The sequence below is a fragment of the Coregonus lavaretus genome (genome assembly GCF_964263955.1).
Source record: "Coregonus lavaretus genome assembly, chromosome: 3".
NCBI classification, from domain to species: domain Eukaryota; kingdom Metazoa; phylum Chordata; class Actinopteri; order Salmoniformes; family Salmonidae; genus Coregonus; species Coregonus lavaretus.
Window position 1 is genome coordinate 62,011,486 of NC_139990.1, and position 102,020 is coordinate 62,113,505.

At 41.3% G+C, this 102,020-nt stretch overlaps 8 protein-coding genes across 8 annotated transcripts; 2 read left to right on the forward strand and 6 right to left on the reverse strand.

Annotated features, from left to right (window-relative positions):
* Window positions 1–17,730: 17,730 nt before the first annotated feature.
* On the reverse strand, window positions 17,731–20,733 carry LOC311116795 (CD83 antigen-like). Its single transcript, XM_084157451.1, has 5 exons — window positions 20,558–20,733; window positions 20,328–20,464; window positions 19,432–19,666; window positions 19,190–19,290; window positions 17,731–19,027 (listed from the first exon to the last, which is right to left on the reverse strand). The coding sequence occupies exons 1-5, from the start codon at window positions 20,583–20,585 to the stop codon at window positions 18,875–18,877; spliced, it is 654 nt and encodes a 217-aa protein (XP_084013577.1). The 5' UTR covers window positions 20,586–20,733; the 3' UTR covers window positions 17,731–18,874.
* Window positions 20,734–20,837: 104 nt separating this feature from the next.
* LOC311116803 (uncharacterized protein) lies at window positions 20,838–28,033 on the forward strand. Its single transcript, XM_084157452.1, has 6 exons — window positions 20,838–20,929; window positions 24,632–24,762; window positions 24,935–25,057; window positions 25,163–25,199; window positions 25,310–25,375; window positions 26,428–28,033. The coding sequence occupies exons 1-6, from the start codon at window positions 20,890–20,892 to the stop codon at window positions 26,481–26,483; spliced, it is 453 nt and encodes a 150-aa protein (XP_084013578.1). The 5' UTR covers window positions 20,838–20,889; the 3' UTR covers window positions 26,484–28,033.
* Window positions 28,034–37,069: 9,036 nt separating this feature from the next.
* Window positions 37,070–39,597, reverse strand: LOC311106666 (CD83 antigen-like). The gene is made up of 5 exons (XM_084149060.1): window positions 39,446–39,597; window positions 39,216–39,352; window positions 38,825–39,059; window positions 38,565–38,665; window positions 37,070–38,426 (listed from the first exon to the last, which is right to left on the reverse strand). Exons 1-5 carry the CDS (start codon window positions 39,471–39,473, stop codon window positions 38,274–38,276), a joined length of 654 nt encoding a protein of 217 aa, XP_084005186.1. The 5' UTR covers window positions 39,474–39,597; the 3' UTR covers window positions 37,070–38,273.
* Window positions 39,598–50,409: 10,812 nt separating this feature from the next.
* Window positions 50,410–60,177, reverse strand: LOC311108361 (CD83 antigen-like; the record flags this gene model as incomplete). Its single annotated transcript, XM_084150997.1, has 6 exons — window positions 50,410–50,610; window positions 50,749–50,849; window positions 51,000–51,201; window positions 51,955–51,999; window positions 52,161–52,297; window positions 60,150–60,177. The coding sequence occupies 6 exons, from the start codon at window positions 60,175–60,177 to the stop codon at window positions 50,464–50,466; spliced, it is 660 nt and encodes a 219-aa protein (XP_084007123.1). The 3' UTR covers window positions 50,410–50,463.
* Window positions 60,178–63,174: 2,997 nt separating this feature from the next.
* LOC311108372 (uncharacterized protein) lies at window positions 63,175–79,527 on the reverse strand (the record flags this gene model as incomplete). The annotated part of the gene is made up of 26 exons (XM_084151008.1): window positions 63,175–64,294; window positions 64,503–64,580; window positions 64,734–64,824; window positions 64,920–65,096; window positions 65,244–65,390; window positions 65,715–65,747; window positions 65,869–65,913; window positions 66,203–66,238; window positions 66,339–66,410; window positions 66,897–66,950; window positions 67,285–67,338; window positions 67,439–67,576; window positions 67,794–67,838; window positions 67,971–68,024; window positions 68,166–68,219; window positions 68,510–68,563; window positions 68,835–68,888; window positions 70,319–70,372; window positions 70,692–70,745; window positions 70,991–71,044; window positions 71,182–71,235; window positions 71,518–71,646; window positions 71,767–71,900; window positions 73,176–73,241; window positions 73,559–73,643; window positions 79,507–79,527. The coding sequence occupies 26 exons, from the start codon at window positions 79,525–79,527 to the stop codon at window positions 64,083–64,085; spliced, it is 2,049 nt and encodes a 682-aa protein (XP_084007134.1). The 3' UTR covers window positions 63,175–64,082.
* A 1,180-nt stretch (window positions 79,528–80,707) lies between these two features.
* On the reverse strand, window positions 80,708–86,262 carry LOC311126564 (U11/U12 small nuclear ribonucleoprotein 48 kDa protein-like). Its single transcript, XM_084158535.1, has 9 exons — window positions 85,977–86,262; window positions 85,138–85,251; window positions 84,798–84,858; window positions 84,585–84,665; window positions 83,719–83,904; window positions 83,481–83,602; window positions 83,270–83,373; window positions 82,972–83,151; window positions 80,708–82,806 (listed from the first exon to the last, which is right to left on the reverse strand). The coding sequence occupies exons 1-9, from the start codon at window positions 86,124–86,126 to the stop codon at window positions 82,731–82,733; spliced, it is 1,074 nt and encodes a 357-aa protein (XP_084014661.1). The 5' UTR covers window positions 86,127–86,262; the 3' UTR covers window positions 80,708–82,730.
* A 728-nt stretch (window positions 86,263–86,990) lies between these two features.
* Window positions 86,991–88,837, reverse strand: LOC311112919 (uncharacterized protein). The gene is made up of 4 exons (XM_084156062.1): window positions 88,385–88,837; window positions 87,409–87,726; window positions 87,218–87,299; window positions 86,991–87,108 (listed from the first exon to the last, which is right to left on the reverse strand). The coding sequence occupies exons 1-4, from the start codon at window positions 88,578–88,580 to the stop codon at window positions 87,036–87,038; spliced, it is 669 nt and encodes a 222-aa protein (XP_084012188.1). The 5' UTR covers window positions 88,581–88,837; the 3' UTR covers window positions 86,991–87,035.
* Window positions 88,838–89,258: 421 nt separating this feature from the next.
* LOC311114429 (sorcin-like) lies at window positions 89,259–100,932 on the forward strand. Its single transcript, XM_084157190.1, has 8 exons — window positions 89,259–89,615; window positions 90,404–90,514; window positions 90,656–90,725; window positions 90,869–90,912; window positions 91,227–91,374; window positions 100,071–100,184; window positions 100,287–100,345; window positions 100,480–100,932. Exons 1-8 carry the CDS (start codon window positions 89,568–89,570, stop codon window positions 100,504–100,506), a joined length of 621 nt encoding a protein of 206 aa, XP_084013316.1. The 5' UTR covers window positions 89,259–89,567; the 3' UTR covers window positions 100,507–100,932.
* The last annotated feature ends 1,088 nt before the right edge of the window (window positions 100,933–102,020 follow it).

Genomic DNA, 102,020 nt, shown 5'->3' on the forward strand with positions numbered 1-102,020 from the left:
CTCCTTGCTCAGCTTAAAAAGTTCACTAGTCTTTCTCTGCCTTTCCTCATTCAAGTATCCAATGAGCCCAAACTAGCAGAACAGGCTCTCACACACAGACATGTTTTATGGAAGCCTGTCCTGACCAGTTTGGCCACAGAGTGTAGATCAACATTAAATCCTTCTTCTCAAGGTGTGCATCTAGAAGTTGTTCTTGTGGATTCTTCTTGCTCCTTTGTAGTAACATATTCATAAGGGTTAACTATGGTAAAGATTGTTTGTTGTTGTTGTAAATAACATAAAAAATGTCAAAGGAAAATGAAATACATTGAAACCATCACCATTGAATGAGAGAACAGTGGACAACTCACATAGCTGATGGTGAATATCAGCAATGCCGCCACAAGCCCCACAATGCAAAGAACTAGGATGGTTTTGCTTTCTTCTGATTGGTCTATGGACTTATTGTCAAGGCAACCTGCAAATGAAAAAAGAATACACAAATCCTTGAGCAGCACTGGAAACTTTAAAAGAGTATATATCAGCACAGAGGGCTCTCTGTGGGTCCAATTTAAAACACCCACATGCAGTATACAGTTTGCTTACATACCAAAACAAGCACACAATGAGAGTAGAACACACACCTGTCACTGAGGACAATCTGCCCCTCCTGGTTCTGCTCTCCTACAGGTGCTGCCAGGAGACACTTATACCTCCCACTATCAACAGCCGTTACATTGGGCAGGAAGATATCGAAAGAATCATCAGCCAAAAGTTCCACTTCACGCTCCAGACCGGCGTACCATTGGGTGGTGCTGTTATGTGATAGCCTCTTCATCAATAGACCGGACTCCTTATTATAGGGCTCCTCACTGAGCTGGGAGAAGAGGGTGTGAGGTTACTTTATGCCCCTAACAGCTGGTCTGGGACCAGTGCTGCAGTTTCAATAATGAAGATTACAATGAGGACTGAGGACATCTCAGATCGTAAATCACTAGTGTGAGCCACTTAGGTACGGTGTGAGCAGCCAAAGATCTCCAGAAAAACAGCAAAAGGCAGATAGTCTAGTAGTCGAATCAAAGATATTCCATGGTTCAATTGCTCAAATAAATCCAGACAACATTTTGCTCATCAGCACAGCAGGAGACAAACCTGAGGTTAAATTGGCCGGGAACATAAAAGTTATGAGTTCTGCTGTCTTTAGATGGAGTAAAGAGTGGACGAAGATTGATATGATTAAGTGGCTAGACAAAGGCAGTCTACAATACTAGAAAAGTTCATTTCCTGAAGAAAATGTGGTGTGCTTGCTAGCTTGTTTTTAAAGTATTTATGGTTTTTAAATAGGTTATTGTAGTGGTATTGACTGCAGTAGTAATGGTAATAACTGATTATAGTTGAATAAGTAGGTAGCTGTAAAAATGTATTAATGGGTTAGCTGATTTATTGATTGATTGGATAGGATAGCCTGAACATGTGAAAGTTGGTTTGGTGTCTCTAGCTTGAACGGTTCAAGAGTTACTGTTGGTGAGTTATTTAGTGCTAATTTATGCAAACGTATATAGTTATAGTTGATTAACGTTTTTAAAAGTGTATAGTTAGGACAGCCTGAACATGAGAAAGTTGGTTTGGTGTCTCTAGCTTGAACAGTTCAAGAGATACTATTGTGAGTAATTTGTGCTAATTTATGCAAATGTGTATAGTTATAGTTGATAAACGTTTTTAAGAGTTTGAAGTTAGGATAGCCTGAACATGTGAAAGTTGGTTTGGTGTCTCTAGCTTGAACGGATCAAGAGTTACTGTTGGTGAGTTATTTTATGCAAATATATTTACATTTACAGTTGAAGTCGGAAGTTTACATACACCTTAGCCAAATATATTTAAACTCAGTTTTTCACAATTCCTGTCATTTAATCCTAGTAAAAATTCCATGTCTTAGGTCAGTTAGGATCACCACTTTATTTTAAGAATGTGAAATGTCAGAATAATAGTAGAGAGAATAATTTATTTCAGCTTTTATTTCTTTCATCACATTCCCAGTGGGTCAGAAGTTTACATACACTCAATTAGTATTTGGTAGCATTGCCTTTAAATTGTTTAACTTGGGTCAAACGTTTCGGGTAGCCTTCCACAAGCTTCCCACAATAAATTGGGTGAATTTTGGCCCATTCCTCCTGACAGAGCTGGTGTAACTGAGTCAGGTTTATAGGCCTCCTTGCTCGCACACGCCTTTTCAGTTCTGCCCACACATTTTCTATAGGATTGAGGTCAGGGCTTTGTGATGGCCACTCCAATACCTTGACTTTGTTGTCCTTAAACCATTTTGCCTCAACTTTGGAAGTATGCTTGGGGTCATTGTCCATTTGGAAGACCCATTTGCGACCAAGCTTTAACTTCCTGACTGATGTCTTGAGATGTTGCTTCAATATATCCACATAATTTTCCTTCCTCATGATGCCATCTATTTTGTGAAGTGCACCAGTCCCTCCTGCAGCAAAGCACCCCCACAGCATGATGCTGCCACCCCCGTGCTTCACAGTTGGGATGGTGTTCTTCGGCTTGCAAGCTGCCGCCTTTTTCCTCCAAACATAACGATGGTCATTATGGCCAAACAGTTCTATTTTTGTTTCATCAGACCAGAGGACATTTCTCCAAAAAGTACGATCTTTGTCCCCATGTGCAGTTGCAAACCATAGTTGGAGCGGTGGCTTCTTCCTTGCTGAGCGGCCTTTCAGGTTATGTCGATATAGGCCTTGTTTTACTGTGGATATAGATACTTTTGTACCTGTTTCCTCCAGCATCTTCACAAGGTCCTTTGCTGTGGTTCTGGGATTGATTTGCACTTTTCGCACCAAAGTACGTTCATCTCTAGGAGACAGAATGCATCTCCTTCCTGAGCGGTATGACGGCTGCGTGGTCCCATGGTGTTTATACTTGTGCACTATTGTATGTACAGATGAACGTGGTACCTTCAGGCATTTGGAAATTGCTCCCAAGGATGAACCAGACTTGTGGAGGTCCACCATTTTTTCTCTGAGGTCTTGGCTGATTTATTTTGATTTTCCCATAATGTCAAGCAAAGAGGCACTGAGTTTGAAGGTAGGCCTTGCAATACATCCAACGGTACACCTCCAATTGACTCAAATTATGTAAATTAACCTATCAGAAGCTTCTAAAGCCATGACATCATTTTCTGGAATTTTCCAAGCTGTTTAAAGGCACAGTCAATTTAGTGTATGTAAACTTCTGACCCACTGGAATTGTGACACAGTGAATTACAAGTGAAATAATCTGTCTGTAAACAATTGTTGGAAAGATTACTAGTAGATAAGTAGATGTCCTAACTGACTTGAACTTGAGGAGTGGTTGAAAAACGAGTTTTAATGACTCCAACCTAAGTGTATGTAAACCTCCGACTTCAACTGTACATAGTTATAGTTAATAAAGCTTTTAAAGAATTTGAAGTTGGGATAGCCTGAATTTTTTTAAGTTGGTCTTGTAGCTTAATTGGCCAATGAACAGGTCCATTTTTAAATGTTAATGTTAATTTAGCAAATTTAAAATTGTTATAGTTTAAAAAGTATACATAGTATAAAAAAATCATTTGACAAGCAATCTAAAGGTGTCCACATGCTTCCCAGACGAAACAGTTTGTGCATATATTATGCCGACATTTTGTGACATTTTTGTTCGTTTTGGAATGTGTGTTCGGGAACACACATTTTTTGCTGGAGGCAAGCCGAAGTCGGTAGCTGAAGTCAACGCCCCTTCGTCGGTGATTGGTCAACAGTAGGGATTCTTCAATTTACATTTTAGTCATTTAGCAGACACTCTTATCCAGAGCAACTTCCAGTTAGTGAGTGCATACATTTTCATACTGGCCCCCCGTGGGAAACGAACCCACAACCCTGGCATTGCAAACGCCATGCTCTACCAACTGAGCTACAGGGGACTATATCAATAAAGTCTTTGTTGTCATTCAATGAGAGACGATCGTTTTCATGCACATTTTTTCATTGAGAAATACTGCACTAAACATCTTAATTAGATGTAAAATTGCGCGACTAAGATCTCCTCGGCCAAAACTTCAACATTAATGACAGATTTCTTGAGCTATCTTAGCTTAATTCTGACTATTTTTAAGAAGTATATGCTAGCTATGGTGTCTCAAAATGGACAAAGTACTATTACCGCTTTCTTCTTGTTTTTCAAGCGGAAGTCTTTTAAGGGAGTATGCGAGCACACTTGTTCAGTTCGCCTAGCCTTAAATTGGTCCAGTCTGAACACATCAACGTTGGTTTGGTGTTGATAGCTTAAATGTTGTAGGAGGAGATTGGTCTAGCATATTTTATATTTTTACCATTCAAGTCTATGGGCCTTTTTTTGCAACTGAATTGCATTGGGAGCTCATTTAAATATTGTTATAGTTCAAAAAGTATCAATGCTATCAAAAATGTTTTCTAAAGCAATCCGTGGTGGGGCAGTCTGGACATTTAGAAGTTGGTTTGGTGTTAATAGCTTAAATCATTTAAGCTCTAGAGCGGGCTAAAAAAATCAAAGAAGAAGAATAGACCCTTTCTTTCTAAAACTAGCCGCCGAAATTGTCACAACCCCTATTACTAGCCTGTTCAACCTCTCTTTCATAACGTCTGAGATCCCCAGAGATTGGAAAGCTGCCGCGGTCATCCCCCTCTTCAAAGGGGGTGACACTCTAGATCCAAACTGTTACAGACCTATATCCATCCTGCCCTGCCTTTCGAAAGTATTTGAAAGCCAAGTTAACAAACAGATCACCGACCATTTCGAATCCCACCGTACCTTCTCCGCTATGCAATCCGGTTTCCGAGCTGGTCATGGGTGCACTTCAGCCACGCTCAAGGTCCTAAACGATATTATAACCGCGATCGATAATAGACAGTACTGTGCAGCAGTCTTCATCGACCTGGCCAAGGCTTTCGACTCTGTCAACCACCGCTTTCTTATTGGCAGACTAAATAGCCTTGGTTTCTCAAATGACTGCCTCGCCTGGTTCACCAACTACTTCTCAGATAGAGTTCAATGTATCAAATCGGAGGGCCTGTTGTCTGGACCTATGGCAGTCTCTATGGGGGTGCCACAAGGTTCAATTCTTGGGCCGACTCTTTTCTCCGTGTATATCAATGATGTCGCTCTTGCTGCTGGTGACTCTCAGATCCAGCTCTACGCAGACGACACCATTTTGTATACATCTGGCCCTTCATTGGACACTGTGTTAGCAAACCTCCAAACGAGCTTCAATGCCATACAACACTCCTTCAGTAGCCTCCAACTGCTCTTAAACACTAGTAAAACTAAATGCATGCTCTTCAATCGAACGCTGCTGGCACCCGCCCACCCGACTAGAATCACTACTCTCGACGGGTCTGACCTAGAGTATGTGGACAACTACAAATACCTAGGTGTCTGGTTAGACTGTAAACTCTCCTTCCAGACTCACATTAAGAATCTCCAATCCAAAGTAAAATCTAGAATCTGCTTCCTATTTCGCAACAAAGCCTCCTTCACTCATGCTGCCAAACATGCCCTCGTAAAACTGACTATCCTACCGATCCTTGACTTCGGCGATGTCATTTACAAAATAGCCTCCAACACTCTACTCAGCAAATTGGATGTAGTCTATCACAGTGCCATCCGTTTTGTCTCCAAAGCCCCATACACTACCCACCACTGTGACCTGTACGCTCTTGTTGGCTGGTCCTCACTACATGTTCGTCGTCAAACCCACTGGCTCCAGGCCATCTATAAATCACTGCTAGGCAAATCCCCGCCTTATCTTAGCTCATTGGTCACCATAGCAGCACCCACCCGTAGTCTGCGCTCCAGCAGGTATATCTCACTGGTCATCCCCAAAGCCAACACCTTCTTTGGCCGCCATTCCTTCCAGTTCTCTGCTGCCAATGACTGGAACGAATTGCAAAGATCTCTGAAGCTGGAGACTCTTATCTCCCTCACTAACTTTAAGCATCAGTTGTCAGAGCACCTTACCGATCACTGCACCTGTACACAGCCCATCTTAAATTAGCCCACCCAACTACCTCATCCCTATATTGTTATTTATTTTGCTCTTTTGCACCCTAGTATCTCTATTTGCACATAATCTCTTGCACATCTAGCATTCCAGTGTTAATACTAATTGTAATTATTTTGCACTATAGCCTATTTATTGCCTTACCTCCATAACTTGCTACATTTGCACACACTGTATATATATTTTCTGTTGTATTTTTTGACTTTGTGTTTTTTTACCCCATATGTAACTCTGTGTTGTTGTTTTTATCGCACTGCTTTGCTTTATCTTGGCCAGGTCGCAGTTGTAAATGAGAACTTGTTCTCAACTGGCTTACCTGGTTAAATAAAGGTTAAATAAATAAAAAATAAATAAAATATGAGTATGTAAGAAATCTAGAGTTATGTTTTGCCTTCAGCAAGCACACGTAATTATTCCAAAATTGCCCTTTTCACATAAGCAATAGTAGGTCTCTCAGGGCCGGTCCTGGCCATTCTGCCGCCCTAGGCTTGACAGAAGATTGCTGCCCACCATTTGTAAAACAGGCCTTTGCATTGGTTTTATGTGTCCTGATTTCTGTGACTAATCAATTTGGCAATTAAGCTCTACAATATCAGATACACAACTTTATCAGGAGGAGTTATACTGAGCCTATTTGCAATGTGTTTACACAGTGGGAAATGCAGAAGTATTTTATTTTTTGCTAAGATCAGCTCCTGATGGATACAAATTTGAAACCACTGATCATGACAGTTTCTTAGTTACTTATTTGTTTAATTCTGCATCGTTGGTTAAGGGCTTGTAAGTAAGCATTTCAAGGTAAGGTCTACACCTGTTGTATTCAGCACATGTGATACATATAATTTGCCTTGATTTGATTTAGCCCACAGGGTGAAACTCCTGGACAGCAGTTGTGAGTAGCCTGATTGTCCATTCATATTGTCCATTTTACTTTGACCTGTCCTGTTTTTAGGATATGTTGTTTGTTAACATGTCAGCGCATTTTTTATTTGACTGGGCGCCATTTAGGTTAGGCTATTTGATCGGAGAAATCTGCATGATGTAAAAAGTGTCCATCTCATTACATTGTCATACATTTTATCTCCAGCCTGTAGGCTACAGAAAAGGCCACATACTCTTTCTACCATATGCAATATCTGCTACATGATTTAGGCCTATGTTAGATAGTTTTTTTGACGGAACGTTGGTGGAGAGCTGCAGTGAGACTCCCTGGGGAGTCGCGCTGGCAATGGACAAGATACATATTTTGTGTCCCTGCCTTTGACAAAGTGAGCACTGCTTATTAGCCTATCACAGGACTGCAGCCGGGGCATCAGCGCTCACCTAAAAAGCCCATATGCCACTGGTCGAGAGAAATTGTCTTTGTTTTGGGGCATAATTATGTGAGGTTGTATGTGTTGTTGGAGGTGCGTCTTGGTCAATTAAGCTCAGAAAATGTCGCCCTCGTCAATCTGCCTAATCCTGCCTAAAATGCACCAATTTGTAAATCGCTCTGGATAAGAGCGTCTGCTAAATGATGTAAATGTAATGTCAATGTCTCTGGTCCAGGGCGGTTGTCAGCGTTAGCAAGCCACACTAACTCCCTGGAAAAGAGTAACACAATGTAGTTTACCTTGTACCACCTCACTGACCGGTACGTGACCCCAGGTAAATAATTTGCTTTACATCTCAGAACCGAGACCTCGCCGCATATCGACTTTGTATCTTCAGCTTCCTTCATAAGCCTGCTGTGCACGCAAACTGGAAAAATTGAAGGCAAATGGCAAGTTGAACCTTGATAGACAGCCCTTACGAAAAAAAGATTGCAGTCAGAGTGCAGTGCAGAGTGCAGTATAACTGCAGCATGCTGCAAATACTGCGTCCAAAATAACAGTTTTTTTTACTGCAGTAATTTTGCAGTTAAACTGCAGTTACTGCGTCCAAAATGCCACAGTCGACTGCAGTTACTGCACTTTTACTGCAGTTTCAAAACTGCAAAAATGTTTGTACGGGAAGACGTAAAGACTTGTTAGCCTAAAAGGAAATTTCTATTTACGTAGTGCAAAGGCATGGAGAAAGACCAGAGTACGCATTTTTTGTTCAGCACCAAAAAGTTATCTAGATTTCGCTGTCGTATTCAAGGCGTAGATATAGCCTGCTAGAATATTAAAGTAAAAGTAGCCGTCAAAGTGAAAGTAGATTAGACTATCTGTTGAGGAAGAGAGAGGTCCAACTCGGCGGAAAATCTGTCTCCCTCCAGCAGCTGGTGTTTTTTCGTTGTTTCGCCCACCAAGTTTTTGTATAGAGGTCAACAAGTGTCGAATTTGGTCAACAAAAAATGAATGGCTTATTTGTTAACTACGTGAGGTTTATTTGATCGAATAGAAGTTTCGTAATGCTTAAATTGTTACGAGTGTACTAATATAAGTAGGACACGTGACATCCCGAGAAAAAACACTTTATATCGGAGTCTCGAGATGGCTATGCATACTAATGCAATGAGAGTAGTAGCGTAGCATCTCTCTCCGTTGAATACAGGCAGTGATGTCAACAACCCTCATCGAATATTTAAAAAATTATTACAATAATTAGATGTATCCATCAATCCAAAGAAAGGATAGGCGGCAGCTAGACAGCTCGCCGTGCCGGAGAGACATGTATCTTGTCAGTATATCCATAATCTTTGACTGCAGTAAATCTGTTGACTGTCCTATTTCCACGCCCCGCATTTATTTATTAAGGAGCTCTTGCCTTTTTTTTTTTTTGCCCTCAGCCCAGTTGGGATGGTTTGGGATGGGTCTGACGGCAGAGTGGGGGAGAGGCAGCCAACGGGTGCTCGGCATATGTGGGAGCTCCTTCAGGACAGGTGGGGCTGGTTGGGAGAGTGCTGAGAGTGCGCAGGGCTGTCAGGGGGCTATTTGAAGAATCTCAACTATGGAGTGTATTTTGATTTGTTTAACACTTTTTTTGGTTGCTGCATGATTCCATATGTGTTGTTTCGTGGTTGTGATGTCTTCACTATTGTTCTACAATGTAGAAAATAGTAAAAATAAAGAAAAACCCTTGGTGTTCTAAAACTTTTGACCGGTAGTGTATGTGATGGGGAATTGATAACAAATAAACCATCAAAGGGCAAACAATCCACACAATGAAACAATGAATTGTGGGGATCTATTTTCTTATAACTAGATGTGATGCCTAGCTTAGAAAGAATACATTAATGATTAAACATAATAGGTTTGTGCTGTACTGATATAGATTGTTTAACATAACAAGCTGGGATTAATGTGAGGAACTGATAGGCTTGTGACTCACACAAACACTGCCTCTTTGTTAAACCGCTCAAGGACATGTGTTCTGCTACAATAGAAGAACAAACTATGTCTGAGGTTGCTGACTCGAGACAAGTTGTAAAGATAACAACTAACACCTGGCAACAGTGAAGCGCCAAGGGGCTGGGACCAGCCTGAGCGCCAATGATAGGCTGGGTAAATTTAAACCACGCTCAGTCTCTACTCTGATAGGCCAGCCTGGAGCAGGAACTACCTCTGTCAGAGTATTTAAAGAAGAACTTATAACAATGGCTCAGTTCTCTGACTGCCCTGCGTGGTGTTTCAGTGGACCCCTATATATGAACATCATATTTACCATTGAAGTGTTTTGCATTAATTAAAATACTAGTCTATTTTAGAAGACGTGTATTGACCTCTTTTTGTTCCAATACCAGATTTGAATTGACGCAACTTAACAGAATGCACAAGAATTGGTGGGAGACAAAAATGTAGCCAATTATGACATGTTAACATTCCAATAGCACTTGCTTTACATGATATACTTAGTCCATCAAGGAATCCTATTCCACGAGAACAATGTGACTTTTTTCTAGAGGAAAGTCTATACTTTCTATACTTCTATAATTCGTTTTAGTCTCATGCCTGTAAAGATACAATTTAATGCAAGGACTCCTTTCTCTGCTCTCCGCTGTTGCTTAGCAATTGAACGGGCCGCTCTGCTATTGATAATTCAATTACGTCATTAGAGGTTGCAGCCACAGGCTCCAAAGAAGTGAAATCCAATTGCCATTGATTTCTGAAATCTGAGGCTGTTGTATTATGCTTCTCTTTTTGCAGTGAACCGGATTAAATTAAACTTTCTATTGTCCTTTTCATTTGCAGCCTCTCTGGGGGCTCGTCGGTGCAGCAGGCACTTGAAGCTTGGTCTTGGCAAACTCGCCTTCTCCTCTCCCCCTAACGCGGTTAGAAAATGGCTTATTTATTCATAATCAGATTGTGCTCTATGGAATGAAGTTAATTGGAGGCATTAGAGGACTTCAATGACTCCAGATGATATGGCTCTCCAAAATGCCAGTGTAAATCACAAAGGCCTTTGTTGCTGAAATTGATTATTGATGACCGCATGTTTCAGTCAGATAAATGTGGCGTCGCCCTCCGAAACAAGTTAACCCTGTGAGGCTCGCTGCTTACAAGCATGGACCCTTATCAGTGTGAAATCAGGTTGCCACATTCTCTACTTTAGATGGCATAATGTTTTGTCAGTTGTGTTGCATAGGGACTGTCATAAGCGTCAGTGAAATGCAGTGGGCGAAGTCAAACGCAGGACACAGAGCTACTGGAAACGTACTTTACTAGAAAGTAAACTGAGTACATACAACCTCCACACAGGGAGGAAAATAACCCGCACACTAACGACTGCCGATGACGAAAATACAATCACACACAACACACAATGAAAGACAGAGGGTTAAATAGGGAAGACAATACAACATAATGGGAAACAGGTGTAGACAATCAAGACCCAACAATTCAAACACCGAAACATACATCGGTAGCAGCTAGTACTCCGGGGACGACGAATGCCGAAGCCTGCCCGAGCAAGGAGGAGGGGCAGCCTCGGCTGAATCCGTGACAGGGACAAAAGAGGAGAAATCTCTTGATTTGGTTCTGACAGTGAACTGAATGGACCTAGGCCAGCCTATCGTCTAAACAGCCTTGCTGTCTGTCAGTCTCCTTTGTACCTGGAGAGACCAGACTTTTCCTAAGTGCCTCCTAGCAGCAGTTCCCACTAGTATGAAAATGTATGCACTCACTAACTGTAAGTCGCTCTGGATAAGAGCGTCTACTAAATTACTAAAATGTAAATGTAATGTAAAATGATGACCCTCATATTTGATAAGTAGGAAAGGCAACGCAAAACGTAATTGAAAGGAGATATAGTTATTGGCTCTATGTAATATATTTCAGACTGTAACTGTAACATGGACATAATTTTTATGAGAAGAAAAATGTATCGAGACCACTAGGCTGCTGTAGTCTCGCGCACCAGACAGAAAATCATGATATTTCGCTGTGCCTGTGCGCAACTTCGACGAGGGTAGGTTGCCTGCGTGCGACCGCATATAAAACAATCCTATAGGTCTGTGTTTCTAAGAAAATGTAATAATTTACGTATATTAACCATATTCAAAAGGCGTTAGCCGAGCCCATTTTCAGCTGCTTTGATGGGATTTTCCAGGTGAGGAATTCCCCTTGCTCTGGACCAGGCTCGGCTGCGGTCTCGAAGCACTGAACCAAGAGCTAGAATTTCCACTAGCAGGGAATTCCCCTGGCGTCAAGTCCTGTGAATCGAGTCACTGGTATTCTTTTAAAGGGCCACCAAAATTTACATTTACATCTTGTCTCGGTATAGTCAGTTTTCCCTCACAGCACAGGTATTTGAATAAAAAAGTCAAATCATTGCCTGATCTTTTTCCAAAGGGCAAGGGCATCTCAATCTTTTCTTTTCTGTGGCCCCTTCAGGGGCGGTGTGTTCAATAGGGCGATATGGGCGACGCACTGCCAAACGGGAAAAGGAAGGGATTTTTTTTCTAATCAATTATATCACGGCAACAGTAGTTATCAGTGTTCTAATCTGATCTGACTGCCACTAAATGTCAAATCAGGCTAAAGTCGTGCTTCAAATGGCCCCGCCCGTTTTTGGGGCGATTTCAGTCATGTTGAAAATCGCCCAGAAGTCTGTCATAGACTCCCATGTAAAATCTATTTTTTTCAAATTTCAAAGCTTTCAATACAATCTCTATGGGTGTCTGTGGGCTTGCACTTACGCGCTTTCGTCATACGTGACGTAACCATGAACGTAACTAAGAAAATAGCGGCTAGCAGCGTCTCTGTTGCGACCTGCAGTGTGGCGTTATCTTATGTTTTTAATTTGTACACTTAGTGGCGTTATTTTATGTTTTTAATTTGTACACTTAGTTTACAAACATTCTGCCAACCATGGATTTCCAGTGGTGGGTTTTGGACTGATCTTGTTGATCGTGTACATACCCGCTACGAACGGACTAAATAATGAAAACGCTGCTGGCAGCGGAATCCAATACAGCTGGGAGACTTGGCTGGATGACAGAGTCCCGGACAGAGAAGTGGAGCCGGCCGGCTTCACCCTGGTCAGAGCGGACCGCGATCTGACACAGTCACAGGGAAAATCGATCCTGGTAAGAGAGCGACTCTGTACCCCCGACATTGAACTGCTTTCTGTGTCACTGCGACCTTACTATCTGCCCCGTGAGTTCCCCCAATTGTTTGTTACCGTTGTGTACTGTTGATAATCACAAGTTTACTGGAGAACTGAGACCAAGTAGAGACTTTGGACAGGGTGGATATGGTATAATAAAGGCAGTTTATTCAGAGGTAAAGATATCTGGAATCGCGTGCACGGACTCGTTCGTCAAACTCTTAGGGAGCTATCTGAAGAGAGCCCCGAAAACATTGTGTGCAGACATTTTATACAATAAATGATGTAGGTTGAATCTAGTAGTTCTGATCTTCTGATTGGTCCTGATGAGTTGGGCGAGGTCCCCTCCACTGTTGCATTGGCTCTGAGTCGGGTTCTCTGTCTTCAAATGTTCAGCCTAAAGAGAGGGGATTTTTGTGTGTGTGTGTGTGTGTGTTTAACAGTGATGATGTGTGTGTGTGTGTGTGTTATCAGTGATGATGTGTGTGTGTGTGTGTGTGTGTGTGTGTGTGTCCTCAGAGCAAGAACTCGTGAGTTGGAAGAACTGAGAGACCTATGGCGTGGGTGTTGTCCTTGGCCACCTGCTGACAAGGCTGACAAGATAGGACTCTTTTGTCCATTGTTATAGGATAGGAACAGCATTGATTGAAAACAAACGCCCAACACAAAATGGGTCATGCACAAGATTTTAGTCAGACCAAGCTATAACATTATATATTTACTACGACAGTACATTCAACCAAAAGCTAATATAACAAAGGCATCAGAGATTATTTATAATCTGTCACAGAAACTGGAATCCATCTCCCCAGATCAGTCAATAAATGCTTCTGGTATTGACTTATATGCTGCCCCTGTCTTCATGTTGTTGCTGGACATATCTTTTTTAAAATGTGTGTAGGTCACCTAAATCATCAGAAAAATTGTCCCTCCTGAGAATTTTTTCAGGAGCCGCCACTGGGCCCCTTAAAACAGTTACAGGAAATCTGGGGTCCCCTATGGGCGTTCTGGCCCTGCTTACTTGTCCAAGGCTTACTTTGTAAAATTGTTTCAGAAAATCTGGGGTCCCCCTACATTAGAGATGTCATTTTAAAGAGTAAACTGGCTGCTTGATATTAATTGTTGACACTCACTATATCAAATTGAACATTGCTTTTGATATTTTAATGTGTGTCAAACTCTATTCTCCCTACTTTTTCAAGGAACCTTTAAAGCTCTGAGTCCCTTTCCCTTAGAGCCCTAGGTCCCCTGCTTGAGAACCACTGGCTTATTTTTATTTATTTTACTTATCCCTTATTTTACCAGGTAAGTTGATTGAGAACACATTCTCATTTAGAGCAACGACCTGGGGAATAGTTACAGGGGAGAGGAGGGGAGGGATGAATGAGTGTGACGAGTACTGAGAATACGAAGAAGCAACACACACACACACGCCCAGGGCTATATAGGGATGATGATGAGGTGCAGGTGCGCTGGAGGAGATTAGGGTGCGTTGGGTTTCCATTCCGGTGTTGCCGAGGTGGTGCGCTCAGACCAGTGGCTCAGTAGACCGGCGAATCAGAGCGCCGGAGGGGAGCAACGGGAGGAGATGTGACAATGAGCCAGTTGGAAGCTGGGGATGATTAGGTGGCCATGATGGTATGGGAATTTAGCCAGGACACTGGGGTTAACACCCCTACTCTTACGATAAGTGCCATGGGATCTTTAGTGAGCACAGAGAGTCAGGACACCTGTTTAACAATCTCATCTGAAAGACAGCACCCTACATAGGGCAATGTCCCCAATCACTTCCCTGGGGCATTGGCCCTCCAAAACCACTTCAGCAGCATTTGGTCTTCCATCCAGGGACCAACCCTGCTAGCTTCAGAGGCAAGCCAGCAGAGTGGTATACTATATATTTTTAAGAATAATGTGCAAAAATTGTACAATCCAGGTGTGCAAAGCTCTTAAGAGACTTACCCAGAAAGACTCACAGCTGTAATCGTTGCCAAAGGTGATTCTAACATGTATTGACTCAGGGGTGTGAATACTTATGTAAATTAGATGTTTCTGTATTTCATTTTTTCATTTATTCTATAAACATGTTTTCACTTTGTTATTGTGGTGTATTGTGTGTAGATGGGTGAGAGAAAAATTTTGATTTAATCCATTCTGAATAGGTATTGACATTGACTACTGGCACACAGCTCGGACACCCATGCATACCCCACAAGACATGCCACCAGAGGTCTCTTCACAGTCCCCAAGTCCAGAACAGACTATGGGAGGCGCACAGTACTACATATAGCCATGACTACATGGAACTCTATTCCACATCAAGTAACTCATGCCAGCAGTAAAATTAGATTAAAAAAACAGATAAAAATACACCATATGGAACATGGGGGATTGTGAAGCAACACAAACATAGGAATTCCCCTTGCTCTGGACCAAGCTCGGCTGCGGTCTCGAAGCACTGAACCAAGAGCTAGAATTCCACTAGCAGGGAATTCCCCTGGCGTCGAGTCCTGTGAATCGAGTCACTGGTATTCTTTTAAAGGGCCACCAAAATTTACATTTACATCTTGTCTCGGTATAGTCAGTTTTCCCTCACAGCACAGGTATTTGAATAAAAAAGTCAAATCATTGCCTGATCTTTTTCCAAAGGGCAAGGGCATCTCAATCTTTTCTTTTCTGAGGCCCCTTAAAACAGTTACAGGAAATCTGGGGTCCCCTATGGGCCGTTCTGGCCCTGCTTACTTGTCCAAGGCTTACTTTGTAAAATTGTTTCAGAAAATCTGGGGTCCCCCTACATTAGAGATGTCATTTTAAAGAGTAAACTGGCTGTTTGATATTAATTGTTGACACTCACTATATCAAATTGAACATTGCTTTTGATATTTTAATGTGTGTCAAACTCTATTCTCCCTACTTTTTCAAGGAACCTTTAAAGCTCTGAGTCCCTTTCCCTTAGAGCCCTAGGTCCCCTGCTTGAGAACCACTGGCTTATTTTTATTTATTTTACTTATCCCTTATTTTACCAGGTAAGTTGATTGAGAACACATTCTCATTTAGAGCAACGACCTGGGGAATAGTTACAGGGGAGAGGAGGGGAGGGATGAATGAGTGTGACGAGTACTGAGGATACGAAGAGGCAACACACACACATACGCCCAGGGCTATATAGGGATGATGATGAGGTGCAGGTGCGCTGGAGGAGATTAGGGTGCGTTGGGTTTCCATTCCGGTGTTGCCGAGGTGGTGCGCTCAGACCAGTGGCTCATTAGACCGGCGAATCAGAGCGCCGGAGGGGAGCAACGGGAGGAGATGTGACAATGAGCCAGTTGGAAGCTGGGGATGATTAGGTGGCCGTGATGGTATGGGAATTTAGCCTGGACACTGGGGTTAACACCCCTACTCTTACGATAAGTGCCATGGGATCTTTAGTGAGCACAGAGAGTCAGGACACCCGTTTAACAATCTCATCTGAAAGACGGCACCCTACATAGGGCAATGTCCCCAATCACTTCCCTGGGGCATTGGCCCTCCAAAACCACTTCAGCAGCATTTGGTCTTCCATCCAGGGACCAACCCTGCTAGCTTCAGAGGCAAGCCAGCAGAGTGGTATACTATATATTTTTAAGAATAATGTGCAAAAATTGTACAATCCAGGTGTGCAAAGCTCTTAAGAGACTTACCCAGAAAGACTCACAGCTGTAATCGTTGCCAAAGGTGATTCTAACATGTATTGACTCAGGGGTGTGAATACTTATGTAAATTAGATGTTTCTGTATTTCATTTTTTCATTTATTCTATAAACATGTTTTCACTTTGTTATTGTGGTGTATTGTGTGTAGATGGGTGAGAGAAAAAATTGATTTAATCCATTCTGAATAGGTATTGACATTGACTACTGGCACACAGCTCGGACACCCATGCATACCCCACAAGACATGCCACCAGAGGTCTCTTCACAGTCCCCAAGTCCAGAACAGACTATGGGAGGCGCACAGTACTACATATAGCCATGACTACATGGAACTCTATTCCACATCAGGTAACTCATGCCAGCAGTAAAATTAGATTTAAAAAACAGATAAAAATACACCATATGGAACATGGGGGATTGTGAAGCAACACAAACATAGGCACATGCATAACACACGATAACATACGCACTATACACACATGTACACATGGATTTTGTGTTATAGATAAGTGGTAGTAGAGGCCTGAGGGCACACACTTAATATGTTGTGAAATCTGTTATGAATGTATTGTAATGTTTTTAAAATGTATAACTGCTTTAATTTTGCTGGACCCCAGGAAGAGTAGCTGCTGCCTTGGCAGCAGCTAATTGGGATCCATAATAAATACAAATTCAGGCTGTAACACAACAAAATGTGGAATAAATTAAGGAGTATGAATGTTTCTGAAGGCACTATAGATGTTAGAGATGCAGAGCAGTAACAGAAAGCGCTCAAGGTTAATCAGTTCATCTTGGGCTTGGAAGTGATGAAATGAACTGGCAATTGCAGAGTTACTGGTCTGAAATCCTAATGATGTTGTGTTATGAGGAAGGTACTCAGTTAACCTGTGGACGGACCAGTATCAAAATTAGGATAAAAATGTTAAAACTTATTTTTATAGTGTCCACTATCTACTCTGCAATTTATTATTGGTACGGAAATAAATATATTGTTGAAGTTACAAGCTACACTTATCCCTATCAGACAATAAGCTTAGAGACAAGTGACTAACTGAATAGGTTGATATCACCTTGTACATTTCATGGAGACTTACGAAATATCCGTTTTTCTCCTCTTATTTATATTAACTGACAGACCTAATTTGATACACACTAGTATTACATGAGCAGCGAATAAGCAAATTTTCTTTTTTTTTTAGGTCTGTTGCTTTGCATTTGTACTCTTTAATTCTGTTAAGCTTATTATTATTGTGCAATAATGTGTTAAGTGCTATGATCACACAGTTGGCATGAAAAAAGGTCACTGTTATTGTATATGACCCATATCCATGCACTCCTCATGTCAAACTGCCCTGTGATATGGTGATGCAATTAAAAACAAATATTTAGTTATTCTATAGTATTTCATTTTTTTAAGCTACATGGAATTTCATGTTTGTAAAGGATTTTCATTTTCAATGTTGTTTAGATCACATGTAACCCACCTGGCTTCCATTTTATGCTTTGTGATGTTATTACCTTGTAATGTGTTTGGGGTAATGTGATTGTCGATGACAGAGACTTCAGAGAAATGTTGTCACTTAAAAGATTAGTAAAGGGGCATTTATGTATAACAATTCAAACAGCTATCCAAAATATAATATTTCAGCTAACACTTTGTGTTATCCTTGAGGATAATTGTGATCAACCATTTTAAAATGTGCACATTACAACATTGACAGGTAACGGAAATGACTAATGTCAAGGTAGTATAAAATATAACAGAATGTGTCGTGTGAAATAGGTAGAGATTTGTTGCCAGCCATTTAGCACTTCAAACAGCATACTATGTAGAAAAACAGAAATTAATAAAATACTGTTTTGGCCTCACAAAATAACAAAAAGTTATCAATTATGCCTGAACATTAGAGTTCATTGGGAGCTTTGCTTGTCTCAGATGGAATGCCGTCTTCGTTGGTTTCATCTCTCTGTGCAGAGTCCAGCGTGACCAAACCCTTCCAACACGAATGAGCCCCATGAAACAGTGCTCAGATCAATTCCATTTCAATACCAGTCAATACAGGAATTTAATTAGGCATGAAATTCAATGCTGCACACATTGGTCATTTTCCAGTTCAAACTCAACGTCAACTTCAATTCCTGGGTTGACTGAAATGTAAATGGGTTTAACCCCAACATTGCCATGGAGCGACCCTGCAGAATGACCCCTTGTCATGAATTATTCCTTCTCCCTTTCCTGAAGCTCCTTGTCGAGGTTAGATCTTGGGGCTTAGATCGTGGGGTCCCTTCACTAGGCCCTGCTTCTTGAGCATCTCAGGTGTGTGAATGCTGCAGACAAGCAGTCGTTGCTGGAGAACTGCTGCCCAAGCCTGGCTGTACTGCTGTTTGGCTGTCTGAGTGAAAGGGTGTAGGCTTCTGTTTCTGTTTCATTTCTTTGAAAAGCCTACACATCTTAGTTCTACAGACCCGGCCAGAGGGTTGTCTGCCTCCCTGCTCTAGAGGTGAACTCTTCTCCTGGAAAGTAGACATGACTCTTAAGCTCCTCTTAGGCTCCTTGCTCAGCTTCAAAGCTTTCTCTGCATTTCCTCTTCACATTCAAGTATACAATGAGCCCAAACTAGCAGAACAGGCTCTCACACACAGACATGTTTTATGGAAGCCTGTCCTGACCAGTTTGGCCCCAGAGTGTAGATCAACATTAAATCCTTCTTCTCAAGGTGTGCATCTAGAAGTGGTTCTTGTGGATACTTCTTACTCCTTTGCAATAACATATTCCGTAGGATGACCTATGGTAAAGATTAACATTATTGAGTAAATAACTGAAACATTTAAAAGAAAATGAAATACATGCAATACATGGAAACCATCACCATAAAATGTTAGTTTCTTTTATCTATTTTAATACAAAAAAATAAGTCAGAGGAACAGCGGGCAGTGTTGTAACTCACATAGCTGATGGTGAATATCAGCAATGCTGCCACAAGCCCCACAATGGAAAGAACTAGGATGGTATCCCTTTCTTCTGATTGGTCTGTGGACTCAAGGCAACCTGCAAAAATGTTTTCCACAAATCCTTGAGCATCACTGGAAACATTTTAAAAGATGAACTCTCTCTGGGTCCAATTTAAAACACTCACATACAGTAGGTCTATGTACCAAAACAAGCACATAATGAGAGTAGAACACTCACCTGTCACTCTGAGGTGAACCTGCCCCTCCTGGTTCTGTTCTCCTACAGGTGCTGCCAGGAGACACTTATACCTCCCGCTATCAACAGCTGTTACATTGGGCAGGAAGATATCGAAAGAATCATCAGCCAAAAGTTCCACTTCACGCTCCAGACCGGCGTACCATTGGGTGGTGCTGTTAGGTGATAGCCTCTTCATCAATAGACCAGACACCTTATTAGAGGGCTCCTCACCGAGCTGGGAGAAGAGGGTGGGAGGTTACTCTATGCCTCTAACGGCTGGTCTTAACCTAGTCTCAGAGCATTTCGTATGATTCTGTATGTAAATCCAAGACGTAGCAGTAAGTATGATATGTTACATTTCTTATGGTATGTATTAATTTGTGGATATCTATCACCTATTTCGTATGATATGTTACAAATTACTATTCCTATTATATGTTACGAATTTGCTAAACGTTCAAAATATTACAAATTTGCTACGAATTCTAGCTAATGCTAGCTAGGCTAGGAGTTAGCTAAAAGGGTTAAGGTTAGGGGAAGGGTTAGCTAACATGCTAAGTAGTTTAAAAGCTGCTAATTAGCTAAAATGCTAATGTTGTCCCTGATGAGATTCATACTCGCAACCTTTGGTTTGCTAAATATTTGCGTTATATGCCCGCCTATCCTCCCTGACCAATCACCGTCCTTTAGTTTTTCCCTTAAGTAACCATCTGTCTTATGTAACCATACCAAACGTAACATAACACACTAAATGAAGTGTCTCGGATTTACGTACAGAATAATACAAAATGCTCTGAGACCAGGTTGCTGGTCTGGGACCAGTGCTGTATATTTTATGCATATATTGCATACTTCAAAACACACAGTTTGTGCTATCACAATAATAGAAAGCTTACCTTGTACCACTTCACTGCCCGGTACTGGACCCCAGGCTTACATATTGCTTTACATTTAAGAATTGAGTCCTCTCCACAAACTGACTTCACCTCTCGTGTAGGCCTATCATGTGTAAGCCCACCTTGCAAGCAGGCAGCTATAGACAAACACAAGGTAAATCATCATTTCAGGTGAGCCTGCGTAGTTAGACTGATATCAAACTCATTGTTAAATAGAAATGACAACATACCTAGAATGCAGACGAGTTGAAAAAACATATTCGTAGAACTACAGCAATGAAGATGATGATCCAGAACAGAAGTTAATCAGTTTATATAATAGGCTCAAATGGACGTGAAACTATGTGTATTCCCGTAGAGAGCCGTCTGCAAATGACTAAAAACATAGAATGTGCTTCGTCACAGTGGGTGTACACGGGCACTTCCGCTTCAGTAATAAATTCAAACAGGACCGCCAGGGTCCCGTATGAGGTGTGAATGTGATCCAATAGAATTACATATTCTGGGTGTGATCTCAGGTGCGCGTACACTCTCCACGGGATTTGCATTTGTTGAGCATATCATGGCGATACAGGGCATTCTCCTATTCTGGATGTGTTTGGGTAGGCTGTTTTTCATACATATGTTTTCATACATAGCGTTAAAATTAAGCAAAATGGAACTTACCGTTGTCACTGGATGCTATTTCTGAATGTTAACTCAATACTTTATTTCGCTGTTTATTAGTAGCTGGGCCAAAGATGGTGGATAAATGAAGATAATTAATTCAGGCCGTTTACCATTGAAAAATAAAATGTCAGTTCCTTTCTGCTTAACGGGGTGGCTATCCCATAGACACCAATGCGATAGCAGCTGTGTCTGGTCGACTTAGTTCATTGACTTCAATTGAACCAGAAAAAATAGCGAGTGGGGTGTCTCGTTTCCTCATCCGTCTCTGGCTAGGCATCAAATGCATTTTACGCACGCTCACACGTGCGATGTGTCTGTCTGTCTGGCGTTACTTGGGTTTCTTTCCGTAGATGAGAAGGCGTTAAAATTCGAAAAGGAAAAATATAAAAGCCTAAATTTACATAGGCCTTTTGCTTACTGAAAGTTAAATTCATGTTCCATCCGCCATCGCCTTTGAATCACCACGCTGATTGCGCAAAGGCACACATTTCTGGTAAACGAGATTAGGGAATCCCCTAACCATGAGCTAGGAATCCCCGTGAATTCCCTGAGTCTTCGAAACGTGGAGTTGAGTGCACATTAAAAACAAATGGTTATATATTACAAAATAAGGGTTATTTGGCTTGTTATGATAGCGGATTCCTTTTTGGTGCTATATAGAACCCTTTTTGGAAGGTCCTATAAAGAACAATTTAAAAAACTCAAATAGGGGGTTCTTATATTTAATAATACATAATTTATTAAACTTTTATAGTGATTTTCATTACAGATAATGTCAAAGCGCTTGTTACACAAAATAAACAACAAAAAGTAATTTTAAAGATGTCTTAAGACCATATGGGGGGGGGTTTAAATACATTAAGCTATAATCACATGACAAGTCAATTAGCCAATGAAATCACTTGTTAGATTAAATATGCTAATAGTCACAACTGTGACAGTAGCCCCAAAAGGGGTTCCACTATCATTACAACCCTTTTTGGTGCTGTATATAATTCTTTTTAATGGTTCTTTGTAGAACCTTTGTGGACCTTTTTATAGAACCTTTCTCAATCTAGATATAACCTTTTGAAGAACAATACAGGTTTAATTTCTGGTTAGCCATTTTATATTGTTACATTTCCATAGGTTTTATTGTTGTGTTAATTGGTTTATATCAGGTGTGCAAACTCTAGAACAGCTGAGGGACCCTGAGGAGAGGTTTGAGGACCACTGATTTAGACCACAGTTCTCAAGTGATGCAAGGCCAGATATGAGTCTGTCACAAGACACCTTCACTAGTCATATTTAACACCTAACAGCATAACACAACAGATTAGATGAACTGGAATGACACTTTCACTCACGGTTGCACAAAAAGCGATCTGAGCAAACCACACACCAAAATATTTGAATGAGCTGCCGCCCCTAGTTTTAATTATCACCTGAGAGGAAGAGGTGAAGCGAGAGGTTTCACTCGCCAAAATCTATCAAAAATAAGCCCAATGTGTTTCTATGGTCTTATTTCGGACCTAAACTAGTCGCCTGCCTTCCCACCTTTGGGACAACGACTCCCATTGTTAGGGCAGAGACATGAGCATCTCGTCATTATATACAGATCTCTGTTATCACTAAAAGAGCAAAAACACTTTTCGTGAACTGCTAAGAACCATTGAAGGGCTCAAAGGGTTATTTGAGTCATTATGTTTCCACACAGAACCATCACCCAGTCCAAAGAACCCTTGAGGAACCCTCTTTTGTTAGTGTGTGACTGTGTGGTCTTTCGAGTAATTGGGCTGTGTCAGATTAGGTTACATCTCACGTGTGTCGGTAGGAAATGTCATTAAAAAATACATCATAAAAATAGTTCACACATGCTGAATGGGGATATCAACAGCAGCCCAGTCATACCTAATTTAGGATATGCAGTTTGCATGGTAATGTAGCTAATCTCATTCCCAGACACTTCCGCCCAAATACGCGAAGAGTCTGGTGGACCAACATGTCAAACTTGGCCTTTATTAGCCAATACAGAAAGACTGCGAGAAACTCCCGACGCATAAGAATCCGACGCTTAATCAACCAACCAATCATCTCCCACAACACCTAACCCTCCCCGTACATGTATTGTGCGCACCACAAGTTCCTGCCCGGTGTAATGATACTGATGGTTTGTCAGTTGTTGCTACCAGTACCAGTTGTTGACAACTGTAGGCATTTTAGCTATGCCTAGCCCCAACTATTTTCCTAACCTTAACCTCATTCTCCTAACCTGCTACGTTAAATATCTTAACCTGCCACGTTAGTTCTCCTAACCTGCTATCTAATCAAACCATCAGTGCCGACAAACCTTCAGTTTGTGATTCGCTAAAATTAAATGACGACAACTACTTTACTCAGTAAGGTCACTCCCATAGAATTATATTGTCACTCCCACTAAGGGCAACTTTGAATCATTGATGTCCCAGGCTTAAATGTGCTGTGCGCGTTTATAATGTAGAATACTCTCATTCTTATTCTGTATTTAAATTTTTCCAATAACAAGATGTCAACAGTCATGTCAACAGTCATGTCAGGTATGTCAAGTGTCTTGTCAAGCATTGCAATGTGCCCACATTGTTCAACGTCTAGTTTTGATTTACATTTGGTTGAGTTGTCAACTAACGTGAATTCAACTTGAAATCAACAAAAAATGTCACCATGTCATTGAAATTAGGTTAAAAGTTCGGTGACTTTTTTTCGTTGATTCAACGTCATCACTTTATTTCATATTTTTATGTGGAAACAACTTCAATTCAACCAGTTTTTGCCCAGTGGGTGGGTGTCATCATGGAGTGTCCCAATTTTGAAAAAAATAGCTATATAGGCACTGATATCAGTTTAAGCAAAACAAGCACAATGGATCAACTATATGTCAGCTTTTATCCATGTGATGCATTCTTTCAGAAAAGTAATCACACCCTGTTGTTTACAAGGACCACCTGTCATTTCAATAAGGATAGGCCTATGTGCTGATGTAATCAACTGGATTTGAGCCTAGGTTGTTTTCACAAGACTCTGTTAGCCCTCTGAACTTATGGCTTAGCTTGGGGGAGCTAACACAAGTGCTCCACTTTCTTGACAATTGGCCCAGAATAGACTAGCACGGCTGGCCCTTAGATGTACACAGAGAGCCATGGAACTACATGGAACTCTATTCCACATCATGTAACTCAGTCAAGCAGTAGAATCTGATTTAAAAAACAGATACAACTACACTTTATGGAACAGCGCGGACTGTGAAGAGACACACACACACACACAGGCAAACACATGCTAACACGCACTCTACACACACATACATTTTAATTTTTGCTGTAATATTGATTTTGTATTGTAGATATGTTATGGTAGAGTAGTGTGTATTAATGTGTTGTGTTATGTATTGTTTTATTGTATGTAATTGTGATTGGACCACATGAAGAGTAGCTGTTGCCTTGGCAGCCGCTAATGGGGATCCGGAATAAATACAAATACACTATAGTGACCACCTCCGTTAAGCTGACACTCTGCCTAGTATGCTGCATTATACAGTGGATTTAGGTTGACATCATCCTTTCTTGGTGTTAGGTGGATTCCCAATCCCACTCATGTCCTTTTCTTTATTCACTTTTCAGTCTCAGTGGCCGCTGCCCCTGTAGTAGAGAAGCAAATTTCCTACACATGTGAAGAGGGTACAAACACGCTTGAAGCACCATTTGGAGCAGTGAATCCCCAATGTGATCAGAGCTGGACCACTGGCGAAAAGGTAATCTATTATATATGTGGTCATGACAAGTAGATACAATGTGAAGTCAGAAATTTTTATTAGTACTATTTTTTTTACATATCACCATTGATGGTATCATCAACGGTATGCAGAGGGGCAGGAGCCATGTCAATTGAGACATGACATGTAAAAAATTATTTTCTTACTGCAGCCCATTGCCTACTACGAAAATGGCAAAGGTGAATGCAGTTTTTCATGCAAGGAGGTATTCTCTGGCAAAGTCATCCTCAGTGAATGTCCCGATGTCACATTAACTATTGGTTGCACCACCAAGGTAGGTCAACTCATACAATTCACCTTCCTCTCCTCTGTTACTGCCTGCCAAGTGCCAACCTAGTAAAAATGTATAAATATTGACCCCTTTCTTTCTCTTTCACAGAATGGGGTATATGAAGAGACCAAGCTGCACTTCTCAGGTATGGTTGCTCCTGATGCTATTGGTGTATAACATAAAATACCATTGATATTCATATAAAGCATTGTTGTCATCATCATATTGCTCATGTCACTCATTTTACTCCATTAGTGATAAGCAGACCAGCTGTCTCTAGGACAACTGCTAACACAGGAAACAATCCATTTTCTCATGATGGTAAAGTATGCTTTTTATATAATGGATTACATTTTGATTGCACAAACAAGTGGCACTGTTATCAAAATATAGTACATTACTAGCGTCACCCCAACCTTATGGGCAGGAAATCATTGGAAATTAATATTTAGATTCAATGAAATTCCACCCTCAAGCAAAGCAAATAGCCTGGCCTACCAACCTTCTCAATGCCGGAGCTTTTAAAACAACTTTTTGTAGGCTACTGTTTTCGTTGGCACTTGCTTTTTGGACCGTTACTAAAGTCAGCGAGATGCCCGTTCGCTGCTGCTTGTGTCGCTGGCGCATGTTTTGATAGGCCTAAACAATGTTATCCATATCTGTAAAAAACTAAAAAGTAGCCTACAATATAAATATGTTTTTGTAACGCATCATTATTATGTGCGGCAAGAAATTACGAGGAGACAGAATCAAGACCGAGTAAAAAATTATCCGACACCAAGACACTCAATACAGATGTAGGATCTTAGTTTGATCACTTTTTTTGCTGAGAATTTGCCTGCACAGCAGGAAATGCAAACTTGTAATGTATGAAAGTTTTAAAAAGGCTTCTAAAGTTTGTAATTTCCACTTTCAAATGCCAGACTTCATTTACCCTAACGAAAAATGTATCAACACCTACAGAAAATGTCCATTCATTATAATCCACATAATAATTTACATTTCCTGTTGCTGCAGGATTATTTTACTGCTGAAGCAAACTGGCCTCGAGACCGGACTCAAGTAGTTCCAAACACAAAAACCGGGATAATAAACAAAAATACAAAACACAGCGGATTATAAAGTGGACAATATCATGTGGGAGGACAACGCTCTTCTTTTGAGTTTATAGTGAAGATAATTGGCCCAAAATTGTAGGAGGACACCCTCCTGCAGTTTAGAGTCCTTAGTGTATTATAATCTAGATAACTGCATATTATCAGAGCTCAATTACTATCAAAACAAGTTGTGATGCTACAGGAAAATGCCTGATGTTTTAACTACAATGAGAGTTTTTGTTATTTAACAACTGTCTTCTTCTGTTTATATTTTAGGACTTGGGGCATTCCTGATGCTTTCAGTCTGTATGATCATACCATTCGTACTGTAGATGTGGTCTGAGGGGGCTCTCACGTTGTTGGTCCTACACTGTTGGTCCACAAAGAACCCAGATGACATCCTTTATCCTGCCAATGAAGAAAAGTTGGCCATTTGTAGTGGGTGGGACACACTACACAAACTAACATCAGAGTTGAGCCAATAGTATTATAGACATCTATCTACTCAGGACCTTTATTGCTTTTTAAAAGAAGAATGTGCCTTCCGCCACTAGTGTCCAGACTCTAATTCATGTTTTAGTCTCATTGCTGTCTTCTATGCACTTTTCTACCTTTTTTGTCTCAATACTCTGCTAACTAAACCAAGTTTACCTGTAGGATGGGTGATGTTTACATTATGTAGTTTCACCTAAGAGAGGAAGAAAGAAAGCCATAGTGTTTTTTGACTGAACACGGAATTAAACAGGAAATGTGTTTTCTGCTGCTGACCACCTTTAAACTGCACTGCCTCATGCTGTGCCATGTAGACAGTGTTATTTATGAAATATATTTATTAAGCTATTTATTACCTATTAACTCTGAAAGGCACAAATGACCCAAGTATGAATGGACAATTAGCTAGAAAAACAAGCTGTGAACTTGTCCGTTACAAGCCAATCATCTCTCCGATGGACAATTTGTTGGCACAAAATGGAAGTACTTCACTATGCCTTGGGACCAATGTGAAATCGTATGTGTTTTTATGACCCATCAAATTAAGGAATTTATTTTGCAAGATTTTAAGAATATATATATTAAAGTAGTGTCCTTTAAAAAACAAAATATCCACCTTGACTTGGACCATTTTGTATTGGTACAAATATAGCTACACCTACTCACCCCTAGATCAGACAATAAGCTTAGAGACAAGTGACTCAATGAAGTGGATTGATTTCACCGGGTAGATTTCAGAGGGATGTACTGTACAATAGGGTTTAAACATGATATTAATAATATGTCTTACCTCCCTCCAGGTCATACAACCAAACACTTATATGAACTGACAACCATAACTTTACACACATTAAGATGAGCCATTTTGAACACGAGCAGCATTAAACAATGTTTCAATATGGTTTATTTTCTTGTCCGTTGATGTTATGTATGTGTACTTTCGTAGCATAGTTATATGCCATAATGTTTTGCATGCTTTTGATGAGAGACAATCACCCATGTTCATGCTCTGCTCATTTTCTAATCTGTCCTATGATGTGGTGATGCATTAAAAAAATGTGTCTCCAAACATTGTGACGTTTTTCTATCAGGGTTCTGATTGCCAACACATGTACACAAAAGTACAAATGTTAAGAACACGTGTGTGATATACTTGAGTTTACAGGGCTATGTTTCCGCCTTGTAACGTGTTGGGATGATTCTCAAAGATTGACAATGACGAAAATATCAGCTAAGAGGTGATAGGAGTTGAACATCCTGTTCATGTGAAAGTTATTATTTATGCAAAATTAATGATGTACATACATTTATTTAAAAATCCAAACCGCCATCCAATGAATATAGTTAATTCATTTAATCGACAGACATTTTGTGCTGTCCTACAAATCATTGCCAGATTATTGAACTATAAATTCCAAATACAATGTACTGTATAACAAATTTCAATGTATTCTTTTTAATATGAAATAGTGTGTTTACATTTTTTTTTATATTGATCAATATTATCTTGTCTGTGAACATCTGTAAATGGTAAAAAAAATAAAAGTTATTTAGATTAACCTGAATAACATCAGATGACTGAAAGAGACCACACATTCTCAGAAAGACACTCAAACTGTGGCGACTAAAAAAGTGAGGACTCATCTTAAGAAAAGGTAAGACAGCATTTATCTAAAACAGTGATATTTCAGAACACACAGTACATGTACAGTGGGGGAAAAAAGTATTTAGTCAGCCACCAATTGTGCAAGTTCTCCCACTTAAAAAGATGAGAGAGGCCTGTAATTTTCATCATAGGTACACGTCAACTATGACAGACAAAATGAGGAAAGAAAATCCAGAAAATCACATTGTAGGATTTTTAATGAATTTATTTGCAAATTATGGTGGAAAATAAGTATTTGGTCAATAACAAAAGTTTCTCAATACTTTGTTGTATACCCTTTGTTGGCAATGACACAGGTCAAACATTTTCTGTAAGTCTTCACAAGGTTTTCACACACTGTTGCTGGTATTTTGGCCCATTCCTCCATGCAGATCTCCTCTAGAGCAGTGATGTTTTGGGGCTGTCGCTGGGCAACACGGACTTTCAACTCCCTCCAAAGATTTTATATGGGGTTGAGATCTGGAGACTGGCTAGGCCACTCCAGGCCCTTGAAATGCTTCTTACGAAGCCACTCCTTCATTGCCCGGGCGGTGTGTTTGGGATCATTGTCATGCTGAAAGACCCAGCCACGTTTCATCTTCAATGCCCTTGCTGATGGAAGGAGGTTTTCACTCAAAATCTCACGATACATGGCCCCATTCATTTTTTCCTTTACACGGATCAGTCGTCCTGGTCCCTTTGCAGAAAAACAGCCCCAAAGCATGATGTTTCCACCCCCATGCTTCACAGTAGGTATGGTGTTCTTTGGATGCAACTCAGCATTCTTTGTCCTCCAAACACGACGAGTTGAGTATTTACCAAAAAAGTTATATTTTGGTTTCATCTGACCATATGACATTCTCCCAATCCTCTTCTGGATCATCCAAATGCACTCTAGCAAACTTCAGACGGGCCTGGACATGTACTGGCTTAAGCAGGGGGACACGTCTTGCACTGCAGGATTTGAGTCCCTGGCGGCGTAGTGTGTTACTGATGGTAGGCTTTGTTACTTTGGTCCCAGCTCTCTGCAGGTCATTCACTAGGTCCCCCCGTGTGGTTCTGGGATTTTTGCTCACCGTTCTTGTGATAATTTTGACCCCACGGGGTGAGATCTTGCGTGGAGCCCCAGATCGAGGGAGATTATCAGTGGTCTTGTATGTCTTCCATTTCCTAATAATTGCTCCCACAGTTGATTTCTTCAAACCAAGCTGCTTACCTATTGCAGATTCAGTCTTCCCAGCCTGGTGCAGGTCTACAATTTTGTTTCTGGTGTCCTTTGACAGCTCTTTGGTCTTGGCCATTGTGGAGTTTGGAGTGTGACTGTTTGAGGTTGTGGACAGGTGTCTTTTATACTGATAACAAGTTCAAACAGGTGCCATTAATACAGGTAACGAGTGGAGGACAGAGGAGCCTCTTAAAGAAGAAGTTACAGGTCTGTGAGAGCCAGAAATCTTGCTTGTTTGTAGGTGACCAAATACTTATTTTCCACCATAATTTGCAAATAAATCCATTAAAAATCCTACAATGTGATTTTCTGGATTTTTTTTCTCAATTTGTCTGTCATAGTTGACGTGTACCCATGATGAAAATTACAGGCCTCTCTCATCTTTTTAAGTGGGAGAACTTGCACAATTGGTGGCTGACTAAATAATTTTTTTCCCCACTGTACTTGTGATACTTTACAACATTATTTACATAACTTTATTTTCAATGGATCCACAGCATTGTTGATCATATCAAAAACAAAACCTGACTGGTAGCCAGAGACTCCTGCAAGTTTCAATTTCTGCCCATTTCTTTTAGCCAGTTTTTCAAGCCCCTTGGCGGAAGACAATTTTCTTTTTTGTTTCTGCATAAAAAAATGAATAATGTATTGTTTTGGCCTAGCAAAAAAGTTATCAATTATGCCTAAACATTAGAGTTCATTGGGAGCCTTGCTTGGCTCAGATGGAATGCAGTCAAGGTTGGGTTCATCTCTCTGTGCAAAAGATCAATGCTGTACACATTGGTCATTTCCCAGTTCAAAACTCAATGTCAACTTCAATTCCTGGTTTGGCTAAGATGTGAGTGGAATTAACCCCAACGTTGCAATGGTGCGACTGTCCAATATGACCCCTCATCGTGGACCATTCCTTCACCCCTTTCTGAAGCTCCTTCTTGGGGTTAGATCTTGGGGCTTAGATCGCGGGGTCCCTTCACTAGGCCCTGCTCCTTACGCATCACAGGCGCGTGAATGCTGCAGTCCCGTGCCTCACAGAAGCCGGGCACTCCTGCGTTGCCCGCCATGCCAGGCTGGCCCAAAGCGCCTGTGAAACCCCGGGGCCCTCTGGGACTTGCCATACCTTTCTTTGGCTCTGCTGGGTGGCCTGGCAGACCTGAAGGGAAAAAAATTAAGCAATTAGGCTTAACAGTTCTCTTGAAAAATAAGACTTCCTGCTAACATAAATGTTGAATAAAAACCACACAATCCCTTTTCAAGTGAATCTGGAAGTGAGTTACATATACTTTCCAACAATTCTAAGACAAGCAATGTTGAGGTAGACCTGAGAGTTTCACACCAGTGTAAACAGTGTCCTACCTCTGAGGCCTTGATGCCCATCGTGTCCTGGCAGACCTTTACCAGGCTCACCCCCCTTTCTTTTCGGACCTTTTGTACCTGTGGAGTAAAACAGAGAGCTTGTGGGTGAACTCTGAAGCTATGCCACTACAAAGGAGCTCCACTCATTTTCACTTGAAATGAGCCTTAGTGATCAAGGTTTGGTTTACCAGTAATGAAGTTTGGTTGAACTAAGTCAATTGGAGTACATACCTCTTTCACCCTCTGCCCCCTTCTGACCATCCGCTCCTGTGTCCCCTTGGATGCCCCTGGCTCCTTTGACTCCAGCTTTGCCTGCTTTAACCTAAGAGAGAGAGAGGTTAACAGAATGTATCATTGTTTCGACTAAAGGCCTTCCTTAGTAGATAGGGGTTGGTTTCGGGGCTATGTGACTCACAGGTTTGCCTGATTCTCCAGTTGGTCCCCTGGTTCCGGGCGGCCCAATGAGTGTGCGGTTGTTGATGGGGCAGCCTTGGGAACACTTGGCCTGGATGGAAGCTGCATACTGGGATATCTGGGCTGTCACCACTCCTTTACACAGCTGCAATACCTGCTCATCTGTCAGCCCAGGGCCCTGAGGAAAAAAAAGCAGGCAATCAATCAACCAAGCAAGTAATCAATCAGTCAGTAAAAGTTCATGCTAGATATGTGTCAATGTAAAATAACGGGAAGACACTTCCTCCAGACAGACTGGGGTTGGCTCCTGATTTGCACAGGGGCACCTGGCACTCCTTTTGGTCCAGAGCCACCTTTGACGCCCAGGTCACCGCCATATCCATATCTGTAAAAAACAAAAAAGTAGCCTACAATATAAATATGTTTTTGTGATGCATAATTATTATGTACCTTGCTTTATTTGACCGCATCATTTGAATGGATTTTAGGCTTAGTTTAAGAGTTGGGGAAAACAGGGAAGCGGGTCATTTTAAGCACGAGCCTTTCATAGATTGTAAACGCTAAAAAATGCGAGTCCAATTCAAGACTTGAATTGTGTTAAATCAACACCATAATAAGAGTTCAACATGTCCAGTATTTCTGTGTTCATATTTCAGAAGAACATTTATTTTGACCACGTGTCAAACTCATTCCACAAAGGGCCGAGAGTCTGCGGGTTTTCGCTCCTCCCTTGTACTTGGTTGATGAAATAACAAGAACCCGTAGACACTAGGCCCTCCATGGAATGAGTTTGACACCCAGAATGGAGTTTAGACATTCAGAATGGTGAAAATAATAATGTTGAGGGTAAATAGAGTCACTCTACAAATGTATCAAGAACCCAAACAGGTCTATAATAGATGAAAAGACCAAATATGTTACAACTTCCCTTATTAATAGTGAGCGTGCAACTTTCAAACAATTTCCCCTACTCTTCCCTACCATCGAATCAAGGAAATTCTGATGAGCGCGATAAAATGAGGATATTTTTCTATGAAAGTAAAGGACAGTTATGTTACGAGTAAAGTAGGAAGCCCAGGTTTCAATAGGCGATAAGATATTGTGTCATGAAAGGATTGTGGATATTTGGCCTGGCGAAGCGGTTTTATGGGCTGACTGAATGGGAGCTGATAATTGAGTTTTTCACTCAGCTGGTCTCGGCAAGAAATTACGAGGAGACAGAATCAAGACCGAGTAAAAATTATCCGACACTCAATACAGATGTAGGATCTTAATTTGATCACTTTTTTTTTTACTGAGAATTTGCCTGCACAGCAGGAAATGAAAACTTGTAGTGTATGAAAGGTTTAAAAAGGATTCTAAAGTTTGTAATTTCTACTTTAAAATGCCAGACTTCATTTACCCTAACGAAAAATGTATCAACCCCTACAAAAAAATGTCCATTAATTATAATCCACATAATAATTCAAAGTTCCTGTTGCTGCAGGGTTATTTTCCTGCTGTAGCAAACTGGCTCAAATTAAGATCCTACATCTTTATGTGGTCTCCAGACCAGACTCAAGTAGTACAACACTGTTCCAAACACAAAAACCGGGATGACCAAAAAATACAAAACACAGCAGAATATAAAGTGGACAATACCATGTGGGAGGACGACACACTTATTTTGATCTTAAAATGAAGAAAATTGGCCCAAAATTGTAGGAGGAGACCCTCCCACAGTTTAGAATCCTCTGCATATTTAAGCAATAACGCCAGGTGTTCAGTGAAAGAAGTTTGGCTCCACTTCTCCGATAAGGTTTCATTTGATTTCAGTGCTGTTTACCATAAGTCTTCATAGCAATTATTTTATCATATTGCTCATATTATTTATTTTATCCTTTATAGGGATAAGTGTCAGCAACCAAGCTTTGCCTCCGACAACTGCCAGCACTGCCTCTACAAACGTTCAAAATGCTCATTATGGTTAAGTAAAGAGTTTTATTTTATTCTTTACACCAGGGGTCTCCAATAGGTCGAGCGCGAGCTACCAGTAGCTCTCAGCCCACCTATGAGTAGCTCGCCAAACAATTCTGAAAGTACATGCAAATTTCACGTGTTCTATGGCAAACTGTCATGAACAAATCTCACAAGTATCAGACATCGCAAACTCCCAGCTACTATCTATTCAACGCAACATTGACATTACCCCACCCCTGGTTAGCCACTAATGGCTTAATAAGCCAAACCTAACACAATATTTGCCTATTAATTTCCACTAATTTAGCCCCTGTCTGTCTATGTGGTGTGCGAGTTTGTCTATCACGCTGTGTAGCCAGTGGATGTGATACAGAAATACTTTCCCCAAGACCTTCTCAATTAAATATTAACTGCAAAGTAGGCTTACCTGGCAGACTAGCCTATATCATGAGTAAATATATAATTTGTATGTATTATTTGTTATTTGCAAACTTTACCATGAAATGAGAAGCAGCAGCACTGAACCATTGCTATACCAGCACATTGGATGGCACATTCATCACTTGCTATACACGCAATTAAAGGGCAGATGTGCAATTAAAGGGGAATTACACTCAACAACAAAAAGTTTGTTTTCTTCCAGACAAAAAAAAAGAAAAAAGTATTCTGATGTAATTTATCATTGACATGGACTTTATCATTGACATGGACTTATCATTGACATGGACATTATCATTGACATGGACATTTAATTGTTTCTCTATGAATAATTGTAATGTTGAGAGTGAAAAAGCAAATCAAATCTAAAACCAGAAAAACCCCCGGAGAAAACATAATGTAGGAAATTATAAAACAGAACTTGGGGAAAAAAATCACAACCCCCTTAGAGTTGTTTATTAACCATTATTTTACCAGCTATATTGACAGAAAACAAAGGTACATTAAGGACCTGGGGAAGAGTTGCAGGGTAGAGGAGAAGAGTGGGCCTATTTGAAAGCTAGAAAAAACGGAGTAGCACACAACATGTTTTACATCTATCCTGCCAATGAAGAACACTGAATGAGCCATTATCTTAAAATGGAGCCAGTAGGATTATTGACAGGTAATCCCTTTAGGGACTGCTGCTCTACCTCTCAAAAGGGAAAGAAAATCATCTTTTAGACCATGTAGGTTTTTAGTTTAATTGCAGACTGATGAAAATGATGTAGTTCTGTGAAGCACTGTTATGCAGTTTCCTGGCTTCTCTTTTTCTTCCAATACTTGAATAACCCCCTAAAGTTGCTCACCAGTGGTGCTGGTGACGTTAAGTCTTTTCACCTAAGAAAGGAAGGAGAAAAGCCAGAGATTCTTTTGTGAGAATGTGTTCTCGCTGCTAACATTTGAAACTGCACTGCATCACAATGCTGGGACATATACAGTGGGGGAAAAAAGTATTTAGTCAGCCACCAATTGTGCAAGTTCTCCCACTTAAAAAGATGAGAGAGGCCTGTAATTTCCATCATAGGTACACGTCAACTATGACAGACAAATTGAGAAAAGAAAATCCAGAAAATCACATTGTAGGATTTGTAATGAATTTATTTGAAAATTATGGTGGAAAATAAGTATTTGGTCACCTACAAACAAGCAAGATTTCTGGCTCTCACAGACCTGTAACTTCTTCTTTAAGAGGCTCCTCTGTCCTCCACTCGTTACCTGTATTAATGGCACCTGTTTGAACTTGTTATCAGTATAAAAGACACCTGTCCACAACCTCAAACAGTCACACTCCAAACTCCACTATGGCCAAGACCAAAGAGCTGTCAAAGGACACCAGAAACAAAATTGTAGACCTGCACCAGGCTGGGAAGACTGAATCTGCAATAGGTAAGCAGCTTGGTTTGAAGAAATCAACTGTGGGAGCAATTATTAGGAAATGGAAGACATACAAGACCACTGATAATCTCCCTCGATCTGGGGCTCCACGCAAGATCTCACCCCGTGGGGTCAAAATTATCACAAGAACGGTGAGCAAAAATCCCAGAACCACACGGGGGGACCTAGTGAATGACCTGCAGAGAGCTGGGACCAAAGTAACAAAGCCTACCATCAGTAACACACTACGCCGCCAGGGACTCAAATACTGCAGTGCCAGACGTGTCCCCCTGCTTAAGCCAGTACATGTCCAGGCCCATCTGAAGTTTGCTAGAGTGCATTTGGATGATCCAGAAGAGGATTGGGAGAATGTCATATGGTCAGATGAAACCAAAATATAACTTTTTGGTAAAAACTCAACTCGTCGTGTTTGGAGGACAAAGAATGCTGAGTTGCATCCAAAGAACACCATACCTACTGTGAAGCATGGGGGTGGAAACATCATGCTTTGGGGCTGTTTTTCTGCAAAGGGACCAGGACAACTGATCCGTGTAAAAGAAAGAATGAATGGGGCCATGTATCGTGAGATTTTGAGTGAAAACCTCCTTCCATCAGCAAGGGCAGTGAAGATGAAACGTGGCTGGGTCTTTCAGCATGACAATGATCCCAAACACACCGCCCGGGCAACGAAGGAGTGGCTTCGTAAGAAGCATTTATTTCAAGGTCCTGGAGTGGCCTAGCCAGTCTCCAGATCTCAACCCCATAGAACATTTTTGGAGGGAGTTGAAAGTCTGTGTTGCCCAGCGACAGCCCCAAAACATCACTGCTCTAGAGGAGATCTGCATGGAGGAATGGGCCAAAATACCAGCAACAGTGTGTGAAAACCTTGTGAAGACTTACAGAAAACGTTTGACCTGTGTCATTGCCAACAAAGGGTATATAACAAAGTATTGAGAAACTTTTGTTATTGACCAAATACTTATTTTCCACCATAATTTGCAAATAAATTCATTAAAAATCCTACAATGTGATTTTCTGGATTTTTTTTCCTCATTTTGTCTGTCATAGTTGACGTGTACCTATGATGAAAATTACAGGCCTCTCTCATCTTTTTAAGTGGGAGAACATGCACAATTGGTGGCTGACTAAATACTTTTTTTCCCCACTGTAGCTAGTGTTGAAGTATTAATGTAGTGACAAGTATTTCAAATCTATTTATTGCTCAGTTCATGTGAATATGACAGATGTATGAGTGTAAAATGAGAAAGGGACTGTATTTTTGCAAACATTTCAGTACAGTAATTGTTATGACAGTTAGCTACAGTAGATGTTAGAGATGCCGAGCATTAACAGAAAGCGCTCAAGGTTCATCAGTTCACCTTGGAAGTTATTAAATGAACTGGCAATTGGAGAGTTACTGGTCTTAAATCCTAATGCTATTGTGCCATGAGGAAGGTACTCACTTAACCTGTGGGACCAGTGTCAAAATTAACAAGGATACAAATTTTAAAACATATTTTTTTACTGTCCACTATCTACTCTGCAATTTATTATTGGTACGGAAATACACTTCTTGTTGAAGTTACAAGCTACACTTATCCCTATCAGACAATAAGCTTAGAGACAAGTGACTAAATTAATATATTGATATAAAGCTTATTATCAAGCTTATTATTATTATTGTGTAATAATGTGTTGAGTGCTATGATCAGACAGTTGGCATGAAAAAGGACACTGTATTGTATATGACCCATATTCATGCACTCATGTCAAATCTGTCCTGTGATATTGTGATGCAATAAAACATTTTTTTTACTTATTCTATAGTATTAAATGTTTTTAAACTACATGGAATTTCATGTTTGTAAAGGATTTTAATTTTCAATATTGTTTAGATCCCATTTAACCTGGCTTCCATTTTATGCTGTGTGATGTTACCTTGTAATGTGTTTGACAATGACAGAGACCTCACACAATTGTTTGTCACTCAAAAGATTAGTAAAGAGGTATTTATGTATTTAACAATTAAAACAGCTATCCAAAAATATAATTGTGATCATCCTGCTCAAAATTGGCACATTACAACATTGACAGGTGACGTAAATGACTAATGTAAAGGTACAGTATATAACTAATATAAAATATAACAGAATGTGTCTTGTGAAATAGGTAGAGATATGTTGCCAGCCATTTAACACTTCAAACAGCATACTATGTAGAAAAATAGTTATGTATCCAGTTTGTAAGCATTTGTAAAATGGTAGGGGAAATTATTTTTTCTTAATAACATGAAATATTCTGAGTAACAATGAACTTGATCAAAGTGCATAACTGTTCTCAGAGAAACATCAACCGTGGTGACTAAAAAAGTGAGGACTCTAAGAACACATAGAACATGTACATCAGATACAATACTGTACATTACAAAATGATTTACATGTCTTCTTTATTTTCAATGTATCCACAGAATTGCTGATCATATATATTTTTTAACTGATAGAGATTTATACAAGTTAATTTTCTGCCAATTACTTTTCACCAAAGCCCACTTTCGGTTTGCTTGGAGGAAAATGAATCAATTCTATTTCAATACCAGTCAATACACAAATTGAATTAGGCATGAAATTCTAAAAGATCAATGCTGTACACATTGGTGATTTTCCAGTTCAATGTCGACTTCAATTCCTGGGTTGACTGAAATGTAAATGGGATTAACCCCAACGTTGCCATGGAGCGACCCTCCAGAATGACCCCTCATCGTGGACCATTCCTGCACCCCTTCCTGAAGCTCCTTGTTGAGGTTAGATCTTGGGGCTTAGATCGTGGGGTCCCTTCACCAGGCCCTGCTCCTTGAGCATCTCAGGTGTGTGAATGCTGCAGACAGGCAGTCGTTGCTGGAGAACTGCTGCCCTAGCCTGGCTGTACTGCTGTTTGGCTGTCTGAGTGAAAGGGTGTAGGCTACTGTTTCTGTTTCATTTCTTTGAAAAGCCTACACATCTTAGTTCTACAGGACCGGCCAGAGGGTTGTCTGCCTCCATCTGCTCTAGAGGTGAACTCTTCTCCTGGAAAGTAGACATGACTCTTAGGCTCCTTGCTCAGCTTTAAAAGTGCCCTAGTCTTTCTCTGCGTTTCCTCTTCACATTCAAGTATACAATGAGCCCAAACTAGCAGAACAGGCTCTCACACACAGACATGTTTTATGGAAGCCTGTCCTGACCAGTTTGGCCCCAGAGTGTAGATCAACATTAAATCTTTCTTCTCAAGGGGTGCATCTAGAAGTGGTTCTTGTGGATACTTCTTGCTCCTTTGCAATAACATATTCCTTAGGATGACCTATGGTAAAGATGAGCATTATTGAGTAAATAACATGAAAACATTTAAAAGAAAATGGAATACATGGAAACCATCACCATAAAATGTTTGTTTAAAAAAAATTCAATCAGAGGAACAGCGGGCAGTGTTGTAACTCACATAGCTGATGGTGAATATCAGCAATGCTGCCACAAGCCCCACAATGGAAAGAACTAGGATGGTATCCCTTTCTTCTGATTGGTCTGTGGACTCAAGGCAACCTGCAAAAAAATTATCCACAAATCCTTGAGCGTCACTGGAAACATTTTTAAAGAATTTAGCATCATAGATGAACTCTGGGTCCAATTTAAAACACTCACATACAGTATACAGTAGGTCTACATACCAAAACAAGCACACAATGAGAGTAGAACACACACCTGTCACTCTGAGGACAATCTGCCCCTCCTGGTTCTGCTCTCCTACAGGTGCTGCCAGGAGACACTTATACCTCCCACTATCAACAGCCGTTACATTGGGCAGGACGATATCAAAAGAATCATCAGCCAAAAGTTCCACTTCACGCTCCAGACCAGCGTACCATTGCGTGGTGCTGTTAGGTGATAGCCTCTTCATCAATAGACCAGACTCCTTATTAGAGGGCTCCTCACCGAGCTGGGAGAAGAGGGTGTGAGGTTACTCTATGCCCTTAACAGCTGGTCTGGGACCGGTGCTGTATATTTTTTTGCATATATAGATAGCACTTGTACAAAATTTGGTCAGACGGTACAAAACACACAGTTTGTGTTATCAGAATAATAGAAAGCTTACCTTGTACCACTTCACTGCCCGGTACTGGACCCCAGGCTTACATATTGCTTTACATTTCAGAATTGAGTCCTCTCCACAAACTGACTTCACCTCTTCGGTAGACCTATCCTGTGTGAGCCCCCCTGGCAAGGAGGCCGCTATAGACAAACACAAGGTAAATCATTATTTCTGGTGAGCGTGCCCAGTTAGACTGATATCAAATTCATTCTTAAAAATAAATGACAACATACCTAATATGCAGACGAGTTGAAAAAACATATTTTACCGCAACGAAGATGACGATTTAGAACAGGAGGGTAGCAGCTTATATACTTCCGAAAGAGAAGTTAAACTGTTTATGGGGATTTCCCCGACTGCATACAACACTTTCGTTTCGCAATGGAAAGATGTGCGTCACATTCTCTCTCCACATGACCTACTGCAAATCTGCATATTTAGATGAGTCAGTGGCGATATTATGGCGATACGTTGGCTCACTCTCCTGATGTGTATGGATATGTTTTTTCAATGAATCTAGTGTTAAACTTAAGCTAAACCGTAATTACAGTTACTGGGAGTGGGTGTTATTTCTGAATGTTAACTCAATACTCCGCAGTTTATTAGTTGTAGGCTATATCATGGCATCTTTATATCCTGACTCCGGCTAATTTTACGCATGCACTTGTAATGTAACGTTAGTGTAGTAGGCCTATGAGTTTATTTCTGTTGAAGAGGGTGTTAAAATAAATAGAAATACAACATTACAATATAGGCTAAATATTAAGATAGGTCTACACTATATTAACCTTTGGTATTGTTGTTTTTGCTACCTGAAAGTAAAATTAATGGTTGGCCATCACCTGGGGGGGAATCCCAGAATTAGGAATCTTTGCCTCCAGAACAGCCTAAATTCTTCAGGGCATGGTGTTCAATCGTTTCTCAATTGGAATCAAGGAACCTAAAGTGTGCCAGGAAAACATTCCCCACACCAGTACACCACCACCAAGGGGTGTAGGCATGGGTGTGCCTATTTGAGCCTAGGTGGTTTTCACATGACCACAAGACTCTGTTAGCCCTCTGAATTTATGGCTTAGCTTGGGGGTGCTAACACATGTTTTAAGGTCTTAGGAAAGGTCATCACATTGACCACCTCTGTTGAATGTCCAATGCAGCTGTTTTTATCTCAATATCAAATAATTTCTGGGTAACAATTAAGTACCTTACTGTGATTGTTTCCATTAAAAGGGTCGAAAAGAAACAAAAATAGCTTCTTAGCAAAGATATATTTCTCAATAAATATTTTTTCTAGGACATGGTCTGAGTGGAGAGGGGAAAATTAGCTGTTATTGGCAGAGAGGTTTGGAACTCTCTTTCTTAGTGGGTCAGAAGTTTACATACACTAAGTTGACTGTGCCTTTAAACAGCTTGGAAAATTCCAGAAAATGATGTCATGGCTTTAGAAGGTTCTGACAGGCTAATTGACATAATTTGAGTCAATTGTAGGTGTACCTGTGAATGTATTTCAAGGCCTACCTTCAAACGTAGTGCCTTTTTGCTTGACATCATGGGAAAATCAAAAGAAATCAGCCAAGACCTCAGAATTTTTTTTGTAGACCTCCACAAGTCTGGTTCATCCTTAGGAGCAATTTCCAAATGCCTGAAGGTACCACGTTCATCTGTACAAACAATAGTACGCAAGTATAAACACCATGGGACCACGCAGCCGTCATATCGCTCAGGAAGGAGATGCGTTCTGTCTCCTAGAGATGAACGTACTTTGGTGCGAAAGGTGCAAATCAATCCCAGAACAACAGCAAAGGACCTTGTGAAGATGCTGGAGGAAACAGGTACAAAAGTATCTATATCCACAGTAAAACGAGTCCTATATCAACATAACCTGAAAGGCCGCTTAGCAAGGAAGAAGCCACTGCTCCAAAATCGCCATAAAAAAGCCAGACTACGGTTTGCAACTGCACATGGGGACAAAGATCCTACTTTTTGGAGAAATGTCCTCTGGTCTGATGAAACAAAAATAGAACTGTTTGGCCATAATGAGTATCGTTACGTTTGGAGGAAAATTGGGTATGCTTGCAAGCCGAAGAACACCATACCAACCGTGAAGCACGGGGGTGGCAGCATCATGCTGTGGGGGTGCTTTGCTGCAGGAGGGACTGGTGCACTTCACAAAATAGATGGCATCATGAGGAAGGAAAATTATGTGGATATATTGAAGCAACATCTCAAGACATCAGTCAGGAATTTAAAGCTTGGTCGCAAATGGGTCTTCCAAATGGACAATGACCCCAAGCATACTTCCAAAGTTGTGGCAAAATGGCTTAAAGACAACAAAGTCAAGGTATTGGAGTGGCCATCACAAAGCCCTGACCTCAATCCTATAGAACATTTGTGGGCAGAACTGAAAAAGTGTGTGCGAGCAAGGAGCCCTACAAACCTGACACCAGCTCTGTCAGGAGGAATGGGCCAAAATTCACCCAATTTACTGTGGGAAGCTTGTGGAAGGCTACCTGAAACGTTTGACCCAAGTGAAACAATTTAAAAGCAATGCTACCAAATACTAATTGAGTGTATGTAATCTTCTGACCCACTGGGAATGTGATGAAAGAAATAAAAGCTGAAATAAACAATTCTCTCTACTATTATTCTGACATTTCACATTCTTAAAATAAAGTGGTGATCCTAACTGACCTAAGACAGGGAATTTTTACTAGGATTAAATGTCAGGAATTGTGAAAAACTGAGTTTAAATGTATTTGGCTAAGGTGTATGTAAACTTCCGACTTCAACTGTATATGCCATATCTTTCTAACTGCTCTTTCACATTCCTTCACCCCTTTCTGAAGCTCCTTCTTGGGGTTAGATCTTGGGGCTTAGATCGCGGGGTCCCTTCACTAGGCCCTGCTCCTTACGCATCACAGGCGCGTGAATGCTGCAGTTCCGTGCCTCACAGAAGCCGGGCACTCCTGCGTTGCCCGCCATGCCAGGCTGGCACAAAGCGCCTGTGAAACCAGTGGGCCCTCTGGGACCTGCCATACCTTTCTTTGGCTCTGCTGGGTGGCCTGGCAGCCCTGTGGGGAAAACAATTTAACAATTGGAGATGGCGTCTTAACAGTTCTCTTGAAAAATAACTTCATGCTAACATAAATGTTGAATAAAAACCACACAATCCTTTTTCAAGTGAATCTGGAAGTGAGTTACAGATACTTTCCAACAATTCTAAGACAAGCAATGTTGAGGTAGACCTGAGAGTTTCACACCAGTGTAAACAGTGTCCTACCTTGATGCTCATCGTGTCCTGGCAGACCTTTACCAGGCACACCCCTCTTTCCTTTCAGACCTTTTGTACCTGTGGAGTAAAACAGAGAGTTTGTGGGTGAACTCTGAAGCTATGCCACTACAAAGGAGCATTTTCACTTGAAATGAGCCTTAGTGATCAAGGTTTTGTTTACCAGTAATCAAGTTTGGTTGAACTAAGTCAATTGGAGTACATACCTCTTTCACCCTCTGCCCCCTTCTGACCATCCACTCCTGTGTCCCCTTGGATGCCCCTGGCTCCTTTGACTCCAGCTTTGCCTGCTTTACCCTAAGAGAGAGAGAGGTCAACAGAATTTATCATTGTTTGGACTAAAGGCCTTCCTTAGTACAGTGAGGGAAAAAAGTATTTGATCCCCTGCTGATTTTGTACGTTTGCCCACTGACAAAGACATGATCAGTCTATAATTTTAATGGTAGGTTTATTTGAACAGTGAGAGACAGAATAACAACAACAAAAATCCAGAAAAACGCATGTCAAAAATGTTATAAATTGATTTGCATTTTAATGAGGGAAATAAGTATTTGAAGCCTCTGCAAAACTTGACTTAGTACTTGGTGGAAAAACCCTTGTTAGCAATCACAGAGGTCAGACGTCTCTTGTAGTTGGCCACCAGGTTTGCACACATCTCAGGAGGGATTTTGTTCCACTCCTCTTTGCAGATCTTCTCCAAGTCATTAAGGTTTTGAGGCTGACGTTTGGCAACTCGAACCTTCAGCTCCCTCCACAGAATTTCTATGGGATTAAGGTCTGGAGACTGGCTAGGCCACTCCAGGACCTTAATGTGCTTCTTCTTGAGCCACTCCTTTGTTGCCTTGGCCATGTGTTTTGGGTCATTGTCATGCTGTAATACCCATCCACGACCCATTTTCAATGCCCTGGCTGAGGGAAGGAGGTTCTCACCCAAGATTTGACGGTACATGGCCCCGTCCATCGTCCCTTTGATGTGGTGAAGTTGTCCTGTCCCCTTAGCAGAAAAACACCCCCAAAGCATAATGTTTCCACCTCCATGTTTGATGGTGGGGATGGTGTTCTTGGGGTCATAGGCAGCATTCCTCCACCTCCAAACACGGCGAGTTGAGTTGATGCCATAGAGCTAGATTTTGGTCTCATCTGACCACAACACTTTCACCCTGTTCTCCTCTGAATCATTCAGATGTTCATTGGCAAACTTCAGACGGCCCTGTATATGTGCTTTCTTGAGCAGGGGGACCTTGTGGGCGCTGAAGGATTTCAGTACTTCACAGCGTAGTGTGTTACCAATTGTTTTCTTGGTTACTATGGTCCCAGCTGCCTTGAGATCATTGACAAGATCCTCCTGTATAGTTCTGGGTTGATTCCTCACCGTTCTCATGATCATTGCAACTCCACGAGGTGAGATCTTGCATGGAGCCCCAGGCTGAGGGAAAATTACAGTTATTTTGTGTTTCTTCCATTTGCGAATAATCGCACCAACTGTTGTCACCTTCTCACCAAGCTGCTTGGCGATGGTCTTGTAGCCCATTCCAGCCTTGTGTAGGTCTACAATATTGTCCCTGACATCCTTGGAGAGATCTTAGGTCTTGGCCATGGTGGAGAGTTTGGAATCTGATTGATTGATTGTTTCTGTGGACAGGTGTCTTTTATACAGGTAACAAACTGAGATTAGGAGCGCTCCCTTTAAGAGTGTGCTCCTAATCTCAGCTCGTTACCTGTATAAAAGACACCTGGGAGCCAGACATCTTTCTGATTGAGAGGGGGTCAAATACTTATTTCCCTCATTAAAATGCAAATCAATTTATAACATTTTTGACATGCGTTTTTCTGGATTTTGTTGTTGTTATTCTGTCTCTCACTGTTCAAATAAACCTACCATTAAAATTATAGACTGATAATTTCTTTGTCAGTGGGAAAACGTACAAAATCAGCAGGGGATCAAATAGTTTTTTCCCTCACTGTAGATAGGGGTTGGTTTGGGGGCTGTGTGACTCACGGGTTTGCCTGATTCTCTAGTTGGTCCCCTGGTTCCGGGCGGCCCAATGAGTGTGCGGTTGTTGATGGGGAAGCCTTGGGAACACTTGGCCTGGATGGAAGCTGCATACTGGGAGATCTGGGCTGTCACCACTCCTTTACACAGCTGCAAGTCATTTTCTCTGATGAATCCCCTTTCCGATTGTTTGGGGCATCCGGAAAACACCTTGTCCGGAGAAGACAAGGTGAGTGCTACCATCAGTCCTGTGTCATGCCAACAGTAAAGCATCCTGAGACCATTCATGTGTGGGGTTGCTTCTCAGCCAAGGGAGTGGGCTCACTCACAATTTTGCCTAAGAACACAGCCATGAATGAAGAATGGTACCAACACATCCTTCGAGAGCAACTTCTCCCAACCATCCAAGAACAGTTTGGTGACGACCAATGCCTTTTCCAGCATGATGGAGCACCTTGCCATAATGCAAACGTGATAACTAAGTGGCTTGGGGAACAAAACATCGACGTTTTGGGTCCATGGCCAGGAAACTCCCCAGACCTTAATCCCATTTAGAACTTGTGGTCGATCCTCAAGAGGCGGGTGGACAAACAAAAACCCACAAATTCTGACAAACTCCAAGCATTGATTATGCAAGAATGGGCTGCCATCAGTCAGGATGTGGCCCAGAAGTTAATTGACAGCATGCCAGGGCGGATGGCAGAGGTCTTGAAAAAGAAGGGTCAACACTGCAAATATTGACTCTTTGCATAAACTTAATGTAATTGTCAATAAAAGCCTTTGACACTTATGGAATGCTTGTAATTATACTTCAGTATACCATAGTATCATCTGACAAAAATGTCTCATAACACTAAAGCAGCGTACTTTGTGAAGACCAATACTTGTGTCATTCTCAAAACTTTTGACCACGACAACCCGCTTGGAGTTTGCCAAAAGGCACCTAAAGGACTCTCAGACCATGAGAAACAAGATTCTCTGGTCTGATTAAACTAAGATTGAACTCTTTGGCCTGAATGCCAAGCGTCACGTCTGGAGGACACCTGGCACCATCCCTACGGTGAAGCATGGTGGTGGCAGCATCATGCTATGTGGGTGTTTTTCAGTGGCAGGGACTGGGAGACTAGTCAGGTTTGAGGCAAAGATGAATGGAGCAAAGTACAGAGAGATCCTTGATGAAAACTTACTCCAGAGTGCTCAGGACCTCAGACTGGGGCGAAGGGTCAACTTCCAACAGGACAATGACCCTAAGCACACAGCCAAGACAACGCAGGAGTGGCTTCGGGACAAGTCTCAATGTCCTTGAGTGGCCCAGCCAGAGCCCGGACTTGAACCCAATCCAACATCTCTGGAGAGACCTGAAAATAGCTGTGCAACAACGCTCCCCATCCAACCTGACACAGCTTGAGAGGATCTGCAGAGTAGAATGGGAGAAACTCCCCAAGTACAGGTGTGCCAAGCTTTTAGCGTCATACCCAAGAAGACTCAAGGCTGTAATTGCTGCCAAAGGTGCTTCAACAAAGTACTGTGTAAAGGGTCTGAATGCTTATGTAAATGTGATATTTCAGTTGTTGTTTTTTAAAAGAAATTTGCTTTGTTATTATGGGGTATTGTGTGTTGATTCATGAGGAAAAAAAGCTATTTAATAAATGTTAGATTAAGGCTGTAACCTAACAAAATGTGGAAAAAGTCAAGGGGTCTGAATACTTCCGAAGGCACTGTATTGACTCAGGGGTGTGAATACATATGTAAATTAGATATTTCTGTATTTCATTCATTAAAAAACGTGCAGATGGGTTAGTTACATTTTATGCTGTGTGATGTTGTTACCTTGTAAAGTGTTTGGGGTAATGTGATTGACAATGACTTCACATAATTCTTGTCACTCAAAAGATCGACAATCTACTGGCAAATCTTTTTTTAAATCCTTGTCATATGAATAGAAATAATTAAGAGAAATTATAGATAAAACGTATCGGTGCTCATCGGCCATTGGACATAAACATTACACAACAAGTTGGAAATCGCAAATTCAACAATGAGTGGTTTGGAAGGAATCAGTGTCTAACTGCAAGCATTGCAAAGCAATCACTAGCCTGCTATTCAGTGGAGTGGGTGTGTGGTCCCAACTCTGGGTTTAAGGGTCTCTTTTCCAAGCTTAAAATAATAAACATTCAACATTGGCCATGCTGCCAATCCAGCATGACTTCTTCTTCTCAAAACAACTGGAAACTCAGAACTGGGAAATCTGACTTCAGTGAGTTCAAGACAACTGGGAACTCGGGGAAAAACAAGCTCCGACTGGCATAATACATTTTGAACGGTCATCCAACTCCGAATTGGAACTCGGGCCTCTTTCTAGAGCTACGACCTGAATATCACTGACACCATCATGATTCAACCTTGTTTTTTTCAGAGTGCCCTGTTGTCTTGAAAGCACCATAAATCCAGAGAATGCCAGACTTTATTGATAAAGTTTGATGACAAAATTTGCCCACGAAGGACCGCCACGCCACCTTCCTGTTCAAGTGAGCATAGCACAACAAGGTGAGTCCAAAAATGTATTGTATGCTGCTGCATAAATGATGTAATATGCCAGGGAGATATGTATACTGTAGCTAAGAAAGTAATACTAAGTGTATGATAGATTAATTATTAATGACTAATTATTACACCCTGAAACTGTGTATAATGTGTTAGAAATGTGTGAGTGTAGGACCAGTAAAGACTCAGCAATGTGAGTAAGAGTTAGGCCAGACAAAGGACAAGGAGAACTGTCTACAGACAACTGAGAAACCAAGATAAAGAGGCCTCCCAATTTAGGGAGGGGAGAAACTGTTATGAAAACATGGTGCAGAATATTGTGAGAACGGCAATAACTGAGGAATGCAGAGAGTAGGCTATGATAAGAAAGTCTGTATGTATGAGTGTGTGTATGCATGTGTGTGTGTGTGTATGTATGTGTGTATGCATGTGAGTATATCTGTGTGTGTGTGTGAACTGATGGTCAGGATAGCAGTTTTAGAGTGGAAAACTACAGCCCGCCTACAGAGGGGAGGGATTTTTTTGTATGACGTATGAGTATAAAAGATGGACTCTGAAATTGTGATGGCAGAATTCTCAATGAATAAATATCTCTGACTATGCAGACCGGGACTCTGTCCGTTACTTAAATCCGAAAAGACTTACAACCTTTTGGGAGACGCACAGAGACACTGAAATAGTTTGTTAAATAATTCACATAACAGTGTATGTTGTGTAGTAAACTGTTAGTAGCCCATGTGCCTCACCCTAATAATTTGGTCCCTTTTCCCCTCTTAATCTCACCTACTGTTCTGACTTGGTGGTGCACATGTAGCCTATAACCTGTTTTAGAGTAATGTAATCATTTAATATTGTAAGAGCTTTCATTGTCTGCTTATATGTCCCCTTTATTTATCCTACGGTCCTGACTTGGTGTACAGGGAGAATACTGTAAGAGCGGCCCATGTTCTGAATTCTGTCGCTGTACATTTCAAAAGTGCTGAACAAATAGTTATATTGACTATGTCCGTCCTAGCTCGTTCATTAACGTCTTAAATCGAGATTACGGATTGCCTCTTATCCGCTCGTCGTCCCATATGCCATAGTTTGTACATCTCAATTGTCTGTAGAAACAACATATGTTTAAGCAAGTCAGCCATATCAGCTTTGTTTTTTTTAAAGGCAGTAAATGAGGCTGAATGAACTGTTTCGCTGCCAGACAAGGCTCCACTGATAGCCAGGTGTAGCAGTGGTAAGGTGTTGGGGACTGCTGTTGGGACTCTTCTATTGGGACAGCTTTATGTAGGCCCTAACAGTTTGTGGGCACCGTTTGTCACCGTAATAGTGCAATGAATGTATTGTTTAGTGTTCTGTAGTGGCTTTGCCGGCATGCATCCCCAAAACATTTTTTGGGTTTGCCCCACCAATATTTACATGCTAAAATCGCCACTGGTAACAATGGACTGTTCACAGAGAAACATCACTACTGTGGTGACAAAAAAAGTGATGACTCGTCTTAAGAAAAAGTTAAACAACATTTATCTAAGAACACATAGCAAGCATATGTACGTCAGATATGTTACAAAATTATTTACATGTCTTGTTTATTTTCAATGTATCCACAGAATGGCTGATCATGGTCCAAACACACCAAGACGGTCGTGAAGAGGGCACGACAAAGCCTATTCCCCCTCAGGGGACTGAAAAGATTTGGCATGGGTCCTCAGATCCTCAAAAAGTTATACAGCTGCACCATCGAGAGCATCCTGACTGGTTGCATCACTGCTTGGTATGGCAACTGCTCGGCCTCCAACCGCAAGGCACTACAGAGGGTAGTGCGTACGGCCCAGTACATCACTGGGGCCAAGCTTCCTGCCATCCAGGACCTCTATACCAGGCGGTGTCAGAGGAAGGCCCTAAAAATTGTCAAAGACTCCAGCCACCCTAGTCATAGACTGTTCTCTCTGCTACTGCACGGCAAGCGGTACCGAAGCGCCTAGGTCCAAAAGGCTTCTTAACAGCTTCTACCCCCAAGCCATAAGACTCCTGAACAGCCATGGACTAGTTCACTGTAAGGACTACACCTGTTGCATTTGGTGCATGTGGCAAATACATTTTTTTATTTTTTTTTATTTAAAAAACCTGATGGAGATTTATACAAAGTTTATTTTCTGTCTATTACTTTTCGCCAATATTCACCAAAGCCCACTTTCGGTTTGCTTGGACAAAAATTTACTTTTTTTTTATCCTGCATACAAAATTAATAAAATACTGTTATGGCCTCGCAAAATATATTTTTTAAGTAAATTATGCCTGAACATTAGAGTTCATTGGGAGCTTTGCTTGGCTCAGATTAAATGCTGTCTTGGTTGGTTTCATCTCTCTGTGCAGAGTCCAGCGTGACCCACCAAACCCTTCCAACACGAATGAGCCCCATGAAACAGTGCTCAGATCAATTCCATTTCAATACCAGTCAATACAGGAATTTCATTAGGCATGAAATTCAATGCTGCACACTTTGGTCATTTTCCAGTTCAAACTCAACGTCAACTTCAATTCCTGGGTTGACTGAAATGTAAATGATTTAACCCCAACATTGCCATGGAGCGACCCTGCAGAATGACCCCTTGTCATGAATTATTCCTTCTCCCTTTCCTGAAGCTCCTTGTTGAGGTTAGATCTTGGGGCTTAGATCGTGGGGTCCCTTCACCAGGCTCTTCTCCTTGAGCATCTCAGGTGTGTGAATGCTGCAGACAGGCAGTCGTTGCTGGAGAACTGCTGCCCTAGCCTGGCTGTACTGCTGTTTGGCTGTCTGAGTGAAAGGGTGTAGGCTACTGTTTCTGTTTCATTTCTTTGAAAAGCCTACACATCTTAGTTCTACAGAACCGGCCAGAGGGTTGTCTGCCTCCCTGCTCTAGAGGTGAACTCTTCTCCTGGAAAGTAGACATTTTTTATTTATTTAACCTTTATTTAACCAGGTAGGCCAGTTGAGAACAAGTTCTCATTTACAACTGCGACCTGGCCAAGATAAAGCAAAGCAGTGCGATAAAAACAACAACACCACAGAGTTACATATGGGATAAACAAAACGTACAGTCAATAACACAATAGAAAATCTATATACAGTGTGTCCAAATGTAGTAAGTTATAGAGGTAAGGCAATAAATAGGCCATAGTGCAAAATAATTACAATTTAGTATTAACACTGGAGTGATAGATATGCAGAAGATGATGTGCAAATAGAGATACTGGGGTGCAAATAAGCAAAATAAATAACAATATGGAGATTAGGTATTTGGGTGGGCTAATTACAGATGGGCTGTGTACAGGTTCAGTGATCGATATGACTCTTAGGATCCTTGCTCAGCTTCAAAAAGTGCCCTATTCTTTCTCTGCATTTCCTCTTCACATTCAAGTATACAATGAGCCCAAACTAGCAGAACAGGCTCTCACACACAGACATGTTTTATGGAAGCCTGTCCTGACCAGTTTGGAGTGTAGATCAACATTAAATCTTTCTTCTCAAGGGGTGCATCTAGAAGTGGTTCTTGTCGATACTTCTTACTCCTTTGCAAAAACATATTCCTTAGGATGACCTATGGTAAAGATGAGCATTATTGAGTAAATAACATGAAAACATTTAAAAGAAAATGGAATACATGGAAACCATCACCATAAAATGTTTGTTTAAAAAAAATTCAATCAGAGGAACAGCGGGCAGTGTTGTAACTCACATAGCTGATGGTGAATATCAGCAATGCTGCCACAAGCCCCACAATGGAAAGAACTAGGATGGTATCCCTTTCTTCTGATTGGTCTGTGGACTCAAGGCAACCTGCAAAAAAATTATCCACAAATCCTTGAGCATCACTGGAAACATTTTAAACGATGAACTCTCTCTGGGTCCAATTTAAAACACTCACATACAGTATACAGTAGGTCTACATACCAAAACAAGCACATAATGAGAGTAGAACACACTCACCTGTCACTCTGAGGACAATCTGCCTCTCCTGGTTCTGCTCTCCTACAGGTGCTGCCAGGAGACACTTATACCTCCCACTATCAACAGCTGTTACATTGGGCAGGAAGATATCGAAATAATTATCAGCCAAAAGTTCCACTTCACGCTCCAGACCGGCGTACCATTGCGTGGTGCTGTTAGGTGATATGTCTCCCTCAGGAGACTAAAAAGATTTGGCATGGGTCCTCAGATCCTCAAAAAATTATACAGCTGCACCATCGAGAGCATCCTGACTGGTTGCATCACCGCCTGGTATGGCAACTGCTTGGCCTCCGACCGCAAGGCACTACAGAGGGTAGTGCGTACGGCCCAGTACATCACTGGGGCAAAGCTTCCTGCCATCCAGGACCTCTATACCAGGCGGTGTCAGAGGAAGGCCCTCAAAATTGTCAAAGACTCCAGCCACCCTAGTCATAGACTGTTCTCTCTGCTACCGCACGGCAAGCGGTACCGGAGTGCCAAGTCTAGGTCCAAAAGACTTCTCAACAGCTTCTACCCCAAAGCCATAAGACTCCTGAACAGCTAATCATGGCTACCCGGACTATTTGCACTGCCCCCCCACCCCATCCTTTTTACGCTGCTGCTACTCTGTTAAGTATTTATGCATAGTCACTTTAACTCTACCCACATGTACATATTACCTCAACTACCTCAACTAGCCGGTGCCCCCGCACATTGACTCTGCAACGGTACCCCCCTGTATATATAGCCTCCCTACTGTCACTTTATTTTACTTCTGCTCTTTTTTTTCTCAACACTTTTTTTGTTGTTGTTTTATTTTTACTTTTTTTGTTTAAAATAAATGCACTGTTGGTTAAGGGCTGTAAGTAAGCATTTCACTGTAATGTCTGCACCTGTTGTATTCGGCGCATGTGACCAATAAAATTTGATTTGATTTGATTTGATTTGATAGCATCTTCATCAATAGACCAGACACCTTATTAGAGGGCTCCTCACCGAGCTGGGAGAAGAGGGTGTGATATGCGATGTGTGATCTATATGCCCTTAACAGCTGGTCTGGGACCAGTGCTGTATATGTTTTGCTCATATTGCACTTGTACAAAATTTGGTCAGACGGTACAAAACACAGAGTTTGTGCTATCACAATAATAGAAAGCTTACCTTGTACCACTTCACTGCCCGGTACTGGACCCCAGGCTTACATATTGCTTTACATTTCAGAATTGAGTCCTCTCCACAAACTGACTTCACCTCTTGGTTAGGCATATCCTGAGTGAGCCCACATTGCAAGGAGACAGCTATAGAAAAACACAAGATAAATCATAATTTCAGGTGAGCCTGCCCAGCTGGACTAATATCAAACTCATTGTTAAAAAGAAATGACAACATACCTAGAACGCAGACGAGTAGAAAAAACATTTGTAGAACTACAGCAATGACAATGATGATCCAGAACATAAGGGTTGCAGTTTATATAAAGCTATCTAAAACGGAAGTGAACTACCAAGGCTAGGGATTTGAAGTATGCCTTGCATGGCTACACAAGGAGATTGCTAGCTAAAGTATTAGTTTATTAAAAGTAGTTCAACCTACGCCCCGGTTTGTCATTATTTAAAGGAACAAACATAACAAACAGAAAATTAGTTGTCACTGCAAGACTTTACACTGAGTGTACAAAACATTATGAACACCTGCTCTTTCCATGACAGACTGACCAGGTAAAAGCTATGATCCCTCATTGATGCCACTTGTTAAATCCACTTCAATCAGTGTAGATGAAGGGGAGGTGACAAGTTAAAATAAAGATTTTTATGCCTTGAGACAATTGAGGCATGGATTGTGTATGTGTGCCATTCAGAGGGTGAATGGCCAAGACAAGATATTTAGCCTAAGTGCCTTTGAACGGCACCGGTTTTTGTCAAGAACGGCAACGCTACTGGGTTTTTCATGTTCAACAGTTTCCCATGTGTTTCAAGAACGGTCCACCACCCAAAGGACATCCAGCCAATTTGACACAACTATGGGAATCAGCATGGGCCAGCATCCCAGTGTAACGCTTTTTATTATGTCTGCCTGCTGGCATTAAGCTGGTTTCTTTCTGTAGTGTAGAAGAGAAGGTGTTCAAATTAGAGAAGGAAAATACATAATAGCCTACATATAAAGATATGCCTTATTTTTGCAAACTGAAAGTGAAATTCATGGTTGGCCATTGCCTGAGAATCCCCTAACCTCCCCAGGAAGATTGCACATCATAAAATAGTATAGGGAATCCCCTGGCAAGAGCTAGGAATCTCCTGAACCAGAATTACATTATACGTTTATATGGCGAATCTCCTTTAAACCCAGGAAGCAGCCATTCAACTTGCCATTCACCAGCCTTTCAAGCTTAATAATGTCAAAATACGATCGTTACTCACCAAATATGGAGTTTCGATTAGCAACTATTGTCATTTAGGCCTACACTGCAGACACGGCCGGTATGTACATCCAAAAACACAAGCAACCGAAAATATGACTATTCGGTACCCCCATAAAAATGTAAAAGCAACCGAAAAATACATGTGAGGTGCTGAAGAGGCATTTTTTCGGTTGCATCAAACTTTTTATTTATACCTTTTTTGGAAGTACAAAACATGTCTTTATGTATTTCATAAAGACGTTCACAGTGGTCATGCCTCTCTACTGGGGTACAGATGTAAAACTCCCTGAAAATCTGCCATTGGCGCCCATAAAAATTAGCCCCAAGGTTGCCATGGTAAATCGTCGGCGACCCGACCAAATTATCATAGAAATGTGAGTTATAGATCTGTCATTCTAATTGAAAGCAAGTCTAAGAAGCTGTAGATATGTTCTATGTGGGCTATTTCTAGGCTTCTCATTCTTAAATTGAGTTTTTGAGTCTTTTACTTTCGGTTTTGTACACCAGCTTCAAACAGCTGAAAATACAACATTTTTGGTTATGGAAAATGTATTTGCCTCGTTATTTTTATTGTGTTACTATTTTTCCTTTAGTTTATTTACCAAATTGTCTTCCTTTAGTTTTTACTCTGCGTTGTTGCTTAAGGGCTTGTAAATACACATTTCACGGTAAGGTCTACCTTGGGGCTACAGCTGTTGCTGTGGATTTGACAAATAAAATGTGATTTGATATTTCACAGTGGTTTAGATGTTACAATGATTCTCTACACAATGACTGCTTGTTTTGTCACATAAACAAAAATTAGGCTAACTATTTAGACTTTTAGCAACCAGGAAATGGCGGAGCGATTTCTGCATATTGCACCTTTAAATTAAACACCATGACTGTTTTCTCATTAATTGGGAATGTTGTTTGAAATGTCCAATACAACATATGTTGGTGATATTGTTATCAACCTACTGCATAACCCTTAAATAAAACAACATTTTAATGTGCAGGGTATGCAATTAGCGTGCTAAGACTCATTAAAGGGCGACTGTACTACCAGATTTGGCCTCGTTTTGAAGGTTGCTCATTAAGAAATGCTAGCGGCCATGACTGAAGCCATACGAGAGTTGTCTTGGCGGTGTTGTTTGATGTAGGTGTGTCATGTTCGCATATCATACCCTGGTAGGTACTGTTGTTTGTCCTTCCTAAGGCACCGTAGCAACAACATAGCCACTTCCTCAAAATAGTCACTTCCTTAAAACAGTCAGAATCAATCTAAGCTAAATCAAGAAATCTGTAATTAATTTAGAGCTTTTGCAGAGGAGGTCTTAGTCGCACAATTTTGAATCTATCTAAGCTGTTTGGTGCAGTATTTCTCAAGTTTTAAAAAATTGCATGAAAAACGAATCAGTGCACTGCATCTTGTGCTTTATTTATGACAGCTTGCAGATGATGAAATTGTAGATATGTTATTGTCCTCAAAATCAGTCCTGAGCGTGCAGCCAGACTTTCCCGACCCAATAGACAATAACATATCTACAATTTCATCATCTGCAAGCTGTCATAAATAAAGCACAAGATACACGCTGTTTATCAGTGGCCAAAATCACTTGCTAGCTAGCTAAATTACAATTCTGTGTTTGTCAATGAAGCTAGCATGTAGAAGCTAGCAGGCACACAATCAGCTTATCAAGTCACTGGCGAGTGGTGACGTGTGTGTGCTTCGGTGCCGTTTTTTATGTTTTTTACAACTTTCTCACTATTACCAGAGTGTGAGTCTGTCTGGCAGTGTTTCATAGGGAATCATGTTACAAAACAGGTCTCAGGGGAAACAAGATGCTCGCAAATGGGTTTTGGAATATTGACAAGTTGCAGCTGGGATACAAGTGCGCTCTGATCATCTCAATTCTGCCCAATAAAGTGGCAGACTCAAGTGATTGACACTATCAAACACATCAGCAAGTGGCCACTCCATGAAGGGCTTAGGGCCAAGGGTTATTTCAGCATAACATTGGCGATGTGTTGTCTTATGTAAACAAGTCTGAGGTGCTGTGTAATGGGCAGGTCTGTCTCACTGTCTGGAGGTTCTGGCTGCTATGATTGGATAAAGCGCGCACAGCTGATAGAGTGCAATCAGTACAGCTGCTTCTCTCGTGTGAGTGGGCACTGGGCAAGTGGGCATGACCATAATCTATACCCTACCCTTGAGTAAGTGGTGGTGAACTCACTTACAAAACTTTTGGACGAGACTGACTATGACTAAAATTATCCTATTTACACGTTAGTCAATTTTGACACTAGAATGAATGTTTCTGAGTCCGATCGATGCCACATAGGCTGTTTAAAACCAGGGAAGTTGGTTCTAAGGGGCAGTTGACCTTTAAGACAGACTGGTAGGATAGTTAGCCATTGCTAGAATTTAATGGTTGAAGTAACATTTTAGTGTAGTAGAGTTGACTGATGACTGACATGAATACTGTATACACTCAGTGACCAGTTTATTAGGTACACCCATCTAGTACCGGGTCAGACCCCTCTTTGCCTCCAGAACAGCCTGAATTCTTCAGGGCATGGTGTTAAATCATTTCTCAATTGGTATCAAGGAACCTAAAGTGTGCCAGGAAAACATTCCCCACACCAGTACACCACCGCCACCAAGGGGTGTAGAAGTGGGTGTGCCTGGGTGGACACAGGCCCACCCACTGAGGAGCCAGGACCTGCCAGGCCCACCCCATTATTATTACAAAAATACTCCTCAGCGCTTAGGTCACTTGTTTTATCCATTTTAACTTTCAATCAAACAGAAACTGAATGCCTCAATGCCTGTCTGCCTGCTTTATATAGCAAGCCACGGCCACGTGACTCACTGTCTGTAGGAGCGATCCAGAGTATGTATATTACACAACATTTGGACAGGAGCTATAATCCAGTTATAATTTTAAAAATTACTATGTGTGTTGTTATTGCTTGAAATTAGGCTTGGCTGCACAGCTTTCAATGGGGAACAATTGCTTTCACACCCCGCTTTTCCCCACTTGCGTGAATTTCATTGAAAAACGTAACTTTGCTGTGTGGACCTATGTGCTGATATGCAACTGGTATTTGAGCCTAGGTGGTTTTCACATGACCACAAGACTCTGTTAGCCCTCTGAACTTATGGCTTAGCTTGGGGGTGCTAACACATGTTTTAAGGTCTTAGGAAAGGTCATCACACTATATTGACCACCTCTGTTGAATGTCCAATGCAGCTGTTTTTATCTCAATATCAAATCACTTCTGGGTAACAATGATGTACCTTACTGTGGTTGTTTTCCATTAAAAGGGTAAAAAAGAAACCAAAATAGCTTCTTGGCAAAGATACATTTTTCAATAAATTATTTTGCTTGGACTGTCTGGGAGTGGTCTGAGCGGAGAGGGGAAAACTAGCTGTTATTGGCAGAGAGGTTAGGAACTCTCTTTCTTAGTGGTCTATTAATTAATTTACCACCTAGATGTCACCAGCCAGGCCAAAACACCATCCCACCAAAACAGGCTGAAATTTCAGTCCGTATTTTCAAACACTGAAAGGGCATTATCATAATTTTCACAATTTCACAGTATTATTCCAACCTCATAGTATGGAAATACATATAAAACACAGGAAAATCATGTTTTTGACTGCACTGGGCCTTTAAACTGACACTACCTAGTATGCTACATAATACAGTGGATAAAAAATTAATAAAAATAATATGCCATTTAGCAGACGCTTTTATCCAAAGCGACTTACAGTCATGTGCGCATACATTTTTACGTATGGGTGGTCCCGGGGATCGAACCCACTACCCTGGCGTTACAAGCGCCATGCTCTACCAATGGATCTACAGAGGACTACCCATATCCTTTTTTGGCGTAAGGTGGATTCCCAATCCTTCTCATTTATTTTCATATTTTCACTTATCAGTCTCCGTGTCCGCAGCCCCTGTAGTGGAGAAGCAAATTGCCTACACATGTCAAGAGGGTACAAACACACTTGAACCACCATTTGGAGCAGTCGGTCCCCAATGTGATAAGTAATTTATTATACAGTACCAGTCAAAAGTTTGGACACACCTACTAATTCCAGGGTTTTTCTTTATTTTTACTATTTTCTACATTGTAGAATAGTAGTGAAGACATCAAAACTATGAAATAACACATGGAATCATGTAGTAACCAAATAAGTGTTAAACAAATCAAAATATATTTGAGATTCTTCAAAGTAGCCACCCTTTGCCTTGATGATAGCTTTGCACACTCTTGGCATTATCTCAACCAGCTTCATGAGGTAGTCACCTGGAATGCATTTCAATTAACAGGTGTGCCTTGTTAAAAGTTAATTTGTGGAATTGATTTCCTTCTTAATGCGTTTGAGCCAATCAGTTGTGTTGTGACAAGGTAGGGGTGGTATACAGAAGATGGCCCTATTTGTCCATATTATGGCAAGAACAGCTCAAATAAGCAAAGAGAAACAACAGTCCATCATTACTTTAAGACATCTTGAAGGTCAGTCAATTTGGAAAATGTCAAGAACTTTGAAAGTTTCTTCAAGTGCAGTCGCAAAAACCATCAAGCGCTATCATGAAACTGGCTCTCATGAGGACCACCACAGGAAAAGACTACCCAGAGTTTCCTCTGCTTCAGGGGATAAGTTCATTAGAGTTAACTGCACCTCAGATTCCAGCCCAAATAAATGCTTCACAGAGTTCAAGTAACAGACACATCTCAACATCAACTGTTCAGAGGAGACTGCATTAATCAGGCCTTCTAAAGGACACACCAATAAGAAGAAGAGACTTGCTTGGGCCAAGAAACACGAGCAATGGACATTAGACCGGTGGAAATCTGTCCTTTGGTCTGATGAGTCCAAATATGAGATTTTTGGTTCCAACCGCCTTCTCTTTGTGAGACGCAGAGTTCGTGAATGGATGATCTCCGCATGTGTGGTTCCCACCGTGAAGCATGGAGGAGGAGGTGTGATGGTGTGGGGGCGCTTTGCTGGTGACACTGTCTGATTTATTTAGAATTCAAGGCACACTTAACCAGCATGGCTACCACAGCATTCTGCAGCGATACGCCATCCCATCTGGTTTGCGCTTAGTGGGACTATCATTTGTTTTTCAACAGGACAATGACCCAACACACCTCTAGGCTGTGTACGGGCTATTTGACCAAGAAGGAGAGTGATGGAGTGCTGCATCAGATGACCTGGCCTCCACAATCACCCGACCTCAACCCAATTGAGATGGTTTGGGATGAGTTGGACCGCAGAGTGAAGGAAAAGCAGCCAACAAGTGCTCAGCATATGTGGGAACTCCTTCAAGACTGTTATTTGAAATGCATTCCAGGTGAAGCTAGTTGAGAGAATGCCAAGAGTGTGCAAAGCTGTCATCAAGGCAAAGGGTGGCTACTTTAAAGAATCTCAAATATAAAATATATTTTCATTTGTTTAACACTTTTTTGGGTTAGTACATGATTCCATATGTGTTATTTCATAGTTTTGATGTCTTCACTATTTTTATACAATGTAGAAAATAGTGAAAATAAAGAAAAACCCTTGAATGAGTAGGTGTGTCCAAACTGGTACTGTATGTGTGGTCATGACAAGTTGATACAGTGTGAAGTCTGGCATTTTGATTACCACTAATTTTTATATATTACCATTGATAGTATCATCAACAGTATGCAGAAGGGCAAGGGCCATTTCAGTTGAAACATGACGTGAAATATTATTTTCTCGCTACAGCCAATTGCATACTACAAAAATGGCAAAGGTGAATGCAGTTTTCCATGCAAGGATGTGTTCCCCGGCAAAGTCCTCCTCAGTGAATGTCCCGATGTCACATGAACTACTGGTTGCACCACCAAGGTAGGTCAACTCATACAATTCACCTTCCTCTCCTCTGTTACTGCCTGCCATCCATTAGTGATAAGCCACTAACACTGCAAACAATCAATTCGCACATTACGGTAAAGTATGCTTTTTAAAATATACATTTTACAGACACTCTTATCCAGAGCAACTTACAGTTAGTGAGTGCATACATTATTATTTATTTTTTCATACTGGCCCCCCGTGGGAAACAAACCCACAACCCTGGCGTTGCAAACCCCATGCTCTATCAACTGAGCTACATCCCTGCCGGCCATTCCCTCCCCTACCCTGGACCAATTGTGCACCGCCCCATGGGTCTCCCGGTCACTGCCAGCTACGACAGAGCCTGGATTCGAACCAGGATCTCTAGCGGCACAGCTAGCACTGCGATGCAGTGCCTTAGACCACTGCGCCACTCAGGAGTATATATATGAATTACATTTTGATTGCACAAATAAGTGGCACTGTTATCAAAATATACATTACTAGCGGCAAATCATTACAAATTAATATTTTTGATTTAATGCAAATCCCCCCTCCTGCAAAGCAAATAGCCTATGTATAGGCTATCAACCTTCTCAACTCCAGAGTATTTAAATAAACTTGTTGTAGGCTATTGTTATTGTAGGTACTTGCTTTGAAACCATGTTATCCATATCTGTAAAAAAAAAAACAGTAGCCTACAATAGAAAATGAATTTTGTGATGCATAATTATGTACCTTGCTTTATTTGACCTCATTATTTGAAAAGATTTGAGACTTAGTTTAAGATGCTGTTGAAGATTTTACACACGGGCCTTCCATAGACTATAAGCCCAGCAGCACCCTTGCAGTTGATAGAATACTGTACCTTGGATACCGCAGATTGCTGGCTGCATGTTACGTTAATATTACTATTGTGATGCATAATTGCCATGGTAATTTGGAATGTGAGACTCCCTCTGTTTGGACACGGCCGTGGTGGCAGCCTGGCGCACTGTACACACCTTACAACTCACCTCCTCATCACTGTCATCTTCTCTTGGGCATCCTCGTAGTGGCCTTTTATTGCTATACCCACTGAGTAGTTGGACCCGCGCTTTTATAGGCCTAAGCTTTGCCTTGGCAGCGAAATGACGTCATAATGGTATTGACATGATGCAATAGTAACCGTGCCATTCCAAACCAGTGTTGTTTGATACCACCTAAAGCGAGACCAATTCAAAACCAAGACCGGAGCCAATCGAGTCTGAGTGAAGACCAAGACCAGAAGGGGGGGGTGGCGAGACTAAGTCAAGACCGAGACCAAGAGAGGGGTTAGGGGTCTGAGACCAAGTCAAGACCAAGACCAGAAAAATGCGAGTCCAATTCAAGACCATTAATTGTCAAATCTCCACCATAAAAATAGTTCAAAATGTCCAGTATTGCTGTGTTGATATTTCAGAAGATATGTATTCTTTAGACATTCAGAATGGTGAAAAAATTCATGCTGACGGCAAATAGAGAGCCACTCTACAAATGATCACGAACCAAACAGGTCTATAATAGACGAAAAGACAAAATATGTTACAACTTCCCCCAGTTTCCCCTTACTAATAGTGAGCATGCAACTTTCAAACAATGTCTTCGCTACCAGCAAATCAATTCTGACGAGCGCGACAATATTTTAGGATAAATTTCTGTGAAAGTAAAGGACAGTAATGTTATGAGTCAAGTAGGAAGCCCTGGTTTCAATAGGCAAGAAGATATTCATGTGTCATGAAAGGAGTGTGGGTATTTGGCCTGGCGAATGGGAGCTGATAACTATGAGTTCTTCACTCCGCTGGTCCAATTCAAGAAATAATGAGTCCTCACTGTCCGAGACAGAATCAAGACCAAGTAAAAATGTATCTGACACCGAGACAAGACAGAGACACTCAATACAGATGTAGGATCTTAATTTGATCACTCCTTTGTTGCTGAGAGTTTATCTGCACAGAAGGAAATGCAAACTTGTGTATTCAAGGTTTAAAAAGTATTCTAAAGTTTGTAATTTCCAGACTCGATTTGCCCTAACGAAGAATTTATCAACCCTTACAAAAATGTCCTTTCATTATAATCCACATAATATTTCACATTTCCTGTTGCTGCAGGATTATTTTACTGATGAAGCAAACTGGCCTCGCGACCGGACTCAAGTAGTTCCAAACACAAAAACCGGGATAATAAACAAAAATACAAAACACAGCGGATTATAAAGTGGACAATATCATGTGGGAGGACAACGCTCTTCTTTTGAGTTTATAGTGAAGATAATTGGCCCAAAATTGTAGGAGGAGACCCTCCTGCAGCTTAGGATCCTCAGTGTATTATAATATAGATAACTGCATATTATCAGAGCTCAATTACTATCAAAACAAGTTGTGATGCTACAGGAAAATGCCTGATGTTTTAACTACAATGAGAGATTTTGAAATAAACAAAATAACAACTGTTCTGTTTATATTTTAGGACTTGGGGCATTCCTGATGCTGATCAAACCATTTGTACTGTAGATGTGGTCTGAGGGGGCTCTCACGTTGTTGGTCCTACATTGTTGGTCCACAAAGAACCCAAATGACATCCTTTATCCTGCCAATGAAGAAAAGTTGGCCATTTGTAGTGGGTGGGACACACTACACAAACTAACATCAGAGTTGAGCCAATAGTATTATAGACATCTATCTACTCAGAACCGTTATTGCTTTTTAAAAGAATAATGTGCCTTCCGCCACTAGTGTCCAGACTCTAATTCATGTTTTAGTCTCATTGCTGTCTTCTATGCACTTTTCTACCTTTTTTGTCTCAATACTCTGCTAACTAAACCAAGTTTACCTGTAGGATGGGTGATGTTTACATTATGTAGTTTCACCTAAGAGAGGAAGAAAGAAAGCCATAGTGTTTTTTGACTGAACACGGAATTCAACAGGAAATGTGTTTTTTGCTGCTGACCACCTTTAACCTGCACTGCCTCATGCTGTGCCATGTAGACTGTTATTTATGAAATATATTTATTAAGCTATTTATTACCTATTAATTCTAAAAAGGCACAAATGACCAAAGTATGAATGGACAATTAGCTAGAAAAACAAGCTGTGAACTTGTCCGTTACAAGCCAATAATCTCTCCCATGGACAATTTGTTGGCACAAAATGGAAGTACTTCACTATGCCTTGGGACCAATGTGAAATTGTGTGTTTTTATGTCCCATCAAATTAAGGAATTTATTTTGCAAGATTTTAAGAATATATATTTTCAAGTAGTGTCCTTTAAAAAATATATATATCTCCACCTTGACTTGGACCATTTTGTATTGGTACAAATATAGCTACACCTACTCACCCCTAGATCAGACAATAAGCTTAGAGACAAGTGACTCAATGAAGTGGATTGATTTCACCGGGTAGATTTCAGAGGGATGTACTGTACAATAGGGTTTAAACATGATATTAATAATATGTCTTACCTCCCTCCAGGTCATACAACCAAACACTTATATGAACTGACAACCATAACGTTACACACATTAAGATGAGCCCTTTTGAACACGAGCAGCATTAATCAATGTTTCAATATGGTTTATTTTCTTGTCCGTTGATGTTATGTATGTGTACTTTCGTAGCATAGTTATATGCCATAATGTTTTGCATGCTTTTGATGAGAGACAATCACCCATGTTCATGCTCTGCTCATTTTCTAATCTGTCCTATGATGTGGTGATGCATTAAAAAAATTTGTCTCCAAACATTGTGACGCTTTTCTATCAGGGTTCTGATTGCCAACACATGGTGGTAGGAGTTTAACATCCCGTTCATGTGAAAATTATTTATGCAAAATAAATAATGTACATCAATTTATTTAAAAATCCAAACCGCCATCCAATGAACATAGTTAATTCATTTAATCAACAGACATTTTGTGCTGTCCTACAAATCATTGCCAGATTAACTATAAATTCCAAAAACAATATACTGTATAACAAATTTCAATGTATTATTTTTAATATGAAATAATATGAAATAGTAAGTTTTTTAAAATTCTATATTGATCAATGTTATCTTGTCTGTGAACATCTGTAAATGGTAAAAAAAATAAAAGTTATTTAGATTAACCTGAATAACATCAGATGACTGAAAGAGACCACACATTCTCAGAAAGAAACTCAAACTGTGGCGACTAAAAAAGTGAGGTTTCATCTTAAGAAAAGATAAGACAGCATTTATCTAAAACAGTTATATTTCAGAACACACAGTACATGTACTTGCGATACTTTACAACATTATTTACATAACTTTTTATTTTCAATGTATCCACAGCATTGTTGATCATATCAAAAACAAAACCTGACTGGTAGCCAGAGACTCCTGCAAGTTTAATTTTCTGCCAATTTCTTTTAGCCAGTTTTTCAAGCCCCTTTACTTATGGTTTGCTTGGCAGAAGACAATTTTATTTTTTGTTTCTGCATAAAATAATTCATTGTTTTGGCCTAGGAAAAAAGTTATCAATTATGCCTAAACATTAGAGTTCATTGGGAGCCTTGCTTGGCTCAGATGGAATGCAGTCAAGGTTGGGTTCATCTCTGTGCAGAAATTCAAAAAGATCAATGCTGTACACATTGGTAATTTCCCAGTTCAAAACTCAATGTCAACTTAAATTCCTGGTTTGGCTAAGATGTGAATGGAATTAACCCCAACGTTGCCATGGCGCGACTGTCCAATATGACCCCTCATCGTGGACCATTCCTTCACCCCTTTCTGAAGCTCCTTCTTGGGGTTAGATCTTGGGGTTAGATCTTGGGGCTTAGATCGCGGGGTCCCTTCACTAGGCCCTGCTCCTTACGCATCACAGGCGCGTGAATGCTGCAGTCCCGTGCCTCACAGAAGCCGGGCACTCCTGCGTTGCCCGCCATGCCAGGCTGGCCCAAAGCGCCTGTGAAACCACGGGGCCCTCTGGGACCTGCCATACCTTTCTTTGGCTCTGCTGGGTGACCTGGCAGCCCTGTGGGGAAAACAATTTAACAATTGGAGGTGGCGTCTTAACAGTTCTCTTGTAAAAGAAGACTTCCTGCTAACATAAATGTTGAATAAAAACCACACAATCCCTTTTCAAGTGAATCTGGAAGTGAGTTACATATACTTTCCACAATTCTAAGACAAGCAATTTTGAGGTAGACCTGAGTTTCACACCAGTGTAAACAGTGTCCTACCTCTGAGGCCTTGATGCCCATCGTGTCCTGGCAGACCTTTACCAGGCTCACCCCCCTTTCCTTTCGGACCTTTTGTACCTGTGGAGTAAAACAGAGAGCTTGTGGGTGAACTCTGAAGCTATGCCACTACAAAGGAGCTCCACTCATTTTCACTTGAAATGAGCCTTAGTGATCAAGGTTTTGTTTACCAGTAATCAAGTTTGGTTGAACTAAGTCAATTGGAGTACATACCTCTTTCACCCTCTGCCCCCTTCTGACCATCCATTCCTGTGTCCCCTTGGATGCCCCTGGCTCCTTTGACTCCAGCTTTGCCTGCTTTACCCTGAGAGAGAGAGAGAGGTCAACAGAACTTATCATCGTTTGGACTGAAGGCCTTCCTTAGTAGATAGGGGTTGGTTTGGGGGCTGTGTGACTCACGGGTTTGCCTGATTCTCCAGTTGGTCCCCTGGTTCCGGGCGGCCCAATGAGTGTGCGGTTGTTGATGGGGCAGCCTTGGGAACACTTGGCCCGGATGGAAGCTGCATACTGGGAGATCTGGGCTGTCACCACTCCTTTACACAGCTGCAATACCTGCTCATCTGTCAGCCCAGGGCCCTGAGGACAAAAAGCAGGCAATCAATCAACCAAGCAAGTAATCAATCGATCAATCAGTCAGTAAAGGTTCTTGCTAGATATGTGTCAATGTAAAATAAGGGGGAGACTCTTCCTCCAGACAGACTGGGGTTGGCTCCTGATACGCACAGGGGCACCTGGCACTCCTTTAGGTCCAGAGCCACCTTTGACGCCCAGGTCACCGTCTGGACCTGGCTCTCCTCTGGAGCCTGGGATGCCGGGGGGTCCATTTCGTCCAACAATGCCATCAGGGCCAATGGTACCTCTCTCTCCTTGCTGCCATTCAGAGATGAGGGGAAGGAGGGAGACAGAGAGAGGGGGGACACTGTTCAGTCACTGAACACAAAATGTCACGATTTAAACTCAATAATCTCAATACTTCTACCTAGTCAAATCATTCACTTCTCAATACTTCTACCTAATCAAAACAGTTCTATTAGGATTTTATAATATAACAGGAACTCAACACTGTACAGTATGTGCTGTTGTGTCTGCTGTCATCTAGGAACAACCTATGGCGTCAGTATTGTGGTTTTTATGTGACATAGAATAAGTTAGGGTGAAAAAAACTAATACTTTCATAGAATGGCGTATACAAACCTGTCCTTTGTCACCACGTGCTCCAAAACTTCCCTATTTGGAAAAAGGAACAGAAACATTTTTGGTAAGAAGAAAAACAGTCCCACTACATCAATGGAAACAGGAAGTAGACAGATGAGAGAGTGACGTCGCCTCGGCATTGTCACATGATTACCTTGTCTCCTTTCCCTCCCTTCACTCCAGTTCTTCCAACCCCACCCTGAGGAAGGAACAATCAGCACATTAGATGAGTCAGTAAGATGCCATGGCAATGATAGGACTGCTTATTACAGCTTATCAGTCACAAAGGAAAGACCCAAACATAAACAGAAGATGACCAATACACATCCACTGTCACTTACTGGTGTGTGTGTGTGTGTGTGTGTGTGTGTGTGTGTGTGTGTGTGTGTGTGTGTGTGTGTGTGTGTGTGTGTGTGTGTGTGTTGATTAACTGTGAGAAATTGACTGGTAATTTAGCAGTCGGATGGGGAACGTAAATAAAAGGTTACCTTCTCACCATCGGGTCCTGTCTCCCCCTTGGCTCCCTAGAAACAAAGCATTAAATCAACAATTGCATAATCATCAAAAGTCAATTATGATAATTGTAGTGGTAATGACAATGTTTGAGTAATGACATATACACACAGGTTGGCCCTGCAGGCCTTTAGGTCCTGGTTTCCCTGGAACTCCTGCATCTCCTCTATATCCTTGAGGCCCCTATAATATGAAATACACATAGGTAAACTGCTGCAAATAGACACACTTTAGAATGAGAACCTTTGTTCAAAAATAGGAATTTTGTTAAATTCCAATGACAGATCATTTTTAATTTTCTAAACTTATAACAAGATACACGGTACTCTTGCCATAACATCTCTAACAGTTATGCTGGGTTTTTTAACTAAAACCAGCATGACACTGAAACCTTTTCAGGGACTTTCCCAACAGAGCTGTGTTTTCAGGGACTTTACTAACAGATATGTTACCTTCCTTGTTTTGACTGTCAACAATATCACATGGGTGTCTGTCCACCCACACGAAACCCTCACGCAACATGTAATTTACATCTGATTAACAACAACACTGAGGGGAATTTACTGAGGAATGTGGAAGTGACAGTGTATGTATTGTGATCTGTATTCTACTGTGTCCATGTGATTGAGATTAGAGCACCTCACACAGTGGTTATAAAGCCTGTCTTACCCCAGCTCCTACTCTCCCAGGAGGTCCCCTCACACCACGATCCCCTTTCGCTCCCTAGGAGGGAAGCCTGGCCATTATTCACAAAGTATTAATTTAAGTATTAAAAGTACATGTCCAGTTTTAATATATTTAGTAAATATGTTTTATTTTCTTAAAACTACATTGTTGGTTAAGGGCTTGTAAGTAAGCATTTCACGGTAAGGTCTTCACCTGTTGCATTCGGCGCATGTGACAAATAACATTTGATTTGATATGAATAAATGTACTGTACAATATAACAAATTACATCCATGTCATAACAGCAGATGTCAACTAGACATGTTTGGATTATACAGCCATTGTGATGATGTCATCTTGATACCCAGCATGCAATTCTCCTTCACTTTACCTTTTGTCCAAACTCTCCAGGAAAGCCGATCACCCCAGGAACTCCAAGTGGACCCTGCAAAATAAACAGTAAATGTGGTTTGTTAGGAGAAATCCCATCAACAGATTCCTTACCGATTTATTACTAATTTAGTGGTTATCATACTGTTACTCACATCCTCTCCAGGCTCCCCGTCACTGCCTGGCATGCCCCCTGGGCCTTGGTCGCCCTGAGAGAGAGGAAAGAGAGATACAAAGAAAACAGAAAGTGGAAGAGAAGAGAGCAAGGGAGACATGGCTACTACAGTATCAATCTAATCTACCATATGGAGGAAGTGCTAACAGCCACATGACTCACTAAATCAACAATACCAAAACCTTCAGTGAAAATAACAGTATGCAGTTTAGGGAAAACACCCATAAACACACAGAAATCTTGTGAAATCTGTGAAGAGTAAGGGCCAATGACTTTTGAAAGCAACCAGAGTACTTTCTGTGAAAACAACACTACTCCTGTCCCCCTAAACATACCTTGTGACCGGTCTCTCCTCTGCCTCCTGGCTCTCCAGGATACCCCTATAAAACACATAAATAAAAATAAAGTTAGAATTAATGGTCTCCCTCCATGTAGGGAATAGCATAGTCTTTGTAGAGAAGGACAAACAAGAGGTCCAACTGGAGAGACGGATAGACAGACGTCCATCTTACATTATAGCCCATCTCCCCATGGTCTCCTGAGAATCCAGGTGCTCCAATCTGACCCTGTGGAAGAGAATGGATGCGATGGAAGACATTTTAGACAGGGGAAATGGAAGTTGAAGTCATAAGATTTGTTTTAAATAATTAGTTATTCAACCATGGTTTAGTTAACAATGGTCACAAAGCCAGGTTGAATGGCGCTACCTTTTCCCCTTCTGCTCCTTCAGGACCCTGTTTCCCTTCTGCTCCAGTTGATCCCTGAGAAGAAAGGTTGGAAAAAAAGATGTCTCAACATGGCCAGAACAAATTACAATAATTTGTATGTTGTTTAAATGTTAAATGGAAATGATCACATCACATAGCCTGTTAGAGGCTTTCACGTCATAAAGTCTTAGTATTGCTTCTAGTGAGAGCTGTGTAAGGAGCTGAGTGAATAATTGATTTGAACATGTTGAGAAGACAGAGTGTGCTGAGTTGTGGTTGCAACACTGAGCGGTGGCAACTGTTGTGAGTGGACAATGTTGAGTTGTGGTGGCCACCATGTTTACCTTGATACCTCCAGTTCCATCAAGACCACCAGGCCCTGCCTCACCAATTGGACCCTAGAAAAAAGACAAAGAACTAAGACAGAAACATGCTGGGGATTTTGTATCAAATTTCCTTACACTCATTTGAGGAAGCACTTTATTTTACGCTACAGAAATGACCAGGTAGTGGATTTCCTTAGAAAATCCATGGTACAATGGTAATTACACAATAATAACCTTTGGATTGTTTCTTTGTTTCTTTGAGATTAATTGAAATAAAATCCCTGATATCAAACCAAATATGGTTACATACAAAACATAACAGCTGCATTGTGTCAATACTCACAGTCTCACCCGGAACCCCGACTCCTCCGCGTGGCCCCTCCATACCGATGTCACCCTGTTGAAGATAGGGAACACAGTCAGGCATAGAGAGAGCTTCAAATTGTCAATTAAGATTTTTTTGGGTGTAATTAGCTGATATCTGTGATGGCATAGTGGTATTCTATGATGTCATGCTGGTACTCTGCAATGTATCTGTGGTACAGTGGGGGTTTATAATGTCATACCTTTTTGCAGGTTTTGGGGTCTACCTGATGGATGCGGTAAAGGAGTCAATGAAACGCAGACCGTTCCATTGACCATATTGGCACACATTCATCAAATCTGACTTAACAAAGTGGATATTCGTAACAGGGTCACAATGTGGTTACTTAAGTGCGATTTGGATATATTTAGCTGTTTTCGCTGCATAATATTTACAAGTTGTCCCTTTTCAGGTTTAGAAGAAGTGACTGCTAAATGCTAACTCCCGTTCGTATAAGCTGGTTAGCATAGCTAGCATACATAAATCGGTGGTGGTAGTCAAAGTCATTTTTAACTGTACTGCAGTCGATTGGTGAAGATGACAGGAACATGTGTTGGGGTTGAAATCCATACAACCAGTATACTGATTTTTACCTAAACATAGTGTGTAATTCACATATAAACAATAGGCTAAATGTAGGCTATTTTTGCTATGGCAATGAGGAGTTTCAGGATCTTTCCTCCACGGCCCTTTCCCCCACGCGTTTCCATGGCAATTCCATTGTTTTGGCCGAGTTCGATTGGCCTCAAGGGATGTAGCTCAGTTGGTAGAGCATGGCGTTTGCAACGCCAGGGTTGTTCGTTCGATTCCCGCCGGGGGCCAGTATGAAAAAATTAAAATTAAAATTAATGTATGCACTCACTAACTGTAAGTCGCTCTGGATAAGAGCGTCTGCTAAATGACTAAAATGTCAATGTAATACTGCATCTATCGGGATTCAAACTGAATTATGTGGTGTCAGACCGGTTCTCTGTGATGTCATACTAGTGATCTGTGGTGCTTTCAAGACAACTCGGAACCTCTGAGTTCAAATGTACATACTTTTTTTGCGTAGTGCTTCCTGTTGGTCAAGTTTTTAAGAGTTTCTGAGTTCCAAGTTATCTTGACCGCGGCAATTCTGGTTCTCTGTAATGTCACACTGGTACTCAGTGATGTCATTTTGGAATTCCTTGATGTCATACTGGTTCCCTATGATGTCATACTGGTCCTATGTGATGTCATATTGGTTCTCGGTGGTACAACAGAGGCTTTATGTAATGTCATGCTGTTTCTTGTAGGTTTAAACGTTAGACAAACATTATGGTGGCTTGGCCTGTTATTAGTGAACATTCAAATTAGATTTTGTGAAGGGCCACACTGTTTTTGATATGGGGTTATAATGGCTTTTTAGGTAGAGGGTGATTTTGTTTGATGTGATACATATTCTGTAGGATGGCAGACTGGTTTTGAGGAAGGGTCTTTACCTTCAGTCCTAGCACCCCAGTCTCACCTGGATCGCCAGGAAGACCAGGCAAGCCCTGTAGGAGAGAGTAAGAATGAGAGACAAGGTGCAAAATAATGGAATAAAATATAGACCAAGGGAGAGAATGAGAAAGAGAAAGGGCCATCCTAGTTGTTGAAGCTCAGCCTCTCACCTCAACTACACAACAGTTCCACTCTCCAGTTCTGAATAATAAAGAGATCGCCATCTACTGTCCATAATCAATATAGAAAAACGTTACATTGCTTGTGCCATGTCTCAGAATTTAGACCAGAGAATAGAAACAGATCAGCGCAAAACAATGAAACAAAGAGATACATTACATCTGTGATATCCTCTGGATGCCTTTTACTTACCTGGGCTCCAGAGAAACCAGAAGCACCGTCCTCCCCATCAGGCCCGGAGTCACCCTGTAGAGATGGCAAAGGTCAATACAGCTCTTGAGTCAAGTTCAATAGTGTAATGTTGACGCCAGAATTTGTGAGTTACAAACATTACAGGGAGATACTGTATGTCTTTTGAGGTTGTGGCAAGCGTGTTTGCTGTGGGATTGGGCAACCTGGGTTCAAGCCTCGCTTAGGGAGTTGGATAGTGTCTAAGGCTGCTTTGGGAATTTTGTGTGAGCTCTTTTATTTTACATGTTTTACTTCCTCACCTCAGGCCCTGTGTCTCCGCCTCTTCCTAGAACTCCTTTGAATCCTTTGTACCCCTGAACACAGGAACCATATCAACAGCATTCCTCCAATAGGGATATGTGCAATGATTCATTAATTAAGCACAATGGAGGGTGTAATTTGGCATGCACTATGGATTTGATGAAGTGATTATACAGCGATTAACACTCACCTCCCGTCCTTGAGCCCCAGGGAAGCCATCTTTACCTTGCAGTCCTCTGGCTCCCTAGATGGACGGATGGACAGACAGAAACACACCGACACAGAGACAGACAGACACACACAGACATATATTTTGTTTAGTCCAGAAAACAGAAGGATACCACAGGATGGTGGTGGATGGGGTGAGTTACCCCCATACAATGCAAATCACTTAAAGGCCTAGTGAACGCTATATAAATGCCATTTAATCAGCATTAATCAGCAAAGTAAATGGATGTTTGCTGTTTATAAGGTTCTAAATGACATTTGCATGGCGTTGAGCGTTAGGTTAGAGCCTTCGTCCTACCTTGGGCCCTGCAAACCCAGCGAACCCTGGCTCTCCTGGCTCACAGTTACAGTCGGTTGGCCCCTCCTCCCCCAGAGAAGCCTCCCCACCACCAGGGGCCTGGAGCGACTCTTCGTAGTAGGGCTCCTGCTCGTATGGCACCTGCAGTTATAACATGATATCACATTACATGACAGAACACAATGTTACATGACATGCCATTACCAAACATTACACATAACATACTTTGCCCCCTTGACTTCCCCTCACCTGTGTAGTGGTGGTGTAGGGGTAGGAGTCCTCTGTGATCATGCTCACGCTGGTGGGGGCTGGTGCATAGGGGTCATATCCAGATGAGGGTTGCTGCTCCTCATAGCTGTGAGTGGGCTCCGGTGGGTATTCCTCTGCCAACGAGGAATGGGGAGCAGTTTAAGTGAGGCAAGTGAGAGGGAAATGTTTGCATTCTACAGGTTAGTTCATGTCAAAGGTAGCAACATACTATAGAGTTTGTACTGTAGTAGTAGATGGTATCTGACTATACACTGAGTGTACAAAACATTAAGAACACCAGCTCTTTCCATGACATAGACTGACCAGGTGAAAGCTATGATCCCTTATTGATGTCTTGTTAAATCCACTTCAATCAGTGTAGATGAAGGGGAGGAGACAGGTTAAATAATGATTTTTAAGCCTGGAGACAATTGAGACATGGATTGTGTATGTGTGCTATTCAGAGGGTGAATGGGCAAGACAAAATATTTAAGTGCCTTTGAATGGGGTATGGTAGAAGCTGCCAGGCGCACCGGTTTGTGTCAAGAACTGCAACGCTGCTGGGTTTTTCATGTTCAACAGTTTCCCGTGTGTATCAAGAATGGTCCACCACACAAAGGACATCCCGCCAACTTGACACAACTGTGGGAAGCATTGGAGTCAACATGGGCCAGCATCCTTGTGGAACGCTTTCGACACCTTGTAGAGTATGACCCAACGAATTTAGGCTGTTCTGAGGGCAAAAGGGTGTGCACACTCAATATTAGGAAGTTGTTCCTTATGTTTTGTACACTTTGTGTATATTTTGGTTCCAGGCAGGTATTCAAATACTTTATCATCTGACCATACCTCAGTCGATTTCCACCCAATGATGTATAAACCCTGGATTGCTGATGCTATCTATTGGCTATTGAGAGGCTTTGAAGCCAAAGGTCGGCCATAATGGCACTCGCCAGTAGGAGCAGTCCTCCATAGGAATGAATGGAATTCTACAGTATTTCAATTAAAAGTTTCAAGGACAAAATTATTTTTGTGTTGTAGTGGGGACAGTAACATTAGTAATGTAAAATAATTATATTTTAAAGAAAATGTTTTTATATATTTTTTCATTTTGTACTTTTGTTTAGCTCACATAATATAATTTAAAAGTATGCATTAAAGTGTCTGTAATATAATAAATGTCGCAAAAACGAATGTAGCTTCCAAAATATTGTGCCAAGATGGAGGCATGGTGGCTGATAGTGCCCCCTATCAGTCACCTTGCCATAATAAGAGGGTTTTCACATTATTCTTGGAAAATGGTTTGGTGATGCATATAAGTCATTTGGAGGAGGCATAGAGGGGTTATGAAGGCTTAGACCAAACTCTGGCTTTTGACCAGATGGGAGGAACTATGTTGTAGTTATTACCTGGGTGTGGGTATCCTGAATGCTCATAGTTGTCGACCAAGGAGCCCTCATAGGTGTGTTCATCACCTAATAGGACACAAAACAATAATTGAACAAACCTGAAACCTCCCCAGTAAAATGATAGTCTGTTTACAAAACAAAATAGTCCGTTATTAGATAGATAGACCAATGTAATGTTTGTACACAATTTTCAAAAATGTTTAATTGTGGTCACATGAGAATATAGGTCTATACATTTTAACCTCAATCTAGGTCAACTGAAATAAAATCAAGACACAGCCTACTGTATTAGCTTACCTCTAGAAATGTAGATAATTAGCAAACATCAAACAGTATTGGCGAGAAGGCTAATGGTGCGAACAAGGCATGTGCAGGCAGCTCACCTGAGTGGTAACCAGAGTACTCGTCCTGTGCGAGCGAGGGGGGGCTGCACAATAGGAGTACGAGCAGCCGCGAGAAAACGGACTTCTGTAGAAAAGGCGGGAAAACAAAGCAAGGTTAAAACGACCATGTAGGCTTTAGCCTATTTCTTCGCTGCTATCACGATAAACAAAATACAATGTTTGTAAGACCTACCTTTGTTGCAAGGTGGAAGACCTCACTGCTCAAAGTATAGCATGCATGCGCTCTAATTTCGTTACACTTTTAACTCCTTCTTAAATTAATAACTGTTTTGAGAACGAAACATTTGGTGACTAGATGTCTCGGCTACTGAAGGCTAATGGCTCACTAAGAAAATGTTTATACCCGATTATCATGGCCCTTTTCAAGTTTCAGACATACAGTCAGTGGCGACCTGTCCCACCTTTTTAGCTAAAATAAGTTGCCTGTTCTGCATGTTATTTTGACATTAATACGTGTCACATTTCAGTTTGCAAACAATGTTAAAAAAAAAAATATAAAATTCATTGAGTTAATAAAGCCGCATACAAATTTGGTCTCTTTTTTGCTTTCTTGAGTAAGGCAGCTCCAGAAGGCAGGTGTTTCAGCAGCGGAAAATACAGAGCGTAGGGGTTGGTAATGTTTTCTAGCTGCGCCGGGATTGGGTAATGTTCTCTAGTTGCGCCGTGATTGGCTCATTGTTCTGTCACTCATGGAGACACTACGTCACCGCCAAATCTAAGGGTAGAGCTAAACAATTCCAGCCCCTTGGGTGCTGCCATAGACTTACATTAGAAGTGCCCATCCAAGAAGGCTCAAGGTCAGTGGCCACAGATTAAATGATGTCAAATCATGTTATATATACAGTAGCTTTGATTGGACTGATCATGTCAACATCATACTTTCAAAATCTTAGCTAGCAAACTAGCAGTCATCATCATGAATCAAGACGACAATCTACTGGCAAATGCATTTTAATCCTTGTCATATGAAGAGAAATATTGAAGATAAATTATAGATAAAACGTATGTATCAGTGCTCATCGGCCATTGGCCATCAACATTACACAACAAGTTGGAAATCGCAAATTCAACAATGAGTGGTTTGGAAGGAATCAGTGGCTAACTGCAAGCATTGCAAAGCAATCACTAGCCTGCTATTCAGTGGAGTGGGTGTGTGGTCCCAAGTCTGGGTTTAAGGGTCTCTTTTCCAAGCTTAAAAGGATAAACATTCAACATTGGCCATGCTGTCAATCCAGCACAACTGGAAACTCAGAACTGGGAAATCTGACTTCAGTGAGTTCAAGACAATTGGGAACTCTGAAAACAACGAGCTCCGACTGGGAAAATACATTTTGAACGGTCAGCCAACTCGGAATTGCAAGTCGGGAAATTGGGCCTCTTTCCAGAGCTCCGACCTGAAGATCATTGACGTCATCATGATTCAACCTTGTTTTTTTTTCAGAGTTCCCAGTTGTCTTGAAAGCACCATAAATCCAGAGAATGCCAGACTTTGATGACAAAGTTTGATGACAAAATTAGCCCACAAAGGACCGCTGCGCCACCGTCCTGTTCAAGTGAGCACAGCACAACAAGGTGAGTCGAAAAATTTCTTGTATGCTGCTGCATAAATTACGTAATATGCCAGGGAGATATGTATACTGTAGCAAAGAAAGTAATAATACTAAGTGTATGTTGTGTGGTAAGAAATGTAATCATCAAATATTGTAAGAGCTTTCAATGTCTGCTTATATGTCCCCTTTATTTATCCTACGGTTCTGACTTGGTGTACAGGGAGAATACTGTAAGAATAGCCCATGTTCTGAATTCTGTCGCTGTACATTTCAAAAGTGCTGAACAAATAGTTATATTGACTATGTCCGTCCTAGCTCGCTCATTGTCTTAATCGAAATTACGGATTGCCTCTTATCCGCTCGTCATCCCCTTACACCATTATTTGTACATCTCAATTGTCAGTAGAAACCACATTTGTTTAAGCAAGTCAGCCACATCAGCTATGTTTACTTTTTATGCAGTAAATGAGGCTGAATTAACTGATTCACTGTCAGACAAGGCTCCGCTGATAACCAGGTGTAGCAGTGGTAAGGTGATGGGACTGCTGTTTGGACAGCTTTATGTAGGCCCTAACAGTTTGTGGGCACCGTTTGTCACCGTTATAGCGCAATTCATGTATTGTTTAGTGTTGTGTTGTGTAGTGGCTTTGCTGGCATGCATAAAACACCAAGAGTTACATGCTGAAATCGCCACTGCATACAGTGCATTCGGAAAGTATTCAGATCCCTTGATTTTTTCCAAATGTTGTTACATTACAGCCTTATTCTAAAATGGATTAAATCGTTTTTTCCCTCATCAATCAAGCTACACACAATACCTCATAATGACAAAGCAAAAACTGAAATATTACATTTACATAAGTATTCAGACCCTTTACTCAATACTTTGTTGAAGCACCTTTGGCAGCTATTTCAGCCTTGAGTCTTCTTGGGTATGACCCTACAAGCTTGGCACACCTATATTTGGGTAGTTCATCCCATTCTTCTCTGTAGATCTGTTCAAGCTCTGTAAGGTTGGATGGGGAGCGTCGCTGCACAGCTATTGTCAGGTTTCTCCAGAGATATTCAATCCGGTTTAAGTCCGGGCTCTGGCTGGGCCACTCAAGGACATTCAGAGACTTGTCCCGAAGCCACTCCTGCGTTGTCTTGGCTGTGTGCTTAGGGTCGTTGTCTTGTTGGAAGGTGAACCTTTACCCCAGTCTGAGGTCCTCAGCGCTCTGGAGCAGGTTTTCATCAAGGATTTCTCTGTACTTTGCTCCGTTCATCTTTCCCTCAACCCTGACTAGTCTCCCAGTCCCTGCTGCTGAAAAACATCCCCACAGCATGATGCTACCACCACCATGCTTCACCATAGGGATGGTGCCAGCTTTCCTTCAGACAGGATGCTTGGCATTCAGGCCAAAGAGTTCAATCTTGGTTTCATCAGACGAGATAATCTTGTTTCTCATGGTCTGAGAGTCTTTAGGTGCCTTTTGGCAAACTCCAAGCGGGCTGTCATGTGCCTTTTACTGAGGAGTGGCTTCCGTCTGGCCCCTCTACCATAAAGGCCTGATTGGTGGAGTGCTGTAGAGATGGTTGTTCTTCTGGAAGCTTCTCCCATCTCCACAGAGGAACTCTGGAGGTCTGTCAGAGTGACCATCGGGTTCTTGGTCACCTCCCTGACCAAGGCCCTTCTCCCCCGATTGCTCAGTTTGTCCGGTGGTTCCAAACTTCTTCCATTTAAGAATGATGGAGGCCACTGTGTTCTTGGGGACCTTCAATGCTGCAGACATTTTTTGGTCCCCAGATCTGTGCCTCAACACAATCCTGTCTCGGAGCTCTAGGACAATTCCTTCGACATCATGGCTTGGTTTTTCCTCTGACATGCACTGTCAACTGTGGGACCTTATATAGACAGGTGTGTGCGTTTCCAAATCATGTCCAATCAATTGAATTTACCACAGGTAGACTCCAAACAAGTCGTAGAAACATCTCAAGAATTATCAATGGCAACAGGATGCACCTGAGCTCAATGACTAAATGTAGGCCTGCCTATTAGGCCTATGACTAATCTACTCAATCAGAAAAATGCTAACTTTATTTTCATATAACTGTATTTACGGTATGACAAGCAGCAAGCTTGAGTATCCTACTCCAAAAGGAATTCACAGAAAGCAACAATTTGTGGTGTTGTTGCTTGGGGTTGTTGAAATAAAAATTGGGCTGCATGGTAGCCTATCAGACCATCACTAGAAAAGGCTATATGCTATAGGGGAGATGACCAAAGATGATTTGTGGTTGGGTAGTTGGCCAGAATCTTTGGTGAATCTTTGTTATAAAGACACACTGGAACATGTCACGTAGCCTACATTTCTTCAGCCTACATCTCCAATGGGGAAAGTTGTGCTCTGATCAGTCAGGTGGAAAGTCATCACCGACTGCCATCCAAGATTCTACTTGTCAAAATTGGAAAGAGTAGGCCTACCTACAGTCCACAGGAGGCTGCTGAGGGGAGGACGGCTCATAATAATGTCTGGAACGGAGCGAATTAAATGGCATCAAACACCTGGAAACCATGTTTGATGTATTTGATACCATTTCACTAATTCGGTGCCAGCCATTACCACGAGTGCGTCCTCCCCAATTAAGGTGCCACAAACCTCCTGTGCTACAATAATGTTCAACCACTTGACCACACACCATGGGGACTAAATGGGTGATAGTTGGCCACAGATGTTTTTTGACAAATTATCTCCTCTATGTGTGCCTGACTTTACAGGAGACAACCATGTGGCCAAATGGTTTTGAGCCATATGGTTAAATCATGTCCAAAAATAGAGTAGCATCTATTTATTTTCCAGAGTGAAAATGGGTCAATAAACTGAAGTCACATCCTTGTATTAACTGCAGCCTATTGGATGCCACAGTGAAGTCACATGACATGAGACATGTGGGAAGAGATTCTGCAGGGATCAGCCATCCAGGTGATAGGGCTGTATAATGCTCTGTAGATTTAGGCAAGAGCTAATCTGCGTCTTGAACAAGATAGAGAAATACAGGCTCAAAAATCTCTTTGTTAGGGTAAAACCACAGAGTGAGCCACAGCAGTTCTCAGGCCCTTCTCACATTCCAGGCCAATTTCTCTGTTCTCTAAAGGCTGTCTCTTCATCCCACTCCTCATATGGTAAAAGTCCTTTTTTCTGTTTGGTGTGATGTCAAGCAGCTGTCTGTCCACCATGTGTCCACCACTTTTCATCCATGCCATTTCCAGTTTTTTATTCAAAACTCCAAAAAGGACATCATCAATAAAACACTTGTGCAGTAGTCTATAATGGACTTAAATAAATTATTAAAAGACAATGGGCAATAAATAAACATCAGTGTTCACATGACAAATGGTGCTCAATGATAAGGCAGACAATTTGGACTATCTGTTGAAAATAAACCAATTGATCTGTAGTGTTCCATACGTTACCTGGTCAAGTACCCAGAATGCTTTGCAACATAGAGTTGACACCATATGTCTGCCTGGTGGTGTAAATCGGTGATCATCACCAACCTCCAGGCCCCCTGGGACACTGAGGTGCAGTGTGGGATACAGACTGCTCACCTCTACTAACCCCAATCCTTCCATTGAAACGGTCAGTAGTGATGAAATAGCTTTATTGTCTCTTCATTACTTAGACTTATTCTCCAATATAATCACTATTCATTGAATAGTAATACACTATCCGCAAAGGAATGCTGCTGCAAAAAAAGAAAGAAATGCAACTGCTTCAATCTGTACCAGTGTAAACGGAGATCCTGGACTTCTTGATTGACGCACATTTTATATTGTTCATTTATATTTAGCTACTGTTAACAAAAACATTTTTTTACCCAAACTGTCAAATAACAAAATCACCTCTCAAAGTTATGAAGTACAATGTTTCAAGCCTTGTCATTTGACTTGCTGTTGTGTACAGTGGAGTACTCTGTAGGGTCAATAAAGTCAAATCGGCACCTTCCTGAGAAACATACCAAATAAAGTAATTACCTCCTAACTACCCTTAATTCAGAGGGAACTCAAACACTGTTGGGGGATGCATGTGAACTGCTAGGCTAATCATCCTGCAAATAGGTCACATAGTATTTCATTTAAACACTAATGTATATTTAGGTTTCTTTGTGCTCACTACACACCAGCTAAATCAGTCCATGTCAAATACACTCTCACACAGTACCAAAAATAAACCCTCATTACCACATCATTACACAACCAATAGTTAGATTAGGTTCCTCAATCAAGCATCACTGAGTACACCACCTGGGGAACCTAGGCCCAAGAACCATGGACCAAACACAGCGTTCACATCCAGAACCTGGAGTAGCAACACGATGCCTGCTCTCCTCGCTTACCTTCACCCTGGGGGCTCCCATGGTGCTGGTTATGTCTGTTTGGTTCTGTACAATCCACTCAGACCAGACCCTCACCCTACGTATCGGGGATCGGATAGTCCACTGTCTTTTTTTAAATAAAGATGGAAAAGTCCTGTTTATTTCCTCCCTGAACTGTGCTCCTTACAGCATTCTCACTCCGCACTCAAGGCGCTGGACCCTTGCCTCTCTTTCTCTCCCTCCCGCTCTCTCTTTCAGGGATCCCTAAGGTTCTCAGGCAGCCACGGGCTCCGCTCCCTCTTCTCCTCGACAGGGTGAGAAATACCTGAGTCTAACCCTAACCCCAAATACACACAGGGGCAGAGACCCAGACAGGAGAGAGAAGAGAGGGACGAGAGAGTAAGGAGAATGTGATACAGAATTTGATAGAGAGGGTTTAAAACAGAGATGAGGAGACTAGTGCAGGGTCCATTTTGTTGTGAGCATTTCAGTAGACTGACACATAGTTGTGCAGGTTGTGAATACCCCAATAACTAAAAACATTTACACGTTTACATTTAGAGTTATGTTCAAGTAGTACAGCTAAAGTTAAGGTCAATTCTATACTCATTCAGTCAATTTAAAAAGTCTGTTGACATTCTGATAATGAATTGAATACCCATTTAAAGTAACGGTTTAACGGGTGATCAACCTCAGTACAAATTGAATAGAGTTGTGGCAGATATTGCAAAGTATTTTTATCCCATCATTAAAAGACTGCAGACGCACATTGACTCCAGGTCTGACCTTCTGTGTCCTTTTCACCTGCTGGTAAAAGTGTGTGAGCTATGACACTCCTGTCCAACATTCCATACAGTACACACTGAGAAATGGACAAACTGCCCTGAGGGGTCTCAACCAATACGGTTGGCCTGGGAGGGGCCATTTACAACTAAATTATTACATTAATATGAATACATATCTGATAGAAATGTGTTGATTTTTCTGACCATTTCTAGTCGCAGTATGGAGACACTGACTATTGTTTATGCAGAGTACTTGTTAAAAAATAATCCATGAATTCAAAAGTAATAGTGGCTTTACAACAGAAGTAATTTTTGGGAGAATGGAAGTTTCAACAGTCTTACTTTCAGTAAAGTTTTCTCCTAATATTTCTAAATACGGGTCATCATACACACGAAAGCTCATACACACAGATTATGACCATGATCATTAAAGTACACATATGAAGCTTTTATTTTCTATTCAAAGTTCAAACACAATGTTGTTTTAACTTTAAACATCAAACTCTTTTTTTGGAAGTGAATCAAATACAGGTGTAATTGTGAATGTACAACAGAATTCTGAGAATCGTGTTCTAACAGTTTATTTCCATTCTGTAATCTAATACAACAGGCATTTAATAACCTCTCAGTTTAAGAAAAATGTTTAGAGCTGAACTGTTGCTTTAAAATATCATCATTAGATTACATCAAAGAAAGATTTGTCTGTGAGTCAAACTACAATATCTAAACACACATACCACTTAGTATGAAGCCATGAATTGGGCACTTACAGTGTCTTGCAAAAGTATTCATCCCCCTTGGTGTTTTTCCTATTTTGTTGCATTACAACCTGTAATTTAAATGGATTTTTATTTGGATTTCATGTAATGGACATACACAAAATAGTCCAAATTGGTGAAGTGAAATTAAAAAAATAACTTGTTTCAAAAAATGCTCAAAAATAAATAACGGAAAAGTGGTGCGTGCACATGTATTCACCCCCTTTGCTATGAAGCCCCTAAATAAGATCTGGTGCAACCAATTACCTTCAGAAGTCACATAATTAGTTAAATAAAGTCCACCAGTGTGCAATCTAAGTGTCACATGATCTGTCACATGATCTCAGTATATATACACAAATTCTGAAAGGCCCCAGAGTCTGCAACACCACTAAGGGGCACCACCAAGCAAGCGGCACCATGAAGACCAAGGAGCTCTCCAAACAGGTCAGGGACAAAGTTGTGGAGAAGTACAGATCAGGATTGGGTTATAAAAAAATATCCGAAACTTTGAACATCCCACAGAGCACCATTAAATCCATTATTAAAAAATGGAAAGAATATGGCACCACAACAAACCTGCCAAGAGCGGGCCGCCCACCAAAACTCACGGACCAGGCAAGGAGGGCATTAATCAGAGAGGCAACAAAGAGACCAAAGATAACCCTGAAGGAGCTGCAAAGCTCCACAGCAGAGATTGGAGTATCTGTCCATAGGACCACTTTAAGCCGTACACTTCACAGAGCTGGGCTTTACGGAAGAGTGGCCAGAAAAAAGCCATTGCTTAAAGAAAAAAATAAGCAAACACGTTTGGTGTTCGCCAAAAGGCATGTGGGAGACTCCCCAAACATATGGAAGAAGGTACTCTGGTCAGATGAGACTAAAATACGCTATGGAAAACGCTATGTCTGGCGTAAACCCAACACCTCTCATCACCCCGAGAACAAGCATGGTGGTGGCAGCATCATGCTGTGAGGATGTTTTTCATCGGCAGGGACTGGGAAACTGGTCAGAGTTGAAGGAATGATGGATGGCGCTAAATACAGGGAAATTATTGAGGGAAAGCTGTTTCAGTCTTCCAGCAGGACAATGACCCTAAACAAACTGCTAAAGCAACACTTGAGTGGTTTAAGGGGAAACATTTAAATGTCTTGGAATGGCCTAGTCAAAGCCCAGACCTCAATCCAATTGAGAATCTGTGGTATGAATTAAATATTGCTGTACACCATTGGAACCCGTCCAACTTGAAGGAGCTGAAGCAGTTTTGCCTTGAAGAATGGGCAAAAATCCCAGTGGCTAGATGTGCCAAGCTTATAGAGACATACCCCAAGAGACTTGCAGCTGTAATTGCTGCAAAAGGTGGCTCTACAAAGTATTGACTTTGGGGGGAGTGAATAGTTATGCATGCTCAAGTTCAGTTTTTTTTTCTTATTTCTTGTTTGATTCACAAGAAAAAATATTTTGCATCTTCAAAGTGGTAGGCATGTTGTGTAAATCAAATGATACAAACCCCAAAAAAATCAATTTTAATTCCAGGTTGTAAGGCAACAAAATAGGAAAAATGCCAAGGGGGGTGAATACTTTCGCAAGCCACTGTAGTATGAAGGCACGCATTCTAAGTGGTATGCTATTATGAACATTGGAACATAGCTTTGGTTGGCTCCTTCTCTGGTTTTCTAAGCCAAGGTACTAAACTTGAAAATCACTTCTCTTCCTTTTTCTTCTTCTTCTTTTTCTTCTTTCGATCATGATGTCTCTCATCCGGGGACCGGGAATCCCTGTGAATGCCAACACACATTCAATTCACCAACAGGTAAAAACCTATCAAACATATACAGCCAAAGCATTCATCAACCACTGAATGTCTGCAACCAACCCTGATGGTGACTTCATACAATTAAACACTGTCAGATGTGAATGCAAGCCACTACTCTCTGACTCACCTCTTTCTCTTCCTCTTGCTCTCCTTCTCTCGGCTGCACTCCTGGCTCTGCTCTGGGCTGGGGTCTTTGCTGCGCTCTGTGTTACGGTGGCGTTTGTGGTGGGAGCCGTGTCCGTCCCTGGAGCTGACGTGAGATTGGCGGGACTCTGTGGAGGCAGAGCGCCTGTCCTCAGACCTTCTCCTGAGAGACAAAACGGTCCCGGGTTTTTTTAATCCACATGCTCCTCAGATTAGTATTACAGTACTAATTGGATTTTGTATGAGGCATCACGTAGGTGAGAAGACAATGGTTGGATTACCTGTGAGGGGCATATTTTGACTCTCTAACCTCCTCCTTCCTCTCCTCCTCTTTCCACTGACTGGACAGTTCAACAGAGTGGACATTAATCACCTCCCGAATCACCTGCAGGATTCAAGAAAAACATAACCAGATATAACACACACACACACACATCTCAAAGTAAAGTACAGCCATTAACATTCTATTGAAACAGTCACATCCCCACACACCTCAGTGTAGGACTTCTTGGTGTTGTGGACGTTCTTGGCTCTGTAAGACTGCCGACGTCTCTTGTAGTCCCTCATCTCAGCCATCAGCTCCAGGTGAGACTTGTGCTCGTTCTGATCGTTACCTAAAGAACAGAAACAAACACAACAGACTCAGTGGAATGGCTTTAGAGGAGCAATTCATTGGAAAATTGGCTTAAACCATCCTACTGATCTCAATAGTTAATGTTTATAGGCCTACCCTTTTTGAGCTTGGCCACCAAATCAACATAGAGGTCCTCGTTGTTGGTTGCTCCAGCTTGATCCATCTGTTGGCTGGCCTCCCTTGTCACGTGATCGAAAAGAGCCAATCGGTCTGCCATAGTAAGGTCACAGATAGCTCGCTTGTGGTTCTGAGGAACTTCTGAAGGGTCTGTGGAGTATTCACCTGCAGCACAATTAAAAGGGCTTTACACACACTCACATGCTACAATACTATCACACAGAGTACAGATAGAGTCATGACAAGTCACTAATTCAAAAGCTTTTAAGAACACATTGATCACATTGAGATGATCACTCACACCTTCAGTATGAAAGGGTTAGAAAAGAGTAAAGGACTTTCCCCAACACGTACAGGGAAAATGTGTGAGTACGCGTGCACATGTGTAATGCCGCCAACAGAGGCAGCATGTTTGAAAGGATATGGCATTAAAGGATACTGCACGTAATCAGTAAGCCTGAACGAGGGAAGAACCTCCTGTTATTACTCACCCCTGTCACTGAAAACAAAACACAGAACACATACAGATGACAAACAAAGAAACTATATAATAAAAGAAAAAACAACAGGCACCATATTTAGCCGCGTTTATAATGAATTAATGTATGTTAATTGAGACCTTTTTAGACATGGGCAAGGCACTGAAGAACTACGAACTTCGTAAAAAAAATTGTACCATTGGTTGCTCTTTGGTGAAATTACCATTAATTGCTTCTCCAGAATAAAAACATAAATATTTTGTGGGACATGTCTACCACAGAGTGAAACTAATGCTGATGGCCATGAATACAAGCATAGGGTTTTATCAGTGACCTAACAGTAATGTAGGGGTGTAATGATCTTACTTTGGCTGTACAGTCCCTCTGTCCTAATTGTCGGTGCACTTGCTCTTGCTTGAATAATCACTTGTTGTTGTGTGTGTTTGTCTACAGGTGAGGCAGAACACAAAGAAAGATGTGAGACAAGCAGTGGGCTCCCCCACCCTGGGTCAGTTCAGGGAATTGTGACTACTACATTAATTTGAGATTCACTTTGCAGTGGAATAGTGTGACACTCACCCATTGTGAAGCTGGTAATGTTGGCATTCTCATAACACACAGAGGGGTCATACATCTCAGCCTTGGGAAAGGAAAGGAGTTAACTTTTTATAAAAGCTTTTAAGAACATAATAACAGATAAGGTTGTTGTATAATTAGGGTGGATAGTTTTTCCTGATCATTTGACCTCACCAGAAATAACTTTGGTCCGCTCTAATTATAGGGTCCAGTTTTTCTAGGTCTAGCCCTATGGTCAGGAATAACTCCTTACCCTAATGACAAGCTACATCAAAATATGTTGATGGCTCAGTTGATATTTCAGTTGAGTGTGTGTGTATGTGATACAGTATAGCTCTTTAACCTGTTCCTCATGGGAGTAGCCCATCTGGCTGAGTTGGCAGGTGGCTTTGTGTCTCTCCATGCTCCTGCTTGGCACTCTGTGGTTCGGGTCATAGGGACACACCTCCATCGGCTCCTGTGGAAGAACATTTACAAGTTATAATCTCCTCTCTGTTTGTTGTAGCATGCATGTGTACGGAGACTTAATGAATCGCCCATCATTTATGGTTTTCCCATTCATTTGGAGGCCTTATATCTAGCTAACTACATGTTATGATGAGTTTCTCGGGTGTTCAAATAATCAAGGATGCAAGGATATACTGAGACACTTTGTAGAAAGTTAATGCAAATATTTAATGATCAGTACCGGGTTCGTTACAACAATGACCAGAGCTTTGCCCTTGATGTTACGAACTAACTTGAACAAAGAAGACACTCTACCTTATATACCCTTTATTACCCTCCTCCTGGCATACATCTGGCAAGTCTCCATGGGCACTACCTGTCTTTGATGTTCATCACCCTTACCCCCAAGTCACTATACTGCCCATCACTCATGCTATTCTAAACATCACTAATCTACCTTGACATAAGGAATGTAGACTTCATTGCCCCAAACCACTCATCTCTTTCTTAACTCTTCCTCTGTCCTCACAATACTATGACATGACATCATTACACTACACATACACAACAGATGGTGCACATTTTAAATATGGATTATTAACTCAGGTAACGTCATGAAAACATTGATTCTGGTGTAAACTAGCCCTATAAAGGACGCCGCGCTTTCAGGGCTAGGTGAACCACCCCTCGTATCTGAGCAGTTGAAAAAATATAGCTAACTAGCTTCCTACCTACCTGAACTGAGCCGTTGTCCAGGTCCTGTCTCCATCCCAGCGTTTCCAACAGCTCATTCAGTTGTCTCTGGCAGTTCTCGGTGAACTCGGTCAACTCTTCCAAACTTCGCAGACGAGCCTGGAGCGTTTGATTTTCTGGTGAGTCGCACATGTCGTAGTCAAGCAAAAATCAAAATTGTGTTTACATTGAAAAGGTTTTTCCTAACATTTTACTAGTTAATGTTCAACCTATATTGGATATGCGGATTTTCGAACACTGTTCAGCGCCACTGTCGCATTCTGACTACGGTAGGCTGTGTGGCGCATGTGGATGACGTAAGCCATTCTGGTAATTGAAGTTTCTATATATTTAAGGTTATTTTTTTTATTATACACATTTGCAGCTAAAAGCTGAATTGCAGCATACATAGGCCTACGTAAGTAAGTAAATCAAATAAAAAATATGAGATGTAGTATACAATATTACAGTTAAGCAGCATTAAGCAGTTTCACAAAGTAAGGTATAGGCTGTTGTAGTATCTGAGTCTGAGTAGGGAGAAGGTTCAGTTTGTGACTGGATCGAGTAGATCTGCCACTGACATGACCTTTCATCTGAGGCAGCTACTCGTTGCTGGGATTTTGCAAGCTTTTGGGCAAAGGATCAGCAGAGGTGAGTGCGGTGGGACTGCAAGCCCAGGTCATTGCATGCAGAGTCGTGGGAGGTGTAGGTTGTGCTCATGATGATTTTGGTTGCATGTCGTTGGATCTTCTGAAGTTGGTTGTGTTGGTGGGCTGTGAGACCTGGGTGCCATACTTGAGCGGAGCACTGGATGGACAAAGCAGGTGTAGACTGTCAGAAGGTCTTGGAAGTTACATATAGTATATCTTCATTAGAAGTTCAAATCAAGACAACAAGCAAAGTTTTTCTTATTTTATTGGGTAAAAAAAAAAAACTATTGTAAAATACATGTTTATATTTAAACTACATTTAAATACATTTAAAAGACATTCAAAATACAAGGCTGACATTTAAAAACACAGTTAAAGTTCAATTGCAAACAACTTTTGAAGGAATGCAGGTTTAGGTGGGGGAAAGCTGGTCATCGTGCAGCAATATGGGTTCCATCAAATAATTTGGATACACTCCTTCTGATCTAAAAAGAAATACATAAAAACATTAGGCTACTGCATAGCCCTACTTCATGTTTATGTGCGTCAACAATGTGTAAATAAACAATGACCTTGAATCATTTAACTACTTACATTACTTCAAGTGTCTCTGTGTTCTCATAGGCTACTTCCTCCACTATTTCCACCTCGACTCCTACCATCATTGTCTTCCTCACTGGGAAACAGAAGTATTTGATTAGAGGAAAATACTACATAGCAGCCATACTGGATCATCATAGAGAATAATTACCCTCTTTCACATGAACAGACACATACACACTTACCTCCGAAATTGAAGAGAGGGGAACCAGCCCAACTGTGGCAACATCTTCTTGGTCCATGCATACAAACACAACCATGGCCCTCTGTCCTGTGGCTCCCCCGATGACTGCCTAAACAATGCTGGAATGATTCTTCTCCATCAGCAGCACCCAAGGAGGGCAGGTGTGGGGGGACATCCATCCACATTTCCGGGGCCTCCTGCCTTGTGTCACTCTGGCTTTGGATGCTAACTAGGTCTGTGTGGACAGGGCCAAAGGGACTCTCTGTACCAGCCCAGCCCCAGTGGTTCTGAACACACTCTTGGGTGAGGCCATGGCCATCTGAAGACACAAGGGACAGAGGAGAGAAGGAGAGAACCTAAGAACATTTAACAAAAAGCTATTCTGTTCATACCATTTATGATGTCTAAAGGGATTCAAGTGAATGGAGAAACCAAGCAAATGGCATTATGTCTATATGTTGGATAGCACTTTAATGAGCATACAAAGACATGGGAATGGGGGAGATGAAGACTGAAAAGTGGATAAAGAGTTGTAAGGAGAGGAGATAGAAGGCTGAGAGAGGAGGGGCAGGGAAAAGATGGAGGAGCGATAATAGTGAGGTGTGGTGAGAAGGGATGACGTAAGGTAGGATGGAAGGGTGGGTGCTGTTCTGTTGCAGTCTGTCGTTGTATCACGTGTTTGGTCCTGCTGTCTCTTTGGCCTGCCAATGGGCCTGCTGAGTTTGGGCAAGGCTCTTAGTCACAAGTTATCCGCCCACACTGGCTAGAACTGAGGGAGTGGTAGGTAAGCAAAGCCAGAATAGAAGCATTGGGAATACATCATGTTAATTGATACAAACCAGCATAAACCCTGTTTACCCTAAGACAGAGGCAGACAACAAGGCATGCCACTTGAAAACAAACGTAAAACAGGAAAAACAGGGTTGCAATGAGCCTGCAATATTCTCTCACAGTTACCTAATACACTTCACTCTTACCTGTAGTATAGCAACAGATTGCTGGATGCTCCCTCGTCCAAATAGCATGTTCTTCCTCTTTTCCTTCTTCCTCCTCCTCCTCATCCTCCCATTGCCTCAGGGTTGCTGAGCCAAGTCTGCCCAGGTGCCTGTGGTGGCGTAGAGGCGCCCCGCTCGCCCCGCTCGACCACAACCAGTTAGGGTTCTGTCCATACATCTCAATCAGAGCTTCTACACCAAGGCAAAGAAGAATCACTATGCGTGTTTGATTCCCTACTTGCTGATAGCAGGTCTATAGGCTAGAGATGAGCCAGGTTTTTCCATGGACTGGAGCTGCATGGGCTCCGCAGCAGTGCCCTCTGATCCTATCAGCTGCAGAACAGCTTTTCAGTTGAGGCACGATTCAGTGTTTCCTGTCCAGAAAGGAAGTGCACCACAATGGTTCTGAGACAAGTGTAATGATGTAATGATGACTCTTGGTGGTCTTACTGTATTACAATACAACACAAATTCAATACAACATTATTAGCCTTTGGGACAGTTAATGCTGTGCAGTAGCATTAGGAACATGTGCACACTCACGCATATACACAAAATACAATACACGATGGCTGGCCTGGTGAAAATAATGTTGTTTAGCACAATAGTAAGACACAGTAACAATTGAGACAATTCACAATTTGGCATCATATTCACTTGTGTAAAAATTATTTTAAAAGTCGGCACTATGCAAATCTATTACTGTAAGTACTACTATCTATTTTATTACTTTGAGAAATGCAGTCAGCGTTGCATTTATCTTCGTTGACAATTTTTATTATCACATGATTGGCAGGCATCCGGTCACATGTTAATGCAAGGCCAATCAGGGAATAGTGCGCTGACCTCGGGTTTTAGAGATGATCAACGTCAATGAAACAGAACACTGGAATGGTGCCTGGAATATACCATTTACTTCCTCGAGTGTTAATTTCATTTGAACAAAACATACTCTGGTAAACGTTTATACTTTGACTTTTGTTCAACTACATCCACTCTTTTACTCCAAATAAAGGTTCCCAAAGACAACAGCCTAAAACTCAAATTAATCCCTCCCATTGCTTATTGTAAAGCAGGACATCCGACACTCCCCTTGTGTAAATCAGGGAAAGGAGATTATTTATTGCCAGTTGCTATCACAGTGTTATTCTTTTAATTCATAGAAATGAGTTATCCGGGATATGGTGCTCCCGCAGGCGGATGCCCTGGAGGGGTAAGATCTTACAGACACGTTTCTTCTACACAAATATGAAGATAAATGGGTGTGGGTAGGAACGCTTAGTTGTCCGGAAGTAGAACTGCAAATGGGCATAATATCCTACATAATATAACAGCGTATATTGCACAGTGTTTTCCGAATACAGTAGACTATTTGTTGTATCTAATACAATTTGTAGGCCTCCCTGCCAATGAATTGCTGCCGTGGGCAAGCCGTAGTAGGCATTTTATGCTTGATGCACTTTCGCCTCTGCTCCGGGAGACGAAGAAACTTGATGCCCTTGCTCGATACAACAAAGACTCTCTTACAATGTAAAAATCTGAGTTGATCAAAAGGTTACATGAAGGGCAAATGTTACAATGTTATCTCTACTATGTTGGATTATAGGGCCTACACTTTGTATAATCAGTTCAGTAGCGTATAAATCGATGGAAATACTGGTTTTGGATTGACTCATCTCACCCAACCCTGGGAATGGTCAGGTTCACATAAAAGCTGGGACTCGCTGTCTTGTTGTTGCTGGCCGAAGTACAGTTTGACACCTACTGATTGCAATAAACAATCTATATGAAATCATTCTCAGCCCCTTGACCTCTGCAGAGCAAGTTGGCAATGCACTGATTTGAGACATGATTGTCTGTTGTCTATAGGCAATTGGTTAGGTGGGTCATTGGGATGTTCACTTGCATGGCACCTGACCTATGTTGTCACTAACTGTTTCATAGTAACCTTATGGTGTTTGCTGCTCTCTCTCTCTCTCTAAATCATTGTCTGTCTCACAGTATGGAGGTGCCCCTGCTGGTGGCCACCCTCCTGGTGGCCCTGGTTTTGGAGGATACCCTGGTCAGCAGCAAGACCCTCTCTATGGATTTTTTGCTGCTGTTGCAGGCCAGGTAATAAGGCTTATAGTTTAACATATTAAGCTATCTGCTAATCTCAACACAGTCAAAACAGCATACTGTAGTCTAAAAATGTAAAGCATTGTTTCGGTCTCAATAAGTATTTTTTCCCCCTCCATCTTTTGACATTGGAAGGATGGGCACATATCAGCAGAAGAGCTCCAGCAATGCCTCACACAGGCTAACTTCTCTGGTGGCTACAAACGTAAGAGTTAACACCATGTACAAGACCGAAGGGAACCACTAATTCCCAGCCATTTTTCAATGCAGTATTTTGTTTAATTCTATTCTTTACACTATATGGAGCGCTGACTGTGGTTTGATTAACTGTTATCTTATCTCTGACAGCTTTTAACCTGGAGACCTGCAGACTGATGATCAACATGCTGGATGTATCCTTGACTAACCAGTCAGTACAGACACACAGGTTTTTAAAATACTATGGTCACACTAGCTACCAGTACAATAATATGAGGTGGAATATGCATAAGTGACAGTGTTTTGTGCGCTGAGAGTTTGCAGAAAGTCCTCTCACATTGTGTTCCATGGATTTCACAGCAATGTCTTGAATTGGAAAAAAAAAAAACTAGATAAATCAATTGAAATTATTCCGAAAACCTTTAGCCGTCTATATTCATGTTTGAGGTTTGAGGTAAGGTTGCGAGGTCACTGCTGTTCCTGTTCCTTGACTGAAGCAACCCCTCAGAGAGACATGTCCTGTACTATGGGCTTCAATGAGTTCAAGGAGCTGTGGACAGTGCTCAACGGCTGGAAGCAGCACTTCATGTCCATTGACCGTGACCAGAGTGGGACCGTGGACCCCCAGGAGATGCACCAGGCAGTCACTTCTATGGGTACGTACAAGCACAAAGGGTGTATTTGTTTATACAGTGGGCTCCAAAATTACTGGCACCCCTGACTGGCAATGCACAAACAATACTTAAAAAAATATAAACATACAGAAATACTGTACTATATTAATGTTCCAATGGAACCCACCAAAATCATTTATTGATTTAATTAAAAATCAATGTCCTCCAAATCAAGGTTTCACAATTAATGGCACCCTTAAAGATTATTGTAAATAACATCTACCAAAATTAAACCAGGAATTAAATTCCACTTATTTAAGTTTATCTAAGCCTTAAGGAACTATATTGAGCCATTACATCACTTCCTGTTTCACTGGGGTATAAAAATGAGGTAACACGCATGCAATATCCCTTTGTCATCCAACACCATGAAGAAAATGAAAGAACTGGCAGTTCAAAAGAGACAGATGGTCGTAGACCTTCATAAATCTGGTAATGGCTACAAGAACATCCACAAACAATTTAATATACCACTGAGCACTGTCAGGGCAATTATTAAAAAAATTTAAAGATATGGAACCGTTGAAAACCTAACGGGCAGAGGATGTAAATGCATTTTGCCCCCCAGGATAGGGAGGAGGATGGTGAGAGAAGCAACAAAATCCCCAAGAATCACTGTGAAAGAATTGCAGGCCTTGGTGGACGTCTTGGGGTCACCAGGTTTCACAAAGCACCATCAGACGCCACCTCCACAACCACAGGCTCTTTGGAAGGGTTGCCAGAAGAAAGCCCTTTCTGACCCCAAGACACAGACGCAAGCGCTTGGAGTTTGCCAAACGTCATTTAAATTATGACTGGAAGAAGGTGCTCTGGTCAGATGAGACCAAAATCGAACGTTTTGGTCAGAAACAGCATCGGCATGTTTGGCGTCGAAACAGAGATGCATACAAGGAGAGGCACCTCATACCCACGGTGAAATATGATGGTGGGGCTGTTTTAATTCCAGAGGTCCAGGAGCACTGGTTAAGACTGATGGCATAATGAATTCCACCAAGTATCAGGCAATTTTGGCTGACAATCTGGATGCCTCTGCCAGAAGGCTGGGACTTAGCCGTAGGTGGACCTTCCAACAAGACAATGACCCAAAACATACCTCAAGATCCACACAAAATGGTTCTGTGACCACAAAATCAATGTTCTGCCATGGCCATCTCAGTCGCTGGACTTCAATCCAATCGAAAATCTGTGGGCTGAGTTGAAGAGGGCAGTTGATAAGCACAAACCCAAGAATGTGAAGGATCTTGAATGGATCTGCATAGAGGAATGGTCCAAAATCCCTCCAAATGTGTTCCTTAACTTTGTCAAACATTACAGGAAAAGACTCCATGCTGTTACCCTTGCCAGAGGTGGTTGCACTAAGTACTAAATGAGGAGTGGCAATAATTATGAAACCTTGATTTTGGTGACATTTATTTTGGTATTTTGGTTGGTTCCATTGAAACATTAATAAAGTACAGTATTTCTCACATGTTGGTACAGTGGGGAGAACAAGTATTTGATACACTGCCGATTTTGCAGGTTTTCCTACTTACAAAGCATGTAGAGGTCTGTCATTTTTATCATAGGTACACTGAGAGACGGAATCCAGATTTTTTTTCTCCAGAAAATCACATTTGTATGATTTTAAAGTAATTATTTTGCATTTTATTGCATGACATAAGTATTTGATACATCAGAAAAGCAGAACTTAATATTTGGTACAGAAACCTTTGTTTGCAATTAGAGATCATACGTTTCCTGTAGGTCTTGACCAGGTTTGCACACACTGCAGCAGGGATTTTGGCCCACTCCTCCATACAGACCTTCTCCAGATCCTTCAGGTTTCGGGGCTGTCGCTGGGCAATACGGACTTTCAGCTCCCTCCAAAGATTTTCTATTGGGTTCAGGTCTGGAGACTGGCTAGGCCCTCCAGGACCTTGAGATGCTTCTTACGGAGCCACTCCTTAGTTGCCCTGGCTGTGTGTTTCGGGTCGTTGTCATGCTGGAAGACCCAGCCACGACCCATCTTCAATTCTCTTACTGAGGGAAGGAGGTTGTTGGCCAAGATCTCGCGATACATGGCCCCATCCATCCTCCCCTCAATACGGTGCAGTCGTCCTGTCCCCTTTGTAGAAAAGCATCCCCCAAAAATGATGTTTCCACCTCCATGCTTCACAGTTGGGATGGTGTTCTTGGGGTTGTACTCATCGTTCTTCTTCCTCCAAACACGGCGAGTGGAGTTTAGACCAAAAAGCTATATTTTTGTCTCATCAGACCACATGACCTTCTCCCATTCCTCCTCTGGATCATCCAGATGGTCATTGGCAAACTTCAGACGAGCCTGGACATGCGCTGGCTGCAGGATTTTAATCCATGACGGCGTAGTGTGTTACTAATGGTTTTCTTTGAGACTGTGGTCCCAGCTCGCTTCAGGTCATTGACCAGGTCCTGCCGTGTAGTTCTGGGCTGATCCCTCACCTTCCTCATGATCATTGATGCCCCACGAGGTGAGATCTTGCATGGAGCCCCAGACTGAGGGTGATTGACCGTCATCTTGAACTTCTTCCATTTTCTAATAATTGCGCCAACAGTTGTTGCCTTCTCACCAAGCTGCTTCCCTATTGTCCTGTAGCCCATCCCAGCCGTGTGCAGGTCTACAATGTTATCCCTGATGTCCTTACACAGCTCTCTGGTCTTGGCCATTGTGGAGAGGTTGGAGTCTGTTTGATTGAGTGTGTGGACAGGTGTCTTTTATACAGGTAACGAGTTCAAACAGGTGCAGTTAATACAGGTAATGAGTGGAGAACAGGAGGGCTTCTTAAAGAAAAACTAACAGGTCTGTGAGAGCCGGAATTCTTACTGGTTGGTAGGTGATCAAATACTTATGTCATGCAATAAAATGAAAATTAATTACTTAAAAATCATACAATGTGATTTTCTGGATTTTTGTTTTAGATTCCGTCTCTCACAGTTGAAGTGTACCTATGATAAAAATGACAGACCTCTACATGCTTTGTAAGTAGGAAAACCTGCAAAATCGGCAGTGTATCAAATACTTGTTCTCCCCACTGTATTTTGAGTTTATCTCTAATATCATATTGTCAGTGGCGGTTCTAGACACATTTTACTAGGGGGGCCAAGGAGGGGCCAGTGTTTAATCAGGGGGGCACACATAAAAAAACTGGCAACACATGATATTCAAAGATTATAAACTTTATTTTACTTTAAAATCATATGACATTTATTATAACACGTATTTTGTACAAGAGTGCAGATGCAAGAGAGATAGTGCCATAAAAATGAAAAAAAATAAAAATGAAAAAAAATTAAAAAGTACAGGGTACAAATACAGGGTTCATATTCAATGTGAACAAAACTCCAGGATACAACAAAGGGTACAACAATGTGCCATTTCCTATTTATGGAAGCCCCACTACTGTGGACAGTTGATTCCACATTTTGTTTTAAGAAAGAAAACTTTCTGAGTGATTTATAAACAAAACACACTACCCTGTATCCATTTAGGTAAAATAAACCAAATCAGAAAAGAAATTCAATTCAAAGAGGCTTTACTAGCATGACCATATTGACATACAGTATTGCTAAAGCACATAAACAGGGAAACGTGTTACACATTAACATCCAGTAGTCCAATAGGATGCAGACAATAAACATTAAGTTAACATTCGTTTAAAAGCAACAATCATGTCAACACAATGTAGCAATATGAACAACACTGATGGATATCAGCAACAACATGAAAACAAGAATATTACAGGTGTCTGTGTGTGTGTGTGTGTGTGTGTCTGTGTCTTTGTGTACTTCACTGTCAGTTGATGAGGAGGTGTACAAAAAAAGGCTTTACAACATATATGGGCAAGTCCATTTAGGACAGCACATTTCCACCATAGTTCACATTAGGAAAAAATGACAGCATGAATGCTCACTAAACAAACATATACTACATATACCTTTTTATACACATTTTTTTTCAGTAATTTTTTAAGAGTGAAAGGGAAGTAAGCAATCGCTCATCATAGGATCATACATATTTCAGTTACAATATTAGTTACAATATTAGTGTTAGTTAGATCATCATGTCAAAGCTGGACCTGCAAAGTCTGAACGACACAAGTGTGCAATGATTGGAGTGATTTTGTTTCTTTTTTTTCTTGCTTTGCTTGTTTTCAAAAGGAAAAATCATAGTTGGTAAAAAATAAAATAAACTTTTGTTGAAAGGTATCACACTGTATAATTTACAAATATCTAAAGAGGTTTAGTGGATGCCATAAAACATCTGTGGAGCTTGAAGATTTGTAGTACATAGATGTTTGGCAGAGATAATTCAAAAGAATAAAATCATAAACTCTATCTATCGAGAGAGAGAGAGAGAGAGAGAGAGAAGTGTTTCCTTAGAGCAGTACATGCAGCAATCACTTAATGGAGTGATGTCATAATGGGCCACAAAACTTTGGGGATGTGGATGGAAAGTTACAGGCAGGAGAGGGGAACCAACAGAAGCAGGTCTTGAGACATGAGTTTGCCCCTTTTTGAAAACCTCTTGAGAGAGGATTGGTGGGATATATATACATACATACAAACATACATACACTCTAGTAGTGTGTGGAACTACTGGTACTGTGAGGAAAAAAAGATAGATGATGTAAAATGAAAAATAAAACAAGCTTCAGCTTCTTAAGACACGGTGGGTTCATCTAAGTAGACACATGTAACTTCATGTGGACACCAGACTGTCTTTGTCTACACATCTAACTTCATATGGACCCCAGACTGTCTCTGTCTACACATGTAACTTCATATGGACACCAGACTGTCTTTGTTTACACATTTAACTTCATATGGGCACCAGACTGTCTCTGTCTACACATGTAACTTCATATGGACACCAGACTGTCTCTGTCTACACATGTAACTTCATATGGACACCAGACTCTTTGTCTACACACGTAACTTCATGTGGACACCAGACTAACTCCATTCATTTTACCGGTGGTATTGAGAACAGATAAACCCACCGTGTCTTAAGAAGCTCAGGCTTGTTGTTTTATTGTTCATTATATCTCTTTTTCCTCACAGCGGCACTCATACGCTACTAGCGTATATATCATAGAGATACACTACAGCAACAGGATACGGCGGTTGTGCTGTCTGGCAAAACGGTCCACAAATACATCAAGATCCAGAGCCTTGGCCCTTCTGGACTCTATGCTCAGGACACCAAGATCACTGAGTCTCTCATCACTAGTGGTGGACCGCAGGAAGGTTTTTATCAGTTTCAGTGTGGAGAAACTGCGTTCGCAAGAGGCTGAGCTTACAGGAAGGGTTACAGCAATCTTGCACAGTCTAAAGAGCTCAAAGAAAACTTCCCTGTATGGCTCAATAAAACAAACCAGCTCCACTGTACTGCATGGCTTTTTGACTTCACCACTCTGTATTTTTCTGTCCAAAACTCTCTTAAATTGATGGAGCTCATGCCCTAAATCATCAATGTCTGCATTATACAAACGGCCAAATGAAAAAACATTGCTCTCCTTTAAAAAGGTATCACTCTGGGGACTGAGAGACTGTATGCTTCTCATGAGCTCACAGTTTGTATTGGAGAAACGTCTGTTCAACTCATTGAGCATGCTGTCAATTACAGGATAGAAAAATGATGTGAGAAACATATCTTTGTCACGTTCTACCTCCCTCTGACCAACAGTGCTTAGCGTGCAGTAGCCACTGAGTCTAGAGCTCAGCATTTTCTGACGTTTCGCCACTGACCTTGTTGCAGAATCACACTGCTCACAAATATTCAATGCTTCATCCCACAACTCATCAAAGAAAGACTCCTGCCTGTGGTCTTTCAATGTCAGGACTAAAGCATTTACTAAGTCAACAGCACTTGACAGATCAACAGTTTGTGACTGTAACATGTCAGACAATAGCTTTGTCTCCCCAAACAACTTACGCAGAGTAACAAGATGCACAACAAATTCTAGGTCAATTTGAGCAAGAAGACCTCGGGCCTCAACAGTTCTTTCACCATGACGTTCTTGAGCAATATCTTGCAGTAGTCGTTTAAGGGCAGGTAGAGTGTCCATGATATTACGTAGGGCTAGAAATCGGCATGACCAACGTGTGTCGCTTAAACGTTGCAGCTCTCTGGTTCTGCCATACATTTCTCTTTGGAGAGACAGCCATTTTGGGTGCACATATGAGGAAGAAGTAAACATATAAAGACTCTGTAACAAAGAAAAAAACTCCTCCGTTTCTGGGACACTTTTGACTACATCAACTAACACTAAATTCAGACAATGAGCACTACAATGGACGTAGAAGGCAAATTTAGCCTGTTCTTTGATCCTTGCCTGAACCCCTGAATGCTTACCGCTCATAACGGCAGCGCCATCGTACGCTTGGCCTACGAGGTTATTTTTGTAGTCCAGGCCATAACGTTCCAGTAAGTGTACTATTTTTCCAGTAAGCCCTGCTGCATCTAACCTCTCTGCAGATTCAAAATGGAGAAAACTCTCCTTAATGGCCCCATTGTAATAGTACCTGAGTGTGAAGGACATCTGTTCTTTTTTTGAAATATCCTTTGTTTCATCTGCCATGACGCTAAAAACCTCACTTTTCTTCACTTCTTCTATGATTTCAGACCGAACCATTTCTGCCAAACAACCCAAAACCTCATTCTGGATGATCTTGCTTGTGTACTTTGCATTGTGAATGGAAGTTAATCTTCTCTTAACAAGTTGGTCGTGGTTAGCAACTGTGTTAAGAATTTCCCTAAAGTTTCCTTTGTTAGTGGACCCTTCAGATTCATCATGTCCTCTTTGTGCTATGTTTTGTGTAGCTGTAAGCAACAGCACTTCCCCAACTGTTTTAATGTATGCCTGATTTTCTTGTACTTGTTTAGTGTGTTCTTTGTCAAGGAGATCTGTTAGTGTTGCGTCAGTTCTAACAGCTCTTTGATAATCCCTCCATGCGATCATTGCACACTTGTGTCGTTCAGACTTTGCATGTAGTGAAAACCCTGCATTTCTCATAGTTGCCTTTTTCCAGTTTGTAAAACCAGGTGTTGAAACAAAAACGGTGTCTGGGGCATTTGGTGTGCTAAAATGTCTACATGCATAGCAACATGTAGAGTCCGTCATTACAGAATACTCAAGCCATGGATGAGTAGTGTACCAGTTTGGTCTGAAGCTTCGTCTTCTGTCCCCCATCAGTGTGGTTGGGAATATCTTCAAGTTCGGCTGTACTGGTACGTCATACTTAGACTTGCTGATATCTGAAGAAGATGGACAGTAAACATAGGGCACAACTACAACATTTATTTACTGTATATCTGCATGTATTTCAAAATGTAGGCAAAGTATTTACTTAAAAAAAAAAACAGAGCCATATTGACACAAAAAAGAATTAACAGCAGAAAGCAGCATTTTAAGGACACCCAGCAGGCCTACCATTACATTGTAATTGCATTGCTTTGCAAATAGTAAGAACCTTCCTCATCACAAACCTGATGGTGCAGTACTTGATCCACATGGATCCACTTGCTGTCCCTCTGGCTGTTCATCTCTCTGTCCCTGTATGCTTTCTTCTTCATGCTTCTCACCCTCTTCTTCATTCTCCTCGCCCTCTTCTTCATTCTCCTCACCCTCTTCTTCATCCTCCTCACCCTCTTCTTCATCCTCCTCACCCTCTGGAATTTCCCTCTCTTTGTCAGACCCCTCACTTTCATCACATGCTGGCTCTCCCTCTTCCTCAACTTTCTCAAAACCTCGATTTGTTTCTCTCACTTTTTTGTTTGCTGGGGCAAAAAATGACTTTATGTCCCTTCCTCGTTTCATGATAACTATTAGAAGAAGAAAAAACGTAGGGGCATGCATTACATTTTGTTACCTAACCATCCCTCCCTACTTAACACTGGCAGATAACCTGTTGATTACTTTACTAAAAATGTATTTGTTATCGCGATGCAACAGCCAAGACGGATGAAGTTACGTGGTTAACATCACAACATTGTGTAGACCTAGCAAGGATAGCCTACTAACATTTGGATATTTGCTTCTGCTTCGATGAGTTTGCTTAGATATGATTACATTTCTAAACAAATCGAGACCAGACATTTAAAAACTTGATTTGATTTATGTGTGAGGAACAAAAGGAACATGTAGGCTATGTGCAAGAACAACAAGTCACTTATGATATTAAATCGTTTTGCTTACCTTCGATTCCTGCAAATCGTAGCTCCTCTCGCAAATAGTAGTTGCTGAGCTCTCATTCACCGAAGCAGCACCACACGTGGCAGGCAGGCAGATGGCAGGATACAGTTTTTGGGTGCGCCACTCTAATTTACCCGTGTAGAACGTTGCCGTGTACAGCGTTGCATTAGTTCCGCTTTTGGCGCTCGCGTGTAAAATAGTTATAAATTCATAATTTTTTATTTGGTCAGCACGGGGGGGCCACAGGGGTGGCCAGGGACATTTCCAGGGAGGCACGGGCCTCCCCCGGCCTCCGTGTAAAACCGCCACTGCATATTGTTTATTTTTTTAAAGTATTGTTTGTGCATTGCCAATCAGGGGTGCCAGTAATTTTGGAGCCCACTGTATGTGTGTACACAATAAGTGATGATCAAAAGAGTCAATATGAGAGAGAAATGTTAATTCGACATGTATGTTTGTGTGTTACAGGCTACAGGCTGAGCCCACAAGCCATGAACAGCATCATCAAGAGATTCAGTTCTCAGGGGAAGATCACCTTTGATGACTACGTAGCTTGTTGTGTAAAACTCAGAGCCCTGACTGGTGAGTGGACAGTTTTAATCAGTTTGTCCATTATCAGTATGACCGGTGTATGTGTTGTTTTTTGATCATTGTTTGACCATTATCTCTGTATGTTTGCTACAGATTTGTTCCGGAAGCGGGACCAAGCTGGACAGGGAATGGCCACATTTCCATACGATGATGTAAGTCTTTTTTTTTTTCATATCCTCTTCCTTGTTGTATGCACTGTAAATCTCCCTGGTTTAAATGTAAAGTATTATAATCTCTGTCTTTCTCTCTCTCTCGCTCTCGCTCTCACTCTCTTTCTCACTCTCAGTTCATCCTGTGCACGATGTGCACATGAAGAGACAGAGCAGATTTTTTTTTTGACTCATCCCATAATCTGAAAAATTTAGCATGTTAATTATTTCCTGACATGTATTTTTGATACTCACAAATCACTTTGTTTTTATTGCTTTTATACAAACATGACTAAAACCTAATTGTCACATTCCACATTAATGGTTTTGAAATAGGAAGTTACTATAAAATCGTAACATTACCATAGGAAACTGGAATATTAGCTAACTATAACCACTAGGTGTGCCTATAAACCCATGTCACCTCTGTATGTTATGTCACTGTTGAAAGTCTTTACTATTCATCATGCTAATCAAGATATCCCAAAGAGTGCCTGGTGCTGTGCAAAATTAACTATAGCTGGGAGAAATCTTCTCTGTATGTGAAAGAGAGTAATAAACGCGCCCATATATGTGTGGAATACACCTCCGATGATTGGTTGTTTTCTTATTAGGTCTTGGGGACAGTTCAGGAAAATGTAGTGAGTATTATCAGCATTTCACGCTGTAGGTCCACATACACTCTCCATGGGAAAACCAGAGTAATAGAACAAGGTATGAATCAAGAAAATTATTGATTTCACTTCTGAGTGATTTTATGGTTTAATAAAGGCGAACTGCACACAAGTTTCAATAACAACATCACTCACTTCTGACCACGCACTCCATCACTCTTTTCCACTTGGAGAGAGACTGAGGAGGCTATGACCTGAGCAGGTATAACCTCCACTCAGTGGTGGAAAAAGTACCCAATTGTCATACTTGAGTAAAAGTAAAGATACCTTAATAGAAAATGACTCAAGTAAAAGTGAAAGTCACCCAGTAAAATACTACTTGAGTAAAAGTTTTAAAGTATTTGGTTTTAAATAAACTTAAGTATAAAAAATACATGTAATTATGAAAATATACTTAAGTATTAAGACATTTCAAATTCCTATTAAGCAAACCAGACTGCATCATTTTTTTAATTTATGGATAGCCAGGGGCACGTGCCAACATTCAGACATCATTTACAAACGAAGCATGTGTTTAGTTAGTCCGCCAGATCAGAGTTACGTAAAGTACAGATACCCCAAAAAACGACTTAAGAAGTACTTTCAAGTTTCCTGAAGGTCCAGTCCGCCCACTCCTCACATCCAAAGTGGACTGGGTCCTCGAGTCCTCTATTGAGCTAGATGTAAAGACCATTTTCGTTAAGTTCTGGACGGGGAGAATTCCGGACCATGATGTAGAGCTTTTCCTAAACCGGTACTGCGAAATTCTACAGCCTCTCTTTAAGCCACTAGACAAGTTCGGGATCTGGTACGGCGTCAAAAGGTACAAAGTACGTCTGAGGAAAATCAACGGATTTCAAGTACAGATTCCTAACTCAACTGCAATGGGTCCCTACAATGGGAAAGCCAGTTATAAAGGTCAGACCCATCGCTGCTACATCTGTCAGAGTCTGGACCATCAGGTCAGAGATTGTCATAATGTTAAATGTTGGAAATGCACTGGCCTGGGCCACAAAGCAAAAGAC

What these genes read in the sequence shown, in the direction of transcription:
- LOC311116795 (XM_084157451.1), bottom strand. Translation starts at nt 20,585, where the DNA reads ATGTTTTTTCAACTCGTCTGCATTCTAG. An exon ending in GGTTCACCTCAGAGTGACAG is followed by an intron (nt 19,291 to 19,431) that starts GTGAGTGTTCTA and finishes ACATTTTTGCAG; the next exon opens with GTTGCCTTGAGTCCACAGAC. An exon ending in TGATATTCACCATCAGCTAT is followed by an intron (nt 19,028 to 19,189) that starts GTGAGTTACAAC and finishes TCTTTACCATAG; the next exon opens with GTCATCCTACGGAATATGTT.
- LOC311116803 (XM_084157452.1), top strand. Translation starts at nt 20,890, where the DNA reads ATGGCGATACAGGGCATTCTCCTATTCTGGATGTGTTTGG. An exon ending in CCTATTCTGGATGTGTTTGG is followed by an intron (nt 20,930 to 24,631) that starts GTAGGCTGTTTT and finishes TTCACTTTTCAG; the next exon opens with TCTCAGTGGCCGCTGCCCCT. An exon ending in GCTGGACCACTGGCGAAAAG is followed by an intron (nt 24,763 to 24,934) that starts GTAATCTATTAT and finishes TTCTTACTGCAG; the next exon opens with CCCATTGCCTACTACGAAAA.
- LOC311106666 (XM_084149060.1), bottom strand. Translation starts at nt 39,473, where the DNA reads ATGTTTTTTCAACTCGTCTGCATATTAG. An exon ending in TCAACTCGTCTGCATATTAG is followed by an intron (nt 39,353 to 39,445) that starts GTATGTTGTCAT and finishes GTTTGTCTATAG; the next exon opens with CGGCCTCCTTGCCAGGGGGG. An exon ending in TGATATTCACCATCAGCTAT is followed by an intron (nt 38,427 to 38,564) that starts GTGAGTTACAAC and finishes TCTTTACCATAG; the next exon opens with GTCATCCTAAGGAATATGTT.
- LOC311126564 (XM_084158535.1), bottom strand. Translation starts at nt 86,126, where the DNA reads ATGTGCGACTCACCAGAAAATCAAACGCTCCAGGCTCGTCTGCGAAGT. An exon ending in AGAGGGACTGTACAGCCAAA is followed by an intron (nt 83,905 to 84,584) that starts GTAAGATCATTA and finishes ATTGTGCTGCAG; the next exon opens with GTGAATACTCCACAGACCCT. An exon ending in GGTGGCCAAGCTCAAAAAGG is followed by an intron (nt 83,603 to 83,718) that starts GTAGGCCTATAA and finishes TCTGTTCTTTAG; the next exon opens with GTAACGATCAGAACGAGCAC.
- LOC311112919 (XM_084156062.1), bottom strand. Translation starts at nt 88,580, where the DNA reads ATGTATGGACAGAACCCTAACTGGTTGTGGTCGAGCGGGGCGAGCGGG. An exon ending in CCCTCTCTTCAATTTCGGAG is followed by an intron (nt 87,300 to 87,408) that starts GTAAGTGTGTAT and finishes TCTGTTTCCCAG; the next exon opens with TGAGGAAGACAATGATGGTA. An exon ending in ACAGAGACACTTGAAGTAAT is followed by an intron (nt 87,109 to 87,217) that starts GTAAGTAGTTAA and finishes ATTTCTTTTTAG; the next exon opens with ATCAGAAGGAGTGTATCCAA.
- LOC311114429 (XM_084157190.1), top strand. Translation starts at nt 89,568, where the DNA reads ATGAGTTATCCGGGATATGGTGCTCCCGCAGGCGGATGCCCTGGAGGG. An exon ending in TTGCTGCTGTTGCAGGCCAG is followed by an intron (nt 90,515 to 90,655) that starts GTAATAAGGCTT and finishes TGACATTGGAAG; the next exon opens with GATGGGCACATATCAGCAGA. An exon ending in AAAACTCAGAGCCCTGACTG is followed by an intron (nt 100,185 to 100,286) that starts GTGAGTGGACAG and finishes TGTTTGCTACAG; the next exon opens with ATTTGTTCCGGAAGCGGGAC.